Source organism: Tachypleus tridentatus, chromosome 13, assembly GCF_004210375.1.
Source record: "Tachypleus tridentatus isolate NWPU-2018 chromosome 13, ASM421037v1, whole genome shotgun sequence".
Taxonomy (NCBI): Eukaryota; Metazoa; Arthropoda; class Merostomata; order Xiphosura; family Limulidae; genus Tachypleus; species Tachypleus tridentatus.
In genome coordinates this window covers 57,224,201-57,368,379 of record NC_134837.1, presented here as the reverse complement: position 1 = coordinate 57,368,379, position 144,179 = coordinate 57,224,201, and the positions used below count along the sequence as shown (strand labels likewise).

The following is a 144,179-nucleotide window of genomic DNA, read 5'->3' as shown; positions in this document are numbered from 1 at the left end:
TGGACGATTTACATCTCTTCTTTGTTTCCATCTGTCTATTTAAAATATTACTTTGGTCTATAATGGCAGTGATATTCTGTAGCAATCCGTAATTAAAAAGATGTATAATTAGTCATGTGCCACAGTGGATCCACGTTCTGTTTTCCCTTGTTCCATCTGATTGAACGCACTGTCTTTACGTCATTCCATTGAGCCTGGTTGATAAATGAATAGCGAATAAGTACTTAATTGGTTGAAAAGGCTAAACTGCAGAGAATGCAACATGAAAAATAACTGTGAAACCAGTTTTCGCCGAATAGTTTCGCATTAGATTCGGTAACACAAACTCCACCTGATTATTATTACGAATAATCTAAAGAATATTACTTTATTAATCTTGAATTTTAGAGTACTTAAACAGGTACGAAAAAGTTATTTGGTATAATAAATATCAAGGGCTAATTAGCAAAAATAAAACCAGAACTATAACCACAAGAACGTGCAAGGCTCAGTTTTCCAAATAGTTCCGCTTTAGGTAAAAAATAAAACATCGTAATATTCAGCAAAAGTTAATGCTTTCTTACTGATTTTAGTTGGATTTTCAAGTCCTCAATTGCAAATATTAAATAATCCATTCAATAAAATTTGAGCTACTACTTAAACGAAAACATATTGTAAATGTAATTAAAAATCAAGTGTTCAATTTTTTGTTATCAAGTGCATTCGGTAAAACAAATATTGTATCATACTATAAAAGTTGAAAATATAGTAGATAATAATGCAAAGTGAAGTTTCTTGTTGTTAAAGGATAGCTATACAGCTAAACCACATGCCAAGATATTGAGTACAATTTAAACTATGTTACTTCGTTTTAGAGTAGAGCCACAGTAACCTATTTGCTGTGTCCACAACAAAGGAAAGAGTCCCATTTAAGTGTTGTAAATTGATAAACTTACTGTTGATCAACCAGAGGAATTCTTTGTTCTCACTTCATTTTTTTTTAAACATGAAGAAATAAATTTTACCGAATGACGTTCTAACAGTTGTGTTTTAAGGAATGGTTAATTTATTTGTGATGAGGAGGAATGCTTCACACTATTCTCCCCTTATCACTGAGCTATGTATCATACCATTACTGGATGGTTAAGCATTGTAACATAAAGTAGCGATTATTGGTGAAATCACCCTTTTATTTTTACTATTAATAGATGTTACCAGTGAGTTTGTGTTTTTGTTCTTTCTTGAATTTCGCGCAAAGCTATACGAGGGCTATCTACGCTAGCCGTCCTTAATTTAGCAGTGTAAGACTAGAGGGAAGGCAGCAAGTCATCATCACCCCCCGCAACTCTTAGGCTAATCTTTTATCGACGAATAGTGGGATTGACTGTCACATTATAATGCCATCACAGCTGAAAGGGCAAGAATGTTTGGTGCGACGGGGATTCAAACCCGTGACTCTCGGATTACGAGTCTAGCGCCCTAACTACCTGGTCATGCCGGGACTCAGTGAGTTCGAATCTGCGCTATATCAGCATATATTGTAGACTTACTTACATACTACATAGTTAATATTTTGGTAATGGTATAGTTAGTTATGTTTTACGATTTTTAAACGGTTACTGGTGAATTTAGTTGCGTGAGTACCGCTATTTGTATTTTTATGTGTATTTCTTGATCACCAAGAACCATTACACTACTGTTCTAACAGTGGTGTATTCGGTCATGCAGTGCACTAACACTCAGGTTTAATAGATATAATTTTACGGTGTTCAACATTCCGTGATTCTTCTGTCCTCCATCTTCAATAATATTATAACAAGTTTCTGCAAGATCCATTTTAGACAACATATCTTCACAAACATTTATAGACTCTCTTATTGTACAAGAATATCGATTTTCAAAACCACACTTAAAAAGAAAACTGAAATTATAATGACAGACTTAACAAGTACGTACTTGAGCAGAAATTCGACTATCTTCTCAAAAAGCCGTTGATTTCAAGATAGAGCTTGAAATCTGAGTCTTCATCAACTTCAAATAATTGTGTATTATATTATTAAAATACCTGAAAATATGTCCTGTTTTAGTACAATAATATTTGTGATCAGAAGATTCTTTTATGTAATGATAGATTTCACTTTGCGAATGAAGAAGCTGCTTCGGATTGGCATGTAGTGAGATATCTTTGCTGTTATAAACGCTTCGTTGAGTGAGATTCTGTGTTGACTTAGAAAATATTATTCGAAACGTATGATCCTTTTGTCTCTAAAATTGTAAAGGCTGTGACATTCATCCAGCTAGACATTCTCTTGAGGCAACATTGGTTGTGAATCAAATGTATGGTTGCTAAACATGTCGTCCATGATGATTCGCTATTTTACTAGTATACGCAAATCATTCTTACAAAGTACATTTCACATTCTGTGTGTTATTTCTACTGGTCATGTTATTAGCGGATTCAGTAATTATTTGTGTCGTTTTCAGTTTAGTGTTGAAGGATTTGGTCACGTTCATATATTACTTTAAACTTCATTTATTTGTTGTTAAGTACAAAGTTACACAATAGGCTGGCTACCTGTGTAGTTGCAAGCGCGATTTTCGAAACTCGATTTTTGCGTTTTAAACTCCAGACTTATCCTGAACCACTCTGGAGCTATAAGTTTGAACCATTGTAATTAAGAAGTGTAGTAAGTAGTCCTAGTGAATTAGCTGATCTACTTTCAGATTGTTACTGATATAATTTAACAATGTTTTGTATTATTTCTGCTGGTTTTAACTGTTTCTACATCAGTACTGGTGAATTTTACTAGGATTGTGTGTGTTATTTCTCTTCTACGTTGGTACTGAGGATTGTGCTGGTGGATTCAGTCAGGTTTACTGTAGTGATCCTTTTAAACCTTAAGTTACTACACACATTTAAAAAATCACGCAAGACAAACAACTAACCAAAATTTTGGAACTGTTTTCACTTATGACACTATAAAATAGTAGTTCTTTGTTTTAATTTCGCCCGAAGCTACACGAGAACAATCTGCGTGAGCCGTCCCTAATCTTTTAGTGCAAGACTAGAGGGAAGGCAGCTAGTAATTACCACTCATCTTCAACACTTGGGTTACTCTTTTACCCACGAATAGTGGGACTGGCCGTCACATTAAAACGACCGACGGCTGAAAGGGCGAGCATGTTTGATATAATGAGGGATTCGAACCCGCGATCCTCGGATTACGAGCCGATTGCCTTAACCACCTAACCATGAGGAACTGTTAAATAAGGCAGATACATTAACTTTTCAAAAAATTCGTAACTTAAGTTAATAAAAATTACACATCCTATTGGACAAACTTACTAAAAATAACTACCAAAGTTAATATCAAAATATTTATACAACAAACATATTTTACAATAAAAAGGTGTGTAACCAAGCATAAAAATCACAGCAAATAGATGATTTGTGAGTTTACAGGTTAGTGCAGATAAATTAAATATTTTAAAAGTCTCAATCAAGACAAAATCTGTTAATTATAGTAAATTTTACTATAAATATTCCTAGTCTTTAATTATCAATTATCATAATATATTAAGTAATATCTATTTTTTTATATAATCTAGCTTATTCTCCGAGTTATACACATACTATAATCCAGACTTCACATGCTATTAACATATCATTTTCCTCACAATAAAGTTGTTCTTGCAGAAGATTTTAAGAATGGAATTTGTCTTCAATAATTTTGTGTGTTTGGTTCAAGAGCTGAGTTTGTTCATTATCTACAAATATTACCACAATAACTTAAATTATAAACATAGTCAACCACAAGATCGTGAAATGACAAATAATTATGTTTGGAACAGCTGGTAGGAATGAAAATCCATACTAACAACAATTTAAGTGGTGTTCAAATTTGTTCTTTAAAAACTTAAGGAAAATTTAAGGAAATTTAAAAATTTAAGGAAAATATTTTTTTATAAAATGATATGTAATAACGTATAAAGATATATTTTTCAGTAACTTGGATATCGTGCAAATTAGCTAACTGTACGTTCATTCGTATACCTAATGACTCTTACATATTATCCGTAGAAGCCTAGTATAAATGATTATGAGGGAAATAGTTGATTTGAAGATATAGTTTATTCAGATGCAATTAATCACTTTATGGTACTATTAATCTTCTTATTTCACCCCACGTCACATCAAACATGCTCACCCTTTCAGCCGTGGGGGCGTTATAGTGTGACGGCCAGTCCTATTATTCTTTGGTAAAAGAGGAGCCCCAGTTGGCAGTGGGTAATGATGACTAGTTGCCTTCCCTCTAGTCTTACACTACTAAATTAGGGACGGCTAGCGCAGATAGCTATCGTGTAGCTTTGCGCGAAATTCAAAACAAACCATACCGTTCTCACTCTCTCTATATATACATATATATAACTTTTTAAACAAAAGTTTAAACCACCGTATAGTAATGAAGTAACTTAGTAATATTGAATCTGTGTAGGACTATCTTGTTAATTAGCCTAAGATAAGTACCATCAAACTTGGAATTGTAAACTATTGGATTTAAGCTTTCCTTTTAATCCTGATATCACCGGACAGCTCACCTTACAATTACAATTGCCCCCCAGTGGCTCAGCGGTATGTCTGTGGACTTACAACGCTACAAACCGGGTTTCGATACCGTTGGTGGGCAGAGCACAGATAGCCCATTGTGTAGCTTTGTGCTTAATTCAAAACAACCACAACAACAATTACAATTAAAAGTCAATAATAACTGTTTTCGGGTATAGTTGAAACCAAGTTGCTTGGCTCGCGACGTCACAAACCATTGGCCAATCTCCACACTGCACCTTTTTCCTGCATACCTTGTCTCCATACTATTATACTTTTTTGGGGGCAGCACCCTAGAATAAGTTACACTTTTGTCTACAAAATATAAATATGCGTCAAACTTTCTTAAATACAAATTTCTTAGACAGTTTGCACCTGCGTTCGGTGTGGCTGTTTTATTGTGCTAATATCGGAAAGTTACTTTGTTTGACCTTGACTTTAAACGTTATTTCATGTGTTAAGACATAAGACTGTTTCTTCACACGAATTGAAACATAGGGACAATCAGATAATGCACAGGAAGTTCGTCACTTTCCCATACGTTTTTTAAACTCTGAGAAAAAGAAATCTTTGAAACTCACTTTGGTTGTGCGTCAGTGGTAGCTAAATGACAAAGTAGTCATCTTACCAGAATCCCATCAACAGGATGAACACTTAAGGCAAGTGTTCCTCTTCACAGCACTTATTAAACACTTGCTTTTCCTAAAATAATGAAGAGCAACTACTTAAAGCATTATAAGATTAAAATAATGTTAGTAAAAAACTAATAATACTTTGTATATTTAATTCTTGTTTTTCGCCAGCAAGTGATTTTCACTTTCAAACTTTGTATGATTCGTGAACAAATAACGTCAGGTAAAGGAATAGTCACCTATAAAAACATATATAGAGAAAAAAGTCTGGGTATCTTCATCATGCCGTTTTACTAATGAATAATAACAACGTACAGTGACTCATCTCCATTTTGTTCGTGTATACGTACAATGCTACAGTTTTAAATTGAATTGTGTTTGACCCCTGTCAAAATGTGTAAGACTTGAGATGTTACTATCAAGGTCAAAATCTGATATTTAAAACTTAGTTCCCGTTCTGGGAAGTCCATTTTAAATGAAGAAAATATACGCAGTACTAATTATTTGAGACTACTAATATTAATATTTAATTGAATACGCGTATATTAATGAGCGAACACAAATCTTTCTCTAATTAAGTAGAAAGAAAATAACTAAGTACAAATTTTAAAAATGTATGTTTTAATAATTTACTGTATTTCTAACTGCAATACCTATTCTATTCTGATTGTACTAGTAATTAGGAAAAAAGCAAACTTCAAAGATTAAATAATTTTCGTAAAAAACGCGAAATTCAAAACAAACCAAACTCCGAGTCCGAATCTTGCTGAATTACTTCCAAAACTTGAGCTGCAGTGAATGATGAACGCCTGTGCGAAGCCATCTTGAAAACTTTGTTATAAAATTTTTCTCCTTTTTCGCATCCTGGAAGAATATCCAGTCACGTGATCAGGTTCATGAATATGTAAATAAATAGTCCAGGATAAACATTTAAGGCTCCTAAATATTAAGTAGGAGCTTTGCCTTTGCCCGTAAAGTGCTGCTCTCTACTGAATAAAGATCACACTATAAAAATTCGACTGCAGTCAAATTTGGCTGCAATATTGTTTCAGCTTCCTCTGGATGAATAAAGCATACCTCGATGTCATCACAGTATTTTAAAACGCTTCAGACACACTAAAAAAATCATGCAGAAGGATGTTAAATTGATAGAATCATGTATTGTGGTAATATATAGCTGCACTTGTCCAATTAGAAATGTGAACTTGGTCTACTGAGCACTATTTTTCTAAGAAATAAGAGCAATAAATGACTACTCCAAGGCATGTTGCTATTGAGCTGTATATATAAAAGAGCTACTTCCGAAGTAGGTCGTGTATATGTATGAGGGTATTTAATCACTAATGTATGAACACAATGAACTGATCCTAAGTGAATGAGGTTGGGAACAGAAGATCAAGGCTGGAAATTTTCGTGAACCATTCTACTAGAGGCTGGTGCATGGCAAACTTACCCTACATTGCACTGCATTTTTGGACCCAAAATTGTCGTCAAAATTATTCTTTTGAATGTCCATGATGGTTGGGATAGACTTTACTTTGCTTTTGTCGAAATTGGTGTAGGTTTTACATGTATTTGTATCGGTTGATTCTTATAGCATAAGTCACAATAACGCCTGGATTTAATTAGTGCTTTAAGAATGGTTGTTATTTTGTTTGTGTGTTTCAGTAAAGTTTACACTCATAATTGAAGATGTTTTGCGTTTGACAAGTGAGCATCTTAATGGATATAGTAAATAATTGATATATCTCTTTGTTTACAAACTTTTTAATATGGCTACTTAAACATGCTTCAATACAGTTTTTAATGTAGGAAACATACCTACCGAGATTTCATTCTCATATGATGAAATTTGTCTTTTTTAACCCATTAATTAAAGGCTTACATTAATATATTCTGAAAAAGGCTATATAAATTTCTATCTGCACATAGCCATTTTTAATTTTGAACCGACAGACTAGAGGGAATACAGTTAGTTTAAAGTATCTACCGTCAACTCTTGTCTGAATGAATAGTTGGATTTGACCGTCATCCTTACAACCGAAAGTGCATTTTTTTGCTGCAATGGCGCGAACCACAAACCTCTGAGTACGCTTATTCCTAAATCACGTCCAGTCCGAAAATTAAAAAGCAAACAAACAACTCATACTGTTAAAATTATGACAATCATATATACTTGTTTGTTTGTTTTTGAATAGTGAGATTGATCGTAACTTTATAACGCCCTCACGGCTAAAATGGCGAGCATGTTTGATGTGATGAGGATTCGAACCCACGACTCTTACATTGTGAGTCAAGTGTCCTAACCACCTGGCCAGACCGAACCTACCAGATATACAGTCAATGTGAAAACAATTATTTTAGGATTTATACGTTTTTGTCTCAAATTTTTATTTATGCTTTCCCCTCTTGGCACCCCGCTAGTACAGCAGTAAGTCTACGGATTTACAACTCTAAAATCAGGGGTTTGATTCCCCCTCGGTAGGCTTAGCAGATAACCCGATGTGGCTTTGCTAAAAAAGAAAACACAAACACAAAATTTCTCCTCATAACATTGTTTTACTGTACGAACGTGGAACTGTAATTGATATGCAAGTTTATTAAGCACCTTTGTTTAAGTTTATGATGTAATAGATTTCCAAGTGAAACACAATTAAAGTTATAATTTTATAGAATGGTGATACTTAAACGCCCCACAGTGGCTCAACGGTATGTTTGCGGACTTACAACGCTACAAACCCGGTTTTGATACCCATGGTGGGCAGAGAACAGATAGCCCATTGAGTAGCTTTGTGATTAATTCAAAACAACAACGATACTTAAACTTTTATTCTACATTTTCGCTAGATCAAAACAAAAACGCACAGAAAAAAAAAAAAACATTCACGTGACTTGAAAAACCTCTCGCATGGTAAAGATTGGAAATTTCGAAACGTTTTTGAAATATTGATAAATTAGATTAAGTTAAACTTTTTAAACATAACATTACAGTATAATATTTTAAACTTTTTACTTTTTAGTAAATTTCTAATTCTGCACTTGGATACAACAGATAAAATATGATTTACATATTATCTTTCATAAACATCTTTGTATTTCTTCAGTTGATATCACAGTTTACTGTGGCGCTGTTATAGCGAACGACCGGCACGCATTGATAGCAAAGCGATTATGTTCGTATCGCGAAGTTAAAATACACTCACAGGTGTTCTGTCTGAACGAACCTGCTATTCAGTGCTTAAACCGTATAATGGCTGTCGATGAAGCAGTTCTACATTGGGGCGACGTACTTGTCATAGTCTGTTATTTTGTTGGCATACTTTCTGTAGGATTATGGGTAAGTTTCTTTCTGTTGTTGTTGTTGCTTTCATTTTTGGAAGTTTGGAAATAAAATTGTATAATAAATTAATATAAACATAGTCAACTTGTATATACGTACGTTATGAGGAAGGCCAAGAAATTGAAATCTTTAACACGTACAATACGTGTAGTAATATTAATACATATGTTGGAACTTCTACTTCGCGATACAATATTTGACTTCGGCCCCTATGTGTGTCTTATTATGGAAACCCCAAGGTGATAGAAATAAAACATGTTTTTTAGTTTGCATGAAGGGAAAACAGAATCATAACATTATAGCTTGAGAATTATATATTATAAGATGTGTGTGTGTGTGTTTTCATACAGCAAAGCCATATCGGGCTGTCTGCTGAGTCCACCAAGGGAAATCGAACCCCTGATTTAATCGTTGTAAATTCGTAGACTTACTAACAATAAAAAAGCTTATCCGATAATGGAAAAATACTTCTTCGTAGCATCCAATACGCCTGTATCTAAACATCGACATTATTAGGACTAAATATTAGCTAAGAAATTTAAATTGTACTGAACATTATCACTATCTTAGCTCTCTTTGGCGTATAATGTTAATTATAGTGGACAAACCATAAATATCTACTTGAGTAGCTTTATGTTTAAAAAAAAAAAAAAAAACGACCCTAGCGCCATATAATACTAATTTTTATATTATAAATATACTCAATTAGTTGAGAAAAGAAAGCTAAAGGATAGTTCATAGAAGCATGATGTATTCTGCAGAAACTCGTCATGAAGTTGTCCTAGAAAATATGTACTGTTTTAAAACCTTGAGTAAGGTAGGTGAGGCCATGGAGCAGAATTTTACTGCATGTTGTTATCGATTTCCCATGTCCTCTAAGCTCAAAAATTAAATGAATCTCAGATATAATTAAATGACCTTATACATTAATTATTTGATTGATCTAATCTAGCTTAGATAATGTGATGAAATAAAGATTTAATAAGTATTTTATGTATGTAACAAATAGCAAGTGTTCACATAATAAAGTCAAAAGTTACTAAAGTGTTGGTTTTAAGAGTTTATGCAACAGCGAATTTCAGGGGTTCTCAGTATTGGTATTGTTAACCTGACCGACGCCTCAAGGAATACATGGGTTGTATAATAAGGTCAGAGATCTCTGAGGTTCAGGTATAGAAGTACTGAAGTTAGTAACTACTCTTACCCGAATAGCGATTCTAAAAGTTTAAGATCTTTAGACAAAAACAGTTTGTTTGTTTAGAGTTAAATATACAGATATACAATAGTTATCTATACAGTGCTGATCACGAGCGTCGAAAGCCGATTTTTAGCGTTATGAGCATCGGGTGCAAAAACAAAAGGTTTGGCTATCTGTTTCTGCTTACCGTGAGTATAGAAAACCAGTTTTTAGCGTCTGAAGACATACCGCTGTAAGGAAAAAAAAAAAAAAGGAAATTATTATTTGTTAATATTTCCATCTGTAGTATAAAGTAAACACCTTATTGAATGAATGCGTTTGTGTTCATCATTTTATTTGTTGTTTGCTAAAGTTTACTCGTCTCTTGTTTTTTTATATATATTTCTTAATCGATTAAGTTACATTTAGTTATAATGCTTTAGTTAGTTGACATATATTTCTAGTCATCAATTGTTTGTTTGTTTTGAATTTCGCACAAAGCTACTCGAGGGCTATCTGTGCTAGCCGTCCCTAATTTAGCAGTGTGAGACTAGAGGGGGCAGCTAGTCATCAGCATCCACCGCCAACTCTTGGGCTACTCTTTTACCCACGAATAGTGGGATTGCCCTCAACATTATAACGCCCCCAGGGCTGTAAGGGCGAGCATGTTTGGGGCGACGGGGATGCGAACCCGCAACCCTCAGATTACGAGTCGCACGCCTTATCACGCTCGACCATGCCGGGCCAAACTGGTCATTAATGCTGTAGGAGTTTACGTTACAATATTGTTCTGTACAAGCAACGATTTTGACAGTAGAGCGTTGATGTGTATTGTTTTATCGTGCTACTGTTAATGAAATAAATATATATTACGTAATAGCCAATTATCCAGAATTATTAAGCCTTTTAGCCAATATTATTAGAAATTTAACAATCTAAAATTTTAAATAATAAACTTGAAATTAATTTATTTGAAAGCGTATGTGTAACAGAAATGTCATTTTGATAAGTTTTATGTTCCAATTTTAACAGGCTGTGTTTACTTTATTGTAGTCTTCAAAATTAAGTAAAAGAGACAGCATCAGCGGATATTTTCTGGCCAGTAGAAACATGCATTGGATTCTGGTAAGTTTACTCCGTTGATGTTAAATAAACAAATGCACTTCATCAGTAAATATCCACAGATTCACCCAAACCTATTTAATAACTGCTATTGATGACTGTTTTCTTGTAAATATATAATAGTTCATCCATTAACAACACCAATTACAAACGAAAAGTAGTTAAAACCACTAGACTCATTTATTTCTGACTAGTACTAAAAGTTAAGTAGCTTTTTTATTTTTTCACATGCCGAAGAAATATAAATATGGTTTAACAACACTGAGTTTCTAGAGTAACTCATATTTTCAATGTTGTAATTTATTTGTGTACTGAAGGGTCCATGACGTTAAGATTAAGTAAGTTTATTAAAATCGTCCTAAATGCCTTCCGTGTTCTTGAATATTAGTAATTGAAAGCATTTGCGAAGTATCTAGAAACAAGGCTACTTTATAAAGAAAAGAACAAGTCACTGTGTCAGCTTTTCAGTTGGTAGAGTGATAGCCAGTCAATGAAGTATTTGCACCACTATTGTTACTGTATATATATTCCATTACTCGATCGATCAAATGTAAAAAACGATAGTAATCTGTATGCTAAGGAAGAAGTAAAGTACTTCTTTATCGATTCGTAGACTGGACTTAAATTTATTTTCGGCAAATTATATAAAGACACTAGCCCAACAAAACAACAGCATTGTAACAATATCATGGTAAACTTGCTGTTAGTAGAAACCTGTTTCAAATGCATGAAAATACTCCACTTGTAACGCAACAACAATTAAACTGAACCTCAACATCTATTGCAGAAGCAAGAAACAACAAAATCGTTGTTGCAAATTAAAACATAATGAAGAAATTATACGTTCACGAACTTACATCGTGGTTTTCTTTATTTTCGTAGGTAACATTTTTTTCAGTTTTTGTTTTAACTTCACATTTTTATTTTCAAATTCTTACGCGGGCATTTTGATAAACACAATGCAAGTATTTTCTCCCATATTTACTGATTCAGCTGAGTGTGCTTGATAAATAGAACACTATAATCAGCCACAGCTAGAAACAAAGAGAAGTTCTTGTTGTTGTTTATCTAATCGTAGGTTTTTAATTTATCTTCATGTCGAAATGGTAGTGTTTACACCAGTAGAAAAACTACATATTTCCTGGTTGTTATCTATGTAATGTTTGTATAGGTGCTTGTATTTTTCTCAGAAATCAAAGTGCAAAAAAGGCGTATCAGTACTCTTAATCTGTAAAAAAAAGGGTCCTGAAATGGCCTGGTGGTTAGAATATTCTACTCGCAATCTGCAGGGTTATCCGTATGAATCCGTTACTGAATATGTGGTCGTATGTTCAGCAGTGAGCCGTTATAATGTAACTGTCAATCCCATTATTCGTCTGTAAAACCTATCACAAAAGTTGGTGGTGAATGGTGTTGACTAGCTACTCGCCTTCTTTTTAGTCTATTGTTTTAAAATCAAGGAAGACGAGCACAGATAGCCCTTCATGAGCGAAATTCAACAAATAAACAAAAATAACTGTCGTTTAGTGAATATGTAAATAATAGTAGAATAAATATTACACATAAATAGATAAATTAATTAGTGAGTGGATCACATTTCTCACCAGCTGACTGAATTATCAGAGAAAGTGAAGCGTGAATACTGAATATTTAGGATTCCTCAAACACTAGATCTCCATTAATGTACCTCGTACTCAAATTAAAAACCACATTGTGCCTGGGGTATTTTTGAGATTAAGATTATTTATTCAGAAAGTATTAGGTAATGCCTTCATTATAACAATAGTATCAGCTGGATAAGTTACGAAACTAGATTGAATTTAGTAAAAAGCAGCTAAGTCTGACCAACGAAATAGTTTGATTGTTTGTAGTTAAACACAAAACTACACAAAGCTATGCCAACCATACCCACTTTCAAGCGTTGTAGGTCCGCATACATAGTGCTTTGCAAAATGACAAAACAAAAATATAAATATTATTTATTACTTCCGAGACAAAACGCATGACATATACTAGCTTTTGGACGCTGAATGTCCACCTTTCAGTGGATGGTCGCGGGTTCGAACCCCCGTCACACCAAACATGCTCGTACTTTCAGCCAGGGGTCGTTATAATGTTACCATCAACCTATTATTCGTTAGTAAAAGAGTATCCCAAAAGCTGGCGGTGGGTGGTGATAACTAGCTGTCTTCCCTGTTGTTTTACACCGCTAAATTAGGGACGGCTAGCGCAGATAGCCCTCGTCTAGCTTTGTGCGAAATTCAAAACAAACATTTCAGTGGATTCGTGTATTTATTATAATTGGACTGGTTTTCCTTCCTTCAGATATATTCCAATTCAATCTAGAACAAGAATGCTTTATTTGTCTATTCCGTGTCCCCCGCTGATACAGCGGTAAGTCTATGGATTTACAACGCTAAAATTAGAAGTTTGATTCCCCTTGGTGGACTCGGCAGATAGCCTCCTATGGCTTTGCTATAAAAAACAAACAAATCAAACTTATTCCGGAATGCTTAAATCTAACGTATTTTGCTTAAGTGTAAACATCAGATTTATTTATAGTGACAAATGTCAAACATGTGACTAGTTAATTTCCTTCAAAAAAGTGTAAGCCGTATCCTCGATATATCACCTGGCCTACCATTGTAGGAGACTGACTGGCTGTCGAAATTTATGTAGCAATATAGCCACACAAACCTCGAGCAGAACAGATGCTATATCCACAGCACGATTCGTGTATATAAACAAACGAAGAAAGGCGCCTTGAAGAAAGTCAGCTTAGCGACTTTCTTGATCACTTGTTATGCAAAAAATTCATAGTCTTATAATGTACACAAATTAAGAATAAATTAACATTAATACAAAGAGTTAGTAAACGTATGGTGTGCCTGCTTATCACAGATCTAAGAAATTTGCACAAATGAGATATTTTGTCACAGACCTTGTTTTTTGTCACCATTCCTTTATTTCAGTCTATGACAATTTTCAAACCATAGATTGAAAAAAAAACAAAAAACATTCAGTCTTCTCTTTTGAACTAGCATGGCTTAGTGGACGAAGTGTTGGGCTGAAATTTGTTCGAAGTATGATGCCCTTGAATATGCTCCGTATTTTCAGCTGTAGCCGCATTATTAATTAAAAAACTGTCAATTCCTTTATTTAAAAACAAAATAAAATAAAACATGAAGCATACAGAGTCCTTGTTAAGGCAAGTGCTGATAGCCTGCGGCCCTCCTACAAGTCAGGGACTTTAAATTAAGAATGATTAAACTTAAATTCTAGATGGCTCTGATCTGGACATTTAGCTCACATATGCAATACAGTGTTGTTCAGGTTAAAAATTAAAACTATATTCCAATTCAAATTAATCACTAATTTTTCCTACAACTAGGCTGCCTTTCAAAGATCTAGTTAAAACAAAAAAAAGATAACCTAATCTCAGTCTGACTTGCAAATATTAACATGAGGCACTTACGTTTTATCATCAGTAATACAATGACGAAGATGACTGTAAAAAAGAAAGATAAACAATGAAACAGTCTATTGTGATGCTTTATTTAATTTCTTAGGTAAAGTTGAAAATGTTTAGAAAATACATAATTATTATAAACTTTTGTACAAATTATACATTTTGTCTCTTACTATGGCTGAAGCTTAGCTTACGTGCTTAGTTAGTTATTATCTGTTTGTCAAAGAAAAATATTTTATTCTAGTTAATGTTTGTTCAAGTTCATAAATATATATGGAGAAAAAGCAAAGGTTGATTTTTTTCCTTTCTCTTTCAGAAAAATTTGCATATTGGATTAGTGAATTTATTGTGTTTTTTACAGGTTGGAGCATCTTTGTTCTCCAGCAATGTCAGCAGTGGTCATTTTGTAGGCTTAGCTGGTTCAGGAGCAAGTTCTGGTATTGCTATAGCTGGTTTCGAGCTCAATGTAAGTGTACAAAAACAAACAAATAAATAGAGTGCATAAGAAAATGTATCATTATTCAAAATTAAAATATAAAGTTAAGTCATCTGTAACTAATGACAACACGAAATAAAATAATATAAAGAACTTCTGAATAACTATAATATTAGAAGAAAATGTAATTAAAATTATTACTTATGTCTGAGTATTTAGGCGCGATATTTTATTACTATAATTGTAATTTATTTTTATTCGTAGAAGATTGGACTAGGTCCAGTAATTATAGTACCGAAACTGTTAATCTGAGGATTCAAAGCTTGCATTTCGTACCCCAAAAATAAACTCCTTACTTTTGAGTTATGGGTGTGCTATAAGACTGTCAGTAAAATATTATTGTTTGGTTAGAAAATTTTGTAAGTAGCCCAAAAGTTAGCGATTGGTGTTGCTAACAGTTGCCTTCCCTGAAGTCTATGACTTCAAAATTATAGAACAGGTATGCACAGATATTTTTTTGTCTAGCTTTGTGCCAAGATTCTAAGCCACATTATTGTAACAATTTCATTATCCTACCAGGAAACGGTGAATACAATAAAAATATTGTTCATTTTAGAAGGGTAACGAGTTTTTTCAGCTATCTGAGGATATAATTAAGTTATTGTTTTATAAAGTACAGGTTATAATTTGACCCTGGTGTCTCAAACAGTAAAGAAAACAAGATGGTAAATAGAAAAATAGAAATGGATGTAAAGTAAACATTAGTTTAGGTGGAGACATCGTAAGTTGTATGGCACTAAAGTTTCTTTTGTTTGTTTCTGTATTTCGTACAAAACTACTCAACGGCTGTCTGTGCTAGCCGTCCATAATTTAGCAGTGTAAGATAAAGGGAAGGTACCTAGTAATCACCACCTACCGACGACTCTTGGGCTACTCTTTTACGAACAAATACTGGAATTGTTCGTAACATTATAACACCCTCACTGCTGAAAGGGTGAGCATGTTGATGTTTCGTGCGACGCGGATTTGAACCCGCAACCCTCAGATTACGAGTAGAGCGGCCTAACCACCTGGCTATGCCAGGCCGGCACTAATGTAAAACACATACAAGAATGCTGGTTCTAGTAAAACACATGCATATTATAAACAATAATTTACCATTTCCTTTAGTCTTCTACAACTATCTATGTACTTTGTTTCTAAAAGATCATTTGGAAATGCATTCAGACATTTTTCTCATTAATTTAATGCTCTTGGGAGAAAGTACTTTACTACCTTTCAAACGTATAGCCCCCCGCTAGTACAGCGGTATGTCTCCGGACTTACAACGCTAAAATCAGGGGTTTGATTCCCCTCGGTGGGCTGACCAGATAGCCTTTGTGGCTTTGCTAAAAGAAAAACACACACGCAAACACACATTCAAACGTATATCCTAGTTCAGCCTAACTGACCGTTATTAGTGGAGATAGAAGTAATTAATAATAAATAATAAATCCTTGTTAAAGTGGAATCACGGGTAGTTTAATATCGAAGACTTTCCAAATGTAATAAATTTCAAGTACGAATAGAAATAGAATTATAAATAACAAAATGAACTTATGATAGTCTATACCATCAACTACATAATTTATTATTTAATTGTGTTGTACGTGAAACATATCGTGTATTTCTTTTTTCATTAGTTTATCTGGTTATGACATAATTTATAATAAAGTTTTCTTACTACCCATTTCCAGCTGTCTCCAAACCTTTAATTACCTGAAAAATTTCCAGCATTTTTTTATTTGCCAATATGATAGCTAGATGTGAACACATAACAATCCACGCTTTTCTTTTGAAGTGGTATAGGTTAGTGGTAAAAGTCTTGGGTTGAAGATCGTTAGTTGAGGATTTTTTTCGAAGTATGATTCCATTGAACATGTTTCATACTTTCATCTACGGGCGTATTATTAATTAAACATACTGTCAATCCTGTTATTCTGTTTCAAAAAATTAAACGCACAGAGCTCGAAAATTGCAGAGAAATTCATAATTTCAGACTGACTTCATTTTTAGTTTTAAGTATTTTATAATACATTTTCTCAGTATTATCTAAAATTTCTCCCTACAAAAATACTGTCAATACGTAAACCAAGTAGTGTTAGAATCTTAACGTCCTCATGCATACGTGTGATTGAATTAGGTTGTCCATTTTGTGTTTTTGTGCTATTGAACAATTAAAATGTGTATTCCATTGTGAAGTTCGTATTCCCCTTTTCTTCTTTTTTTTCAATTTAGATAGGCCAGAATAATATTAACTCCATTATACCTTTTCTATCGAACCTCTAATTAAAGGGAGTAGCACTTGTTTTACCTTTAAGACAGCAGTGCACCTGAAAAGTGGTACCACAAACGAACACAAAAGGAGTTTTCAAGCTGGAGGCGACAGGAAAGTGCCAGGGAGGCCGTTGGAAATACACAAAATGTACATTATTGTTAAGGTACTCAGTATCTATAAATTGGTTGAAGGGCATCAGTAAGGATACAAAAATGTTTTGTGGACCTTGCACTGAAGTTTGCGAACTCATGGTCCAGTTAGAATTCTCGTATAACTTTAACAAATACAGGTGTTTTAGAGTATTTTCTGAGTATTTTAAATGTTTTTATTTATATATATTTATTTTTATTTGTTACCTATTAGGCAATGTTTGTAATGCTAATACTTGGCTGGATCTTCGTACCGGTCTACACAGCAGCTGGGGTAAGTATGCGATAATTTTATAATGAAATAGTATTAGGTTCGATATTAATCACGCTAGAATATTGTTTTTATTACATTGTTTCTCCATACAATTAGAAACACATATTGCTAAAAGCAGTGATTACTTTTGGTACCATACCAATGTTTGATAGCGCCCTTTATGACATAAATTTGGCGTCTCCAGACCACACTCATTATTTCGCCTTGTTACTCAGTCGGATAAATAGTCCCCCCCCCCCAAGTTGGTACTCTGTGCGAACTCAATGCTCGTACTATCCAGCGTACTCTCCTGCTATTCTTTACAATGTATTAAGTATTTTTGATTCTGTTGAACAGATTAGCTGTAGAAGTTTTGACTTTTTATTGGATTGTTTTTTACTTTGGTCGAAAACAGAGACTTCTCCCATCAGTAAGTCCGCCCCCCTAAAAAAAATGATGATTTAGCCCCTTAAGTTTTCAGTTGCCCTGATGAAGTTTATAATATTCGAAAGAGATTATCGTTGGTCCTTTTTGTTTTCTAATTAAATTTAACTAACTCCGTTTAACTATTGTAAGTCTCTGCATTTAAAATATAAATAGAAATGTTGTAGATTGACTGTATCGTACATTACTTATACGATATTCTGTATGTCTCAAGTCAGCGGCTCCCTGCTAGTACAGCGGTATGTCTACGGATTTACAATGTTAAAATCAGTGGTTTGATTCCTCTCGGTGGGTTCAGGAGATAGCCTCCTGTGGCTTTGCTATAAAAAACAAACACACTTACATCAGTGTCAGTTAAGGTGTTGTTTTCTCCAGTTTCTTTTTTTGCGTAAGATTCTAACGTTTAAAAATATAATAGAATTGTTTTAATACAATTTCCGTATCCTAATTAGTCGCATGATTATTATTTGTAATAATAATGTAGAAAGTCAAAATTGAAGAAAATGAATAACACTTTACTTCATCTAACTTCAATGCCCTTCCCTGCTAGTACAGCGACACGTCTACAATCAAGGGTTCGATTCTCTTCGTTGGGCTCAGCAGTTAGCCTGATGTGGCTTTGCTGTAAGAAAACACAGTATTTTAAATAAATTATTTATCTGATTGTGGCACCTTATTGAATAAACTAGAAAAATCGCAGAAAAACTCACAAATGTTTTATTGCAAGATTTACCCCTATTTCAGACCGAATTGTTTTTCAGTTTTAAAATTTACTTATTACTATAACTTGCATAATAATACTTGTTGTGCTAGCATTTATTAAAAACCTTTTATTTACGTATAACAAATGTAAAGATATGTGTTACCTCGTTTAATAAAATTTTTGTTTTAGTAAACGCACAATTGCAAATTATCAAGAAAACATTCGATTATAATTATTATAAATGTTCAACAAAATTATAATTTCACGGGCACAAAGACGAGACATCGAGAAATGGCATTACTGTAGTTAAACTTTACACAATTGCTTGCTTTTTTACAATTGGTTAACATTTGTACAGCAATATCATTAAGTTATTAGTATTTTAACATAAGGTGAAAGAGTAACCCAAGAGATGGAGGTGCATGGTGATGATCAGCTCTCTTCCCTCTAGTTACACACTAAATTAGGAACGGCTAGCACAGATAGCCATCATGTAGCTTTGCGCGAAATTCAAACCAAGCCATTTTCAAGTAAAACCTGAGAAGCAATTTAGATTATTAGAACTTTCTAAAAATTTGTGATTCGTTTCACTTTTAATTTTTCAGGTATACACTATGCCCGAATATCTTAGGAAGAGATTTGGAGGACAACGTATTCGAATTTATATGTCTGTATTGTCGTTATTGTTGTACATTTTTACTAAGATATCGGTAAGAGTTATTTTGTTGTCGTAAAACTTCATTATGTATCGGTGACTTTTATTGATTTTACATATTATTATTTTATTAATACAACGGTAGGTTCAACGGGTGTATTTAAGCTACATTAAAGCCAGTGTGTGTCACGTACATCACGCCTGATTTCTCGAAATAGGAGCCAGAAAAGCCAAAATGCGTTTATCCAAATAGAATAGTTCGATTACTTTCTGCCCATTACGATTTTAGTGACGGTGGTGCAAGGAAGCCGTTTGTGTGTGGGGAGTTTATGAAACCTTATAAGTGTAGTGAGTGTTGGTATAAAGTGAAGATGTAGCGTGAGATAACCTACCCTAGAGCCAAATGCATAAAATTTATCATGAAAATAAAAATGGTGATTCAATTTTAAACTTAAATCGTTTCTGAATTAAAATGGTTTCTGTTATGTCGGCAATTGGCGCACATCTAATGAGAAGTTCTTAAACACTTCAGGCTTTAGGTGTAGTTGCGTGATAACAATTTTTTCCTAAAGTCAGTAGAGTTTGCTGATCGAAATTTGCAAAGTACAATAAGCTTGATTAGTGTTATAAAAATGACGTGGGAATTATTCCTACAAGATAATGTCACAAATTTGATTTTTTACAAGATAAAAGGACACTATCACATTTATTCATTTATTTGATAGAGATAACTATAAAATTACTTCCCACACTGAACATGTCAAAATAATTAACAGGTAACAAAAAGAACTGACCATTTTAGAAACTAATGAAACTATACGACTTATCATTCACTGAAAGATAACGATGATGTTACAACAACGCACAAAGAAACCACAGCAACGAGAAATACGTTACAGAGACAGGAGCAGACGATACTCGAGAAAGTGGAATCTCCGATGGTGTGAACATATCTTCTAAGCCATCATGTTATGATATACACAGCAATGTTTTGCTCAACGTCCAGTACAACTAATTAAATATTTTATTCGACTAGGATGTGTTGATGATGAAAACATTAGAAAACAGTGGCTTTCTTTTTCAAATTAGCAATAGAAGCTTTTCTTCACTGTTTTCTTCTCCTTTTCAAGTAGTAATGCTAGGTCTTCATTCATGAATGGATGCAGTGGCTGGTGCCATGTTCAGAGGAGCATGAATAATCTGAGAAATGCAAGGTGGAAACATCTTGTCATTTGTACATGACATATTGCCTAATAAACAAAAATTTGAAGTTCAAAAGAATTGTAAAATTATTGTTGTTATCAGGGTTATTGGAAAGATTAGTCATTTAGAGGACACAGAGGTAAAGATGCACAGGAGGTGGAAAAAGATAAAATATATCACTGTGTTTTCTTGGAATTGGTAAAAATTCTGAATCAGTATGAAATGCCACTCTCAAAGCATCTGAACAAAGTAATTACTAACTTCAAAGAACGCAAAACGAGTGAGCTACCGAAAGACGTGCTTTAGTTACTGTCCTCAGTGAAACAAGTCAGCAAATCAACCAGTACGTGCTTGGTAGAAAAATAATTCAAAGGCTGCTTACGGCAACAGTGGTGGTGGACAAAAACTCTATGATTTAATAAAAAAAAGCATATTTAGACGTTATAACGTTGATATCAACAAGTTAAACAGCACAGATTAAACAGGAGCTTATCATGGGAAGTACAATAGCTTTCACGTGCAGCTCTCTTCTACAGCGGATATATACGTTCACGTGTGATGCTAATGTACTCAATTTAACTGAGATAAAGTTGACAAAGTTATGTGTTACAAAAATACAATTATCCAATTCGTTGAAAAACCGCACATTTTTTTCAAAGTTTACACTAGTTAGGGACACAGAAATAAAAGAATATTTAATAAAGAAAATCACACGCAATATTAGCTGTGTTCAGGACATTTACGTATAGCTTTTTAGTTCTCTTTTTTGATAAAGTGTCTGGTTTTTACAGCACTTAGTCACATTACGTTACCATAAAAACAGTGGTTAGAGGAACGTTGGAGAGCTTTCTGATGTATGAAATAGCTTTGACCATTCACATACATTTTCCATCATATCACACCTGTATCTGAATACCTTAAGGTAAGTGGACTTGATTTAATTCAGTCTTGGAGGCAAATAAAAGTGTACAGTTCAACTGAAAACACTGAGGATGACATGCAGCACATTGTAACTTCAAATCTGTCACAGAAATGAACAAAATTTTGTAAAATATTGATTGGCACATATGTTGAAGAATGCGAAGTCCAGATGCGAGTTACGTTGTCTACAACTACATCACTCATGGTTACCTGCAGGACTGATACGTTCAACTTTCAACAGGAAATCTGACAAAACGATGTGCAAAACATGGTCAGCTGTATGCTGATATGTAATGTATTGACTTAAAGAGCTTAGCTTATACAGTAAAACTTGTTTAAGTCGGAAACTACATAAGGCGGAAACCTGTACAAGTCGGAAATATCAAAATTTTGCAGCGTTATCTTAAGATTTTTCTTATAAAAGGCCCTCTATATGGCGGAACTTGCGTAACGCAAATGGAAAACTATCTTTCACCTACCTCATCTATCAACAAGTGGGATTAGAACCTGATTAAGGCGGAAAAAAATGTTTTTATTAAATATTAATTTCTTATTTAATTAATAATTCTTTAAATATTAATAAATTCTTGTTTAATTAATAATTTCTTTAAATATTAATAAATTATCGGACATTTTGTTACAGTAAGTATTGGTTTAATATATGCTGTTCTTTTTCTGGCGTTATTACTGTCTCCCGCTAATACAGCGGTAAGTCTACATGTTTGCAACGCTAAAATCAGAGGTTCAATTCCCCTCGGTGGGCGCAGCAGATAGTCCGCTGTGGTTTTGCTATGAGAAAACACACACGCCCTTATTATTTTAACAGTTAAATTAGATTCATGAGTTGTAGAAATATATTTGTCTTTTTAAGTGCAAAATTTTACTCTTTAAATAATTTTGAAATTTAGGGAAAATTTATCATGGGTAATAGGTAAAAGTGAAAATCCGTGCTGTTTCAAAAATTTAAGGAAGAATCAACTTCCTGTGGGATGGAAAGCGAATAATAAAGCGTGGTTGACAAGTGCTATATTCGAGGAATTTTTGAACAAATTAAACAAAAGAATGGAACAATAAAATAGGAATATTCTACTTTTTCCTAGATAATGCTGCGGCCCGGCATGGCCAAGCGCGTTAAGGCGTTTGACTCGTAATCCGAGGGTTGCGGGTTCGAATCCTGGTTGCACCAAACATGCTCGCCCTTTCAGCCATGGGGGCGTTATAATGTTACGGTCAATCCCACTATTCGTTGGTAAAAGAGTAGCCCAATGTTGAAGGTGAGTGGTGATGACTAGTTGACTTCCCTCTAGTCTTACACTGCTAAATTAGGGATTGCTAGCGCAGATAGCTCTCGAGTAGCTTTGCACGAAATTCGAAACAAACCTAGATAATGCAACTTGTCACCCAAAAGTTCAATTTTGAAATGTTCGTTTACTCTTTCTACATCCATGTACAGCCTCTAGATAATGGAATTATACAGTGTATAAAACCGAAATGCAGAAAATTGATGCTTCAGCATATTATTACAAACATGGACGACTGTAAGAGTGTATCTGAAATGACCATGAAAATTGACGTGTTATATGCAATTGCATTTTTAAGTCATTCAATCAAATGCGTAACAGATGAATGCGAAATAAAGTGCTTTCGAAACTCTGGGTTTATTCTTGATAATGGCGAAGATTCTGGAGAAGTTGTTTGTTATGACGATTCTAGTGAAATCCAAACTCTGATTGAAAAAATTGATGGAGATGATTCATTGAACATGGAAAGTTTTGTGAACGTTGACAAGAATGTTTTAACAGACACTGATGAAAATATTTTGAAATCTATAATAGAATCGCAAGATGGTAACAGTGTGAGAGATTCAGAAGATGAACAAAATGGAAAAGATAGTGAGGAAATAGAAATTCCTACTTGATAGCAAGTGCTACGTTATATTAACACTATCAAATGGTATATAAAAATGAAAAGACGGTAGAACTGGCGTTCTCATTTAATCGCATAAGAAAGCCCATTAAAAAAACAAAACAGTTGAAATTGGACACTTTCTTCAAATAAATTTAATTAATAATTTGTGTACTTATGTATATTTTGAATGTCTATTTTTGTTCTTATTCTGATAAATATAACATAAACAGTAGAATAACTTTATTTACAAACGTCTTACTTCCCTTCAATCAAGCAAGTATAACGGTCTGCTCAAAAATTATATATAATTAAGGAAATGCACGTTCACTATGTCAGTTCCGTGCAATTCCGCCTTGGACAAGTTTTACTTTATAAGGAGAAGAAGCCTATATGTCGGATCACTTAATAAGGTAAGATCAGCTTATGACACATCCTGATCTTGTAAACGTGAAATATGAACTGGAAAATATTTCAAGTGTGTATCTCAATTTAAGTGAATGTTTAGAATACCAGTACATTACGTTGGAAAAGGTATTGATTGAGGAAGGTGACCCCGCTAATGCATCTGTGACTGACCATGAAGTTGAACACGAGGACATTACTTTTTGCAAAAGTTTCCAGACGTGCATGTGGTATTTAACGCGTGTTTTTCAGTTGCAAGAGAACTACTTGCTTCTGCCACTGGAGGTAGTAATGTTAACTAAATTTCCATAGAAATCGTGAAAAGTAAGCGATATATATATATATATATATATATACATATAATAACATCATGCAACATAAATTTTATTCCTGGATGCTATATGTTATTTCTTAATTTCTTATGTTGTAAAATTACATAAAATGGCCATCATTCCCTTCAAACTTTGCTTTCGAGACCTGGATAATGAAATTTAGAAATTAACCTATTTTCTATGTAAAAACGAGCAAATTTGCACATTTTTATTTACATAAGGTCTGAATAAAACGACATATGAATCAAGATTTACATGTATTTATACTAAAGTTATATAAAAATAAACAAATTGTTTAAAAGTGAATAGATTTTTCGAGATTTGCGTATGTAATGTAAATCACTTTCAGGTATCAGTCCCTGAATATAGTCTCGGCATTCGACTTTGTTAGACCAAGATCTCTGATCAAGTCATTGAGATCTCTTTGGTTGGGGTAGTATGGGTTACTCTCACCAGGTGCACCTCTGAAATTGTATTATGGATCTTCAACATCTACCTCCTCTTCTGATTTCCTGCTCTCATCTGAGGATTGCTGCTTTCTCTCTGGCGGAGTGGGTACATGGAGCTCAGGGCAGTGTGGCACTAGGGCGATGAATGACGGGAGGTCCGGATACATGAGAGCAGGTGCATTCCTACCAGGCCGACGTTTGGAATGATCCACCACGCAGAAGTAGCAATTGCTTGAGTGGTCAGTGGATTCACGCCAAATTCTTGGAATAGCGAACTTCATGGCTCTCTTTTCCCCTCTGTACCATCCTGTAAAAGAGCAAAATAACATTATTATGAAGAATAAATTTATTTCATCCACAACTAATATGTAAGAGGTTCATGCAAAATATTTTATATGTGATATTTTTCTATACTATTAGAAATAAAAAAATTAAAGATATTTAAATTTTAAAAGGTCTAAAATTTGTATAATATAAAATCTTACTATTCTAGCAAGCAGAAATTGTCCATTTTACTGTCTAGAGTTTTTATGCAGTGCTTGCAGGTTAAATGAGGTGCCCAGGGTTTGTCTTGATTCCCGACAGACATGCCGAAATATGCCTTGTAGGCTTCACACATTTTAGCAGATTCTGTCACAGAGTACGTTTTCGCTCTTGTCTTGATAAATTGGCCACATACATAGCAGAATGCGTCTGGAGAATGTTAGCATCTTCTTGATGTCATCTCTGATAAAATCAGATAGGTCTATGTGTTCACTTAGGCAGCTAGAACTAAACTAAAGGGGTGAGTGGTGAGCCCCTGTATATATGGAAAGTTCTAGAAAATTCTAAAAGGTTCTTGAAAATTCTCGTAAGTCCAACAACATTCTAGAAAGTTCTTGAAAATACTTGTGAGTTCGAGAAAATTCTCTATCAGCTACTCAGCACTGAATCTACCTGGAATGTTCTGGAAACTGGGTTAATTTGAAAATTTCATTACCCAGATCACAAAAGCAAAGTTTGAAGAGAAAAATAGGTCTTTTCCATCTACTTTAGGCATAAGCAATTGGGAAATAACACTTTCTGCCCAGGAACAAAAAAAAGTAAAAATTTTGTTGCACAACGTAATTTTTGGTTTTTTAGTTAGGCACTACATAACTTTGAAATTATTATTTATACAGAAAGGGAAAACGACCTTATGTCAACTGTGCTTTATCAATAGTTATAATTACAGAAACCAACAGCAAAGAAGTTTTTATTTTTATTTCTCATTTTATAAAATGGATTGCTGGTTGCAAATAAAGTATCGTTTTCTTTCCTCAGGCAGATCTTTATGCAGGTGCTATTTTCATTGAACAGTCCATGGACTGGAATCTCTATTTATCCGTTACTGTTCTTTTAGCTGTGGCAGGTATCTTTACTGTAACAGGTGAGATCACTCTGATATTTTTAAAGACTCATTTCTATTTTTACATTTATCACTTTAAAGTTTTCAGTATGTGTTTTGATATATTCGTGTTTTAGACACACTTAAAAAACGTTGAACTAAAATTAAAAGTAAGAATATTTTATAAAAAAGGAAAAGAAAAACGTGAAAATATGTGCTTTATAACTGGTTTAATTATATAGTTTTCAATGTAAAGAAAGAATATAAAATAAAGAAAACTTGTACTTTTATTAATATATTTTTAAAATATATTATGAAGAAGAACGTTTAAAATGTTTTAGCTCTGGAAGAAATATTACATCTCTCTGAAAACTTCAGGCAGCACTGACAGTCCATTGTATATAAAAAAAAAACTTCTTTGTTTATTGTTAACCACGAAGCTACATAACGAGCTATTTCTGCTTTCTCCACTACAAATATCGAAACCCGGTTTTTAGTGCTGTAGGTATGTTTTCTTATAGGGAAGCCACATCGGGCTATCTGTTGAGTCCACCGAGGGGAATCGAGTCTCTGATTTTAGCGTTGTAAATCCGTAGACTTGCCGCTGTACTAGCGGCGGACTTTTAGTATTATAAGTCCGCATACATATCACTGAGTCACTGGAGGGTTATTTTCGAAAACAAACAAAATAATTACAATTCTTTTACTGATGAAGCTTAAAGCGTGAAACCATCATTATTTATATTAATTAATTAAAATTGTTTTATTTCCTCTGATTTACACGAGATTCATGGTATTATCTGACAGCAGTATAATTCCTTCCTTTTTTAATATTGATTTTATGAAAGATATAAACAAGTCATCATTTTGCTATAATTACTTCAACTAACTTACTCTTTTCTACTATAAACCTCAAGTCTTATGTTTCCATGTTCTGTAGGGGGCCTGACAGCTGTCATGTGGACTGACCTGGTACAGACTGTATTAATGATTGTCGGAGCCTTTGCTTTAATGGTCATGAGTAAGTCATTTGACTTTAGTCATATTTTTAACACATATAGAGTTATAGCTTCCAGAACGATGGACTACGGAAACACAAGTAACACAACATTTTAAAGAGAGCCTATTGTAAGCGTGGCATAAGTTAAGCTTACTTTCTTAATGGCAGCGAGATGTTGATATTTTCCAGTTAACCACAGACAACTCTCATAAAAGTTACACAAGTAAATACTATTGTATAGTTAATATTTATCTTCACTTGCATAAAAATAATTTATGTTATTATCTTAGTTTATAAAATTAGTATTGTATTAGATTTTCACATGTTTTTGTTTATTTGTACTCCTATCAATATTTAGGTTTTATCAAGGTTGGAGGTTACCATGAGCTTCTAGAACAGTTTGGAACTAAAATGCCCAGTGATTCATCAATTGGTTACAATTCTGACAACAAGTCTTGTAGTAGTGTTCCAGATAATTACATGCATTTATTACGATCTGCTGACGACCCTGAACTCCCTTGGACAGGAATGACCTTTGGATTAACCATTTCAGCCGTCTGGTGTTGGTGCACGGACCAAGTAAGGCTGCAAAGAATATAGTATAAAAATAAGATAATAAACATACAGTTACTAAATTATACAGTGCCTAATGATATATATTTATTCTTTAATCACTTTAAAACAAGCACGATATATATATTTTAGGCTTAGTATTGAAAGCAAATTTTATAGGTTTACATTTACAAGTATAGAAGAAAAAACTAAAATTTCTTTCCGAGCTAAAAAGCCATATGTGATCTATCAGTTAACAGGTTGGGCTGCATGTAGTACAGACAATAGATCCAAGGTACGAGGTCTTCGGCTTAGCTATGGGAATGTTATAAATGCAGAAGTCAACCCCGCTAGTTAGATAATTGTATTTATATAGGTAGACGATGCTGATGAGTGATTCATTTCTCTGGTCAACAGTCTTGAATGAAGAATGGTGTTGTGCAAACCTTAAGGTTGTTTAATTAGACTCTGTGTTGCAAAATATGTTGTTTAAGTTAAAACCACTAATATCAATTAACCAAAAACTGCATCTGTGTATAAGATAATGGGCACGGCATGGCCAGGTAGTTAAGTGCTCAACTCGTAATTTTAGGCTCGCGGGTTCGAATCTCCTTCACACCAAACATGCTCGCCCTTTCAGCCGTGGGGGCGTTATGTTACGGTCAACCCTACTATTCATTGGTAAAAGAGTAGGCTAAGAGCCTTACTCTGCTTAATGAGGGACGGCTAGCGCAGGTAGCCCTCGTGTATCTTTGCACGAAATTCTAAAAACAAACAAAACAAGATATATACTCATTTAAAAGATAAAAATTGTGTTTTAATAATTTTCTTTTGTTTCTATGCCTTAATAAAAATGTTTCATCTACTTATTTTTGGAAACAAGTTTTCGATATTTATCAAATTGACTTTTATTATAGATCTGTAGTAATATTTTTAGAATAAATAAAATAGTAATAAACTGAATTCGAGAAAAAATAAAAGAGGGAAAACTGTTAGTACTATCGTTTTATATTGTCTCCATTAAATTAAAAGAAAGTTGGAAAAGTATCTAGAAAGTTTTATATGTATTAAAATAAAAATTAACAGATAAATTCCTGAAATAATGTGCCACACTTTGACCGGCGAACCACGGTTTCTCTGTTTTTTTTTTTGTTTTTCCTGTTTTTTTTTTACTTTGCAATATGGCAGAGCAGAAATTGACTATTTTGTGCATAACTTTGAAAATTAATTAAAATTAAGTATTTTATATAATACATGATATAATTTAAAATCAACCAATAAAACACAGAATATCGGTATTTTTGTATATTCATGACGTGCTAAAAACACGTAGGTCCAAGAAGTATTGATAAAACTGAAACAGAAACAATTATAACCTGGGAGCTTTCCCAGATTGCACCAGAAGAAGAAAGGCCCACCTTTCAAAAGCGCTCGGGGTTTCTATTTCTGTATTTTTGTATATTTCACGTGGATTTCCGTTATTTGAATGCTGATTTTTAAAATAAACGTACAACACTAGTAATGCAGGCTTATTCAGGTTTGTATATCCATGAAAACAAAACTACTTTAAAACCATATTCATAATTAACCAATTACATTTAAACACAAATTAATATATAAATTTTATTTATATGTCTTTCACTCTAGGTTATCGTACAAAGGACTCTTTCTGCTAGAAACTTGTCTCATGCCAAGGCAGGATGTATTCTTGCTGGATATCTCAAGTTTTTTCCGCTGTTCTTAATTGTATTTCCTGGTATGGCTTCCAGAGTTCTTTTTACAGGTATAAATTCTATACTTTCTTAGGTTTTCAGTTTTTTACTTTACTGACAAATGCGTTATTTTATAAGTATACTTAATCCAAAGTCATGTTAGTGGTTTCAGCCAATTAAGAAAAAAAGGTACTATTATAACTAATGTATTTACAGAGGTTGAGTACGTTTTATTAGAACGATTTTGGAGTCTCATCACAGCTTTACAGTCCATGCCGCTCTATCCTGTCCTACTCTATCTGTCGGCTGTGCATCTTGAAAATAGCCCCTATAGTTTCCATTACAAAAGACTCGAGCATAAGGCCGTATCAGAAGCATTCCGCCTCTACCCAGTGACTTCCATAATGCATATGTTGTACAAAGACAGGATTTTTGAAAACCCTTTTTCAACAATCTTATTGCACAGAAATATAAAGGTGCCACAGTTGGCAAAAAAATACCGGTAGTTCTCATATGGAATAGCATGAATACACGTTTTACTCTCCACCTTATTAATGTAGAGTCAATTTAAGAGCTTTACCACGTTGTTACAATCCATGCAGTGGCATAACTATAGCTGGGACAGATGCCACATAGCTCAGGCTGACCACATCCCTCAAAACTTGTATTTGAAATTTTGAATATTTACTTGAGGGAAAATATTCTGATATATGGGAAAAGTTTTAATGGGTAGGTAGCAGAATATTTTACTCCAATGCCCTCTGAGACATAGTTAATACACTGAATTCATAATATGTCGTGGAAGCAACTTGGGTATATGTGATTAGTGTAGCTTTTTCTGACGAAGATCCTTCTTGATTTGTTGTGTATTGTTGCCTGCGACATATGAATGACTTTTAACTTTGACAAGTAATAGGGATAACACGTTTTGAAAATTCTGAGTCTCCATTCTGAGCACACTTTTATGATCTGAGTGTATTAATATTTTGTGTCGAAAGAGTTCGTTCATACCCTTCTCAAATGCGATAACTTTTCAGTAACATTGCACTACTTATGTAACGCCAAACAATTTCAAAATGTAGTTCTGATAAATTCAGCTTCACTGTAACTTCATATCGACTGTGATTGTCACGTGACGTGCTGATTTGTATATTCAAAATAATTGTGATATAATATACTCGGCCTCTTGGCCATATCTGAGGCATTACAACAACCACAATTTTTAAGTATCTGAACAAAGCTAATATCACATATAAAAAAGAGGTAGTTTAATATCTACTATATATTAAGAGAAATCAGTTCAATAATCAGTTTAAAAGCATTTTGTTAGAAATCAAAACGTATAGTAAGTAGCTTGGCGAACGCATAACCCAATGCAGATTGATCTTAACTAAAGAATGCGACCAGGCCCAGCCCTCTAGAATGTCTTAAAGTTATTACTATATGTTACGTTTCTTACAGCTTCAACACTGTGTAAAGTTAAGGCTAGTAACAACACGGTCGAAATGATAGCAGTGACAACAATTTATCAATACATTTAAATTGTCCATGCTTTTTTGATTAAATTAAACATGTGCATTAAAAATCACTGTAATTTAAATACTTGTGAAGCAAAACCAGTCAAATGCTCTTTCACCCTTTAAATTGGAAAAGTATACAATTTGCAAAAGAATTTTTTTTGTAAAAACGATAATAAATTTTAACTACACTCAAGCTTTATATTGTAAAAAAATTAATTAAAAATAGTGATGAAAAATAGAACCAAGCTACAATAAAAACATTAACACTATATTGATATGATACCTACACAGAAAATAGCATATTCTGTAAACATGTAATCTACAAAAATAAAGCTATATAAATATTTTTAAGGATATAATATTAATACAGTTAAATTAAACAAGGCACAGTTAGGGTAAACGTGTTTTGTATTTTTATGAACTTCCATTATTTGAAGACAAATGCTGATTTCAAAAGAAATGTGGTGACACTAGTATGATAACATTTAGATTATTATATCCATAAATACAAAATGAAGCTAGTACTTAACATATATTCTTATGTGGTGTTGGTATATTTAGATTTGTTCAGAAACATAAGAATAGTAGCAAGAGAACATATAGAAAAATTGTATCAGTAGGTCACACTTGGCAAGAGGTTAAGCTATTAGAGGTGAATTTCAACATTTTGTAAAATGACTTGTTAATTTTTCGGGTACCGACATTTAAAAAATTAATAATCGTACTACAAAATGATTTTTATTTAAGATATTACGTATGTATATATATAATATATATATATATATTTAAAGACAGGTTTTGGTTGTGAGGGAGGTATTTCTATGTTTGATCCCTACACTTTTTACAAAGTGAATGTTCTACTTACCAAGCTAAAGGGATAAACATAGTTACGTAATTTTTAAACTAAGAATACCACTTCCCTCACTTTTTATAAAAACTTTGCTTCTCGGGCAGTATCTCAGGATCTTGAGACGACCACTAGCAAGATGCCAATTTTCTTTGATATTCTAAATTTTGCATCTCTCATGGTCGAGATTGAATTTGGGACTTCTAGAACGTTGATCAGTTGTTTTAGCTAAGTTGTTTGATCATTTTTAGACTAATTGGAATACGATCTAAGAAACTACAGCAGGGGCACAACACTCTTTATGAGAAAATGTAACTAAAATAATAAAATGCTTAGGTAGTTAAGAAGCTCAGTGTTAAAATTAGGATTTGAGATAATATTTGAAAAGATTTCGTCAACTGCTTTCTAAAAACATATTGTTTATACATTTTTATGTTACATAATAAAAAAATGAAACAAATTAACAACATTTTCAAGGGGATCACTTTTTCTGTCCATCCCATGTAACTCAGAAAATTAACATCGGACGTTACTATTTTTATGAAGACATTATATAACTTCAGCTATAAAAAAACTCACGTGTGTTCAGCAAAGAGTTAGCTAGCTCTCCGTTAAATGAAATGTACCTATATCATTGCAAAATTAGTTCGCTCATTGTGAACCGTCGATACGATATCTAGTTTCAGGCCAGATAGTAGACTCAGTGTTGTTTGTAAGCTTCAAAAACTTTTGTATATGAACCATTATTATAATTTGTGTTATTGTTTGTATATTAAAATATATTGTATTAGAAAAGAAAACTGTGTATCAATCTTATTAGCAAATGTAATAAATTTGATACATATGGACATCTAATTAACCTCTAAATTGCAATTATCATTTATTTCAGGCTGTTTAAAACGATAATACGTAACATATTAAATTGGAGGCTCGTGCCCGAGATATGAATCAGAGATAAAATTTGATCTAAAGCACAATTCAAATCATAATATTAATTTATAATTATCATTAATAACAAGGTTTGATCATGTCTGATTGTAAAGATTTTCATGAATCACTCTCCCTCGAACAACTATAAAGCTATAACAAAAGCTAATTTCTGGAAATTGCCAAAGTTTTAGATTTGTTTGTTTGTTTCTGCATTTCGCACAAAGCTACTCGAGGGCTATCTGTGCTAGTCGTCCCTAATTTAGCAGTGTAAGACTAGAGGGAAGGCAGCTAGTTATCACCACCCACCGCCAATTCTTGGGCTATTCTTTTACCAACGAATAGTGGGATTGACCGTAACATTATAACGCTCCCACGGCTGAAAGGGCAAGCATGTTTGGCGCGACGGGGATGCGAACCCGCGACCCTCAGATTACGAGTCGCACGCCTTAACGCGCTTGGCCATGCCGGGCCTCCAAAGTTTTAGAACTAGAGGTTAAGAACTAAATGAGAACAATAAACTAAATACTTCTTATTGAAATATTAGTTGTCGATGATGTTTTGCTGTGTAAGTACCATTAGGGGAAAACTCTAGTGCCCCCACTGCCCAATAGAGGTTGATTGGTAAAAATAAGTTAGAAATCCAGGTAAAACTAAAACAAATCGAACTTGAACAAGTCGTGTTGAAGCCGAGAAATAAAAAGCTTGCACTAAAACCAAAAAATAAATTAGGCTGAAAAAAATGGAAATTCGACTCTGATTGGCCAAGGTAAAATGACAACTTTGAACATATAATCGATATGTTAAATTATCATTATTTAATAAAAATGAAGTTAATAAATATTTCTGATACTTTGAAAAGGTTGCACATCGTAAAATTGCCATGATTATTAAAAAGTATTTTACTTGGCAAAGCACAAGTATCTTGTGTCATTCTCTCTCTAGAAAATTGTACAAATTCTTATATGGTTAAGGCAGCAATTCTCAAAGTTAGTGCCAGAGACTTATCACCAAAATAATCAAACTTGAATGAAATTTACCCACAGTTTTGATGTCTGAACTGGAAAGTAAGCCTGAAAGCATAACCAATTGGACTTAAGGGCGTGAGTAGTCAACATCTGTGAAAAATGTGTCCCAATTAATTTGAAGTAAAATATCTTCTTTTTGCAGTTTTGAAAATTAACTGTTCAAAATTCACAAAATTTCTGTCTATTGCACTTATTAAGGTGTCATTTATCAATAGTCAGTGTTACGCTTATTTGTATGAAAAAAGTGAGTTGCTCAAGTTATCATGTAACTTCTTTGGTGTTTCTTTGATGCATGTTTAGCTGTCCTGAATCTTTGTTAAACGGTTAATGATCATTTCACCAACAGATATTTTTAGGTTTGTAAAGATCTACTGACATTTTGTGTGTGAAAAAAAAACAAACGTTTTATTCCTTTTAAACCCAAACACTGTTTTGAGCTCCTCAAGCTGCCATACAACTTTCCTAGCGTCTAGCTTCGTTTTTCAACATTTCCTGAAGTACCTCTAACAACGTCCTATAATTTTGCAAGATTCTTGAGGGAATTGCGCACAAATTTTAAAATGTCATGTATCAAATTTATAGTGTTTTCAACAAGATACACCGATATTGTACATTTTGTAAAACTGTATTATGTGCATGTACTGAACAATGGGCATAAAACGTTTTGAGATGTTCTTACGAATTCTATCCTGCAATTCTGAATAAATCCAAAACCTTGTACTTGCCACATCGTAACAACGTTCATGGCAAAAAATCCTAAAAAAAGCACATCTTTAATTATTATGGCTACTGCAGGAGCATCAGTTTTGACTTTGCCATTCAAACTAATAAGGTTTTTATAAATGTTAAAAAATACTGCTTGCATGGCTATTATGATGCTTACTTGTTCAGTGATTGATAATCAGATGTTTTATCAAAGGATACCAATTCATATCTTTTTTACCTTCTTTACCACATTTCTGAGAAAAGGGTTTGTTATTACTTGTAATCGTTCATGTTCAACACAATTTTTTGCTTTTGTTTCAATCACTTCTCAAGGTCAGCTGAGACTCCTACATATAAGTCAAGTAGCTGATAGAGGCTGTTTCGGCATCAAAACTTCCTCATGTGGATATATCCTGTATTACTATAAACTGCAATGATTCCAGGATTTGCAACTTACTTAATTTGTGCTGACTTAATATTTTGAGATACTCTGGCAGATAAAATACTCACAAAACTTCTACCTGAAGTATAGTTACTAAGTTTCATTACAGTTATTCTTTATAAGCATGTGTTTTTCACGTGCACTGAATCGTTAGGTGGTCTCTCTCCAGTTGCAGAACCCAACAGGTGCTGATGGTTTATGCACTTTCGTGTGATTTTATTTCAATACATGCAGCCGTACTGAACTGCAATCATCTTATATAATGAACGTTGCTAGCAAGATCTTGCATTGCATTAGATAAAAAATATCTTCTTTGGTTAAATATTCCTACCAGTGATCCTTACATTTGGAAAATGTCAGAATGCCTGAATGCTGAACTATTGAACAAACTGAAAAAATCCTTTTCCAGGACTGAGTTCCATGCTATACAAGAAAATCAAGTATACCATGTAGATGTAAATGCTTTCTGGTTTACTAAAAAACTTGTTTTTGAAAAGTGGATACGTAGTGGTTGGTTTGGTGTTTTTTTCTGACATCGCAACTCATCTCATTTATTAAAGCATTTACTGGATTTATTAATGTCTCCTATATCTATTACACTTTTCTAAAATAACTTTCAATGGTTGAAACTAAAAGTGAATGCTATTACAAGTACAAAAACGAAACAAACAGTGACATTACCACTAGGAGTTAAATTTTTTTTTTATAGATTAAAATTAGTTCATTGATATTAGCTTAAAAATTCCAACTTGCAACTATGTTATTTGTGGCTAGTTTTATAATATTTTCCTTTGTAATGAGGCAACTTATAAAAGCTTTAATTGACTTCAAAAATGTACTACATAATATATAGAAAAGGGTTTGCATAATTTTATGTTTTATGTACATTCGCATATTTTTATTTAAACACAAATAACTGTGCTGAACTGGAATGTTACATAATGAACACTGCCAGCAAAAACCCTGCACTGTGCTAGATACAAAAAAATACCTCCTTTGATTCAATACTGATCCACAGCACCTACCTTTTGCTCCAAAATTTGGCTTTCATCATGGTTCAGCAGTAAGTAAGGTTTGAAATATTGTAAATTGGATTCAAATACTCGTGATGGGTCTATCTAGCTCAATGTGTGCTTTGCACTTACTACTGTAAAAATTAAGACGCTTTAAGAATATGAAACGTATTTCAATAATTACGTGCATTAATATTGGTATATTTATTTTACAACTTTCTTTTTAGATCGGAAACTAACCGTAATAGTTATAAGCAAGATAAAAAAATACAAAGTCTAAATTAAAACTAATGATTTAGTGAACTCATTCAAATCAGTGCTAACATACTTATGTCTCATTTAAATTTTAAATAATCTTACCCTTTTTCTTAGTCCTGAACTTTTATACAATGTTTTTTGGCAATAAATATGTATACTAATATTAAAAAATATGTATTTATTTAAGTCATACAGTACCTCTCTCCTGGGTTCTATCATTTTCTTTTGTTCTTCTATCTACATACGTCAAACCATTAATTTAATGGAGGAAAAATTAACAATATTATAGAGATGTTCCGTACCACAAACCGAAAGTTCCAAACGACTATAGTTCATACTAAAAAGAAATTAAGTTTATTTGTTGCCTTTCACTGAGTTGACTCAGAATCATCAGGCAAACAGGAGCCAAATCTGGAATTTTAGTCGTTGCATAATTGAAAATATGTCAACAGCGTAGTGTTCCTTTATTTTTAGTTTTGCTTCAAAGTTTCTTATGCTTACGTTTCTTTTTTCGGGAAAGATATTTTTACCGCTAATAAATATGAAGTGGTGCCCTATAGATTTGTGCTAGGTGCAAGTGCTTACTATTAAATTGTCAACGACCGTGTGAACGTGAGTAGTATTTATTTATTTTTTTAGCATTTTAGATGTTGTTTTTCAAACTAAAGAAATACGTTAAAGCTTATGAATTTATGATGTATAACTCCCTTGTACTCTCTGTGTTAGATAGAGCTTTTATACAAACTTCCTGAGGTTAACTAACCGGTACTCCATTTACCTACACCTTCTTTCTACGAAGAAGCTTCACAATCTCAAACATACGTAGAAATTGCTACCTTTGCAATAATCTGTTGCACAATAACTGAGGCCGAACTCTGAATTTGGGAGTCCATGGTTCGTGCCCTGTTGTCATAAGACGCACTCCACATTTTGGGGCCATGGAGGCGCAATAAGAATAACAGCTTTCAAGTACTGTTTGTTTGTTTTTGAATTAAACTGTTCAGTGCCGTAGACGAAATAACTCATCCAAACCGATTGCTAACACAGTGTCACGGACGAGTTAATTCGTTCTCAATAATACCTAACTTCAACGCTAGATGTCAGCACCATACATGCATTTGACCTACTCACAAATTGTTTCACTTTCGATCCAAAATGGCGTCACGATAGAAGTTACAAAATGAAGAATAATTAGAGTTGTATTGTAGCAGCTGAAATACTTGGTAGTCAACATGTTAAGCACAAAGCTACTGAATAGGCTATCTGTGCTCTGTGCACCACGGGTATCGAAACCCGGTTTTTACGATTATAAGTCCGCGAACATACCGCTGAGCCACTGGAGGTCTCTTAAGTACTGGCAGTTGATGTTATTAACTAGCTACTTGCTCTCTAATCTATCAGTTCAAAATTAGGGATAGTTAGCAAAGTTAGCTTATCAGCAACTCTGTAAAAGTTACCGAAATAAACAAATGGAAATACAACCAATACTTTAAAAAAAAGACTAAGCCTTACCCTATGGTCAACAATAACTTTGTAGACTTACGACGTGTTCAATTCCCCAGAATGCGCTTGGCGCTTATAGCCTATTCGTTAGGAGTCCTGGTGATTAAGGCAATCGACTTGCAACCTGCTAGTCTCTGGATCGAATCCCCGTCACCGAACATGCTTCTATCAACGTTGAGAGCGTCATAATGTCACAATCAACTCCACTACTTGTTGGGAAAAGAGTATCCCAAAAGTTGGTGGTTGATGGTATTGATTAGCTATTTTTCATTTAGTCTATCACTGTTAAATTAGGGATGACTAGCACAGATAGCCTTCGAAAACTCTGCGTGAAATCCAAAACAAAATACACCATTATCACTACTTTTGCGCTAAAGTTATGTGAATTATAGAAGTTCTTTTCCACTTTCAATTTGTGAACCAAAGATTCAAAATAAGAGACGTTAAGCCTTATATTACTTAACAATTATTGTATTTACTCAAACTACAAACTTCTATTTTAGCTCCATGCTGTTACCTAGAGTTACATTTTGTGGAGACAAAATAGGGATTTGTAGCTTGAGTAAATAATGTTTAAACTATCTCAAACCTTGTTTGCTTATTTTATTTTTATGAACATTATATGCAGGTTTTATGATTCCCAATTTTTTAGTGATCTAGTTTTCTGTCTTTTTTATGTTGAACTATGGACAAAGGATTACTTCATGTAACTAACTTTATACATTGTAATGAAAATAAATAAAGCTAGTAGCTAGCTGATACGGTTCATGATGTATAGCCAGTAGCTAGCTGATACGGTTCATGATGTATAGCCAGTAGCTAGCTGATACAGTTCATGATGATTTGTTCCAGTTGTAAAATATTAAATTGCAGCTGCAGGTTTTGTAGATATTTGCTTGAGAATATAGTGAACATACACTTTCCGTGTAACTAAATTATCTCTCTATATAATGCATAGAAATTGGTAACCCTCAATAAGGCGAAATAAAATTACCAGTAGAAAAGGAGCTTTTCCAAATAAAACACTTTTGTCTAGAATATCGTTTTAAATAGAATTTTCGTGTCTTCTTAAGTAATTTCTATGAATGTGTGTAACAAAATTTAATATTTTTTTTTTGTACATTTTCATATGTGTACAGACTTAACATTCAGCAGAACAGTATTGTTGAAACTGAATCTTTATTGTTTAAGGTTATTTTGGCCCGAACGTTCTATCAGAATTTTGTGCAATTCCTTGGAATCTCATAATATTAAACATATTGTTCTAACAATAATGTAATTTCTTTGTATAGATGAAATAGGTTGTTCCAACCCTGAGGTTTGTAAGGCTGTGTGTAGTAACGAGGCCGGATGCACGAATATTGCTTACCCTCTTCTAGTTTTGAAGCTTATGCCACCTGGTAAGTATAATCTTTGTAATTTTGGAAACTGAGAATATATTTATAAATTGTGTTATTAGCAACGCGTAATATAATGTTTTGAAGGACTAAAGATCCTTGAAAACATAAATAAATTGATCCAGAGAGTTGTTTGTTGACTTAAAAAGTAGTGTGCCTTTCTAGAGAAAATGACCTGTCATCCACTCATTTATTTACTAAGAATAATACATTATTTTAACCACAAATATTTATTATTTTAAACAAAAATATCTTGCTACATGTTTTGGTTATGTTTGTTTATACCATCATCATGTAGCAAAATATGTTTGTAATAATAAATTATAATGGTTTAAATGGTGTATTAGTTTTATTTAATACCCATCAGTGACACAGCGAAATGTCTACAGACTTACACCACTAGAAAGTGGGTTTCGATAGCTTTAGTTGGCAGAGCACAGATAACCCATTGTGTGGCTTTGGACCTAACTTCAAAATAAACAAACTTTTTTATTTAAAAACGACAAAATATATGGGTAAACTATTATTTCACTCATTTGTTACTGATCTGCATTCATCGAATAATACAAGTCTATACGTTGTTAATTTTTAGCTATCTAACAATGTTTAAAGTAAGTAATAAATACTTTTTTATTTGATCATACTGATAATAAAAAAGATAACATTTAGGTTTTATCTTTAGGAAAATTTGATTCGATGTACTTTGCCCGATAAAACAGATGTCCTTTCTTCTTTAACACAAGTAACTGGATTTAGAACTACATAATCCTTATAATATGAGCCTAAAATACTCCTTCCTTGGTTTGTAGGTTATAACAAAAAATTTTAATTCCTTATTAAGTACTATTAAGATTAAATACAAGGAAGATTAAACATCAAAATAAAAACTATTTCACGTTATGTACATTTTTCTGATAATTCGCCTTATATGTATATCATGTAATGATGTACGACTTCCTGGTTATATATAATTATTTTTCAATACGGCCTTCGCAGTACCTTTTAAGACTAATTTTATGGTATTTGTTATAAGTATGTAATTTTTATTCATTAATTAATATTTGTATAGCTTTTCGTGTTACAATTTCCTTTCAACCAGACAATAATAATTGTAATTATTACTCTTCTAGAGAATACTAATAATAATTCTTCATTATTCTGCAAAGCACCATTACTGATCTCTAAATTTAAACTGTCTTGAGAACCAAAAATAGTGTTACTAATATAAAATGTGTTCCCCAAAAGCAGAGACAGTTATCCTCAAAATGTAAAGGGTTTTCAGTATAAAAGCATATTTAAATACATCATACGAAGGATGACTTCTTCAGAATTATATCACGTTCTCGGTACAGAAACGGCAAGCTTCAAGGCCAGGTTAAAGGTTTTATTGGCTCTAGGCTTTTAAACTTATAGAGGCCCTTCGAGACAGAACCTCTACGTGCAATATATTTATAGCCATAGCTAGAGGCTCCCTAATTAGTGTGAGGCCCTGGGCTTCAGCCCGGTAAGCCCTTGCCTTAATCCGGGGTTGACTAGCTTTTATATGTTCGAAGTGTAAAAATTTAGAACAATTTATAACCAGTAAAATATTCAAAGTAATTCTGGCGTCGACATCATCTTGTTTTATGTTTGTACTGCATTTGTACAAGTTGTAACACATTATCGTATTCAGGTGCAAGAGGCCTAATGCTGTCCGTGATGTTAGCAGCGTTGATGAGTTCTCTAACTTCGATCTTTAACAGCAGCTCAACAATATTCACCATAGATATCTGGACGAGAATCAGGAAACAAGCAACAGAAATGGAGTTACTGATCGTAGGACGGTACACTGAAGTATTTTACATTTTGCTTTTTATTAGAGTTTAAGAGCTTGATAAATTTCTCTAACTTGGATTGAAGCTCAGTAGGCTCGATAAGAATCATTAAACAAGCGTCAGAAAAACAGTTATTGATCTTTGAATATTGTATGTCTTGAAGTTTTATGTAACTATGATAACATTTAAATTAACAACAGGGCTATACAGCATTTTAGTTTTGTTGTTTACTTTTAAGCATAAAGATGAACAGTTGGCTAGCTGCACTGTGCCCACAACAGGGAAGAAGTCCTGATTTTTAGCATTATAAACTTCCAAACTTACTGCTTAGGAGTTGATGATACAAAGAATGGGTAACGTTGGCAAGGGATACAACTACCTTTAAGTTAACTTTGTAATAGCACGCCTGCATTCAACCGTACGTGTGAAGACTTATAACACTAAAAATTGTGCTTCCATAACCGTGGTGGGTAAAGCACAGATAGTCCATTGTGTACCTTAACAAGAAACAAACATACTTTTTTATAACTTAGAAAATAACACTTTTTCTTCGTAAACTTGCATTAATCTTCGCTACGGACTATGGTTACATATCTCGGTGATCATTTAATAGGGTTTATATTTGGATATGCTTTCTACACCATTGTTCTCCCAGTCAAAGAGCTTATGGAAGTTTGTGCAAGTTAGTACTACCTAACGATTATCCTCCCTTTGAATATGTAAAATAGAAATTATTACTTACGTAAGTAACCTAGGGTTATGATATACCACACTAGGATTTTGTCTGATATAACAGTGTTGCACACACAATTCTATGGCCATTTATTTAGCGAAGAAATATCTGACTTTGATTCCTACTAGTTCTATCAATCAAATCAATAATCAACTATACATATAATTGAAAAGCCAGCACATATAGTAAGATTTCAGTGTCTGTCTTGATTGTGTAAATAAATATAATAATTTTTTTTTCTGAAATAAAAAACAGGTTCGAGAAATGTTTTGCAAGTGAAAAATTCTAGAATGGCCAACAAAGAAAAAGACTCAGGCTCATGTATGAAATAAAGATAATGATAACTTTATTCAGTAGTGAAAACTGTTGTGGTCTTACTTTCTAGTACCAGCAGATTGAAAGTTTTCTGACAAGCTTTATTGATGTCGGAATTTTTTCCTCTATAATGAGCCAAAGAATTGTAGATATACAGCACTGTTAAATCAGACAAAATCCCTAGTGTGGCATGTTGCATTCCTAGATCATCTATGACAGCTATCATTTCCATTATACACTGCTAGCCAAAATCTTGAGGCCAATTAACATAAAGAAAAAAATATGGATTTTGCTTTGTTAGACTTAACCACTTATTTGAGTAGCGCTTCGAAAGATGAAAATAAGAACAGGAAAAAAAAAAACTTGTTTAGCATTTAATAAGGAAAATGTGAACACTATGAAATTAGCCTAAATACTCAAAAGTTTAAGACCATACTGAAACGAAGCGTTAATCGGTAAACACGTAACGAAATTTAGTCATTTGTCTTAAAGCATTAGCGTTGTCAACATCTCCCACTGACGTCTGCGTTACATTGGGTAAAAATATGGCAAAGGCTACAGGGGCGTAAATTTTTTACACCCGATGGGGGGGGAGATGATTTTTGCAACCACTTATGTGGACTGTTCAGTTTGCAAATTTGTAATTTCTGATTACGTGAACCTGTAAGCTGTAAACATGCAGTCACAGAGTAATCTTGTTGCCACGATACTTCAAGGTTTGTATAAGTGAGGTGTTGTGAGCAGTTTTCAAAATGTTAATATAATAAAGAAAAACGTATCACAAATTAACTGCCACATGAATTTATTCCTGCATACTGCACAGTATAAAAGATGACCATTATACTTGACAAGGTTACTAATAACGTTCATTGCATGAATTACGTTTTCAAATATTAATAAAATTAGTAATTACCCTTGAAAAGTTTATATCTAATGAAAAACCTTCATGTTGTTTGATAAAAATAATTAAAATGTCTTTGCGAACTCTTGAAAATTATACATCAGTACAATGTAGCACATAATTATTCATACTTTTCATTGAATTAAGATTCATTTAGTCCTCTAGTCTACATGTTCCCAAACGTAGACCTTCTTTGTGATGATCTGTTTATGAATTCTTTCATAAGCTCTTCTATATTTATTTTGTCGACCTTATCTTTGTGAGTGTGACAAACTGCCACATGGTTGAGGAGGCACTGAGACACAGTTGACCTTAACCACGTCTTCAACCGTCTTAATGCAGAAAAGCTGCGTTCACATTCGCAGCTGGATACTGGACATACAAGCAAAATTTTCATGAGAAGAAACACTTCACTAAACATCCGCTGGCTTGTTTCATGCATTTTACAGTAAGCATCCTTCGCACCTTTCAGAGATACTGCTTTTGTTGTTCCTTTGAACATGGGCAACTGAAACTCGAGCCGTTGTGCAGAGATTTCTGGATAGAAGTTTATAACCGAGTTGTCAATCTTGCCAGATGTGATCATGTTCTCAAGTGCCAGATATTGCCTCAAGTCATTGTTGTCTACATTGAATCTAGTGGTCACTGGTTTTATGACTGTGCCCACAAATTCAAAATATTGGCTTCTGTAGTAATTTCTAGCTGTTGCAGAATGGTGTGGTGAGCCATCACCTGTGATCCTTCTGGGGGGGGGGGGGGGGGGGGTCTGCGAATGCGTGGTAGTTCAATAGGCACCAGATCTAGGGAACTTACCTTTTTCTCAGCTTCATCAAATATCTTGTTGTAATTGTCCTCTGTTCGCAATACCCACAATTGCTCAACTGCCATTGCAGATGCTTCAATCATGCAGATACTGTCGCTGATTTTGCTTGGAATGCACGGTTTAGTTCCTCTGACGCAGCTAATGGATGCTGAGCCATCAACAATCCTAAAACTGTCTTTCCTTTGTCAAATCTGTCCAGCAGACTTCGTGCTTTCCCTGCTACATCTAATTTTTCATTTGCTAATTCAGACAAAGAATCAACAATGTCACTGTAGATATCATTAGCACATATAATTGCAGATAGGCGGTACAACCAGCGTGTTGGACACAGTGGGCAGATGTGTTTAACTGGACCATTGTGGCTGTCTGACGATACAATATTTTTAAAGATTGTCTTGTATTTGCCTGACCTCTGATGCAAGACACCAAGTTCTTGTACCCACTGGACAGAATCTTGAATACATTCACAAGTTTAAACTGCATGTTGCATTATTAAATTAGCCTCGTGTGCTCCGCAGTGAAAAAACAAAACTGACGGTTGATTCTCTTTTATTTTTGCCTGCCATCCACTGTACGCACCACTCAGGTTAGCGGCGACATCATAAGTTTGCGCTCTTAATCCTGACAGTGGTAGACTGAGTCTAGTCAGAATATCAAGTATAGTCGAGGATATTATTTCACCAGTTGTATTGGAAACACTGTACAAACCAAGAAATGTCTCATGGACGTCAAGGTTCTCATCTACGTATCGTAGACATACAGCTTCTTGTTTGGCACCTGTAACATCTTGAGTGGCATCAACCATTAATGCAAAGATTTTACTTTGCTGCACTTCGTGTGCTATGTTCCTCAGTATTTGATGAGTGAACATCTCCATTATTTCATTCTGAGCCTGGGGTGATGTGAATGTGGTTTTCTTTGACAAGTAGGCCGTCAACTCAGGATCTTCCTCTTCCAGGAGCTTCATTAACTGCAGGAAGTTCCCCTCCGTATCAGTATGTCCACGTAATGCTAAACCTTGACGCAATAAGAAACGTAAACTTCTGAATATTTTGGCTAAACTTCTTTTGCATTCTTCCTGCTGCTTCTTTTTTCCATCATGTAGCTGGACAGTCACTGGAGTTACATCAAGTGAACCTTTTGGAGATATAGCGAATCGGTGCTAAGAGGAGGATTGGTGATCGTTGAATTTCTGTTTTGTCTTTTTCCAGTTGCAAAAACCGGTGGATATGAAGGTATACTCCACTGGCCTCTCCAATTTCCCTGTAAAAAGGCCTCTATTTTCCGCCTTGGCACAATGAAAGCATATGACTTTTTTGAGTCTGATTGTCGAAGTGCAGCCGTGGGAGCTCATCAAACCACTTGCTCTGGAAGTTGATATTTTGAGATTTTGCTTTCTGTCGTGGTATTAGTTGTGCGTCTGGATGATATGGCTTTTCACACTGTATCTGTGGAGTGTCAGATTTTTCATTACTGAACAAACTTGTTTCACAACTATTTGATGGTTCATGATGTGCAATAGTTGCACAAGCATTTTCAGACTCATCCTCTGATGAACATGGTATTTCCTCTGTATGGCAAGTTTCTATTCCTTTGCTTAAGGTTGTTAAATTATCTGCATCTGGATTGTCACTTGTAGAACTAGTAACTGGCTTGCAGAACTGTCTAATATTGGAGAGTTTCAGACGCTTGCTTGTCATAATTGGAATCTGTTTCCCAGATGACTCAACAGGCTAAAATACAGTCTTTATTGAAAAACGCTAACGTACAACGAACGTAGTTAGAACAGAATGGAAGTAGGACTGAACTGTGCAATGTATTTAAGTCAAACGCGCGAACCTCACAGTGACTACTGAGCCGACTGACCGTCTGAGCATCGCTGGAACAATAATGTGTGCTCGTTACAACACAGATCTTGATCACAGGAGTTTTCGCTTGGGAGTAATATTTTCGAATTTCATGCTCTGTTTAATCTGTTGTGATGAAAATTTTACTTTAATCTTACACTACGTACAAGACGTAGGTAGATTCTGTGATAGTGCTTGCAAGCCTTGCATGTATACTTAGGCCTACTAACTGATACTTAAATCGAAAAGTTTAGAAGCACGCCTATATTAAAGATGTACATTTCGGCTACTGAAAAACCTACATCTAGGCCTAATTATGTAATTCGATTGGTAAAAACATGAGAATCACAAGAACAAACACACAATTTGTAGGCCTGTGATGCAATAAAACAACTAACCAAACTGAAGGGGGGAATGATTGTATGAACCATACCCCCCACCTAAAATGAAGGGGGATGTATCCCCCCCAGGATTTACGCCCCTGAAAGGCTAAAAAGTTGACAGAGTTTTAACGTGGCAGAATTGTCGAGCTGCAAAAGCAAGGTTCTTTCAACGTGCCATCGCTGGTGAGATTGGGCGTAGTTAAACTGCTGTTGCAAATTTATTAAAAGACCCTGAGGGATACGGAACGAGAATTTCAAGTGGTCGGCCCAAGATAATTTCGTCGGCGTTGAGCAGGAGGATTCGATAGTTTGTTCGGCAAGACACCAGCCAATCATCGAACCAGATTAAGGCCCTTACGGACGCAGAATGCAGCTCAAGAACAATAAGACAGCATCTTAGGATCTACAAGAGAAAGGCTTTAAAAACCGTAAACGTCTTCAAAGGCTACGCCTCCTTCCACACCACGAAACAGCTCAGTTAAACTTTGCTGAGAAGCACCAACCATGGGACGTAGAAAAGTGGAAGAAGATTTTTCTCTCTGATGAGAAAAAAATTAACCTGATGGTCCAGATGGCTTCCAACGTTACTGACACGTTAAGGAGATCCCACCAGAGGCATTTTCCACATGACACAGTGGAGGAGGTGCCATCATGATCTGAGGTGCTTTCTCCTTCCATGGAACAATGGAGCTTTAGGTTATACAGGGGTGTCAAATAGCAGCTGGCTACATTGGCGTGTTGGAGAGAGCATCCTTATTGACTGAAGGCCCTCGTTTGTGTGGAAATGACTGGATCTTTCAGCAGGACAACGCTGCAATCCACAATGCCCGCAGAACAAAGGACTTTTTCATGGCGAATAACGTGATTCTTTTGGACCATCCATCGTGTTCGCCCGAACTGAACCCCATTGAAAATGTTTGGGGGTGGATGGCAAGGGAAGTCTATAGAAATGTACGTCAATTTCAAACAATGCCTGATCTTCGTGAAGCCATCTTCACCACTTGGAATAACATTCTAGCCAGCCCTCTGCAAACATTTATATCGACCATGCAAAAGCGAATGTTTGAAGTTATTTGCAATGACGTCCGTGCAACTCACTACTGAGACCTTTTGTTGGGCATTTCCTACCCTGTTTAGGACTTCTTTTTGGTGTGGTTTTAAATTTTTGACTAGCTAGTACTTAGGATAATTTCATAGTGTTCACATTTACCTTATTACTATTTTATTTTTATTTTCCCTTTTTTATTTTTATCTTTCAAAGCTCTACTCAAATAAGTGGTTGAGTCTAACAAGGCAAATTGCATATTTTTTTATTTATGTTCATTGACCTGAAGATTTTGGCCACCAGTGTGTATATTTAAAAATAGATTAATTTCACGAAGCATACTAATTTGTGCAATCTTACGCCATCACCCGTCCGTTTGGATATGACACACACTCCAGAAGAATGATGACAATGAAGCATAGCCAAGCAAGTAGAAATCCTGTGAAATGGTTACTGTGTTACATAGTCACAGCTTGAGACCTAAATCAATACAATTTCATTGCTATCCACAGCTTTTATACTCACAAAAATATCAGCTAAAGAAAGTACACAACATGGGCACGAAAGTTTCAAAACATTACTTGAATATATTTGAATGGGAAAGAGTAACAGCCGCTGATAAATGAATGGCGTAGGTGTACTCTAAGTATGCCATAATAACAACGAAAAATAACAATGTTAATATTTTAATCTGTTGGTTTTGTGCTGCGTTGTAATAGCTGTCTTCTGAATTATTTTATACAGTGACTACTGAAAGTAACTCGGTTAATATTTACTAATATTTTAACCTTTAAAAGTTGAATGTATGTATATAATTAATGAACATTACCTAATGCTCTGTTTAGCTTTAATGTGTAGAAATGCTGTAATATTTGTTATTTTATTGTAGCTTATCCATCGTATGCATCTTGAAATTTTGTCTAATTATAAGTAATATTAGCTTCAAAGTTCAACTATTGGTCTACAGCTTCAGTCTGTTTCGGACTTATTAAACTATGATTTTGTGGTTATGCTTTGATGTTGAATGAGATGTTATAAAAATGTCTCAACAGCATTGTCTTTAAGTATTTTCAAGATATCACCTTAATATTCCTAAATGACTTAAAATAAATGTTATGTAAAATAATGAACCTTAATTGAGCTAGCTTCCCCCGACACCCCACAATGGCTAAGCGGCAGATCTGAAGCTTATATTGCTAGAAACCTGTTTTTGATACCCGTGGTTGACATAACACCAATAACCCAATGTGTAGCTGTGTGCTCAATTGAAACAAATACTTGAGCTGAAAAAGAGTAATTTGAAATAAATCATTCTGGTTTCCAAAAATGCTCATATCTTTATAGTTATAAATTTTACTATTTTTGTTGTTTAGTAATAATATTTCAATTGTCTCTTAATTAGGTACAAATATCATATAGGTAAAGAGAGTTTGAACACACTATTTAGTTAGTGTCAATATGTGTTCGATTCCCTGTAGTTGACCGAATGCTGTTAGCCCATCGTATATCTTTGCACTAAGGCAGTGACAACTTATTTGCTGTGGTATTACAAGTAGAGGCGCGTAGAATTTATTTTCATGGAATATCAACACATGATGTATATTATCATACCAAGATAAGAAGTATTCCTTAGGAAACCAAGACATGATGTTTTTACTAGAATACCAAGACGAGATGTACTTGTTTGTGTACCAAGAAATGAATGATGTCTTTACTAGGGTAATAAAATAGGAAGTCTTTGTTTGAATACCAAGACATAATGTCTTTACTAGGGTAATAAGATAGGAAGTCTTTGTTTGAATACCAAGACATGATGTCTTTACTAGGGTAATAAAATAGGAAGTCTTTGTTTGAATACCAAGACATGATGTCTTTACTAGGGTAATAAAATAGGTAGTCTTTGTTTGAATACCAAGACATGATGTCTTTACTAGGGTAATAAAATAGGAAGTCTTTGTTTGAATACCAAGACATGATGTCTTTACTAGGGTAATAAAATAGGAAGTCTTTGTTTGAATACCAAGACATGATGTCTTTACTAGGGTAATAAAATAGGAAGTCTTTGTTTGAATACCAAGACATGATGTCTTTACTAGGGTAATAAAATAGGAAGTCTTTGTTTGAATACCAAGACATGATGTCTTTACTAGGGTAATAAAATAGGAAGTCTTTGTTTGAATACCAAGACATGATGTCTTTACTAGGGTAATAAAATAGGAAGTCTTTGTTTGAATACCAAGACATGATGTCTTTACTAGGGTAATAAAATAGGAAGTCTTTGTTTGAATACCAAGACATGATGTCTTTACTAGGGTAATAAAATAGGAAGTCTTTGTTTGAATACCAAGACATGATGTCTTTACTAGGGTAATATAATAGGAAGTCTTTGTTTGAATACCAAGACATGATGTCTTTACTAGGGTAATAAAATAGGAAGTATTTGTTTGAATACCAAGACATGATGTATTTCATATGATAATAAGGCAAGACAAACGATGTATTTTCTAGGATACAAAAATAAGAAATTATTGTTATGATATCAAGACATAAGTTATATGTTTATAAAATAACAAGATAAGGAGCATTTATGAAATATTACGGCATAAATTCTGTTTTTACTATGGTATAAATATATGGAATTTTTGTTAGAATATCAAAACACAAATTGGGTATTTAATATACTCACAAAGTAAAGAATATTCTGTAGGATACCAACAGACAAATTATGTCTTTACTGAGACACCAAGATAGGAAATATTTTTTTAGAATACTAAAATATAAGTTATCTCTTTCCTAAGATAACAAAACAGAGAATATTTGATAGTATACGAAGACACAAACTGTGTCTTTGCTAACTACGAGGGAGTCTTTTCTTAGGATACCAAAACACAAAAAGGTAAACAATTTAGACTGGAAATAGCGTCTACATTATTATCTCAAGCTACAAATCACTATTTTGACTCCATTAAAAGTGATAAGTTCTGTAGACGTGGAGTCAAAATAGTGATTTGTAGCTTGAGAAAATCATTTTTAGCCTAGTTTGTCCACCCTTCCCTTTAGAGTCTCTAGTTGTAGGCTTGAAAATATAATTTTTGCATTTTGATTTAACTTGTCTCTATACTTTTTGACCATTCCCTATTTCACTTTTTAAAATACCAATTTATAATTATCGTGTTTCTTAAGTTTTTATAAACATTTATGGAAAATATATCATTACTTGCGTATCCTTGTCTACATTCAACTGAATGTAACACATTCTTCAACAGGTTACTGCTGCATTAGTTTGTTTTTTTTTCCCACCCAACCATTGTTTACTGAATCAGATAGTTTTGTTTGGTTGGTTGTAGTTAAGTACAGAGCTATACAATGGACTACTTGTGCTGTATCTACCATGGGTATCGAAACCATATTTCTAGCGATGTAAGTCCACAGACATACAGCTATGTCACTGGGGGGTAGGGATGTTGTGCCTGAGGTTTCGTGTAAATACGCATTTAACTAACGCTGGGTATAAATAAAGCTACGCGCAACAGCGTCGTTTATATTATATATTCATAGCCACTTGAATAACTTTCAATGAAAAATAATCAACTTTCATAATAGATTACGAACATTCTCAGCGTTTCATATAGTAACTTTCAAAATAGATCACAAACATTCTCAGCGTTTCGTATAGTAACTTTCATAATAGATCACAAACATTCTCAGCGTTTCACATAGTAACTTTCAAAATAGATCACGAACATTCTCAGCGTTTCGTATAGTAACTTTCATAATAGATCACAAACATTCTCAGCGTTTCATATAGTAACTTTCAAAATAGATCACGAACATTCTCAGCGTTTCGTATAGTAACTTTCAAAATAGATCATGAACATACTCAGCGTTTTGTATAGTAACTTTCAAAATATATCACAAACATTCTCAGCGTTTCGTATAGTAACTTTCAAAATAGATCACGAACATTCTCAGCGTTTCATATAGTATACATACCTACATTTTGGTGCAAAATACTCAACTGATTTTGCTGTAGTCTTGTGAAAGAAAAAGATGAATAATGATAATAAAATACACACTCAAAATTTCAGTGAAAATGAGTAGAATAAATCACCTCTCATAAAAGTAGAGAAATCTACTATTTAATCGTCTACTGTTAGAAAAACTCACTAAAATAGTTGCAGGGAAACAGGATACAGACAAAGTAAAACAGAGACTCGAGAAACAATGAAAAAATGCAAACTTGAGAAATTATTAATTCTCAACGTGGCAGTTTCCAATTAATGTGCTATAAGTTGCACAAATTATTTTCTAATGAATGCGCGTTGATAAAACACCAGATGTTTGTAATGTCGGAAAGTGAAAGACTTAGGGAAATTCTTCACGGTGAAAAAAACGAAGGTGCTTGAATTATTTTTAAAACTACACTGTGGCACACTCAGTACTAATTTTGTTACTACTGTCTAGGTTTCAGTAAAATATTCATAACCATTCTTTCTGTAGCGGCTTGTAAGGCTATAATTAATAATAATAAGGCTGAAGGCAATGTTAAATGTATACACATTGGTTACTCTAATAAAATGATACGTTTCCATTAGGTATACAATGAAACATTACAAACTAGTATATTGGTACTCAAATGACTTTTACATTTCAGCAATGTTAACTCCCTAACTTCGACCCTGAAAGGTGCATTCACAACATCAGCAATTTTCCCATGATAAAAGCAGACTAACAGAGTTGGCACTAAAATACAACAATGTGTCCCAATCAGATACATCCCCCCATACAACCTTTTTCTAGAAATGCAAAACGTAAACAAAAACTCAACATTGACCTGTCTTTATCTTTATTAAACATCGTATTATCTGTTTCATCTCAGGCTCAAAACAGATAAAACATTTGGTCTGTCCTGTGAAAGTGGGTTTTCTCTGAGCAGTCCGGTTTCCGTCCACATCTAAATTCTGGGCATAGGACTTCGGTCCCCACACCCCTGAAAGGGGTCCTTTATCTAACCACGATCTCAGCTGCTTAACGTATTTAAATCTTAATAACTACAGTTTCTATCTATCTTATAAAAATAAATAAATAAAATAAAAATTTAAACTACCTTTGTTCTTCCAGTGAACCGGACTCAATGTTGAATATTAATCCAAGAACTCTCCACTTTGGTCTCTTCCTCTCCCTCTCCAGTCTCTTCCATAAGGTCACACCACCGACAGATTCACTCCATCACTCTTTCACCCCAGTCGTCAAACCTTAACCACGTGAACTCTCGAGCAAAGTTGAAGGGGAACATCAGTTCCCGACTATCCCCGTTAGAAGGAGTACTCTCCTTTCTTAAACCAAACCCTTGCCACGATTTTGTTTGTTTGTTTGCCACTGTTTAAAGGACTGCGTTGTGAATGTCGTTTCTAAGCATTTCAACATATTAGGAAGTGCGTGTTGCAAAGAGATGCAACGCACGAAAGAAAGTTTATGATTCACAATATACTTCCCTAATTAAACGTTAATGAAACAGCTTTATTTTTGTTCTTGAATAACTGAAACGTTTCATTCAACAGGGTGTCTATACTAGTTCTTGTTGTCATAAGCATCGTGTGGATGCCCATCATCCAGGTTGCCCAAGGTAGCCAACTTTTCCATTACATTCAAGCTGTCACTAGCTGCTTAGCTCCTCCTGTCTGTGCTGTTTTTGTCCTAGCTGTGTTGTGGAGCCGGATTAATGAACAGGTGGGAAAAATTACAAAAACAACAACAACAGTTCACAGAAACTAATGTTAATTAATGATTCTAATAACTCTTACCGTTTGGTTATCTTTATAGCTGTTTAACTTGAGTGCAAACAGAAGATAAATGGTACTGCTGGAACAACATTTCTATTACATTTAATAAGACGTTTATAAAATTACTAACATATGTTACAGCATTTCAAGAAACATTTCTTTAATTGTTTTTTTTTCAAACTCCTTTGTATAGAATTTCCAACAAACTAAAAAGATATATATTTGTAAGTCTTTGAAGGATAAAGTAAGTCACAAAGTATTAATACTTTCATGCTTGGTGGGTTAACTTAAAATTTTTGTATTCCTGATATTATTAAATTACTCATATCTCATTTGATAAAAATAGTGGAATAAGTATTTAGTGTTGCAGATAAAATATGTTTTAAGTATTATAGTTTAAAGTGTATTATTCTTTGGTTCTTTTTTACTAAATATGGAAACTAATTAAACTAAGAAAATATGATGTATGTTTACGTGTGCGTGCGTGTTTATATATCAGATCATCCCATACGTAATGTCTGATGCACAGAAAGTGCATCATCATTTCTGTCTTTGTAGAAGGCTTTAATGACTAAACTATGTAGTAGGACGTGTATAAAAATGTTCAGACAAATAAAAGAAACTAACCAAACCCTACTTTTTCAGAACATTAATCAAATAAGACCTTATGAAGACGAATGTGTCTGAAGAGCACATCAGGTATATAATGCTTTATGAGTTTAAAAAAGGCAATAATGCACCAGAAACTACACGAAACATTGAAGGTGTTTATGGTGCGGAGTCTCTCAATGAAAGAAAATGTCGAAAGTGGTTTCAGAAGTTCAGATCAGGTGACTACAGCTTGAGTGATGCGCCACGTTCAGGTCGTCCTGTTGAGTTTAATGATGACTTGCTGCTTGTTGTACTTGATGAAGATTGATTGTGCTGTAACAGTTGAAGAACTAGCACAGAAGCTTAATTCAACCCATTCAGCAGTTCACCGTCATCTGCAACAGCTTGGAAAAGTGTCAAAACTTGGAAAGTGGGTCCGCCATGATTTGACAAAGGGCAACCTTAGAATAAGAATGAACATTTTCACTTCTCTGCACTCTCGTGAACGTAACTCACCTTTTTTGGACGGGTTAGTGACTGGAGATGAAAAATGGATATTTTATAAAAATGTTAAGCGCCGCAGACAATGGCTCAGTGCAGGTAAACTGGCTAAAGCACAATCCAAAATGGACCTACACCCTAGGAATGTCTTGTTAAGCGTTTGGTGGGATATTGTTGGTGTGATCCACTTTGAGTTGCTGCCACTCAATGTAATGATTACATCAGACTTCTATTGTCAACAGTTAGAGCGCTTGAATGCTGCACTGAAAGAAAAGAGGTCTGCTTTGATCAATTGTAAAGGTGTTTTACATCAGGATAATTCAAAGCCTCATACAGCAAGGATCACATCTGCAAAGACTAAAGAGCTAGACTGGGAAAACTTCCACATCCTCCTTATTCTCCAGACCTTGCCCCATCTTATTATCATATATTCTGAAGTTTGCAGAACAATCTTGATGGAAAAGAGCTTGGAAAACATGAAGATATCTATACTACACTCTCTACATTATTTTCCTCCAATAATTTTATAGAAGTGGCGTACAGAAGCTTGTGAATCATTGGCAAGAAGTGATTGATAATAATGTAACGAATATAATTAATTAAATAACATTGAAAGTGTTTGAAACCATTTCTCTTTTTCTGAACTGAAAATCGGACATCACTTGAGATATATACAGTCATGTGAAAAAATTAGGACACCCTATGAAAGTCTGTGTATACATGTAACAATTTTGGATAAATAGATATGTAATCTCAATTGTAACAATACTGAAGATTAAAGTAATATAACTAAACAATTAAAACTGAAGAAAAGACTTTTCAAGATCTTCTGTAAAATGTAATCGACAAAAAATGTATATTCTAACTGAGGAAATAGTTAGGACACCCCCAAATTTATACCCACATAAAATGGCTCAACTCACACACAGGTGTATCACACCAGGTGAACGTGATTAGAAGATCGTTACTCAGCATTGTGAATGAGGGTTGCCCTATTTAAACTCCAGACATTTAGTTTTTTGTGCTCCTGACTGTTGAAGTGAGAGTGAGCACCATGGTGAGAGCAAAAGAGCTGTCTGAGGCTTTCAGAAAGAAAATTGTCGCAGCTTATGAGTCTGGTAAGGGATTTAAAAAGATCTCAAAAGAGTTTGAAATCAGCCATTCCACTGTCCAGAAAATAGTCAACAAGTGGAGGGCTTTCAAAACAACTGCCAACATGCCCAGGTCTGGTTGTCCAAGCAAGTTCACCCCGAGAGCAGACCGCAAGATGCTAAAAGAGGTCTCCATAAACCCTAAAATGTCATCACGGGACCTACAACAGGCTCTGGCTACTGTTGAGGTGAAAGTGCATGCCTCTACAATCAGAAAGAGACTGCACAAGTTTAGCTTGCATGGGAGGTGTGCAAGGAGAAAACATTTGCTCTCTAAGAGAAACATCAAGGCCAGAGTGAAGTTTGCCAGAGAGAATGTAGACAAAGACCAGGACTTCTGAAATAATGTTCTTTGGACACATGAGTCCAAAATTGAATTATTTGGACACCAGAACAGAGGACATGTTTGGCGTAAACCAAATACAGCATTCCAGGAAAAGAACCTATACCAACTGTAAAGCATGGAGGTGGAAGTGTCATGGTTTGAGGCTGCTTTGCTGCAGCAGGACCTGGACAGCTCACAATCATAGAATCCACCATGAATTCTCCTGTGTATCAGAGGGTGCTTGAGGATCATGTGAAACCATCTGTAAGAAAATTAAAGCTGAAGCGGAACTGGTCCCTGCAACACGACAATGACCCAAAACATACCAATAAATCCATCAATGACTGGCTGAAAACTAAGAAATGGAGAGTCCTGGAATGGCTGAGTCAAAGCCCAGATCTTAATCCCATTGAGATGCTGTGGGGTGACTTGAAACGGGCTGTACATGCAAGAAACCCCTCAAACATTTCACAGCTGACAAAATTCTGCAATGAGGAGTGGGTCAAACTTTCTTCAGACTGATGTCAGAGACTGGTAGATGGCTAAAAGAAGCATTTCACTGCAGTTATTTCAGCTAAAGGGGGAACACTAGCTATTAGGGGGTAGGGTGTCCTAAAAAAGCATCTCACTGCAGTTATTTCAGCTAAAGGGGTAACACTAGCTATTAAAGGGTATGATGTCCTAACTTTTCCGCAGTTAGAATATGCATTTTGTAGAATTATATTTACAGAAGATCTTGACAAGTCTTTTCTTCAGTTTTAATTGTTTAGTTATATTCCTATAATCTCTCAGTATTGTTAAAATTGAGATTAAATATCTATATATCCAAAAATGTTACAACAATACACAGGCTTTCATAGGGTGTTCTAATTTTTGTACACGACTGTATACATTCGCGTGTATATGTGTGTATTTATACAAAACAATAAGTAATGTGTGTGTGTATATATATATATATGCTTACCTATTTAAATCTAAATGTGAAAGGATTTTATATATATCTCTACAGGGTGCCTTCTTCGGTCTTGTTGCAGGATTGGTAGTCGGAATTATTCGTTTTGTCTTGGAATTTTACTACACCGTTCCACCTTGTGCTGATGGTCAACCAGATCCTCGACCTGCAGTTTTGGCAAAAGTTCACTACTTGCACTTTGGGTGTATACTTTTTATTATTTCGTGCATTGTGACCACAGTAATCAGTCTTCTAACAAAGCCAATTGATAAGAAACAGGTATGTTTTGATACTAATACTAACCTTCAAGTCAATCATAACAATAACATAAAAACAGTAACTATTATACCAGCTACAATACAACTTAATAGTAACCTTTATTTCAACCATATTGAGATGCTCTCCCCTTCCCTCTATCAGCATCTACATAGCAGATAATTTTGAAAGATAAAAGGATCATACACAATATTTAAGAGTTGTTTGTTTTATTTGTGTGATATTTGAGTCATTATTGTTGAGTTCTGTGTACTTCATGAGTGATATAAACCAAATGCAATAAGAACATGTTTGGAGTATAATTTAAATCTTGAATGGTATATGAAAAATATTACAAAATGCACTAGGAAGTAAACACTACGTTTCAACACTTTTATTAGGGTTAAAGAGTTTACAAGCTTCACAACTTTGGGATTTCACGTCTGAAATAAGAAAGTCAGGTTAGTCAGTCTCCTCCAAAAATACATCACTTTTAACCCCCCCTTTCTCTTTTCTTGGTTTTAGGTCAAAAAACTAAGAAAAGAAAAAAGTGTTATGTCTTATTGCAAAAAATTATTTACTTTCTCTTTTGCTATAAATATGTATATATATATTTTGGTCTGAAAACGATTAAGTAACAGCATGTACATGGATAAGGCCCAAAATTGACATTTTTAAATGTCTAGATAACTTCTGCTTTCACGCTTTAAAAAACATTATATTTTATTGGTTCAAGTCTACAAAAAAAATTATACAATTCCTCTCATTCTAACACTTTTCATCTACCCTTATGGCCCCTCTAGCTAAAATGAACTGGGACAAGGCCTGATAATATACTGTATATGTTGTAGCAAGTACAACAAAATATTAGTCAACATTCTGCTTTATGTTAGCAAATACTCGTTAGTATTTAAAAGAAAGCAAGAAAAATGTAAATCCTTTAATATGAACATCATAGTCCTACAGATAAACGAGTATATCCTTCAAAGACTTACATACTGTTTCTGTTGACAAATACTACATGAATTCATGGGCTTATAAGGTGTCCCATAAGCTTTTATCCCGGTTATAGAGATTCTGTACTTTTTAGTTAACAGTAAATAATTTAACTGTTTTCCATTTTTTTCAGCCTAAAAACTAAAGGCATATGGATAAATGAGGTCAGCATGGCAAAGTCACTGAAGTTTATAATTTCTAATATGAAATATTTAATTTTCCAATGGAAATGGTTTTCAGAATGATGGGGCTCTTACAAGTGAAACTTGTAGATGAAATATATTACTTTTTCAGTTGTATCGGCTGACCTTTTGGACAAGATTAAGTTCCAATGTACGTGAAGAATTGGTTAGCCACCGCAAAGAAGCCAGTAGGAAAAATGTCTCTAATGACGTCACTATAGCAAAGGAAGGAAGGACTAACCTTGCTCTCAGTTCAGAAACTCTCAACGACAGTACACAGGCTAATGTGAAAAAGCACAAAGAAGAGAACATCGGAGATCCACAAAAAAGTCCTGAACATTTAAAAGGTGAGGCTACACTTGGTATCTCTCGTTTATTTAGAGATATGTATTATATTCCAAACAAATTTACAAACATTTTGTTTCTTCTTTCATGTAAGGATGATTTACAAATCGGTCTTTAAGTAATCTTCAAACCAAACCTTGAAAGATTCTGCATTTCCTTTCATACAAGGTTAGGTCATTCCTCATATTATCTTCTAATCCAACTTACACATATCCTAAATTCTATTAATAACTATACTATCTATAAGATACTCAAATATGGTATATTATTTCCAACATATTAAATTCTGATGCTTTTTCAAGCTCTGGAATGGTGCTTAATAGCATTTGCAAATTTGTTTCTAATTATATCATCCTATAAACTTCCTTGTTTTTATATTTTATATTGAAATTACGAAACTTTTACCATCAACTTGAATATCTAGTGGTATTTCATCCAGCATAGATGTTTTGAAATACAATTTAATATTAACGAAAATTTTTTTTCAATAATTTCCAATACATTTTTGCACGTTCCACACTAAGGAGCCATTTTTTTTATTCCTACACCAGCAGAGCTTCCTACGTGGAAACGAGTACTATTCTTTATTTTTGGAATTAATAAGAATCCTAGTAGTCAAATGGATCAGAAAACTTCAAGTGTCTCTCCTCACGAGGAAATTCAACAAGTCTTACGGTTTGTCAATGAAGAAAGAAAGTGGAAGAAGTGGTGCAACATTAATGCTATTCTTCTGGCTATTTTTGGAGGATTTGTTTGGGGATATTACGCCTAATTTAATTACGGGATGTTTAAAACTTGTAGTACATTATAAATACAAATATATTGTCTTATTGATATTTTGGTGAATATCCTGTCTTTCTGTGACAAGTAAGGGAAAACATTAAAACTGGATTTGGTTAGGATTATAAACATTCCTGAAACGAACATACGTATTGAAATAAGGAATGATATATGTAAAGTTAAAGTTTTTATAAGTATTCAGAATAAATTATCTTTGAAATTGAAAAGTTGCCTTTAGTTGACAGTTATTTTTTAAATAGTTTCCTATCAAACTGATTGCGAAGTTAGAAAACCATGGGCGCTAGCCTACTTAAGTAAAAATCAATGGTTAAAAAATAGGAAAAATTGACTTTCTACTGTGTGTCCTATTTTAAACTATCCTCCTAAATAAATCTTTCCCTGGTGTGAGAACTTACAAAACTAGAAACCGAGTTCCGATACTCATGGTAGGTAAAGCCCAGATAGCTCATTATGTAGCTTTGTGCTTATATACAAATGAACCAAGCCCTAAATAAACAAATACAAACAAGTCGTACGTAGCACCATCTAGCCACTAAATAGTTTTAAACTGATACTGCCTCTCAAAATAGTTTTCCATTCAACACAATGTTTAAAACATTCTAATTAAACTTTTACTCAGTTCTAAATCATTGATATTATTGTGAATTTTAAATCGTATTAAAATGTTCACTAGGCTTGTAACTATATCTTTAATAATTATGGTATGTATTTTTAGTAGAGTTATTGGCAAGACATTATCTGAATCCACAAGGCCAACAGTTTGTACAAAAAGCGTATAATATTCAAGTTTAATAGTTTTTCAATAAAACTTATAACAAAGATAGTTTCGTAACATGATAAAGATAGTATACCGCTGTTCGTCCGCCGTACTTTCTCTCCCTTTATTAAAACCTCTTAGCTGTTTCAGTTAGTTCCAATGGATTTCTATTAAATTTGCCCAACAAAATCCCTTTTATGATACGGACCATGATTATGGAACAATAAAGCAAAAGTCTTCTTATTCACTCTAGTCATGTTATCTGTTGTAGAATATTCTTGTTCAGTGAACTGATTACCAGACTTACATAATTCATGTTTCAGTTTTTTATTAATTTATTTTTTTTTATCTTTTTCAAAATTGCTACATATAGTTACTGGTTACACAAAGAGCACAGTCAGAAATTACTTACTACTGGGCATTGTTTTTCATTCTGTAATACTCACTATCAACTTATGACTGTCTTTGTTTAAAGTATAATGATAGAATGTTATTATTTCTAGTATCATTTATGTAGTAATATGACAAGTATACAGTTTTAGAGATCCCATCAATTGTATAGCTAGTAAATACTCGAAGTTAGTACAAACCTTTCAGATAACCATCTTAATTCCTACGGTAATATAACTTCATTTATGCGTTAAAATTAACGAAATAAAAATATCGCACACATCTGAAATGTGGACTGAGTCTTGACACATCAAAAATATTTAAAACACACGGATGTAATATTAAAACGCTTAATAAACTATATTTTACAGTTATACTGAGTGTTTAAAACAAACACATTTTTAAAAAGCTTGTCTAATATACATAAAAGTTCGTGCAATTGTGTAACGTTGAGTTCCAACTATGACTTTCACGTTACTTAGAAACAACAGTAGGTCCTGATATTTTTGTTAGTTTTTGTACAGAAAATGGACTTTAGTGAAACATTTAATGATCAAAGTTTTCTCTGAAATGCATATTAACCAAAGTCAACCCTGAAACATTAACTGGCCAATTTTCACTCTGAAACGTTTAGTATCCAAAGTTCACCCTGAAACGTTAAATGTTCAAATTCCAATCTGAAATGTTTAGCGACCAATCTCTGTTATGAAATGTTTAATATCTAAAGTTTGGCCTGAAATGTTTAGTGACTAATATTCACTCTGAAATGTTTAATGATCAAAGTCCTACCCTTACTCATTGAAACAAATATTTTGAAACCACGAGCATAAACTGGAAAAACGGATACAGAGAAGAATGTATTTGAGTATGTATTACGCATTGTTCGGTTTATATATATATAAACATATTTATATTCCAGACAAGTCTCCGATTTATTATGTTGTGTATTATAATTTATTCCGAACAAGTCTCTGATTTATTATGTTACGTATGTTACATGTTACTATTTCAAATAATCGGAAATTTGAATTTAGAAGTTAAGTAAATGTTAGTATGTATCAAATTTGTGATATTTACCAACAAGATTGATACACACAATTTGCTTTTTTAACAAAAATATGTTTTAATATATAAAAAACAACAAACAAATGATACGGCTTATAATAACGGTTATTACTAATAGTTATTACAAATTGATGGTTTATATACAAGAGTTTACAAACTTACAGACAGTTCTGATTCTTATATCCGGTCTAGAACTGAATATTTATCAATGATCCAGGTCCATGACCAGCAAATTAATTCTTAGTTGATATTATCACACCTTGCTTAAGCTAGCACCAACTTTTCTTACCGAGCCTCACACCCTTACAAGCCCACTTCTTACCGAGAAAAGATATTTAATGTTCTCGTATAAATAACAATGTCCGAAGTAATTCACTGAAGTTGAACGATTTGTAATGTTCGAAATCTGTAAACGTTCCTGGTCAAATTCTGTAGTTTTCCAATTAGTAGGCGTTAATCACAATTATTACTTCGTAGGCCTATACCACACTGATTTTAGCTGCCCAGTAATAATAATATTATTATTATTCTCTCTTGGTGCATTCTTTTTATACGAATCACTCGAGACTCTAGAACGTTCACCAAATTTCGCTTGGCTACAATACCGTCAATCACTAGTATTGCATACAAAATTAGTAACATTGTAACGGATTTTGCATGTGACCTATATGCTTGACTGTGTGTTGTACAACTCTGCCCAGTTTTCAAAAATTGTACAACACACAGTAAAGAATATACGTCACATGCAAAATTCGTTACATGTATAAATTTATTTTTCACGCCGTTACTATATACATGCATGAGTTTCTTGTTCCATATCAAATAAATTGATTTTAATTGAAGAGAATATCATTTTCTAATAACTTTCAAAAAGCGCCCACTGTCTTTTCTTGCCCTCAGTAAAATAACAAGGAAAAGTGACATCCAGTGGAAAGATTCCCCGCAGCTACTTAGTGAGGATGAGCGTTCTATTGTGCTGGATGTGCTGGTTGCATGGAAACCCAAATATTGTTTTCAATAATACCTCCTATTCAGTCTGCTTTGCTTAAGACAAATGCACTAAAATTTTGTTGATGAAATAACACATATGATGATAAAAGATAGTTGTAAACAGCTCACTAGCCAATCACATTATAGATACGCTATAATTCAGGGTGTTGAACTGACTGCACATTTTTCTACTTAGTCTTGTTTGTTTTTGAATTTCGCGCAAAGCTACTTAAGGGCTGCCGCCCCTAATTTAGCAGTGTGAGACTAGAGAGAAGGCAGCTAGTCATCATCACCCACCGCCAACTCTTAGGCTACTCTTTTATCAATGAATAGTGGGATTGACGGTCACATTATAACGCCCCCACGGCTGAAAGGGCGAGCATGTTTGGTGTGATGGGGATTCGAACCCGCGATCCTCGGATAACGAGTCGAGTGCCTTAACCACCTGTCCATTCCGGGCCTCGGACTCGGGGAGCAACATGAAAGCTCCGAAGAAAGCTAGGAAGACAGTGGTGAATAAAGTAGACCAAGCACACAAAGCAAATTGGAAGCAATCAAGGGAATAAACAGTTAAAACCACAAAAGGGCGTGGTTACAATACCAGGGGAAGGTCAGCGATATTACGAGGAAGAGCGATCGCGGTTGGAGGAAGGGCCCAAAGAAGCAGTTCAGGAATTCCACCCCAGGTACAGTCACGATCTCTACCTGAACCTGAACCATCAACCAGTTTAGAACAGAATACCCAGTGGCAGTGGGAATCTCTGGAAGAAATGGAGATATCTGAACAGGACTGGCTACCTGACTATATTCGCTCCAAGCGAACTCTGAAAATTTCATGTTTATATGTTCATTTGCAGTGAAGTTATAAACTTTTTATGTAATGCACCCCATTCGATACTAACAGGCAAGAGGAATGTAACAATCAGCATTAGTTAAAAATAATAATTTCGCAGCGAAAGAGTGTGAAAAAAGGTTACATCCTAACATTTCTTTAGAATGAAATTATTGACAACGCTGTGTACAGGGAAGTATCGTAGTTTCTTAATAACATGAAGGATTTGCGGCGTTTTGGGGATTTCACCGTAATTCAAATGCTTTAGGCATTGAGAAAATATGCATATGACGAAAAGTTAAATGTGTGTCTTACATATATCCAATAAGAATAATTGTAATGCACATTTAGTGAATGCAGAAGAAAAGTTTTGTTACAAAGATTGACCGAAAATACGTTGATGAAGCAAATGTTTTAAATGTTTATAATATATTTAAATGATGCTACTACAACAAGATTGCTTTTGAAACTTCATTAGAGAGACTGAGAACAACATCGTAGCAGAGTGAAACTACGAGAAATATTTACGTTAATTTAGACACAGATACTAAGAAGAAAAGGTTCATTGAAACTTTGATGTATGATCCATATGAAAAATGAGACAAGAGATACAAGCAAGTAAGGTCACAGTGCAACCTCCAAGTGGGTGTGGCCATCCAAGATGGGTATTTTTTTGGGACAGCAAGATCCATATTAGATTTTACTTTACACTCATTATCATATAAAAATCTCTACATAAGCCGCGTTTTAGATATTTATATCATAATTTTGTATACAACTGAGGTGTATAGGTGTGTAGGTTTTGATGGTGACCCTATAGAGTCCAATATGATGGCTGTTTAGGATAAGATGTGTAATACATCTTATCTTTACATATTGTCAATGACAACTATATTGTAATACAAGGGAATGGATCAAAACCTTTTATGAGTTTTGCTTTTATATGAATATCCACATAAAATCTACATGGGTGTCAATTTCATACTTTCCTCACAATTTCCAGAATTTTGGATGCTTATCTGCTGGATTATAAATGTTACATTGTTATATGAAAACCTGTCTCTCAAGTGTTCATAAATTTGAATGTCACATTTTATCTTTAAGTTAAACTGTGTATATTACTGTTACAGTATTGTTTGTTTATCTAGTAGCATTTATGTATACTGTTGATTTGCAATAAAAAAATTATCAAACCTTTACGGTATATTATAGATTTGAAAAATGTTAAATAGAGAAGGAAATGAACATGGACAGAAAAGAAAAACAAACGAATGCAGTAAACATCTAAACACAATTTTATTGATAAGTAAATGAAACCTGGGATATTTACTCTTCCAGTAAGTTTCAATATTGTATATGTTTCTGTAGCACCTGTAGTACGGTATGGTAAAGATAGGTCATGGTGGCAATATTTAATCTGAATGTCTCAAGACTCATTGAGGCGATCTCTGTGAGACTCCTATGTATCCAGTAACTAGCCCTAACATTGCAAAGAAACAGTAATCAATGATCAAGGAAAATTATGAGCTGCGTCCACTTATAACTGTAAAGTAATTCCGTGTTTTGTGCTGTTTACTAACAATAGATACCACTTTTCCCACAACCAGATGACAAAATTATAAAAGCATGTTGTATTATAAAGATACTGTAATGGTTTCAAATGTTTCTCTATTGGCTTATAGATTATACCTTACTCTCTTTCTAAGTGTAAGATAGCTTCTTCAAACATTGCCATCCAGTTTACTTTAAAACCTAAATAGGGTTCTGTGTTTCCAATTTAAAGCTAATTTTATTGTATTTTCACAAATCATTTCATGATGTTTTTGTTGCATGTACAGTAGTGCGGCACTGGATTTTTTTTTTTTTATTTCAAAAGGTATATTGTATAACAGCAACGTTTCAGATAGTACTGAGGCTCAAGCGTTTCGGAACTCTTTGCAAAAATACAACCAACTTGGATGTGTAAATTTACGTTTGTATCATGAAAGTATTTTATTACATTTACTTTAATATTTTTTGAAAAGCAAATTTATTTTATAAGGAGCCATTGCACAGATCTGAACAGAGCATGTGTAGGGCTGATTTATTTATTAGTCTTAACAGTAGAAATAAAAGCTAGTGAAATATGTATATTCAATTCTCATTTGCTTTATATTCAGCAGTCCCCATTTCTTAACAATAACAATGATGTCTTGGTGAGAATTTGTCATATGAAGATATTCAAGATAATCATTTTTATTTATAATTTCTGGGAGTAGGAGAAATATCTCATTATTCTTGAAAAATGTACAAGCAACTTAAAAGCACTATAACTGCCTTTGTTATTTAGTGTTGTTTTTGTTAAATGTTACCGTTAAAAATATTATTAATTATTACAGCCATCAAGTGAAAACTTTTATAAGTAATAATATCATGAAATACAATAATTTTGATAAAATGAAATAACTTTAAGCACTTTCAAGCTAAGGGTGCTTGACTTGTAATCTGCGGATGGCAGGTTCGAATACTCATCCCAACAAACATGCTCGCCCCTTCAACTGTGAAGGTGTTATTATACACTGCTGGCCAAAATCTTAAAGCCAATGAACATAAAGAAAAAAAAAATGCATTTTGCGTTGTTAGACTCAACCACTTATTTGAGTAGAGCATTGAAAGATGAAAATAAGAAAAGTAAAAATAAAATTTAGCATTTACTAAGGAAAATGTGAACACTATGAAATTAGCCTAAATACTAGCTGGTCAAAAGTTTAAGACCATACTGAAACGAAGCGTTAATCGGTAAACACGTTACGAAATTTAGTCATTTGTGTTCAAGCATTAGCGTTGTCAACATCTCCTGTGTTATATTGGGTAAAATCATGGTAAAAGCTAAAACGTTGACAGAGTTTGAACGTGGCAGAATTGTCGAGTTGCAAAAGCAAGGTCTCTCTCAACGTGCCATCGCTGGTGAGAATGGGCGTAGTAAAACTGCTGTTTCAAATTTATTAAAAGACCCTGAGGGATACGAAACGAGAATTTCAAATGGTCGGCCCAAGAAAATTTCGCCGGCGTTGAGGAGGAGGATTCGACGGATTCTCCGGCAAGTCACCAGCCGATCGTTGAACCAGATTAAGGTTCTTACGGAAGCTTCTGCTCAACAGCTCAAGAACAATAAGATGGCATCTACAAGAGAAAGGCTTTAAAAAACTGTAAACGTCTTTAAAGGCCACGCCTCCTTCCACACCACGAAACAGCTCGGTTAAACTTTGCTGAGAAGCACCAAACATGGAACGTAGAAAAGTGGAATAAGGTTTTGTTCTCTGACGAGAAAATATTAACCTGGATGGTCCAGATGGCTTCCAATATTACTGGCACGATAAGGATATCCCACCAGAGACATTTTCTACACGACACAATGAAGGAGGTTCCATCATAATCTGGGGTGCTTTCTCCTTCCATGGAACAAAGGGTCTTCAGGTTATACAAGGGCGTCAAACAGCAGCTGGTTACATTGGCATGTTGGAGAGAGCATCCTTATTGACTGAAGGCCCTCGCTTGTGTGGAAATGATTGGATCTTTCAACAGGACAATGCTGCATACCACAATTCCCGCAGGACAAAGGACTTTTCATGGCGAATAACGTGATTCTTTTAGACCATCCAGCGTGTTCGCCCGAACTGAACCCTATTGAAAATGTTTGTAGGTGGATGGCAAGAGAAGTCTATAGAAATGGACGTCAATTCCAAACAGTGCATGTTCGTCATGAAGCCATCTTCATTACTTGGAATAATATTCTAGCCGGCTTTCTGCAAACGTTTATATCGACCATGCCAAAGCAAATGTTTGAAGTTATTCGCAATGACGGCCGTGCAACTCACTACTTAGACCTCTTGTTGGGCATTTTCTACTCTGTTTAGGACGTTTTTTGGTATGGTCTTAAACTTTTGACCAGCTAATATTTAGGCTAATTTCATAGTGTTCACAGTTTCCCTATTAAATGCTAAAAAAGTTTTTTTTTTTTTTTTTCCTTTCCTTATTTTCATCTTTCGAAACTCTACTCAAATAAATGGTTGAGACTAACAAGGCAAAATACATATTTTTTTCTTTATATTTATTAGCTTTAAGATTTTGGCCAGCAGTGTATCACCGTCAATCCCACTATTCGTTGGTTAGAGAGTAACCCAAAAGTTGGTGGTGAGTGGTGATGACTAGCTACCTTCCCTCTAGTCCTTCATTGGTAAATTAGGAATAGCTAGTACAGAGAGCTCTCGTGTAGCTTTGTGCAAAGTTCAAACTAAACTATCAACTAAATGATATTTTTCTCCATGCCTATCGCTCTTTCCTTCTCATGCCACTCCACTACCATTCGTGTTTATTTGGGCACTGGTCAGGTAGAATATTCAGCTGCTGACAAATGAAAGAGGTTACTATCAGGGTTATCCCGTTTCCCAAACAGCAAACTCTCTAGGAATATGATATATAGATTCCCGCCGCCTTGTAGAAGTACAAGTCTGATAATAGCTACTGGGTAGAGGCAAAGCAATAGAAGGTTCTACTTGTGAACAAAGCTCACGTCATTTTGTTTCTTGTCCCTCATTCTTATCATGAGCAAGGCGAAGGGAAATCCGTTTTTAAGTTTCCGTGGTTGTTTCGCAAGGTTTCACCTTAGGCGTCTCAAATCTAAACAATTACCACTATAAAACAAAACAAACCTGATATTAACATACTTTGTGTCGAAACTTTAGTAATTTATAATCAAGTTTTTTTTTTCATCACCCATTCAAGCCGTCACCAGACTTGTATCGTATAACAAGATTTTTTCAGTGGTGGTGGGCAGTGGAAAGACGTTAGAGGAGACTATTGATTACCTCAGGCATTATGTAAAAAGCCGTGAAAAGCAAGCACGTTCTCTTTTATTCCTATTCAACTGATCTTATATATACTTTTAAAATCTAAAACTAAACACTCAATTATTACGTATTAGCATTTAATAAAACACCACAATTATTTTTCTACTGTAAAGACCTATAGATCACTGTGTGTCGTTCATTTCCAAATTGAAATTTCTTTTTTTTTCTAATAACATAGCACTAAATTTTAATACTTATAATGCTAAAAACTGAGTTTCCCATACTCGTGATGAGTTTTGCCTTTAAAATCCTAATAATTCAGAGCAAGAAAAATATAAAATGAAACGTAACTTTTAATTAATTGTTGACGAGTTTTGATAAATGAGAAAAAAACAGGTACATTGGTAGAAAAAGAGGAAAGACAGAGGCTTAAGATTCAAACCCACGACCCTCAGATTACAAGTCGACTTCCTCAACAATCTAGCTATGCCAGGCCAAGAAAGCAACCTCCTGCGAAGTTTATATAGAAAAGGTAAGTTATGGTTTTTGATAACAATGCAACTTTTCACTCGTGATATCATTTAATAAATAATAATAACCTTTCGGTTATATATTTTGCAACAAATGCTAGATTATTTAAAGTAAGGCATGAATACAATTTATGTAAATAATAAAATAAGACCATTACTATCCATTTATATTAGTTTTAATACAATAAGAAAACGTTATTTTGTCTTTTATTTTATCAAAGTGGCCTAATTTATGGTCGAAATTGAGTTAAATTATAATTTATATTTGGAACTTAAATAAATTTCAATATATATCCAAATTATAAGGCCCGGCACGGTCAGGGGGTTAAGGCACTCGACTCATACTCCGAAGGTCGCGGGTTCGAATCCGTATCACACCAAACATGCTCGCCTTTTCAGCCGTGGGGATGTTATAAGGTGACGGTCACTCTCACTATTCGTTGGTAAAAGAGCAGCCCAAGATTTGGCGGTGGGTGGAGATGACTAGCTGCCTTTCCTTTAGTCTTACACTGCTAAATTAGGGACGGCTATCACAGATAGCTCTCGTGTAGCTTTTTGCGAAATTCAAAAACAAGCAAACAAACATATTGAAATGTCTAACTTTGAAATGAAATCATCATCGTTTCTACAAAAGCGACGTAAGTACAAAAACTATAAGGAAGGAGTTAAACGTAAAGTGATGGGGGATAAGGATTATCTAAATGTAATTAATGATAAGAGTCCATATGCTTATAATGAACATTATTAGCCAATTTGTTATTTCAATGATGATATCTGTGTTATGAGATGACAAGCGGCTGGTAGAAATAGGCCGGGTGAGTTTAAAGAAGAGTTAAACGCTGAAAGAAAATTGAAAAGTTGTCAAGTTCAGTTATATTGTCAGTATATATAATGCCGAAAATTTTATACATATTGTGAATTTTTCCTGGAAAATGAGGAAAAAAATGGTTTTCTATACAGTTAACAAACAAATTTGCATATAACAGTTCCAACACTATTCCCATAGCGACACAACATGATTGTTTATAAACGGTTCGAAAAGCTGTAAAATCCGAGATGTAACTAATATATTCATTTACTGTTCACAATTTAAAACAGTTTAATACATATTATACTTGTTGTTTCATCGAATCCGACATTCCAGTGTTCCATGATTTTCTAAAAACAAATATACATTTGTTTATCTAGTCCAGGATTGAAAATATACAACATTCATTTGTACGGTTAACTCAATACCAAATAAATTGGTCTAAACGTTATAATTTGCTTTTTCCTTCTTTCTCGTCTTCCAATAGTCGTTTTATATTATTTACTTTAAAATAGCATTCAAATTTTTATACACTAACTTGTATATTATTTATATGTAACGAGTTAATTTGTCAACAGCACAGTTGTACACAGAACATTCATTAATCGTTATGTGAAACCGCTATTTAGTTTATGCAGTATGTGATAAACATTAATAACGTTCATCGTAATTATGTAATTTTCACCATCACTTTATGCCAAGTGATTCACCTTCTTTTATTCTTTTGCATTTACAATTACAAAGATATGCGATGAATGCCATCAGCAACATTTTTCGGATATTGAAACTTTCAACAACAGTAATAAAAATATTCGCTCTTGTCAAATTTGTAAAAAAGTAATTTATTTTATTAACAAACAAAATTACACAACTTCTAAAGCTTTATAACTGAGATGCAGCTTGTAACATCTCTAAAACTTAACTATTAGAAACATTTTCAAAAAATACGGAAAACTAGCTATCATCGATTTAGCCAAAATAATTGTTTCTCGGTGGAGCGACGTATATCTGTTTGTCATACTTACCCAATTACCGGATATTTACCCGATTTGCAACTTATACGCAGGTGTGCCGGGTCAGAAACTGTTTCAGTTATATATATATATACATCTAAACTATTGATTACCAATCAACCAGTAGCACTCGCTGTCAGAAGGTTATATTCGGATCTTATAACCTCATAACAGGATTACTTGTTTTAGTAATTTCACGCAGAGCTACATTGGGATGATCTATGCATAGCCGCACTAATTTATAACTGATAAACAAGATGGAAGGCTTATTTAACAGCAAACATCGCAATCTCTCGGATTACTCTAAGCGTACAGAACAGTTTAATTCGGCTCTTAACCCTTATAGAACATTTACACTCCCACAGTAGGAAGTGTATTTTTGTAGCATCCACGAAACCCTAGGATTCACAGTTCAAATATATTGTCGAATAGAACACGCGCCGCCCCATATAACAGTATTGATTGTTAGTGATATAACGCAATTCTAGATGTAAGTGCAAACTTTAGACTGTTCGACCTGCAACCAGACACTAACCAATAGGCTATGCCGTCTCACTATAGAAAGAGAGGGACGAATCTGTTAAGCCTCACATTTCTATTAAATGTTTATTGGTTAAAATGTATCCAATAATGACTTTTTTCAGTTAAATATCCAATACTTGAGTTATCAGTGTTAGTATTTTGTGTCAATGTCACGCACCTCAGATAGTGGCTTCTGTCTTAACAAACACAATTTGAAATCCCCATCAGCTCACTTCTAGGGATGAAAAAATATTCAAAACAGGGCCGGCTTTGAAATCTTGCACCGCAATAATAAATTGAATAACGTTACGTCACACTTGTCATCCATAAAACCGAATATAAATACCGCGTTACACTCAATAAAAAAACTTATCTGGAAATCCAAGGCATTGCATTTCGTTTATGCTCAAATTTATTCCATTTTTCTTTAAATAAATTTATAACGTTTAACTCCTAATTCTTTTATATTTGTTTCGATGTCCCTTCCTTCATTGTTACAAGTTATTAGATGTTTAAGTCTGTGTGTTTTTTTTTCTTATAGCAGAGCCACATCGGGCTATCTGGTGAGTCCACCGAGCGTTGTAAATCTGAAGACTTACCACTGTACTAGCGAGAGACTAGACGTTTAAATAACAATTTTAACCGACTTGCCGGAAACTTACTACCATCATGATTTTGATTCCATGTTCACATTTCCAAGTTTGTTTGGTTTTAATAACTTGTAGTACAATCTGTATAGTTTCTCGTTTGAAGATTCCAGTCTGAAAATACCAGTGTAAAATAAAACGAAATCTAAAAATTAAAACAATACATGAGGAGGACTGATAACATGAAACTTACGCAGCATATTCAAATCTTAGGTACAATGTAATGAAAGGCAAGTTCAATTCCAAGCGAGAAAAAAAAAAAGCCACAATACAAACATCCACCAATTGTATATAATGTAATTTTGTTTAATCACTAAATTTCAAATTTATACAAATATTTTCTATATTTATTATTTGAGTTTTTCTCCTCGATTCATTAGATATTAATTTATGTACTAATATATTAATAATTGTACGTTACTACAAATTCTACAATACCTAAAAAACTGAACTGTATGGTATTTGTTGGTACATTACAGTAACGTTTGGGGAAGAATGAAGTTGTTTTGAATTAAGCACAGAGCTACACAAAGGGCTATCTGTGCCTTGCCCACTACGGGTATCGAAGCCCGGATTTTAGCGTTGTAAGTCCGCAGACATACCGCTGAGCTACTGGAGGGCTTGAGGGATGAAGTTCAAAAGAAGAAATCATTTATTTTATTACAGATATAAATATTACAATAATTATCTCAGTGTTTAAACCTAATTAATGTACTTCGGTACTTGATTCAGAAGTATTCTTAATCTGTAAAACGGCAGGATAACTTACCTATATAATTATTTATTCCTAGATTATTAGAACTAAATCAAATCAACAGTGCACTTTTGTTAGGAAATAATTCTGGATTTGAAACATTACTAATTTATTTTCGAACACTGAAGATATACACTGACAACACAACTCGAATAATTATCACTCATCATTATACATATTACGTACTTATAAATATAATTATCAAAGTAGATATAATTATTATATACACAAAAAATGAAAATGATTTCAATCTTATTAGCAGTAAAGTTTTTCTATTGATAAATATATAAATTCGTCTATCAATAATATCTAGGGGAAATAGTTGAAATTACCTATTGAACAGTTCGTAATTTCTATAGATAGATTAATGTCGTTTAGCTGGTTGGCGTTTTATGGCCCAAAACAACGAGACTATCTGCGCCAAATAACCGTTAAAAGTCTCATAAGGGAAAAAAAAATTATAAAATGTAAAAATAAAGTTAAAACTAAACAAAACTCAGAAATTAAATACAAATCTTAACTAGAACTTAAAAGGCTTACAGCTCACAAAAAAGTTAAACACTCAATCAAGTTAAAACAGTGTCACAATCTCCTATGACAGTCTAACGCCAGGGGTAAATCCGTAGAAAGTACATGTAGAAAATGGTGCCGCCGATCACGGTCATAACGACAATAAAAAGTGGGCTATTTTGACTTCACTGTCACAATATACACTGGGCGAGTACTAGATAAAAGAAAATGAGTTTAAAAATTATGACCAATGTGTACCGAGCTAAAACAGCTTTCTCCTACCGATCCTCACAGAGACAAGACGGCCAGAGAGAAACTGTATGTTTAATCTTGTTGGTTGATCGGTTTGGAGTTTATTGGCTGGCGTAAAGCAGCTAGGCCATCTGCGCCACACAACTGGTGAAAAATGTAAAATCAAAATTATTATACAATGTAAAAATAAATCGAATTAAAACGAAAATGTTCAAAACTCTGATAAAAGATTTAAAAGGCCAATGGCTCGAAAAAGGTTGGAAACACAAGATCGACAGTGCATCGCCAATGACATTGTCCAACGTCAGGAGTAAACCCGTAGAAAAGCTATGACTAAAATGGTGCCCGCAGCTCACGATCGAAACGACGTCACAGGAGTAAAATGTGGGCTATTGCGACTTAAATGTCACAAAGGCAACACACTGGTATAAAAGAAGTTAAAATCTGTGACCAATGCATAGGCTAGTTAGGACAACTAACTTCCTTCCTCCGATCCTTACGGGAACAAGAAGACCAAAAAACAACAAACTCTGATCTGCAAAAGCTTGTTACGAAGCTGCTCCACGTCGACCACCAACTAGCACAATGCCGAGCCTTTAATACAGGTTCATAGTCGGTATATGGGATAGGCACGGCTGTGACGGCACCACAGCAGATGATATAGCTGAGTATTAGCGCGCTCATTCCCGTGAACACCGACGTGGCCAGGTATCCAGAAAAAATGTTTACGAATTGAAGATAGAGAAAAAATGGATCACTTGCTGTTGAATATCCACAAGAACAGGGTGAAAACTAACACTAAACAATTCCAGTGCCAGAAGAGAGCTAAGAGAGTCAGTGTAAGCATTACAATCAGAGTACTGAACAGCTTTTACTTGATTTTGAACTATCTGTAGAAATGGAAATTAAAAGATGTTCAGCAAAGAGAAGACTGTGCTTCCAATCGGGAGTATCCATCTTCCTCAGATGAATCAAAGAAATGTCACAAGTGGGGATGGTAATAAGCAATGGCAGGATGGGCTGACAGCATTGTCATCCAAGGACAGACCCAATTCAGTCAGCTACATCTGCAAAGACCAAAAAAAAGAATGATAGACCGTCTATTCCATAAGTGTGTTGCCATCTGAGAAAGAAAGACAAAACCCAGGTAGAATGCTGTGGTTAGGATTGAAATTTAGAAGCATACTGCAAAGAAAGTTGCAAACATTGGTCAAGAGGTTTGTAGCATTCAGTATACAAACTCTGTACCAGAGAAGTGTAGAAAGCCCCCCCCCCCCCATGCAGTGTTGAAGCTTCAAATGGTGAATGGTGTCCGGCATTTTCAAACCCGAGATCCTAATAGAACTAGACCCGTAGTCCAATTTGCACCAAATGAAGGCACGACAGATGTTGATCATAGAACATCGATCCACTCCCTATGAGGTGGAGCAGAAGGCACAGAAAATGTTTAGTACCATCGTACACCTGACACGTAGCTGCTTGAAGTGAGGAATGAAAGTAAACTTTGACTCGAGGACCACAAGAACATCACCTGAACAAAGCTCGGGATCAAGGTGTATTCCCCATTTGGTGGCAAAAGTACATACAAACAGTTTGGAGAAAGAAATGATACAACTGTTTGTTGTGGTCCACTTAAACAAGTGGTTTAGGGCAGTTTGAAACTGCTAGTAAATAAACCTCATGTTCGAAGACCAACAGGAGATGCTAAGTCAAACATGGAATCTGTTTGCAACAGGAGGAGGAAGTTATATAGCGATAGCATCTTTCTTGATACTGAAAAGTGTGTCACTCAAGACACAATCCAACACGGTACTCGACTGACCTTCGAAGCCACTCATCTACAGGAACTCAAGGACAAAGTGGCATGTTGGGGTTGGACCCTTCAACCATTAGGATCCTATCCTCCCCTTAACGGGTTATCACACATAGTAAATACATGGGTGGAAGTTCAGATCCTAGAGGATGTAAACTGGAAGTACAAAACCTCCTCTGGGAGGTCCCCTCACCACGTACAGTAATCCACCTCGTGAGGCTTAATCTTGTGAAACTTATGACATTGTAGACCCCAACTGACTAGACTGTCAACAAGCATGAAGTCGTACCTTGAATAGTGGTCTGGTTCATACACACAAGACAGGATTGACCATGATGGCACTATAACAATAGACGTAGCTGTAGTGTAAGAAGCTTGTTCCCAGGAATAGCAAAGTGGCTGGGTATCCTGAGTCAGTCATCTTCGAATATCGATGAGAACAGGATAACAACTAACTAACTTAAAGCAATTCATGGACAGAAGACCTAAGAAAGTCAGTGTGAATCGTAAAACCAGTGTACTGCTTAGCTTTTATGTCATCCAAAGCAAAAGGAGCACACAGCTCAGCAGTGAACACAGAAACTGCGTACATGATCCTGCGAGCAATCACCAAGCCACAACAAACCATAACAGAGCGCAAAGTCACCTGATTTCAAACCATCCACACAAACAGAAATAGAATTACTCAAAATATGTTTGGCACAGAGAAGATAATTTAAATAAGGTGCATTTGCCTTCCTCAGATGACTCAACAAAAGGTCACAGGCAGAAATGGTAAGTTGTATGGGTTTTAATAACCAATTTTCTATAATTCAGTTATGCAGATTCGATTTTTTTTATATCCCATGAGGTTACAAATCTAAAAGAAAAATCTTAGAACAAATTAATGTTTCGTTTACCACAATGATCATTTATTTTATTGTTTTTTTTATGTATAGATTCTAAAACAATCAATAAGACTTACGTTATAATTGGTCTAGAGAAATTTATGGCCAATGGTAGTCAACATTTTAAACATAACGGAATGGAACTCAAATTCAATGAAAATGATTCACTGACGTAAAAGTACATAAAGCAATGGAGAAAAAATATTTTTGGATTTAGCACACAGGAATTACTATAGAATATGTAAATATTTCAAGACAATAAAACCACTGCAGGCTTGTGTAATTAACCATGGTGGGATGGGCTGATCATTGGAGACAGCAATGTCATCCAATGATAGACCCAATTCTACCTGTTACACCTGAAAGCAAAGGCAAAGAGCAGGAATAGCAGACCATCTATTATGAAAGGGCATAGTCCACTGAGAAAGGAAGACACAACCCCAAGTGGAATGCTTTGATGAAGATCAAAGTTCAGTAGCATATTACCAAGAAAGATGCAAATGATGAAAGTTGAGAAGAGGTTTGTGGAACTCTGTATATAAACTCTAGACTGTAGGAGTGCAGAGATAAGGCCTACGACAGTGAATTGGGTCAAACATCTTCAATGCAGGAGCCCTGGTAGAACTCTAGACCATAGATCTGCAAGTCCAGTTTGAAATGATTGAGGGCACAACAGAGCTTGAGCATAAAACATCAATCCACTCCAAAAGAGGCGAAATAGATAGCATGGAGGATGTTCAGTGCCCTTGTACACTTGACACGGCTGCTTGATGCGAGAAACGAAAGAAATCTTATAGTCAAAAATACGCCTCAGGAACTTTGCTTTAGGGGCAATGAGAAGAACAGCATTGCTGAGACAGAACTCAGGATTACGGGGTAAATCCTACTGGTAACAATAAACATACTGGAAAAGCTAAAACTGTTTGCTGTGATCCATTTCAACAAGCAATTTAGGGCAGTTTGAAGCTGCTACACAATAAACCTCATGTTCATTGATTGAAATGAAATGTAGAGATCTCCACATAGAAGCCTTTTGCAACTGCAAGAGAAAGTTGTGTAGTGATGATAGCACTGATCTTAAGATTGAAAAGTGTAACATTCAAGACACAGCCTTGAGGAGCTCCACATTCCTGTATGAAAAAATGGGAAATTGTTGAACCCATATGGACAATGAATCACCTGTTTAGTAAAAAGTTATAAATAAATGCCAGGGCTTTGTGACCACCACATCCACACATCAGCATTAGACAATGTTTACAATACCAATTGAGAACATCCAACACTGTTACTCAGTTGACCCTCAGCCAAAAGGACCAACCACTTGTTGTCTACAGGAATTCTACTATGTTGAAGAATCAAGTAGAAGCATGGAAAGGTGGAAGCAATATATATAATACTGGTTAGGCTTTTTATAGTACATTAAAATCTTGATATTTCTGTCTAAACATCATATTGGAGGTCGGAATGTTAACCTTGAAAACAGTTTTGCCATTTCCCAAATTGTATTATTTTACTTACTGCTTTTTTTTTTTTTTTTTATGAGCATTCACATTTCTACATCTGGCTGCAGATAGTACAATGTGGAATATTGTGGGCTAAATTTCACACACACACACACATTTTTTTTTCTCAATCACGTGAAACCAGCAAACTTAAAGTGAGACTGGATAGATGGCATACTCCCAAACGCAATTTGGGTCTTACTTCTGCCAATACCTATAAAAACCAAGGCATATTACATAATGATCCACCTTACGATTTGTGCCCCAGTGTTAGATGTTTGTATGGAGGTTGATTTTTTTTCTCTCCCCTGTTCATAAATTTACATTAAACATGATGTATAGACATTTCTAACTTGTTCTAATAACTAGCCTTACACCCCATTCATTACATTTACTAAACTGATGCCTGCAAAATTTGCAAAGAAAATTGTTTATTACGTAGTTATAAAGGAAAGTTTAGATTTTATATGTAACTTTGCATTTCGAAAAACTACATTAATCTTTATTTTAAAAATATGTAACTTTGTATTTTGAAAAAAATACATTAATCTTTAGAAAAAAAAAATTACCTGCTTCCACAGGAAAACAAACAACAAAAACTTGTTTTTCCAGCTAGATGTGTAAAACACCATCCTATATACTAGTAACGTGCTAGAAATGTTATGGTATTATTAGTATACATGCCAAAATTATCTCCCCACCCTCAAATTCCCATTCTAAAAGAATAATGGCAGATATACAAAATAATCAGCAATAAAAATTATACATCCATCTGAATTTTGATCTTTAAATATTTTACCAAAATCTTCATACTGGCACAACGGCTTAAAAAAAACAACATACAATTCTTTATAGTAATGATGGATAAAAAATGTACATTATTCTATAAGAAAAAAAAAAGAAAGAACTTGCATGTGGTATGTTTATGGAATGATGGGAAAGTTTTATGTACTACATTAATGAGCAGTGAGGGCAGAACATTTTATGTTACTAAATAGGCTTTTCTGTACATACATTTTATTGAAATAATGAACCCAGAAACTGATAATAGCAAAACATTTTAAATGCATTTTAGTTAAGCACGAAAAAACTAATTTCAAGCATCTCCTCTAACTTTTGATTAGGCCAACATCTCAAACTTGGCTAATACTTGGTATATCTCAAATATAAAAAAATAAACATTAATTAAGTCTTACTTAATACATCAAATTCATGTGAATAAGGCTTTACTACCACATATATGGTATTTTAAACAGCACTGTGCTTGACAAACATGATAAATGTCCTGTCAGAGACCACACATATCAAGAACAGCTATCCCTATTTTGGAACTGTAGACCAGACAAAGGGTAATCAGTCACCCACTACCTACATGACTGTTCTTAACCAAAAAACAAGACTGACTATCACACATTTATAATGCATCCACAAGTGTAAGTGTAAATGTCCAACTGCATATTGTAGGCTTAAACCTTAGAATTTATGATTGCAGCCTGGTAAGCTAACTACCTTAATATTACAACTTTTGACTCATACCACTTAACATGCAAATCAATAAGTAAAACTCCAGATAAACTTCAGATAATAATTAGGCAAGGAATAAATCTCATGGCAGTTCCTATGGTAATAAAAACAGTTGGGATATTTTACTTAAAGAGTCACTTTTGGAATTCAATTTCTATATTTCTTTCCAAAAATAAAATGCTAACCTTTAAGTTAATTTCCATATCAAAAACAGTATTAAAACTCCTTTCAATTCAGAATGTTACAATATAGTGAAACGTTTCCTTGTCACTAAAGAAACATGAAAAGCAATATTAATTTTGAGAAATTCTACTCCTCACTAACAACCCTAGACAAAAGCAAATTAAAAACCAGTATTAAGGCTTCTTTTACTAGTGGTCTGCAAGTTGGGTTCATGGTGTTTAAAATGTATTTCACCCTTTACAGTGAACTCATACATATTCTTGTTTTGAATTTTTCTTGTACAGTGTTACTGATAAAAGGCAGAATTCTTCAAAACCTGACGACAAGCAATGCAATCAACCAACAGATTGAATGAACTCTTGCACTTCTTTTATGCTGAACTTCATACACTTTGGTGTTACAAAAAGAAATCTTACAGTTTTTTCCACTGAATAATCAATAAGAATAAATTAGAATAAAAAATGCTATGTATCTTTTAAGTATCTGTAGAAATATAGATTCATTGTGCTGAGTGAAAAACAATTGCATACACTGATACAAAACATGATAATAAGAGAACCAAAATGCCAAAGATATCACAGTGAAGAATACACAAATTACTTCTGTTACATCTCAGTTTTATTGTGAGAACTACAAATGAATATGTCAAAATGGCAATATGGACACTATTAGCAAGTGGTTAGCAATTTTGTTATCTTAAGAAAATGTTAAGAAAATTATGATAACTACTACTAAATTTAAAAAAAAAATTGAACATTCAAGTTTTCAGAATCCCTGCACTTTGGAACAATTTACTTTCCCTTTGTTGATGACAAACCAGCTCGCATTATTTCATCTACCAGGAGAAGGTTGCTAGCTATTACAGTACTGTAAAAAAAAAAAACAATAGTTTAATTCACAACTCGACTATAACTTAACCAGTGAAAAAATTCTACATCATTTATTTATCTTGAAAGTATTCTGCATTTTATATTTAACAATAAAATAATCTTTATCAAAAACACCTATTATCAGCTACACTATTATTCAAGTTCAACATTCAATAAATAATCCACCTATTTTATCATAAAGCTATTTATCAGATACATAATGCAACACTCTTTGTGCATGCTAAGAAAGAACCTACAGAAATCTATTAATGTGCTTTATTTCTAAATATTTTTAACAGTTTTTAGTTTTAAGTACTTTTCTGAAGCCAGTAATGTTAGTTAGATATTTTTTGTACAAATATCTAGTGCATTTTACAACTAGATTTCAAGTTTAATTCTTGCTATTTCTTAACAACAAAGAATTTATAGTATAAAAACACTGGAATATTATCTCTAAAATATCACTCAGATTTCTATCAAGCTTAATGGTTTAGAATCTTACTGACGAAATACATTCTGCAAAAGTTATGGCACAAAATCCAGGAGCTTATGTTTTCTTACTTGCATAGTTAAAATTTCTCAAATAAATTGGAAATTTATTATTATTATTATTATTATAAAAGAGTATACACCCCTCACAGAATGGCCTACATCTAAAACAAAGGTGTGTATTCGTTCATTTTCTGTTGTTAGTTAGTGCCAAAATATTCCATCAGCTTCATTTTAAGTTTTAAAAAAAGCAATACTCAAGACTTAAAATTAATAAAAAAAATATACCATAAAAATTAAATCTTACAAAATCATAATTTGTTAAAGCAGACATCTGTTTATTGGGGTTTCACTTAGCTGAGAAATTTAATATTTTATTTACTTTTGAGAATTCTGTTAACGAGTGCAAAAATGTGGATTACTAATTAAAAAAACCTCTGAAAGAATAGGATGAGTATGCACAGTATCAACACTGTAAGTGATGTTTTTTGGTTTTACAATAGCTTTTAGAAAGAGTATATTTCAATGGCAAAAAGACTTGATTCTGTGTAGTTAGAAAAAGATACAAACTCTGTAAAACGATTATATTTATTTTTTTGAAATATTTCAGTAACATGCACTAAAACCTAAACTTACCAGGAATTTATTAGTTGCCGTTTCACTCTATAATTGTCAAAGATTCCTGCATCAGCAGACACTAAAGCTTCTCCTAAAGAAAACAAAAACAGTTAAGTGAAACATGAGCCTGAAAATCACTTACTATATTAGGTCCAAAAATTTTTTTTTTCACAATAATATAAACTTCCCCAAACTTTAAAATTCTATGAAACAATTTCACTATTTAAAACAAAGAAATCAGAAAAAATTGGAAGTTCATACTTCAAATACATAAAAGGCTTCTTATTAAAGCTTCCTGAATCAGTTAAACACTACAGCCTCTTGGCAGTAATAAAAGCCAAACCTACTTTCATCTGACACGTGCAACAATAATAAAACAAGCCTCACAACATCACACATAATAGGCTTGTTTTCATTATGCCAGATATAAGAAAGAAAAGAACCATATCTATATTTTTATTTACAAGAAAAAATAAAAAAACTTTAATACCTGAGTTGATATCCAGGCCAACAAGTTGACCAACATTGTTGTGCTCTTGTATCAATTTCACCATAGTTTCTTGAGAATCATACCCAGCATTCGAGGCCAAAACTTTAGGTATTACAAGCAGAGCATCAGCATAAGCTTGGACACCTAGCTGAGCTCGTCCCTTTACTTCCATCTTGTACTTGGACAGTGCTGCATGTGCTGCAATTTCATATGCTCCTGCCCCAGGAACTATACAACCTAGTGAACATGTAATACTTTGTTTTAAATACTTTTAGTCATGTCACACACACACACTGAAATATAACATTCTGTATATTTCTACAAGTTGTTAAAACTTATTTTTCACTTTAAACTTTATTTAAAAACACAGCTTTACAAAGTTCCTTATATAAAAGAATGTTCAAAACTCACTCTACAACTTCTTAAAACACTCATATTACTATGATTAAATTAAAATACAGTAGGCTTATGTAGAATATTAAACAAGATTAATTACTATATATTCAATGCCTAGTCTTTTTGAATGACATCTATGAAATATTTCCAGAAATTTATAATGTATGTTAACAAAAGTAGACTTTTGCAATTTTTTATGTAGAATCAATAAATTTGTGGAAATTTTATGACATGTTGCTCCAAACTTTAGAATGTTTATTATTTAGTATTTTAAATTTAAGTTTAAACAGTAATTAAGTCTTATTTAATTCTCTGCATTGGGCTTGGTCAGGTTAAATGACCTTTAAAACATCTGTACCTGTGAAACCACACAAATTATAATTCTGAAGTCAAGGGCATCTCTGAAATTTGACAAGCTTTTATTTAGTACACGTTGCAAATTTATTACACACATTTTAATGAAGTATATTTTATAAAAATTCATCTGTGAATTCACAAATGTATCACTGAATCAGCCCAAATGGAAAGAAATGTGTTAAAAGGTAAAAATTTTCACGTTATAGCTTTTGTATTTCACACTTCCATCAACAACCAGGTTTTCTAAATTAGGATCACTTTTTCTTTTAGTACAATTTTGTTTTATTTTTTCTATCCTAACACCAACTGCAGTGATTCAATGTGCAATGAAAATTAAAACAAACAAACAAAATAAACATTATTATTAGAAAGCATTTATTACTAGATCTTAAATTGTCTTCATAATTTAAACTTTTCACATGCAATTTACTTTAATTTCTATTGCTTCACTGTTAGGCTTTGTTTTTGAGAAACCGTTTATTACCATGTGAACAGCAGTTGCTCACAGTGGAGGCGTGCATTATCTTTTACCTTACATGTGAGGTAAACCAGCTAATCAAGTTACATAGTTATGCAAGGAGCATCACTTCCATTTGAATTAATGTTTCAATAACCCTACTTTTTGTTTGCTGTTCTGAATATCAAAATAATTCTTGTAGTTTCCAAGTATCAACCAGTTGAACAGGATGTTCCAAGGCTACTCTAACAGGCTTTATAACTAAGTTATAATTAGGTTAAAAAATTCTATTAGCTGCTCGGAGCTGAACAATAAGAGTCACAAACACAGATATAAACAGGTCTTTCAACTACGTGTGCATAGTTCACACAAGTGTCTTGAAACCTGTAATAAGATGGGATAAGCCTCTTTGGTAGGCTTAACAAATGAAAAGGGTTGAAAATTAAATTTTCTGACCTGTCATCTATAGTTCATGTTTCTAATTGGTTAAAATCTACAAAATCCTTTCAAGCAAAGATATAACAGAATTTAGAACACAAAAATGTCATGTGATGCACAGAAGACTGGGAACTTACTTATGCATTTCCTTTTACAATTAAGAAATTCAAAGTTGGATATTACTAATATTTGAATTAAAAATTATTTCCTGTTAAAAAGATAACAGATTTATGTAAATAAAAAGTTAATTACTTTGTGAATATAACTATGTAAAAAGGATGTGAACACAAGTCCTTTGACCTATTAGTCACCAGTATGCATAGATATGAGAATTTATAAGGAAACACCTGTGCATATACTCCAGTATATTTTTATAATACACAACTTAAAAACTAGCAAACAAAGTTAATATTCATTACAATTATCATCATCCAATAAACAATTAATGAAGTGTAATGAGTATGTAATTTATAGTAATATCTCAGCTTAGTTCTCAATAGCACTATTGTATGGCCATACATGTTCTTATTTGTTGTAGCTTTAGAAGTATTTTTCACCTACATGTCTGATGTGAGTATCAGACCATAACAGTTAGAAAATACTTAGAGTAGGACATACATTTGACATATATCAGTAAGGTAGATAGGTGTGTGTGTGCGTGCGCGTGTGCATACGCACATAAAGGTGTATATCACTTATAGGCAATGAATTCAAAAATCAGCAAACAGTACTCACTCTCCTTGTTTGCAAAGCAATGGATATATTCACAACAAGTTAAATGTACACACAACTTTATGCTATGAGAGAGAGATCACAGGTATATCAAACACTATAGAGTTATTTTTTTCTTGTTAAAAGTCCACTTAGGCTTATTCATTTGCTTTAGAATTTCAGTTGACGAGCCAAACTATCTTTCTCTATTTTGTACTGAACTAGTATTGTGTGTATAATTCACTTACAATTGTGGCACGAGTTACCTAAGTTGTATACTACTTCTCCAGTAATTATCTGGTCCTCTTACTTTAGATATCATCTGTTCCTTTTGTCAAGTGCACTTTAGCTGGTTCAATTACTTTAGAACTTGCTTTGACAAAAACTGTACTTGTCTCTTTTAAAACTGTCAGTTTTCCTCTAACATATTAAGCTTAGGCAATTCTGTCGCAGTTAACTCCACACCAAACTTTATTCTCTTCTGCTATAGTCTTTGTCCTATCTTGCCAATCCCACACTATTTATGTTTATTATTTAACCACATTTACCATATTCTCTGGATCAATAAGTTACAAATGCAATTCCTATAATTACCTGCCTTTAACTTTATTTTTTGAGAATAAAATATTCATTTACAAAATAAACTTTTCAATAATATCTACACTATAGTGTTTTATACTATGTCACAGTGAATACTGATCACAACAAAAAGTTTATAACTATAAATTGACATCAAATCAAAATCTGAATAAAAAAAACCTCTTTATATGTTTTTAGTATTTTAATAACTGTGTGTAGAAAAGTTATATAAACCAATGAAGAATGAGTAAATAAAATAATATTTAAGTCATTCAATAACTTCCCAAAAATGTTCAAACAGAATGTAGGTCTTTCAGTTTAAAAATACACTGAAAATAAAACAAAGATATTTTAACATGTGAAACATAACCATATTTAAGATAAACCAACCATCTTCAATTGCATTCTTGACAGCCCGAAGTCCATCATGGACAGCATCCTTCATCTGAGTGAGGCTATGTTTATTTGGCCCTTTTAATAATATTGTCACAGAGTGTGGATTTTGCAATTCTTCTACAAATGTGTACTTGTCCTCACCCAAAACGTGTTCATATACTAACCCTGCTGTTCCCAAGCATTCATGGGTCAAATCATCAACAGAATTAACAGCTGTTCCACCACAAGCCAATGCCAGCCTGTAGAGATAATTACCAGATTTAACAAATGCCAAGAACAAGATAAAACAAATCTGTTCTTGTAAGTTTAATTTTCAATAATAGGTGACAGACTTGACAACAATAATTTAAATGTTTAACAAGTTTAAATACTACAAAAAATATCTATTTCAATAATATTATAGTTAACAACTCATATGATATGTCATTTTCAACACACAATTCTCTTATTTGTATTGAATAGTTTTTTAGCTTCAAATCTATAAAATTAAGTGAATGTTTTTCACATAACACTAATTTTTTTTAACTTTCATTTTAACTTTAAGACTCATATGCTCCAAAATAGAATTTTACAAGTTAGAGCAATATAAAAATACAGTCAAGAAAGAAAATCAATTATGAAGTTAATGTTTAATACAAAAACTGTTGGAGACACTTTTATAAATTATATACATCTTTTTCTTAAAATTAAATATTTTCAAAATTTTTAAACAAGTATAATAAAAAGTTGAGACTGACATATGTAGTCTACCTTTAGAAAGTTTTGATGCTGCAAAAAACTACTGACACAAGAAAGCCAAAAATACAAAAACAAGTTACTTAATACAATTTAAAAAGGTTATCCATACTTTGGAAAATCACTTAGTTTAAGTCAAAGAAAGAATAAACATAGATATAGATATACACATATGCACACACACTAGTATCCTTTTAGGTAAAAGAAATTAGTCTTTAGAACTCCAGACGGAAAAGCACTGCAAAAAAATTAGAGCAATAAGGTTTGTCTTTTTGTCTGTACACTTGTCTGGAAAAGCCCCTTATTTACTTTACTTAATCAAAATTTCACTATTTCAAAAGAATCTTCATCTCATTCCACAAAATATACATAGTGTCAGTCTGCTTTTCAAGTACAATAAGCTTTGGTTCAGCCATTCTTGTGAAGTAGCCATCATTCACACCTTTTAACGGTGGTTTTAAATAGGCAATTTTTATGGCCACCATTCTGTTTTATCACAATCCATACTATTAAGTTCTACTATATTTAATGATTGAAAAAAAACTATTCATAGCTACATCCATTTCTTACCGTTCCATATTCCTTCTCTTAGCACGACGAAGAGCAACAATTCCTTCTTTAGCAAACATATCTAAAGATAAGGGATCAACACCCTGAAATTCAAAAACAGAAATAAGATGCCTTTTTTTTTCTTTCTTAATTCATGATTTCTCACTCCTTTAATCTGGCCAAAACAGTTAATAATATCCACTGAACACTACTCATTCTGGAATCTTTAACTAACTATATCAAAACTATAGATATTAAAAATTTATATACACCACCTCATTAATGTGGTAAATTTCTGTTAAAAAGCACTTTTCTGTATATAGAAATGCTGCAATGATTATAGGCCCAAAATCTGGAGTTATATTATTATCTTTCAAACATATACAGTTTAAATTACACTGCTCAAACATTTAAAATTGATTAATATTTATACTACCTTTTGATTAATGACAACAAATCCTTTTTCTGTCCCTGCACAAATTTTTTTTTTGAAGTCAATAACTTTTTTCACCCGATTTTCTATGAACTGTCTTTCAGCTTGCACAAGTTTCTCCCTCTCTTCAGCAGACTTGTAGAAAAATCCAGCATTCACCTCACTATTTGAATTATTATTTACTATTAGTAAAGTTCTATCTCAACAAATCAAATGATTTAGCAGAAAATGAGAATGAAAAACAATTTTATAAAATACTTCCTTGCACTTTTCTAAAAGTACTGTTCTATTTTACACCCATGAAGAAAATATTGTGTATACTTTTCAATTCAGGTGTAACACTCAGTGATATATAATTGTGACCTCCTGAGAATTAAAATCTAGAACATATTTGCAATGAAACATTTCTTAAAAATACTAAATTTCATATATTTGATTAGCAAAACCAGATATTATTTTAAAATGAAAATAAATATTTCTTTAAGTTATTTTAACAGTTGATTAACAAGAAAAAAATATTTTTTACATGTTTTAATCAGTTTGTTTAATTTATTTGTTGCACTATTTGAGTTTATGACATATATAAAGAATACATTACACAAATGTTTGATGTCTATTTTGGTTATAGTTATATAGCTCTACAAACACAGATCTTCTGCAATGGTGGTCATCACATTAGGAGAGTTATTAACACTCCTACGAAAAGACGTTTCTAATCCTTATTTCTCCAAGCCTGTTCCCCTGGCTGTGGTTTCGCTAGATAGTAGATTGGGACAGTGGGAATCTCGTTAATCCATTCATTAATGGATTTAAATGGCAATTTCATTTAAATACAAAATTATTAGCCTAATATTAATAACCTTTAAAGTTGCTCTGGGGCCTATTAGGCCCCACTTTTCGTAGGAGTGTTAATTATTAGAAGACTACACACAAATAAGTAAATGTTGATTAACAGTACAGTTTAATGAAACAAAGCATATGTTAAGCTCAAATCATGCATATTTATTATTATATTGCAAATAAAAGATTAACAATCATGCTTTTAGTAAACAATGCATCGGGAGGGTTATTGGGTTATTAAGCTACTAGTCTCATAATGGACACACTGTACTGATTAAATATGTATTAGACCCTTACAACAGTGTTATCAACTATCTTATGTATACTATGATTCAATTTCGCGTTTGATCACATATGTCATTTTTTATGAGCAACAGTGCTCTCTGGCAGTACCTCAACATCTAACCAAGTGTTGACAGTGTTTTTACTAAAACAAGTTTCATTTGGCAGTGTGATGCTGTCAATGCAAACTTCAAAGTCTGTTAACACATTATTTGACTCAGTTACATTACATGCTATGTAACTGGGATAAACTTTTCTAATTCTGCACTGTTCATACAATTTGCCTTTCTTTGCAGTCTTCTCCTGAAAGCTGATCAAAGATGCTTGCCACTGCTTATGTTTAATAAAAAGATATGTCATACAGCTGTCTTAGTCTCAAAAATTGATGAAAGTTTCTATTAATGTGGATGAGTGCCTCTAATTATATGAGAATCTACTCAGCTGCAAGTCTGTAGGACTGACCAAAACCTCACCATAACCAAAGAATGTTTGAAATGTCAGTTATGCTAGCTAAATCAATATCCTTACTTGATGTGACATCTAAGAAGATGGGAGCATTCATCTATATGTTAATGGCCCTAGAATTTTACTGCTGCTTGTATTTGTTTATACCTTATTTTTATTTCCTTAAACTACCAATATAGTTTTTTGACCAAAATATGGATACAGAGACAAAAAAAGATCAATGACAAAATTTTGTGTTCTACTAGCAATGTTAACAGTGCATATCTTGACACAAAACACCTGATTTTCAACCTACAACTTGATTTACACTCATAGTGCATATAACATCTTAACTCTTGATTAGGAAAAAAAAAAAATCAAGTGCAACTGATCACATTTAAAGGTTGAACAACATGGGTACATTTCCTTGTGAACTGGCTGTTAATTATTAAAACAAAGTTCAACTGTATTATCCATACAGTTCCTATCAATACTTTGTATCAGAAGATTCTATTCTTATTGAAATGAGATTGTTTTATTGATATCTGGAATGAAATATGAGTAGATATTCAAAAACATTAAACAATTTTCTTTACTAGTTTGTCAAACTTACCTCTTTTCATATTCAAAAGACACATTACAAGTAAGAATGTAAGCATCTTTAACATATTTTTTCATGTCTGGGTGACGAGCGCCATGATCCAAAACTAGTCCTTTAATCAATGTACTATCATGTTCTGTCTTGTGCATCATTTCCATAATTTCAATCATGTGTAGATCTAAGGACAAGCCTTCCTGTTTAATGGACATCACAGCATCTACACACACCTAATGTTCATGAGTTAAATAAAACACAATAAATATGTCAACATTCAAGTGTTAATAACATTTCATACATAAACAAAACATTCAAAGATGCACATTTTTCACCATATATTTAGTTTAAAATACTAATGCTTTTGTAGAAATAAAACACTATTTTAAGTGAGTGAGGGAGTGTGTGTTATAGCCAAAACAAAAATAAAATAAATAAAAATGCTGCACTAATTCAAAGGATCCCAGGGTACAAGTTATAATGTTCAACATAAAATGTACCCTAGGTTTTGGAGATGACTGCAGAAATAGGACCCACATAGGGTGGGGATACACCATCTATCAGTCTTAAACCTCCATTTGCCAGTCTCACAAAGAAAAATGAAGTAAAACTAACAGCAATAAATATTGTAATATTTTACCAGTAATACTGAAATAATGAAACAAATATTAACAGTTAATGAATTTAATAAAGAAACTTTAAATAAAATTATTAAATAAAGAAATAAAAATTAATGAAGTTTTATTAAAAATTTCTAGTAAGTATTTTTAATTATGAGTAAGGACATTTAAGAACTTTATGTGGATATGCACCTTACTGCATATAAAAGCTTGTTTCGAGCATGGTAATCACAGTAAACTTAATACATGGGTGGTGGTTAGGAGTTATACTTGTTTATTTAGATAACTAGATGGGACCCTTCACACGAGTATAATTTGTTTACTGGACTACTAATTAGTGCCTTTCTACCATAATGAAAACTGGAATGCTAATTTCAGGAGAAGTTTTTTTAACAATTAATTTTTTCTTCTTTATTTTGAGAAGAGTCACCTTCCCACAACTGTCTGCAGGCAGTGAAGAGTGATAAATGTGGGACATTGTGGGCTTGAGCACCAACATCTCATTCTCTTAATTTCTATTTTTATATCTATTATTTCTATTGCTATTCCTTTAGTTCAATTTTCTTTATGTGGGACTCGTAAATGGAGGTTGAAACTGATAGACGATGTATTCCTGCTGCAACATGGGTCCTACTTCTTCAATCACCTCCCAAATTTAGGGTACATTTTATATCCCATATTAAAACTTTTACCCTGGGATCCTTTCAATTAGTGCAGTATTTCTTTTATTTTTATTTATTTTTGTTTTGGCTTGTTTTTGGTCATAAACTAATAAATAATCAGAGGTTTGGATTTGCTGTTTTTAATGCTGTTCTTCCTTTTGATTTTGTCTGTCTCTATTAGTATTTATTTTCTCTAAAACATATATAAATTTTTTAAACTTTGAGAAACAGACAAGAGTGAATCCACATTTGAAAGTAAACTAATCACAGAGTTAAAGCATCACAAATATAAACTGATAACTGAAATGAAAGTTTTAAAAATAATAGTTTATTAAGATAAAAAACTGTCATATTCTATGCTGAAAGCACAATGCATTTTAAGTTTTTACTATCTTCTTGAATTCCAAAGACTTACCTCAGTAAGACAATCAGCCAAATCATGATGAACTTTTGTTCTGAGAGAGGTTCGAGCAACATTAAGGAGTGTATCCCTGTCCATTTCCTTGGTCATTTTAATATTTTCCAACACCTCAAGAGCTTTATTTTTAGCCAATTCAAACCCCTCAGTTACAAGTCTTGGATGTAAGCCCTAAAAATGAAAAAGTTAAAAAAAAGTTTAAATATGTCACAACTGTAGGTAACTTTGTGAAATCTTACAAAGTTGAAGTGTTGACAAATATGTCATACTTTTCAGAAATTTCACACACACGCATTTTTTTTTTTAAGTGCTATCAATGACTAAAACTGAATGCTAAGTGTTCTTTTTGCACAATATGATATGAAAAACTTAATATTGAACACAAAATGCAAGTTAAAGTCTTTTTACTTTACTTAAATATCAATATTCAAGTAAACTGTCTTAATTTACAATGCAAAACATAGAAGATTTTAAACATAGGTAAAAAAGAGACATGTACATGATTATTTCCTTAACAAAGTATGCATATTTTGTATTAGAACATGTAAAATGTCAAAAGCACTTAATATTTTATATATAAACTTCTAAAATATAAAACAAAAAACTATAAGAACAAAAATTAAGGATTGTTTGGTGAATTAAAAATTATCTTTACTTACAAATGGTTCCAACAAAGATTTAACTGGATTGTTCTCTCATTAGCAGTCATTTTTCTATCCTGTGTAAATGTCATTTACTCAGAATTTTGCAAGGCTAGATTGATCTACAATATTAATTTGACTGCAACTTGGTTTTAGTTAAACAAGGTACTATGTGCTGATTTTGACTGTACAAACATTTTACACAGTGTACAAGTTTTCTTGTTACCCTTATGTGCACAGGAGTGGGTCAAAGTATGCATATTATGATCTTTTGCAGTTACATGAAAAATTTAATTGAAAATAATTAGCAATGTATATAAATAACCCTGGCATCAGAAAGTAGTTGGTAATTTGATTGCTAATATTAAACAAATTTAACTTCTTAATTTCAAGAGGAAATATTTAAACAAATTCCTAATCTTTACTTCTCTATAAATTGCAACACCTCACTTCAAATTACCTATTTTAGTTTTTCTTTTCATTCTTGACAAATACAAGTGAAATGGCCATGCCAAGTCCTTTCAGTCACATTCTGTCTTTCAAAATTGTCACTAATTCTGGCATTTGCTACTGAATTATTTATAACCAATAGAAATATAATTTTTTTAAAATTTTTTCTACGAGTCTAAGTTACTCACCCAATAAAATTTAGCATCAGTTTGTTTGCTATTGTCCAAATTTATTTCAACCAATTAGTAGAATTTAATCCATGTGTAGCTGAGTTTTTAGGACATACTTTTTGTGCTTGACAATACTTTGCATTCTTAATGCACATTTGATTTTTTTTTTTAATTATTTGCAAAATAACACCAGCATCTCAAAAAAGAAGGTTTAGCAGGTCTCAGGAACTTCACTGTTATGAACAGAAAACTTGAAGACTAAATTTCCAGATCTAAGTATCAAACCTTGTTGTTAATTTTTTTTTATGAATCCTTTACTGCACCATATACATCTTTCTTAACCTATATGTACTTGCTTAACCCTTAAACAGCAGACATGTTGTAGGTAGCATCATCACTTTAGGTGACTAAAGTGTAAATATTACACTTACTGTTAGGTAGGAAAAGCAATTTTCACAAAGAATGCACACAAACTGCTCATCCGTGATGTAATTCAATACTTTATTTACTGTTGCTTACATTAAAGCTCTGGCAAGGTTATTTATTGCTTTGTTGCTCTAGTTTAGTTACATGTTTTTAAGACCTGTCAAACAAAATTAAATAATAGTAATTTTGAAAAGGTTAGGCATGTGGAATTATTAGGATAAATAATTGTCATAATTTGCTGTTATTCTAGAATAAAAATTGAGTTTCTGATTTTCTCATTTTCAACTTTTGCACAGATCATTTCATTACAGTTAGTGTTAGGGTTGAGAAAGTGATAAATAATGTAAAGTTCCACTAAAAATTTCATATTTAATGTGGAGATTCTACAAGTTATGAAAATAAAATATAAAAACTGTAAAATGAAGAAGTATACTTTTAACTAAGACTAATAAAGTAAGTCAGTGATAACCTGGAAAATTCAGAAAAACTGTTAGTAAAAATACTTTATTAAAAATCATACTTTTGTGAATAACATACTTGTATTGCTTACCAAATTTTATATACATACATTCAGTAAATTTGGAATTATAGTAAACATTAAATCTCTAGTGCAAGTCAAACTAAATGTAATAACTCCATTTACATGTAGTTAATCTTTTTACAGTAACGTACAATACAGATTTTCAATCACAATAACAACTCAAGGCCAATAATTAGTTGAGTAACAATTCACAAGGTTAGTGTTAAATTTTGTAATATGCATTATACAACAGGGAAATGTTTTATTTTTATAATTTATGTGAATAGTTTGTACTCTTGTTTTTATTAACTATTCCATATGGCATTGTTGGATTGGACCAACAGCAACTTCATAAAGCCAAAGCAGTTTCTATAACTTTTAATATGGAATATGAATATTCACAAATTTTGTAAGCTATTATTAAACATTACAAGTGTCTTACTTGTACACATGCAAAAAAAAATTTTAACAAAGCATTTTTTACTTCAGATTTGTCTGAAATATATGAAATCAATGTTAACTGTTGATGAATGTAAAATGACTTTCATGTTAAGACAGAAAACATTTTCTTCATCTAAACATTTTTAAATTTCATTTAATCTCTAAAACCTCCTAAAGTTTTTTTCCATAAAACCTTATATTTTACCCATTATTTTTTACTACCTCAACAATATGTACTTGCTTAACCCTTAAAAAGCAGAAATATTGTAGGTAGCACATCACTTGATGATGGTTCGCATTTAAGGGTTAATTTGACCTTCCTTCTAACCATTATGAAAAAAATACAAAATCTAAACTGCTCATTTATCTTTCTTCAAATTGTAATATGAAGCCATATTCGTTTACATTTAATTTTATTAACCTTTGCACCACATCTAACTAACATCCCTGTCATACAAGTTGTAAATCACTTGGTCAATGAGTTGCTCAACTTACATTAACATCAGTTACTCACAAGCATATTTAATGGAATATCCCCCCCACCATTACTTTATATAATAAAACAAATTTCTAATTTTTTATGTTTTAGTTGCTTTTATTACAATAAATAAAAACATACTACAGTACTTACCCATAACCTTGTTTTTTGCTGTCAGTTTTCAGTGATTTTTTTTTAAATATCAACTGTACTAGTACACTAAATAATTTCTATTTACTGAAGTAATACACCTAAGAACAGAGAATAACAATATGCAAAAAGCAAATAATGTCCTATAATTATAACTTAAATGGTTTTCTCATAATGGATTAAGATTTGCCAATCTGAATACCATGAGAAATTTTCAAACTAAAGACAAAATACAATACTATATACTAAAAACAACATAGTAAAATACAATACTATATACTAAAAACAACATAGTATTTATTAGATTAAAACTGTTCTTCTACTGGGTATTAATGTTTTGAAATTTCAGAGAGAATAATTGGCAGTTTATAAAAGAAAGGATGTAACAAATGGACATGGCAAGTAGTTGGTCTTTTTCTAGCTTACATCTCTGAAACAAAATAAGATTGAAGGTTATAAAAATGTGCCTTTGTCTTAGAATATCTATAAAAAGTAACTTACATTAAATTCCATACTTCAGAGAGAGGTGTAGTGAATAAATTAGATAAAGGGAAGGCCCAAAAAAAACAAATGTAAATTATAACAACTAGAGGAAATTGAAAATTTTTTAAAATATATAATTATAAAATTAAAAACTTTATTTATATATAGTGAAATTAAATAATTACATTTAAATGAAGTAGGTAAACAAAATCAAGAGGAAGGACTGTTAAGAACAACAAATCCCAACCTCTGATTAATTAAATTATAACCATAAATTTTTTAAGCCAAAACAAAACACTTTAAACAAAACTTGCTGCATTTTTAAGAAAAACATTCTAGGGTACAAGCTACAGCGTGGGATTATAAAATGTATCCTACATTTTGGAGGCGACTGCAGAAGTTGGATCCACACTACAGTGGGAATACACTATATATCAGTCCTAACCTCCAATTTGCTAGTCTCGCATAACAAGATTAGAAATTAGGAGAGCAAGATGTGAGTATTATACCATCTGTTATAAGCATTATAACTTTGCAGTTAATCAGATATTGTAAAATTTGTAATAAATTACAATATTTTATTAATAATGTTAAAATACTGATAAAATCAATTGTTAATGGATTTAACAAAAGAAATTTAGATAAAATTTAAATTATTCTGTAATAAATACAAAAATGTATTAAATAAATAGAAAGAAAGTAAAAACAGTGAAATTTTATTAAAAATTACTGAATTATTTTTAGTTAAAAATCAGGTAACTTAAGAACTTGACACTACTTTATGAGGATGTACACCTTGAGCCATATATAAAAGCACAACAATCATAGTAAACTTAGTATACTGATATGGTTCAAATGTTGTGTTAATTAGTGCCTCTACCATACTGGAGCAGGAATGCTAACTTAAAGAGAAAAGTTTTATCTTACTTACCCCCAAATGGTAGTACCTTGTTTTCCTTATTTTTTTTTTTTATCTTTATGTTTATATTTTTCTTATTCTTATTTTAACTTGGGAAAGCAGTCACCTTCCAACAACTATCTGCAGGAAGTGAAGGGTGACACAGATGTGGAACATTGTGAGCTTAAGAACCCACATCTTGCTCTCCTAATTTCTAATCTTATGTGAGACTACCAAATTGGAGGTTAAGACTGATAGATGGTGTATCCCCACCATAATGTGGAGCCTACTTTTTCAGTTGCCTCCAAAATTTAGAATGCATTTATTATTCTTTGCTGTTGAGCTTGTACCCTAGAAATTTAAAACAAATTGCAGCATATTTTGTCTAATTTTAATGTGTTTTGGCTTAAAACATTTATGGTTATATATTACACACACAAACACATGTGCACGTGTGTGTGCGTGCATGTGCATTTATGTATTAAGTATGCTTTGATGAAAGATACATTTATAATTAAGTAATTTCATTAAAGTGTAACTAAAAAATACCTTGAGATTCATACTTTAAGCTACACATAACAAATGGATTAAATGTTTTCAGAAAAAAAAAATTCTTTTATGCCAGCTTGAAATAACTTCTTACCTCGGATACATAAAGATCTGCTTGTTTTAGAAGTTCTCCAATAACCAATACAGTGGAAGTTGTACCATCACCAGAAATATCATTCTGTGCAGTAGAAGCCCGAGCAATGAGAGAAGCAGTGGGGTGTTGAATTTGCTAAAAGATTACACAATGCTATGAGGAATTAGTTATAATAATTATTCACAAAATTAAAAATGAAAACCAAATTAAAATACATAACCTAAACTTTTAATGCAATGCAACAATAAATATTTATCCTTTGAATGAGTGAAAACATCTGGAAATCAACTTAGTGTTGAAAAGATTAAATATTCTCTAACTGCTGAATAATTATTTTTCTTACACATTACATGCTAAATATATGGAACCATTTTGTTTTATGGTCCAGAAATACAAACATTTGAGAACTAAACAACTATTCAGATAATGTAGTGCTCCAAATAAAATACATAAATACAAATTTTCTATATATGAAATGCAAACTATTTGTCAGAATGAGTGTGCGTGCGCGTGTGTATGTGTCTGTACACGTGCAGATCATTCCCACTGTAAACTGATGGATAAGTAAATAGCAATTTGTAGGATTTGGAGGTTTACTGTATCTCTGGTTTGATCTTCCAAGCCATATTTAACAGCTACAATTCTAAGAAATTACAAGCTCATGCATATTAAGTAGAAAATTTAATAATATACTAGGCCTCTATTAATAACCAATTTCTTTTTCATCACTGAAATTATTTCTTCAATTTTGTGGTTTGGTACACCTTCCATAGTACTTAAGCCTTGATACTTTTTTACACTGACAAAATTAAAGTAAATATCAGCTTTTACTGAAAACTGGGTTAAAGATGATTAATAATTCCTTCAAAAGGAACCAATATCACAGGCCTATGGAAAAAATGCCCCAAAATTTTATTCGATTAATTGAAAAAATTAAAGTAATATCAGAAAATATAATTATAGCAAAAGCTCTAATTTAAATAAATTTAAAAACTGTATATTCCTCAAAATCAAAAAGATGGAAGTAAGAGAGAATACTTTAAATGTAAAGTTCAAAAACTGCATAACTCTTAATAGGAGAAAAGCACACACACCCAGCTTAACACTGCAATGCTGAGCCAAATAATGAGTTTTGGTATACAAGAAGGTCAAGGGGAGTACTATGCAAGGAAATTGTTTTACCTTCCCACATATGAGAGGTAAAGTCTATGCAGTTATACAGTGATTATCAGCTGGCATTACCTGTTCTTCAGGGTTACTGTTGAACTGAAAATATGCTTGTCTAATTCTATCAACTGACATCAATGAAATGCTTAACAATATTGAACTTTAATTGTCTCAGGTGGTCCTTAATAAAACAATAATACAAAAATAAGAAAAGCACTCACATACTAAAGTCAGAAAACAATAACAAAATGACAATGAAAACTGAAAAAGATAAAAGTTTTCAGCACACAACTTATTTCAAAAAATAAAATACTAATTATGTCAAAAGCTTCCCTACATCACTGGATAATGCATTACTTACATATTTTACAAACAGTTTAAGAAAAAAAAAAAACTTGTATGATTAACCAACCATTTCATGCAGAAGGACATTCCCATCTTTGGTTATTTTTATATCTCCTGCTCCAGAAACCAACCTGCAAACATAGACACACAAAAATACATATTAAAATAAACTTCATAAAATACATTTACACTAGCATTATTATAAAAGGACTTTGAAGGATGGTAAACTTGAAAACTGAAAAATTACAAGATTTAAACACTACACTATTTTTAAAATAGTGCATTTACAACTGACAATTGTATCAATTACTATAAATATAGAAGGGGAATTAGAGGTATTTTATGATTTTATATTTTAAAAAAGTGCAGGCAATCCTGATAGCACCTACACTGTTCAACACAAAGAAGCAGAGTTATTTTAAGCAAGAACTTTAATGGCAGAATCGTGGTTTTATTAAAAAATTGGGTACCAAAAGTATGTCATCAAGAAGCCACTCAGAAGAATTAAAATGGTCAATGCATTTAAAGGACACTTAAAGAAATCTATGAAACAGTGAACTGCTCTACTACAATATATAAAAACAATTTACACACTTATTCCAATGTAATTCATTTTAAAAAACAAAGTGTAGAGTTGTTTCACAAATACAAAAATCAAATACTGACATCATGCACAATCAATATAACAGCCAAATAGATATGAGGAGTTGCATTTAACTTGATTTTGGTTATTCTGATGGGTAATAGGCACCCATGATTGGTCAACAATTGAAAATTAAAATTTTCCTCAGCTAAGAATGCATTCTCATTAGATACTTACCTCTTCACACAGTTTAGGCATCTTTCTCAACCCTTCCACATGTTTTACTAAACAGTTCCAATGCCACTAGCATTGTGAAAACTCACACCTAACTTCACGTGTTTGTACCACCGCATGATAATGTCATGCAACAAAGGCCTTCCACAGATAGAAAGGTGGCATCTCCATGCATGCTACCTCTCCCCTATGCATTTGCATTCAAGAATCTTCATTATTCAACTAGGTAAATTACAGATGTGCACTACGAAAGACAAGTATTTTTCAAAACTACATTTCCAGGTAAGGAAAATGTTAACTTTTAAAACATACCCATTTCTCCACATAGTTTAGCTGCAATACTACTTTCAGATGGTAAAGGGACCAAGGCAGAGATCATCTAGATCAGGGGTGTGCAACAGGCGGCCCGCGGGCCACAACCCGGCCCGCCAAGCCATTTAGTGTGGCCCTAGTTGTTGTAATCTAACCATGTGGCCTGATCTGTAATCCAACGCAAATGGAATATTTTTAAAAGCATCGATCCTACGGGATTCCCAGGCTTCGACTCGACAAACTTCTAAAATTATCTTTGCTAGAGAGGAGCAGGCCGAATTCGATTGGTCGGCCTCCTTAGGGCATGAATAGGTGACGTGCACTAGCACTATTGTCTACGACTCAACGTCATGTCCTGAACCTCGCCTTCGCCCGCTGGCGACAATTTTCCCTAACCTCTGCTGTCCGTCATTCATTATTGGTGAAAATTTTATTACCTTTTACAGTTACTACAAGAGATTGAAGGTAAATTGATTATTATTTAGCATATTGTTGTGACTTTACTGAATTTATTAAAATTTTTGCTTTCAGATGCATCTGATTCTATGTACAGTGTGACCTCGTTATTCGCGGGGGTTACGTTCTTTACCCTCCCGCGAATAGCGAAAAACCGCGAATATTGGACGCAGTTTTAAAACGTATATGTATGCGATTATATACTATATGAAATGCTTCCCAAACACTAATGATACTTATACTCATTGATGCAGTAATAATGTAGCAATATTGCATACTGTTATGTATTTCACTAAATTGTACCCGCGTTACGGGCTGTGCTTTGCCGTTTGCGTTGTTGGGGAAGCTGAGGCAGTCAGCCAATAGCAGTCCAATCTTGTTTGGTGAAGACGACAATTGATAAAAACGGCTTGATTGAGTAAATACAACAGAAATCTCCTCGAAAAGCCCTTTCAGTCTCTGTGACCTACAAAAGCGCAGTTCAAGCATAACCAGCGAATGGCGAACCGCTGAATAGGCGAGGTCACACTGTATTTTGCTATTCTTAATTTAAGTACCGGAAGGCTATGATCGGGATGCCAATTTAGAAACATGTGTTTCTGTCCATAAGAGGTTCCATGTGTAAATAAATTCTATGTTTTTTTCTACTTTGCTATTTTCGTGAGAATAATTTTTGTTTTGATTTCAGGGCTAGTAAAATGTCAGCAGTTAAGAAACGAAAAATTGATGATGAGGGAAGGTTATTCAACAGTGAATGATGCACAAAATATCTTGTTGTCCCACATAATCAAGGTGTTGTCTGCCTCGTCTGTCAAACTACAATTGCAGTCATGAAAGAGTACAATATTAAGCGACATTACGCAACTAAGCACTCTTCCCAGTTTGATGAAATTGTTGGTCAGGCACGAAAGGACAAAACTGAACATTTAAAACATCCATTGAAAAGCAACAAGGTGTTTTACCACTTTCAAGAAAAATTCAGAACTGGTGACAAAACTGAGTTTTAAGCTTTGTGAATGTATGGCAGAAAAGGGAAAGCCTTTCAGTGATGGAGAATTTATTAAAATTGTTTAACAATATTCACAGAATATGCATGTCCAGAGAAAAAATATTTGGTGGAGCAAACTAGCCTTTCCCGCTTTACTGTCTCATGAGAACAAAAGATCTTTCAGAGGACATCAAAGAAACTTTGAAAGAGAGATTGAATTCGTGTGAAGCTTTCAGTCTGGCTTTGGATGAAAGCACTGATATCAATGACACATCCCAACTTGTCATTTTCATCAGAGCTGTTACTGCAGGCTTTGATGTTTTCAAAGAGTTTTTAGATATGGCAAGCCTTTCCTCCACAACCACAGGACAAGATATTTGTGAACAAGTCCTTAAGGTTGTAGAAAAGTTTGAACTGAATCCTTATAAATTATGTGGTGTTACAACAGATGGTGCTCCTTCCATGACAGGTAGGACAAATGGATTCACCAAGAAATTTCTAACTGCAATTGGAGCACAAGACGAAGTTGTAAGCCATTGCATTATTCACCAAGAGAGCTTGTGCACCAAAGTTCTGGATTTTGCAGAAGTCATGAAAATGTCGTCCAATGCGTAAATTATATTCAACACGAGGATTAAATCATCGACAATTTAAAACTTTTTAGATGAGCTGGACAGTGAGTATTCAGATGTTTTGTACTTCTCTGCTGTACGTTGGCTTAGTAGAGCTGCTTCTTTGAAGAGATTCTGGAATCTGCGAGAGGAGATTAAGTTCTTCATGGAGAGCAAATGTCAGAATGTGGACTTCTTGAGCAATGAGAACTGGCTGAATGACTTAGCATTCCTCACAGACATTACACAGCATCTGTCTGATTTAAACTTAAAACTACAAGGGAAAAGTCAACTTGTGAATAAGTTGTTTGAGCATATTTGTGCTTTTGAGAAGAAATTGGAACTTTTCCAGGTTCAGTTGAGAAGAGCCATATTGACCCATTTTACATGTCTTGCAACCAGGAAACTGGAATTTCCTAATCTGGATTGCACCAAATATGGAACCAGTGTACAAAAGCTGCGTGATGAGTTTGCAAACAGATTTCCAGATTTCAGACAAACTGAAATTAGATTTAAATTGTTCGCTCAACCTTTTGATTTGGCAGTGGAAGACAGTCCTGATGATTGCCAAATGGAACTCATTGAACTGCAGGCTGACATGGACACTAAAAGGAAATTCTCTGAAAACAGTTTGCTAGACTTTTACAAACTCTGTGTATGTGAAAAGTTTCCCAATTTGTCCCGTCATGCACAAAGAATTGCCTCCCTTTTTGGTAGCACCTACTGCTGTGAGCAATTTTTCTCCAAAATGAAGCTCATCAAAACCAAATGTAGAAGTCAGCTGACTGATGAACATTTGACCAGTCAGTTAAGAGTGGCAACCACTTCTGTCAAAGTTGATATTGACAAGCTCTGCAAGGACTCTAAATTTCAAGTGTCGCACTAAAATGATCACTCATGCAAAAATATAAAATATTATTGCTTGCATTTTGATAATTTTTTTAAATTTATTGTGCATGTACACGAATAAGCTTGTTTTTTAAGTGGCCCCGCTTGATTGATGAAGTTGGTTATATGGCCCACCGACGAAAAATGTTGCACACCCTGATCTAGATGAATCCCCTTATAACTGCATGGGCGTGATATAAAACGGCAGTAACTCTCTAACGGCACACCCATGGGAGTCTGCATCTCAACTTATGCAGGATAAACTCTTCACCTGTATAGGTTGGTTGGTTGATTTGGTGTTTTATTGTTTTATGGCACAAAGGAGCTAAGCTAACTGCACCAAATGCCCAATAAAAAGTTAAAATTAAATTCAGTAAAATTCATAAAAGGAAATTAAGGTAAAACCAAACAGTTAAAAAAACAAACAAATAGAATAAAACCAATGTTTACATCTAGTTTACAATATCAAGAGAAAAACTACAGTAATACAAGTTATAAAGACCTTTCTGTAGCATAATTGTAATTATCATAACCTGCCAGGAAGACTAACAGGCAAGTACAAAAACCACTAACCTGAGGTTAGCCTTACCAGTCCTGGTTCCGAGTTATTTGACATCATGGCCATTCTCTCACAGTAAAGTAATAAAAGTTTTAAAAGACTTGTAGCAAAATTTTAATAACTTATCAGAATGACTTGATGGGTAATTCAAACAGCAGCATTAGTCACCTGAAGTTAGCCTTTCCAGTCCTAGTTGAGTTATTTAACGTTACAGTCATTTTCTAATTTCAAATCTAACTAGATGGACTTTGATTCTTAAAGGGGAATCACATTTAAAAAGGTCTAATATATAAATTAAAAAATTAAATAGCATTAAAAGATTAATGGTCTTTAGAAAAACTAAAAACATTACTAAGGTGGACAGTATCACCATTAACACTGTCTAACGTTATGGACATACCTTGGTACAGAATATGTTTAAAATGGTGCCATTGTTGAGAGTTGTAACGACGGCAAGAGAGTACAAATGTGGGTTATTGTGACCTGAATGTTACAGACAACACATTGGTGCATCAGTTCCAAATAAAAGAAAACTATGAGTTAATAAACTGATCAATGTGTAGTCTAGTTAGAACTACTTCCTCTTTCTGATCCTTAGGGAAGCAATATGGCCAAAGTCCAATTTAGGGTTTTATTTGGAAAAGCTTGTCTTCACATTGCTCACTCCAAGTTGACTGTCAGTTGGCATGGAGCCGAACCTTGAATACAGGACCATAATCCACGTACAAAACAGGCATAGCAGAGATAGTGCCAGAGCAGATAGATTTAGCTGTGGTGTCAGCAAGCTCATTCCCGTGAATACCAACATGGCCCAGTAACCAGAATAACTGGATAAAAGTGGACTTCAAGAGAAATGGACTAGTTGGTTTTGAATTCAAAACATCTGTATAAATAGGAATGGAAGGATGGTTCAAAAGATGTTCAGCAAATAGCAGAGTATTTCCAATCGGGAGTGTCTGCTTTTCTCAGATGACTTATTTGGGGACTGTAAAAAGCCATAGTAGGATGGGCTGACCAGTGGACACAGCATTGTTATCCAAGGACAGACCCAATTCATCCAACTGCACCTGGATATGAAGGCCAAAAGGAGCAATGACAGATCATATGTTCTGAAAAAGTATGGCCCACTGAGGAAGGAAAATACAACCCCAGATGGGATGCTTTGGTAAGAACGAAGTTTTAAAGCATATTTAGAGAGAGTTGCAAATGGCAGAGATGCAAAGAATGTTCATGAGACTATATATATGTAAAAATGGCTCATTTGGGTTCAGAAAATTTTTTACTTAGAGTAAACATCGTTTCGACTTTCTTCAGTCATCAACAGGTTCACAAAGAAAGAGAGAGGTAACTGACCGGAAGCTGACCACATGTTTGAAAGGGGTTGTGTAACTGAGTGTCGGAATGTAGAGGTCGAGATTAGATGTTTGAATATATAATTTTATATTATTTATTTCATTATAACTTATTATAATATTTTTAATATAGATATAAAAGTGTTCCTTTGTATTGGTTTATTTTGGGCTTAAATTGTTGTATAAGTAAGGCTTTTTTAATTTTGCGTTTGTTTGCTTAGTATTTGGGTGTTTTCTATGGTTATGTTGTGTTTATTTGACTTGCAGTATTTGAAAACGTGTGAAGGTGACGTATGTTCTTTAAATCTGGTTTCCACTTTTCTACTTGTTTACTGGGAGGGTTGCTAACTGGTTGCTGAGAATGTCTATAGATGGGTTAGGGTCTCGGATATAGAGTTCTAAAGCTATCTTGCAGGCTTCGGCAGTTGGAACTTCTGAAAAGAGGGATATAACATCGAAACTCGCCATTAAGGCTTTATGATTAAGTTGATTACAATCAGACTTGAAATTAAAAGAGTCTTTGATGAATAAGCTGGCTGATTTTACACATTTGGAGAATGCCCATGCTATTTATTTACCAAGATTGTAATTAAACAATTCATATGTGGACATAATTGGTCCAATTGTCAAATTGGACAATCTGGTTTAATGAGGTTTGGGGATGCCATATACTTGTGGTGTGTGAGTCGGTTTTGTGTAGGTAGGAACAGTGTTTGTGAAATTGTGTTGTCTTTTTTCATTTTTAGACATCTATAGAAATTCCCAGCAACCAATTACCAACTCTCATAGAGTTCACCACGATGAAGACAAACTTCATGTTCAACAACCACAACAATATACAAACAAATAGCATAAGCATGGGCAACCCAGTATCACCAGTTCTAGCCAATATTTTTATGACACAAGTTCAAACACAAGCACTTAACACAGCATTACATCTACCACTATACTGGTACAGATATGCAGACGACACGATTGCAGAATTCACATCTATAGAACACACACTTAATTTTTTCAATCACATTAACTCTATACATCCCAACATTAACTTCACATGTGAACAAGAAGAAAGCAATCAAATATCATTTCTTAACCTCAAAATTACAAGAACCCATACACAATTTAAAACAGAAATCCACCAAAAAAATCACCCATACTGGACTATACATTCCTTGGGACTCAGCACATGAAACAAAACAAAAACTCAACATACTAAGAAACCAAATAAACACAGCCATAAAAAACTATGCTCACCAGATAAAATTAATGATGAATTAGACAAAATAAAACAATACTTCATCAACATCAATAAGTTTCTTCCACAAACCCTAGAAAACATTATACACACACACCTAGATGTAAAGCAAAATCAACCAACAAAAGTAAATATATCTCATGAATCAAAAAATCACGAAACCATATACTGCTGTATACCATATATTCCCGACATCAGCAGAAAAATAACCAACATTTGGCAAAAACTAGCAACAAAATATGACATTCCAGTTGATGCCAAATATATTCAAAAACCAGGCATAAAACTGAGGTCTATACTATGCAAAAACTACACTGACAAACACCACACCAACATTATTTATAAAATACAATGTGATAATTGCCACGACTACTATATTGGAGAAACAAATAGAAAAATGAAAACCAGATTTAAAGAGCACAAAAAAGTCACCTTTACACTATTTCGAACACTGCAATTCAAATAAACACAACATAACCATAGAAAACACTCAAATACTAAATAAAAAAAAGCATAAACAAATGCAAAATTAAAGAAGCCTTACTTATATAACATAAGCCCAAAATAAACCAATACAAAGGAACGCCTTTATATCTATATTTAAAAAATAATATAATAAATAATAATAATAAAATAAATAATATAAAATTATATATTCAAACATCTAAGCCCGCCCTCTACATTCCGACACTCAGTTACACAACCCCTATCAAACATGTGGTCAGCTTCCGGTCAGTTACATCTCTCTTTCTTTGTGAACCTGATGATGACCGAAGAAGGTCGAAATGTTGTTCACTCCTCTAAGTAAAAAATTTTCTCAACCCAAGTGAGCCGTTTTTACATATACATTTCTCTACAAGTGGGTTTTCTCGACATCACTGATTCATGAGACTATGTATGAGCTCTGAGCTGGGGAAGTATGGAAAGCCCCAGTGCAAAGCCAAAGTCTTTGATGATGAATGGGGTCCAGCATCTTTAAGGCAGAGCCATAGACCAGTGATCCATAGTCGAGTTTCGATCGAATAAAAGCAGGATATATCTTTAGTATAGAACGTTGATTCGCTCCCCAAGTGGTGGAAGAGAGGACATAGAGGATGTTCAGTGCTCTTGTACATTTGACCCGTAGCTGCTTGATGTGTGGTACAAAGGTCAGATTTTGCTTACAGTCAAATATAAACCCCAAGAACTTTGTCTCAGGGGCTATAAGCAGCACATCTTTGCCGATAGAGTCCAGGATTTGGGTGATACCCCGTTGACAGCAAAAGTGCATGCAAATGGTTTTAGAGAGAGAGAAGTTAAAGCCGTTTTCTGTGGTCCACTTTAGCAAACGATTGAGGGCAGTCTGTAGCTGCCACTCAATAAAGTTTGTGTTCGACGACTAAAATAAAATGTGGAAGTCATTGACATAGAGCCCATTTGTAACACTAAGAGGAAGTTGTTCAGAGATGGCATTAATCTTTATACCGAAAAGTTTGACACTCAAAACACAGCCCTCAGGGACTCATGGTTCCTATAGAAAAAGAATTGGAAAGTGTCGAACCCACATGAAATTATAATCTCCTGTCCATTAGAAATTTAATAAAAATGGGCAAATGGCCACCTAATCCACATATATGGAGGTCTCGCAATATGCCATACCTCCATGTTGTATCATAAGCCTATTCAATGTCAAGGAATATAGATACAAGGTGTTTGAAAAAGGCTTCTCTGGGTGACGTTTCAAGTCAATTCAGTTGATCCATGGTGGAGCGCTGTCATTGGAACCCACAATGGGTGGGTGATAGGAGGTTGTTTGTTTGGTTCCTCAAATCAAACACAAATGTTAACCATCCTCTTTAAGGTCTTACAGAGAGAGCTCATCAAAGCAATTGGGCAATAGTTTGAAGGAATCATGGCATCCTTCCCAGGCTTAGAGAAAGGTAGGACAATAGCCTGGCACAAGTCATCAGGAAGAACATTCTCCTGCCAGATCCGGTTAAAAACATATCAGAAGAATAGCGAGAGAAGCAGGAGATAGATGGTACAGCATTTCATAGTGTAAATCATCAGGTCTAACTGATGTACTACCAGACCAACAAAGGGCCAGTTTGAGTTCTACCAGCATAAAGAGACAATCAGCTCTAAAGGAAAGACATCATTGCTCTGCCCGAGTCTTGATGCCTAAGAAGGTGAAGGAAAGTAGCAGAAGTGCTAGATACCCAGCAGAAGCTTTCACCTAGAGTATCTATAATGCTCTGGGTATCAGCTACATCCTGACCATCAGAGAGCAAGATTGAGATGGAGAGAGAATTATATTACCCACTGACCTTTCAAATCTTGTCCCATATGACTTTGAAACAGGTAAAAGAAGATATGACAGTTGTGAATTTAATCCAAAATTCCTTCTGGCTTCAACATCTTATCCACAAAGAGCATGCACAGGCCTGTTGTAAAGCAATGCAGTGTGAGATAGTGGGATACCTACAAAAAGTATTGAGCAGCTGCCTATTGATGGCTTTCAGATAATGGCAGAACCAAGTACGGTGAGAGCAGTAAAAGTGCCAGTTTGCTTGATCCAGCTTCCACCAATATCAGCACTTTCCCAGTGAAGATAATGTCCTTAAAGTCCCCAGGATAAAAAAAGGAGATGGCAACTGTTCAATAAGAGCATCAAGATCTGATTGATTACAGGATTCTCCAAGTGACAGGTAGAGAGAAACAGTGACAGTATGACCCAAGGAAACATGGATGGCCGTGGCCTCCAAGGGTGTGTCAAGTGAAAAGACAAGATGGGCACATGCTGATTGACCAGCAGTGCCATCCTTTCATGCAGTCATCCATGACACAACCTATCATTTCTATACAAAGAAACTGCCGAAATGTGAATGTATCGGCAGGTTTCAGAAATGTTTCCTGTAAGGAAAGACAAACAGGATGGTAGGAAGTGATCAGTGCTTTGATGTCATCCAGATTAGAACCGTAAACCTCAACAGTTTCATTGTATCAAGGTGGCCATTTTTTATTAATGTGTAAGTAAATTGAGTGGAAAGTCCTGTTTTTGACCACATCTTTTTTCTTTAGTTTCTTTATTTAAGGGAGGTTTATAGACCTCCATGGATGCTGCCCTGGGTTGATTGGACAAGTCTTTGCTGTTGGAAGAGGATTCCAGTGACTAAGGACATGAACGAATGACCGTTTTGCATCTTGGGGTGGGAGAAGATGTACCTGAGGAAATGCCCGTACCCAGAACCAAAGGAAGTGGATCTTGGGGTTTGCTGGAACATATGTTAGGAACAGAGATGTGTGTTGAAGTTGATTCATCAACTTTCTTAATAATAGAAGTCAAAAGACTTCTCATTTGGTTTGAGAACAACTTTTTTGGAGGCACAGAGAGATCTCTCTGCACTCCCACTGTAGTAGTGGAACAAAGTGCAGCAGGATATATCTGAGATATAGTGGTGGACAGCAACTTTTGAGCCCCAGGGTAAGTAATGTTTTGAATTGTTTTCAAACACTGCACATCTTTTTCTTCCAACTATTTAGGGCAAGTAACAAAACTAGGATAGGTGAGAGCCATTGAAATTGACACAATGAGGGTACATTTCATACTCATAGGCATCATGGTCCTTGCCACATTCCAAAACAAAAGAGAACTTTACAGACAGAGTGAGAAGCAATGACAAACATTACTGTCTGCTCAATATTTTGGAAACAAAGTGGAAGTGGCTGGGCTTGATCAAAAAAGAAAGTGAAGAGAACCCCCAAATTAATAAAATTGTGTGAAGGGGTAGTAAAAAACTTTCTCAACCAGAAAATAAATTCATCTGAGAAGCTTTTCAAAAATGGAAGCAGGTGTGATTGACAGACTAGGTTCTGGAAGAGGTGAGCAGAAGAATTTCATCCATGAAATGCTAAAGAATATGGGTCATTCCATGTCAAATCATCCAGATTTTAGAAAATTTTCCAGGTGACCAGCTCAGAATGCCTTGAAAAAATTCATATGTGCTCATCTACCCATATAATGAAAAATTGCCAAAGATTAGATCAATATCTCTAATAGTGTCTGATTTACAGCCCTGTAAAATTTATATTTTTTTGGCAAATTTGGCTGCTTAAAACTGCAAGAGTAATGGTGGTAGAAGGCTGAAATTTGCTACACTGACTGAATTAATCTCACAGAATTCAAAAATGGTCTCAAACCAAGTTTATCTCTCAGGATTTTCATAGTGAGGCTGTAAAAATCACCTGAAAACCCAAAATCATAAAAAACATTGGTTTATTTAATAAGTCATAGCTTAATATGATACAAAGCTGATTTTTTTCTAATTTCTTTTAGCATATCAGTTGATAAATCAGCAATTGTTGTAATTAAAAATCTGTTAGATCTCCTGTAAAAAATTTAGCTGCATGCAACTTACGATTTAGCTAAATATAGCCCTACTTCAGGCCTCAGTTTGACCATGTCACCAGTTATTCAAGCCTTTTCATATTTTTACCATATATTCTTACATTTCTGAATATGATCTGCAAAACAAATCAGGATGGTGTTCAACCTACCTTTTGAGTCATAATTTTTTAAAGTATCCTTTGACCGTATGTTGTTTACTTGAAAAAACAACTTCAATTCAGGTGTGTTACAGTGTGCAAATATATCCATACAATTTTGAAATAATTTATAAATCCCATTGAAATATTCTAATCAGCCTTTACCATATATTCTTACATCTCTGAACATGATCTTAAAAAAAAATCAAGGTTGTTAAAAATAATAAATTATCAAATTTTAAGTGTCTCTAATATGTACCATTGGGCAAAGGACCACATTCAGGGCATTCAGTTCTTTCTTGTCAATCAGGAATCAGTCCTGCAGAATTGTGTAAAGTTTTATCTACTTGAGCACTATAAAAATACAAAACTGTGGCAGGTATTAGGTCACATCATAGCTTTATTCTACCAACAAATTGTATATGAGAAGGCTATCAGATGATGATGTGTACACAGTTGTAACTGTTGGTAGTAACAGTGAAAGTGGTGCTGCAGCAGCTCAAATAGGGTCTAATGATAGCAATGACAATTATCAGCCAGCGAAATATGTAGCATGCATATACAATCATGAATGGTATGTGGGAAACATAAAAGAGAGATCAGATGAACATTCCAATGTGTTGGTGTCATTTATGAAGAAATCAAGAAACGAACTGTTCTCATGGCCTGTAATGCCATAAAGATGAAAGCTGGATGATTCCTTTCTAACATATTCTTTGTCTGATAAGTGCACCTAACATGCAAGACAGTAGAGCTCACCACTGTTCTAAGTCAGAGTGATCTCAACATAATCAAACTCGAATTTCAGACATTTATTCAAGCTGTCTGAACAAAGCAATGTTTATTTGATGTTGTTAAGGCTACTTTATCACAAAAGCAGTTTTTGAACACTTCATTGTCATGATTATTGCAGTTTGGTGTGTGTGACTATAATCTTTCTCAGTTATCCCCTGTTGCAGCACTGTGCTTTTTGCATCTGATTTACCTTTGTATTTATTATATTATGAATTTTAAACTCAGCCATATCTGCATAACTGTAATGCACACACAATATATTTGCATTGCCATGTCATCTAACTTGTTCAGAAATGAATTAATTCTTTCTTGTTTCTTACAACTTCATTATTTAACACTGTGAAATGCTGGTTAGAATATTTCAGTGGCATTCATAAAATTCTGACAGGTATTTTTCAAAATTGTATGGATATAGTTGCACACAGTAACACACCTGAAATGAATTTTTTTTTAAATAAAAAATGTATGGTCAGAAGATACTTTAAAAAAATTATAACTCAAAAGGTAGGTTGAATACCATCCTGATTGTTTTTGTAGATCATATTCAGAGGTGTAAGAATATATGGTACAAATCTGAAAAGGCTGAATAACTGGTGACATGGTCAAACTGTGTCCTGAAGTAGGGCTATTTTTAGTTAAATCATAAAAAGTTGCATGCAGCTAAATTTTTTTTACAGGAGATCTAACAGACTTTTAATTACAATAATTGCTGATTTATCAACTGATATGCTACAGGAAATTAGAAGTTGCCTGAAAATGAATTTGCCAAAAATAACAAAAAATTAAATTTTACAGGGCTGTAAATCAGAAACTATTAGAGATATTGACATAATCTTTGGCAATTTTTCATTATATGGGTAGATAAAAACATGTGAATTTTTTCAAGGCATTCTATGGGGGTCACCTGCAGAACACTGGATGACTTGACATGGAATGACCCCCAGGTAAGTGAAGACGACATATAAAAGCATAACATTCCACAAAACACGTACACAGTGAAAGAAGACAGTCTGTGAGCATACAGAACTGAAAAGCAAGACTCACCTAGAGAAGCTGAAAAAAGTGACATGGGCATAAATCCCACATAAGTGAGAGGTAGAACACCATGGTAAAATGAAGCAACTGCAGATAAGTATGCCACCATGAAAGATCAAGAAAAGAACTTTTAAATTCTCATGTATTGAGGAACAAAGAAAGATGAGAGTAAACTCCTGGTTGAGTAGGTTCCACACATTAGTTCCATTTTGTAGGACATACACAGACTAAGCAAGATGACTGGACAAGGTATGATACTTATGAGAGGGGGAGGAGATCTGGAAAGTGAGTAGAGGAAGAGCAAAATGGAAATAAAAAAACTCATACAGAAGACAATAAACAAAAACTTGTTAAATATAGTCAAAAAGGCAAAAATTTAAAAGAAACTGAAGAATGTACACAGAACTAATGAACTAACAAGGACTTAAAAATGTGTAGTCTAAAAAGAGCTTAAAAGTAACACCTGCAAAATTAAGAAAACTGACCTATAACAATAAGTAAGACCTAAAGTATAAAACCACTAAATAGAATGATAAAAGATCTTTAAACGTAGAATGCAAAAATACTCACAAAAACTACAAGACAAAAGTACATGTACAGAAAGCAAGTAGAAAAAAATCATTGTTTTATATAATTTTTTTTTTATTTATTGTTCTACATTTTAAGAAAAATATTTTACTTATGAATGCCTTTGTAACATTTACTGATAGTCTGCAAAATGTCGTAAACATGTGTTAACATTTACACAAGTTACAGTATAACTGCTTTGAGGTTACCTTGGGGGATGTGAGCTAGGTGGAATATACCCAGCTATAGTACAAAAATTAAAGAGGGTGGGCAAAGTGTCCAACCAAGCATAAACACCACAGAATATCTGGAGAATTCAGAGGCTACTCTTTTGAGAGAATAAGGATTGGTGTAAATAGCTGACCAACAAGATGGAATTTCCCAATAAAGAATGTAAATGGACACAGAAGTGTAACGGTTACCACCCAAAATATAAGACCTTGAAAAGGAATAGACACAAAAAAAGGCCATGAAAAATGACTAAGTAAAGCATGACCAAACAAGTCACCAGTAAGAGAAGTAATTGAAACACACTGACAAACAAAGAAGATCAAAAGCATTGATTAGGAGTGGGCACTAGTCCAAATTACAAACATCAGAAGACTTGCCCCTGCAAAAATATACCTCAATCTGAGAAGAGCATTGAAGAAGGGGGAGATGTGGTTTGAGGAATAGTAAAGGAATGTAGAAAGTAGGTTGGACATGGTTCAGTTATAACAGAACAAAGTACTCTAACAAAGGAAATCAGAGTCTGCAAGGTACTTGAGAAATACAGGCATGCCCCAAATAAAAGGTTCTAGAAAATCCAGAGTTCACAAAAAAAAACAAAAAACATTACACAAATGGTGAGAATAACTGTAAACTTTAGAGACTAGCTAAACCAAATTTTATGAGCAGCAAAAATATATGTTGAGTTGTGTTTAGACGAAAGGAAATATCCAAAAGTATCCAACACTGAGTAGGTGTAAGAGAGGACCCAGATCAAAACAATCACTCCCCAACTGAGCAGCTACCATAAAAAGAGGGAAGAAAGAAATGGATATCAGCCATGGGTAGTAAATATGACAAGTGAAGGCTAACACAATAACAGCAAATACAGGAAGGACCAATGTAAAGGTGAAAGAAAAATACATAAAGGATGAATTTGACTGGCAGAACAAAAACAGGATGAGCCAAGAAATGTGTAAGAAGATGTCAAATCACATTAACTATAGCCAACCACAGAATAGTTAAAAAGAACAAAAAACAACAACACATAAGATATCAGAGGAAGGGAAAGAAAATTAAGAAGAAATGAGGAGCAAGAAAGGAGACCAAGGTGGGAAAATGGGAGACAGCTCTTGGCAGAAAGCAAGACAAAACAGCAGGAGAAGGATGCATGCAGAATTTTACACAACAGTTATTGGTGAAAAGAAAAACAAACAAGAAAAAGAAAATGGACTAGAATGGAAAGGTGAAAAGGAGACTGATCTAGATAAGAAATGAATAAAAGGAAAATCACAAAATGAAGAAAAAAAATGAGGACAGAAGTTTAATATTATCAGACCGAGTACCTGGGGAAGAAGAAAACCAAACAAAAACAAGATATCTGGCCAAAGAAAAGAAGCCAGATGAATAAAATGTACAAAAACAAACAAAGGTGTACAGTAAAAAGAGACATAACCCAACCCAACAAGTCTTGAGAGCAGGGAAACATGGTATGAAGGAATAAAGCAGAAATGGAATAAGTCAAACAAAGGGAATGAACTTCTACAGAAGCTGTCAGAAGTATAAAGAAGTGCTACAGATACAAAGTAGAGGTAGCAGAGAAAATACAGAAAAGTAGTAAGAAAAATACAAACACATGAAACAAGAAAAGGAAATAAATACAACAATCCTGATTCCCAAATTGTTCCAAAAGAAACCAAGAACAAGGAAGTGTGAAAGTAAGGAAAGGATGTCAACAAATCTTGACTAAGTTGGCCACGAACACAAGGGTGAGAAGGAGAGGATATCTGTCCTGAGAAAGGAGCTATTAGAAAAGGTATGAATAACAAGCAAAGAGAAGAAAGATAAATCCAAAAATTGTAGTTCATAAATAATACAAGCCAAGAAGGAAAAAGAACATTTGAGAATGAATTTCAGTAATAAAAAAGTTAAAGTAATTTAATGAATAGTAAGATGCTATCAAAGCAAAGTAGTTGAAGGACAGTCTAATAAATATTTTCAATTGAGGAAAAAGAAACAATTTAGCCAATGAAATGGGAGGAGGAGACTCATGAAGCATGTCATAATACACAACATACTAAACAATGTCTACTACAATCCTGAAAGCTATAGCAGAAATAAGACCTAAGCATAACATCCTATATTCAGGACTAAATATAAAACATTGTGATCCAAGAATTTGCTATAAAACATTAAAGCTTTTGAAACAAAAGCTAGAGAAAATGAAAGTTTTGTTAATGAAGCAAACTGGATGAGAAATTCAAACAGATGTAATAAATACAGTGGCAAGGAGAATGAAAATTCAAAAATACAAATGCACAGAGGGAGTTAGTGTACACGGAAATGTGTCAACGTCATACTGGTGGAGGGCTTTTGCAATACGACACTGTGTAACAGTGCAAATTAACGTAAAATTAGGTGGAAGTTTTCACAAGGCTAATGGCATGTGAATCATTTGGCAGAATGCTTGGAAGAACTGCCAAGGAAAACAACTAAATGATGTAAAGAAATGAATATTTTGTTTCAGAAAAACTTTTTTTTTTTTTTACAAACTTGATATATGTTAGTATTCAGATATTTGCTTAACGCTACTGAAGGGATATTAGTTTGCCCCTGAAGAAGGAAGATTCACCTTTTGAAAACATTTGGAGTATAGGGTTTATATTCATTTGTACAACAATTAAAAGTCAATAATGGTCAGATTTATATTACAAGATGTTCAAATGAAAAAAAAAGTTTATTTTTTCACAGAACTGAATTCTACTATTTTTAAGACATGTTTCATCTTACTACCTCAAGTCTACTTAAAGAACTGGGAAACTTGTGGAATGATAGAAATTTTGTAGTTTAATGTGGTTTCAGGCTATAAAAGTTTTATTGTATACTAATGCATAGACATGAACATTATATTTAAAAAAATATTTATTCTGAATAGTTTTATTTTTAAGAGTTGTTTCATGGGTATTAATCATCACAAAGTAGAATGAATAATCAGTTTAAGAATTTTATTAATTATAAATAAGGATAAAATAAGAAGACGAAGAATACATACTAAATAACATTAGTAATCTACTTCACAATACCATATTTAAACTGTCCCCAGAATATTAGTAATAAACTCCAAAATGTCAGTCAGAATAGCCCAGCTTAAATCAGTCAAAGCACATATAGCAGGTGACCTAATCAAATATGAGGTGACAGGCTGTCTTCAACGTCAAATATTTGACTACTTTATGCATGGTAGTAAATTTTAAAGCACTCATTCTGTTACAGATAATTTTAACATTTAAATTTGTATAAAGTGAGAGTTTATGCATTTGCTTATTTTAAAAGTGGGTGAGTAAAGAACAAGTGGTCCTCAGTTTTTTCAAAGGATCATCAAGAGTTCTCCATACCATGGTAGTTTTTGTTTATTCAATTATTCAGATTTAACTCATCAGAAACCAAATTTCTTTTTAGTAATCATAAGTCACTTTCTATTCAGTCTTCTCCACCCAGTTTACTATTTTACTTTAACAATATTTTATAAAAAATATGGTCATCTTTATCTAGGCTAGGCTTTAATGGTTGGGATTCCATGACAGAAAATCAGAAGTATGAGAGTTTCATGGTTTTGTAAAGTTTGGGGGTCAACTTTTGATATAATAAACATTAAAATCATAAATGCTAAACATACTAAGTTACTAGTTCAAACATTCATAATGATGATATCTTTCCTACTGGACCATTTCTTTTACTGTAAACACTGTATGGACATCAGAGATAGTTTGGTACATTAACCCAAGAAAACACATCTTGTACAGATGTAGTTTTAAGAAGTTCATACAATTTTGACATTTTTTTCTCTAATGATCTTGTTTAAAGTTTAGAATAAAAACACCCACTATCTTTTATACTAGTTATCTACACCAAAAATCGGTAAAAGTTCAGAAATTAGGAGTGCAAACAAGAATCCACACTTGTGTTCACAAAGAAATAATAGGCATTCTCTCTTTATTCTTAAGCTATCATACTTTGTGTCAGTGTAGGCGTCTCATACAAAGCACAAGACCCAGTGCATAAATTTCACGTTACTTTAAGCTTTTCTATATCTAAAACTATTTAACATTAACTACATTAAACAACTCATGCATACTTATTTTAAGTTATAATACGACTAAATACTCATATTGAAAGATAAAAATAAGTATTAGCCTATAGGCTACAGTTCATGTTACTAATAGTAAAACTGGTACCAATCAATGCACAAGTACTAGTAGTATAGTACTATTGTTATTCTAACAAAGTTAATATTACTATTAGTTATTGTAAAAATAACATAAAACATGCTACACGTTTCAAATCAATTAAATTCTCACACAGAAAATTTCGTATTGATAAGACACCATACTATGTACATTCAGTATTTATGCGTATAGATAGCTCGAATACAGAAGTTTCTAGAACTCAGAGGCGGCATCGCCTTGTGACTCATACACACCATTGGATAGTAACGTTAGGCCTACTTCTCACATGCTTAGCTTTAGAAGTTAGACAACTAACACCTGGTTGATAACTATTCAACGTTCATCACTACAAATAGAGAGCTTACATTTTCATTGTTCCCTTAGGTCCCAAGTTGGTTTTCAGAACATCTTGAAGTCCTCTAGCTGCGCTAATATTCACAGAAAGAGCTTGAGCATGACGTGCAATTTCAGCTTTAGGATTTACATACGATACCGCAGCCATTTTCAGCGTAGAACACAACACGAGTGATAAAGGGAAACAGACCGGTATTAAGCTTCTGGAAATTTTATATAGAGGTGCGTTTACGTTCTTCTTCCTACAGTATTTAGAAAGGACTCCTGCTTGTATTATTTTGGTGAAAATTCTCATGTGAATAAGCAATATTAAAAGGATGGATGAATTAATTACAGACGAATAACAAATAACAACTATCGATAATAAGATATGAAAATACAAAAAAAAAAACACCGCAATTTTACGAATTAATAATACGTTTTGGGCAATATTTCAACCAGATGATTTCCATCACTTTCATTTGCTGCTCCCCATTAGTACAGCGGTATGTCTCCGGATTTACAACGCTAAAATCAGGAGTTCAATTCCCCTAAGTGGGCTCAGCACCTTTGAAAATTTGCTAGTTGACATATGGGACACTTATACCCGTTTTCCTTAAAGGAATTTATTCAAATAATGTGAACAATGATTATGCATTACTCTTATAATGGTTCTTTCTGTTGAGGTCGCTCGGCGGTACAACCGTAAGTCTACGGATTTACAATGCTAAAATCAGGGATTCGATTCGTATTCCCTTCAGTAGACCCACTAGATAACCCGATGTGGCTTTCCTACAAGAAAACACACACACACCCTTCTGTTGGGTAGTTGATTTTATTTTCATAATTATTCAATACAAAGAAAAATACGAAGTATAGTTCTTTCAATGGTAGCACAAGTTTTATTGCTTTGATTACAAGTTGTATTAGTTCACTGGTTTTACGTAGCTAACGATACGCACAAGTTTGTAAATAAACATCTAATCAAGCATAATACTAAATTGTTGATTTCGTATCTCTTGTACTTCGTCGCAAATATATAAACTCAAAATTTACAGTACTGAATTAACTAATTGCTTGACAGCGTCATACAAACTAACTAAATCATTCTTGTTTTCTTTATAGTTACGAACAAAACAACACAATGAGTTATGTATGTTCTGTTCATGATGGCTATCAAACTCAGATTTTTACCGTTTAAGCCCACAGACTTTCCACTGCCAATGGGGAGCCTAAATTATACTTCATTTGTCAAATGATTAACAAATCCACTATATTTAAGGTTCAAATCTGGGTTGTCAGTCACCTGCAAATGTACGAAAATCAGCAGAAAAAGAAAAACAGTTATATTTAATACTGTGTGTAATTCTATAAAATGAAAAAAGTTCATGATTTTGAATGAAAAAAGAGAAGTTAGATGTACCCTTTTGTTGCTCTGCAACTTTTTCATTTAGCTTGAATAATCTATAATTACTTTCAACATTCCTCAACTGAATTTCCTGTTTTATATTATTATATGACTCTAAAGATGCATTTCAAAAATCAGCCATAAGAAAAACTATTGCGTAAGCTCTGTATTTTTTCGTCACAGAACATGCGTTACGAGTATTGAGTTTACGGTCGTCCATGTACGACCACAAGATATAAATAAAACCTAAAGAAATGCAAGTAGATAAACTTCGTCCATCTTTACAATGAGGCCCAAATGCAGAATGTTTGAGAATGAGTTTTCCTTTTTTGTTTTGGAATTTCGCGCAAAGCTATAAAGGGGCTATCTGCGCTAGCCGTCTCTAATTTAGCAGTGTAAGACTAGAGGGAAAACAGCTAGTCATCACTACCCACCACCAACTCTTGGGCTTCTCTTTTACCAATGAATAGTGGGATTGATCGACACATTATAACGCCCCCACGGCTGAATGGGGCGATCATTTTGGTGTGACGGGGATTCGAATCCGCGACCCTCGGATTACGAGTCGAACTCCTTATTCCACCTGGCCATACCGGGCCTGAAAAGGAGTTTTTAATTTGTTAGATCAAAAGGTAATGCATTTTATGCGAAGCATAAACAGCACGCTAATGCTGCGGGAGTCTAGGAGAATGCAACTATTTTAAGTCAAAAAATGCTTCATTATCTCATTATCATGACTTCATTCTTTATTTTATAGTAGATAGCTTCACCTCTTCCCACAAGGATATTTCAATATAACATGTAGAATTCATGTTAAACAGGTTAGCACTGAGATATCGTTTTCTGGCAAATTCTGACGTTGACTGAAGCTGGCTGCTGACCTATACTGGAAGGGAACAAAGAACACTGAAAAAAGGCAAGGCAATATTTTAGATCCAATACATTTTATTTGTTGAATTTTATTGCGCTTAATTCATGAAATTAAGTTTGAGAGACTGGAAGCTGGCAAGCTATTCACTGATTTAGTAGAGCCAATTATCTATTCGTTTATGTAGGTATAAACAGTTTTTATATTGTGTCTAAATAAAAATTACCTTCAGTATCATATTTAAATATCCCCCGCTGGTACAGCGGTAAATCTTCGGATTTGCAACCCTAAACTCGCCGATTCGATTCCTCTCGATAGACTCAGCTGATAGCGCGATGCGGCTTCTTTATAAGAAAAACACACATATTTAAATGTATCCAATTTGTTTATTTCTCGCGAAACGTAAAATACTGTCAAATTATTAATTGCAGAACACTTCCACTATTTTGTGTTCAACCTTCTTATTGTTTGTGTTTGTTTGTCTTATGTTTACGAACTAACACCGCTAGAAACCGGGTTTCGATACTCATGGTGGGCAGAGCACAGGTAGTCCATTGTGTAGCTTTGTGCTTAATTCTAAACAATTAAACCCCTTTGTTTATAAGATATTCTCCTCGGATCCAGCAACTAGAGCATCTAGTTAATAATATTCGAAGTTAGCCACTTAGATTATGATGCTGTCTTTGTTTTAGTGTGTGAGAAATTTCAAGCTGTTTTTATATATATATTCCAGTATTGTTGTTGTTGTTTTGCTATCTGTGTCCTTTTTATTCCTCAATCAAACATTTAATCAAAAGTTTAGTTTACTATGCATCAGTTGTTAAGATGCTTTATGATTAAAATATATTAATAATGATAGTGATAATTTTGGGCTATGGTTTTCCAGCATTAGTTCTGTTATATTATGACGGTAAAATTTTGCTTTTGTTGTTAACCACAAAACTGTATATTGAGCTATATACCCTACGTCCAATGCGAAGATCAAACCCCAGCTTTAACATTATAACTTCTTAGGCTCACCAATGAGTGGGGCTGAGAATTTCTCAACATAAGTATGGTAACTGTCGTGTGTATATTGCGAACCGTGGTGTTTGCCAGAGCGTTCATCTGATCCCGCAACGGCACAGTGGTATCTCTGCTTACTTATATTGCAAGAAATCGGGTTTCGATACTCTTGGGGGAGGGAGCACAGATAGCCCTTTCCTGTCCATATTCTGTAGTTTTCCAATTAATAGGCGTTAATTACAATTAAGCTTCTGACGCCCATAGCACACTCATTGTAGCTGTCCAATACTCATCTAGTGTCTCACGGCTCATTGGTTTTATATACGAATCACAGAAAACTCCATAAGATTCACCAAAGTTATCTTGCAACAATACTGTTAATCATTAGTATTACTTACACACCTAGAGTATTGTTGATTCTTAGGCTCAAGAAAGTTCTAAAAATGTCGAGTACAGGCGGAACTTGCGCAATACACAGTCAAGAATATACGTCACGTACAAAAAAGAAAACTACATATACGGAAACAAACGTAAGCACTAAAATAAATGTATAACAGTAAATCTGTCACATATACCATGACAGATCAGTATCTGATGGTGCTTGTGCTGGTCCATTATTCCATCAATTTTTCAAATATCTCCTGTTACATCAGCAAAAAAACACCGCCCTAATTCTAACACCATGCTTCATGGTAGGTGCTATGCATTGATGTAAGTATTCTTCTTCAAACTAGGTTGTAAGTGACTATTCGCTTTGAACCAAGTATTAGAAACTTGGACCCATCCGTCCCTTTTCAAATCATCAACAGTCCAGTTTTTGGCTTTTTAGCAAATTTCAATTTCTTGACAATATTTGGAGATTGAAGTAAAGGTGTTTTTTCTTCTAGCTGCTATAATATATTTCATTCACGTTGAGTTCTCTTAGTACTATCTATATGAATACTTTTCTGCCATTTGGGACACGGATTTTTATCTCATTCGAGAGATCAATGACAGTTTCGTTCTGTCCCAAGGCTGCATGAATGAAGATACTTAACATAAGTATCATTGAGTTTAAGTATTCTGCCTCTTCCTTTCCTATTTTGAAATTTGTTCAAAGTAAAACCTTTAGTGTTTGTGTTTTTCTTATAGCAAAGCTACATTGAGCTGTCTGTTAAGTCCACCGAGAAGAATCGAACCCCTGATTGTAGCTTCGTAAATCCGTAGATTTACCGCTGTACCAGCGGGGGGCGATATGTCTTGGTTCAAGTTTATGGGAATTCTGAAGAATGATAAGTATTTGCTCCATGTCTCATTCAGTTATCAACAATGATCAGTAAAGCATTACCATATTGTTGAAATTTACATTCTGTAAAGGCATGGAAGAATTATTCTCACAAAAATGGAAATAACAACAAAATATTCTCTTTTCCCAACACTTTTGCACAGTACTATAGATGCAAAGTGTTATTATTTTTAACATCACGCGCAATTGGCTAAATGTTTAAGCATTGTAATGGAAGTATATTAAACTAAAGTTTAAGAAAAAGTGTGTACTGGACTGAAAATACTATCATCATAGTTTTGTTGGATACAGAGTGTATAAATATGTTCAGGAAAACTTCACAAAATACTGATATTAAAGTAGAGCAAAGTTAAATGTAAATGATAGTGGCAGAACATGTTATCACACAAAGATCCATGATTATTTGAAATAATGGAAAATGACTAAATTATATATGAAGCAATCATGTCATATCGAAAAACGAGAGCATTAATGTCAAAACAGATACAATCTTGATACAACATTTTTCTCTCGTTTCTGTCATCTTATTCTATTGTTTGTATTAATTAAATGTAAAATAATTCGATGTTGTTTCGTCTCAGCACATTTGTCCACAGTTTTACCTAAACTAAGTCGGTCATTTATGTCAGTTTCAGAAAATAGTAGCACCAGTGAGTCGTAGCATTTATCCTTAGATCAGGACCCGAGGTAAGATTTTGTTAGTTTTAGTCTATTAAAGGAATACTCATTTTTTTTGCCACAAATATTGGAGCTGTAAGTACCATGCTGTAGGCACAGTTACTCAGCGGAAATACTTGCTGTTTATGAGTTAAATCGGCCGCATTTTTAATATTCTTATCCATCTGCTTCTTTCGCTAACAATCCACTGATAAAGGCTTTTAATTCTGCCTAAAGAACATTTTCATTGAGTCAACGATATTTTGGTTAGTCCCTAGAACTAATAAACTACTTCAACGTGTTTCACTTCCAGTGGTGGACACAAAATTATCAGTGGATTTATTTTGCTCGATGCAAGATTTATAGTTGTTAGTATACTAATTGGTTAGAATATTTATAACTTAGATTCCTGTAGAGCTGTTCAAAGTCAATGATGATCTCTGTATGTGATTGATCATCTTCACGTCTGCTAACATATCAACACTGTGAAACTGGGTATGTGCATGTTTGCCATCAATTTGGTAATTATCAGGTACATGTACTGCAGATCCAATCAGACAATTAAATTCAGAATCATTCTGAAAGAGCATTTATAACGAGTTGATTGTTCTTCTCACAACATTCACTGCTGCTAGTATACTCATATTTTCCTCCTGCATTTCTTGAACTTAAGTTGTCTTGAACAATGTTTTTCACGAACATTGGAGCACACAAAAAGTCAAACCTTAAGCATTTCTCCAAAAGCTCATCTGCCTGTGTCTTTGCCTCATTAGCTGTATGAGAAAAATTCATTTCCCAAAGCAATTCAACGATTTAACTATAAGACGTCCATGAAGCTTGAATTTGTTCTCCTTTGCTGTCCATCTGGTACTCGTTAAACATTGCAGCTACAGTGTATTTTCAATGCTTTCCATTGTCTTTGAAAGTATTCCGTGCTACTACACGTTACCAGATAAAAAGATAATGCATCACAACTGTGTTCAACAGTATTTGGACGTTGTTTTTGGCAAGGGATGTATGGCACATCTCTACATAACCTTACCAGCAGTTTTTTTTTGCACACTCCTTTACGCTTTCCAAACAAAGTGCTCACAAAATTATGAGTAAAATACAAGTGACTATCCAAACAATTTTTTTCGATTGAAGACAACAGTAAAGCCGTATGGCCATCATCTGTCTTATCCAAAGTTCATTTTTTTCTAGCAGACATTTGCATGGGGAACTATTTAGAGAAACAAAATTAAGTTCATAGGCTAGACTATTTGCCATGATAGAACTCTTTTTTTTTTAATTGCAAGATGATCACTTTCTCACCTAGTTTCCAAGCAAATTGATAAACTCATTTTGAGCATCTGGGCTGCAATACATAACACAGTATGGATGCCTGTCTGTCAGCAAACCAAATTTCCAGTTAGTGACTAATGGGATGCCAACTTGGCAGTTTGATAAAAATTACTATCTTCATTGTCCCCAAGAAATACAAGACCAAGTTGGCTAAGAGTTCTTTTGATATTCAATAGAATTATTACTTTCTGATTTCTTGTTATTCTATGGCATTTTTGAATTTCTTTGTTTTGTTTGTCTAGCATTTCTTCTATGTCTGTCTTTTGTGAAAGAACAGCATTGGCTTAAGCTAGTATGATGATTTGCTGAGGTAAAGTGTCATTTGTCGTTCAAATTTTCTACCATTATTTTTGTCAACACTTTTCATGCTATGTCATTGATAGATACCACCCTTACTCTATACCTAATCAGACTTTTCTTCTCCAAGATCACTTGTAAAAAGAGAGAAAACAATACACAGAATAGCTGATGATACTATTCTCCTGATTAGGATATGATGAGTACCATAATGGATTGAGTTGACACCATCTTTTCACAAGACATTCACTGTTTTCAGATATTTAGTTTGCTTTGGTGGATGTAGTCCAGTTTCAATCAAAAAGTGGTGCTGATTATTTGTCAATGATCTGGGTCACTTTGGTGGATCATATACCACTATAGCAGTTAAGATATTTTTCACATTATTTTTTTAAAAGAAATTTCACACAAAATGTAAGAGTTACTCTGTCACAGTAGTGTCAAAGAGAAGAGACTCAAATATTATGGAAAAAAGATGTTTAGTTATTCTAAAAATTGTGATTTCTCATGTTGAATAATATTAAAACAGTTTTCAACACTTAATGAAGCCCTACAAAAATTCGATAATAATGCAAACCAGGAAGGTGTATACAACCCTTCAACCACAATGTGTGCAAGGCTATCTGTTGTAATGAAGCCCTGGCATGTATTTTTTCTGGTATCAACCATTCAAATTTCACAGCCTGTCTACAGACATATCATTGATTCACTATAGGGTAAAAGTTGACTTTCACATTTTTGCCCTTTTTTATATTTCTCTACTAGTGTTTAAAATCAACACCTATCAGTATATTTTCACACAATTTTTCTTGTTGAAAAAGAAACATACACATACACTTGCTTAGTTATTCCATATTAAAGCACGTTTTCAATACTATGTTTTTTGTTACAATATATATAAAATCTTAAAATTTCTTTTCATACCATATACAATTTCATATAAGTGCTTATTATTGTCCAGTGAAGTTTTCACATTGTATCTCCTTTGTAATGAACTAAAATTTTACAGTAAGAAAATACTAATGATTATCACTATTGACAACACCTGTGAATTACTTTATTTACACAATAAAAAAAGCTATTTTAAAAAATATGTTTACTATTCATGTATAACAAATCCTTACTGAAAGAATGATATATACCCTTACATACACACACACACACGATAATTAATTTCCAAGTGGTTAATATATACGAAACTTTAATAAGGGAATAGTTATTTGTCCACACACACAGGATTATGCACAATAAATACAAGATTATGTGAAAATCATTCACCTTATTACAAAGTGATACCATTACACCAGTTATGCTAAATATCCATTGCCCAGTGTTTACTATCATCTTTTTCATCAGGAAGGCCTAAAAGTTTTGGGTTTTGATAACAACCAAAATAATGCTTGATTATATCACCCCACAACACATGTTCTCCACACAATGGACAATCTCCCTCTACAGGAATAATCTGGTCAGTCTCACCTGCAGAAGCTAAAAAGTGATTAGCTAGACAGGTCATGTGAGAACATGCAGAACATGCTGGATAGAGGCAATTCACAATTTTCTCTCCTGTTAGAAGCTCTTTGTGACACACACAGCACCAGGAAGATGGCTGACTGCCAGTAGATGAAACAGTCTTCAGTTCTTCAGCACAGTATGAAGATGGTTGATCATTAATAAATAATGTTTTTACTGTATTATCAGCAGTAAATAAGGTTCCTGGCTGATCATCAAGAACTAATCCTTCTTCTGGTTTATTACCATTATATGAGTTACTTAGTTCATCATCAGATAATGATATATCATCTGGTTCACTGTTACCATCCGAATCACTTGATTCATCATCAAGTGGTTGTATTTCTTCCAGTTCTTTAGGATCTGAAACTTTCTCTCTGGATGATAATGTTTTGATACATTTGACTGGCCCTACTGTGATTGGCATGTGAACTGGGGGCAGAGTATCAGCCTAAAGAGAAATTTATAATTAAAATGTAGCTATTGAAATATTAACTTCAAAGATTGTAATTATTTGCAAATATAATGCAACTAAAAAAATCAGCAAAAAGTACATGTACTAGACAAATTTAGTTTTATATATTATATCTATATTAATACAGGACCTAAACTGACATGAAGTAAACCTACATAAATTCAAAGACCTTACGAGATGATCCATTACAAACAATATTAGACTGACATCATAGAATTTACTTTAAAAATCATAAGTTTATAAAAAATATCCTAATCATCCATAACAGCTGATTTATCAAAAAATCATACATTAATTTCTTGTTTAAGTTTCTTAATAAAATTATTTTAATTTCATGGCCTACAGTTTAAATGTAAATACTTTCATAACTGATGCAAAAAAAGATTACAAGACTTACCCGAAAATCAATTTGGCTATCTTCCTTCAACCACCGCACAGTGAGAGGTAATCTATTCCATGGTCCTACTCTCAACATTTCTGAAAGAACTCGAAAACGATAGCCAAAACTAGTTTCTTTCCTAGCCTTGCTAGTAACATGACGTAGCCTTCTAGACTTTAGTGGATGCTGCCAGGCCCATTCAAACTAGAAACATGTAAAAGTGTATGTTTTGTAATCTCAAAAAATAAAATTAAAGCAATTTCTATTTTATGCCTTTTTTTATGTTTTATAGAAGTATTAACATGACATATGCAATATATTACCTTGGGCCTTAAGAATAATTTAGTATTTGTCTAATTCCTGTTATAAGTGATGTATTAAGCATGTACAAATGTAAGCTAGTAACAAGCTTCACAGAATCTTTTTTTTGTATAGCATAAACAAGTCTCAGTTAAAATACTCTTAAAAATATAGACATATTTAGATAATTACACACATTTTAAAATGTCATATCAAATTGTGTAGTACTAAATATTTAATGAATAAAATATTACTTAGTTGTACTTACTATATTCACTTTCAGATCAACAGTAAAAAATGAAACAAAAACCAAGTATGTAGAGGGACATTCTAATAATCACTGTATAATTACTAAGCAATATATTTACCCTCAAAGCAGAAATTTCATTAGGAAATCCATGGACAATCAAAACCATTTCCCTGAAAATAAAAATACATACGTATTACTACAACATTAGTGTTATTATGTAATACATTTTAAAATAAACTAGTGAATTTTAAATTAAAAAAGGTTAAAAATGAGAATATATTTAAACTACTGGCATATAAAGTAAAATATATAATTACATTAGATTTACAATTTTCAGAAAAAAAGAAGTAGCATATTAAGTCAGAGTCTGCTGATTTGAAACAATGATAATGTTACAAACTTTACACCTTGTTTACATGTTTAAATCATAGCTCATATGCAAAATTTTAAATCAAATTCATATTTCTTTTATATCACTAAAGACAGTAAATATAATCATGACAATCATATGCAAAACTAAATAATTCCTTCACTACCACTTACTGAGTTATATAAATTGTCTTCCTCTTATTGTGACAATATATAAATCTCGTGTATATATATAACTGCCAAACAAAATGTTCTTATTAACCAATGACAAAACAGCTGCATTTGATGGTGTATTAATCGCTTAATATTTCAAAAATGTACAAAGTTTTCCTAATTCTACACACTTTAGTTAACTATTCTTTAAGGAAATTTAAAGAGTAACAATGCACCATTCTTCAAAAGAGCAAATAATCTAGTTTTTTACTGTTAGAATATTAGCATTTACATTTGAAACCATTATGAAAATAAAGAGTAGTTGGAAGCTTGAATTATGTTTCAGTACAGCCTTAATCTACAGGTTCATTGTAGTTAATACTACTAAATCAAATGTTTCCTCAACATCTTAATAAATTACATAAAAACATTTGTAACATAAATTAGATAATTTATTAAAAAAAGTTATAAATGTAATTCATAAAGTTAAATTTTAAACGAGAACAGTAGACATTTTATAAATAAAACAATACCTATGATAAAGCACATATGAAATAAAAGTAATAGGAGTACAAATGATCATAAAATACATATGTTAGGAATTTACACAGAAATCTCCAAAAGTGTGTTTAATGTTGAAAACATCAGAAATGCATAACTTATTTCTGATAATTAGATAGAAAAAGGATTCAAAGAAAGAAGGGATGAAATATTACATGGAACTGAAATTCCAAATGGTTTATTTGTTAACATCTTCAAGATATATATTGAAAACAGAATATATTCTTTTACAATTCTGATTTCTCCATTTGATTATTTTATGACTTTTTCTTTGCCAAATGAAAGTTCATGTGTATTTAAAAAAAAAGTACCAATATGTACAAGTAACAAAAATCTAATTAATCACGATTTTTGATACTTACTACTATGCCTTTATTTCGAATTAACAATTATGGCATAATTTTATGGATGAAAACTCAAACATACTCAAGAACATCTGTCCTGACTCAAAGTATGGGGAAACATTTGAATTGACCTAAATCATGATATATGGAAATATTAATAATTTGGTGTAAGTAGGATAGATTAAAATATTATATACAGAGCACCAAAATTTTAAAAGTGATCCAAAAATTGGAAAGTTATTAATGTTACTCTTATTTTTAAATGATGTGTTAAATCTTGCCTTGGAAATTATAAAATAATATTACTTTCTGTAGTGGGAAAAATTTTAGACTGATAAAAGAAGCTTTACAAAACCTTTTAGAGAAATATGATACAAATGAAAGTCACTACAAATGCATTTTGGTTTACTAATCTATTTTTTAGGATGTTACTTGTTATTTAGGTAGCAGAAAATGTGGGGAGTTAGATTTTAAAAATACTTCTGATAATATGTCACACAAGATTAGGAAATAGTATTACATCAGTTAGGGTTGTATAATGACTAATAAACTGGACTGTAGTGTATATGGGAGAAAACAAGAAATTGTTACTAATGAAGTATAGTCTAACTGGACTTGTGTTACAAGTGAAGTACCTCAGGGGTCAATGCATAGGTCTTTGATTTCTCTTATTTACATCAATGATATTGAGAGAAGAATAATTAGTTACGTCTGCTAATGACATTAAACTCTTGGGTATTTCAAGCTGTAATGAGAATGCTGATGCTTTATACAGTGACTTGGATCAATAGGTAAGCGAACAAATATTTTTCAAACAAGCTTTAATTATCATGACTGCCAGGTAATACATTTGGGATGTTCTAGGTTGGATCACTCATCTAATACATATAGAAACCCACCTAAAAGAGTGACTGAAGAAGAAAATCCTAGCATAATGATATATAAATCACTCAAGCTGTTGAAGCAGTGCTCTCTTCTAGTAACTAAGCTACTATAATTTGAAGGTATACTGAGAAATATACTGATTATAAGTATAAAAAAAAGCAATTATCTTTATATCACTAACCAGGCTTCACTTGAAATACTATATACAATTTTGGTCTCCTTACCTAAGAAGGGATACTAACTGAATGACAAAAGTTCAAAGGAATACTAGGATAATTACAGCATGGGTTATTTTGCAACAATAAATTACAATATTTTAATTTATTTTACTTTTCTTAAAAGTGCATGTTCAAGAATGGCTTTGAAGGACTAAATGTTACATTACTTACAGGGTGAGTTAACAGGTATCAGATCAAATATTTTCCATTACCTAAAAATTACATGGTTATGACAGGTGTCCAAAGCCTGATGACTCAAAGTGATACAGAAATATATAACATTTTTTCCAATGGATCACTGAGGATCCTCTTAAGCCTAGAACATACAGTCATAAGTAATGAAAGCTGTCCATATAATACTTTGTTTTGCTTCACTCTAAGTTACTAACATGTTAACCTACCTTAACCCTGATATTTCTGAACTTATGATATGCCTAAAATTAATTTTAGGGGCTTAAGTAAATGCATGAGAAAACAATTTTGTATTTTCATAGTCTAAAATACTACATACAAACAACATAACCTCATCTATATTTCTCACACATATCACACTAAAAGCTTTAAGGCTCACAATGAACTTGGACAATTGGATGACAGCTGGAACAGAATTCAATTTTATAATCTACTTCTTTAACATAAAATACTTACAAAAAGTAACACTTCAAACATCCACTTATAACTTTCATTAAACTTCAACCCTAAAAAGTCCAGGAAAGCCAAAGGCCACATGTAAATTGCTAAAATATCACTTAGACACAAAACTAGGCAATTATACCACTAACATATTATTCAGAGTAATTATAATTTAATCATGTACAAGTAGCAAATATTCAACTGAAATATCTTTTGTGACATTATGAATTTCTAGTTTTTCTTTTATTTTAAAGACTTAAACAGCTTCCAGATTTGAAATCTAATATTTAAATATACATGTTAATCCATCATGTGTAAGGAATTAAGATAGCATAATTTCTTCCTTATCACATTACACCCACATAACTTTAGTTAATAATAACTTACAAGTTTTTATTTACATTATGCTTATTCATGATGTAACTCAACAGTCACATAATATTGGATGTCTGTTGTCTGATTTGTGACAAAGTTATATTAATTATTTTAAGCATGTGACACCACTGTATGCTAGGTGTCAGTTAGGTAACAAGTTTCCATTAGTGATTTTATTATTAGTATTTCTTATACAGAGAATATAGGCAGATGGATTTGCCACTTGTTCAATGTTTATGAATTGTGTAGCTTATTTCTGTGTATTAATAACTTCCCAGAATTACACAATGTATCTTTATTGAGCTAGTTGATGCTATTGTAAACAATTTAGTGTTTCCTTATTGCACAACAGAAAAAGATTGTCATACTGGTGCCCAATGTGCCTGAAAAGAAAGTATCACATAACTGTTAAGTTATGCCATATAGTGCAATTTAAGCCAGCACAATTTGGTTGTATACACAGACAAGATGAAAACTTGTAAGTTATTATGAACATACGTGTGTGATATAGTATGTAATACAATGTTTATGATCAGTGATGTCGAGAAAACCCACTTGTTTTTGCATATATATTTCTCTACAATGTTTATGTGCAAAGAAACACCAGAATCTGAAAGAAAAAATAATGTTAACTTAATTTTTCTCACATCAGGTTCAAACCTTATGAATGTAGGAATTAGGGTCACAGTCATAAACAACAATAACAAAAAGGAAAAAAATATATTTTAAGCACCATCTCAGAAATGACTTATCAAAAATATGTCATTGGCATATTAAACATTTACATAGGATATATATATATTTACCCTGTCTCATTTCATTATTTAATTTAATGCAATAAAATCTTTACCACTTTGTTATTGAGAAGTCACTGTGAGAGGCATATAATTTGTAAGAATGTATGTTTTGGTTAGAGTTCAAGTTTACAAGCTGAATCACAACATGACATTATGCATTGCAACATACCATGGTCCTTTGTTGTTAGTTCTCCAAGCACCACCTGCTTTCATACCCTTATTATGTTGCTGAATGCGACGATTAGGGTCAACAGTAAAGCCAATATAAGTTCGACCTTTGAATTTTGGATTAGTAGAAACCAGTATATAACACCCATAGAAATTTTCTACCTCACTCATTATGTCCACCTATAAAAAAATTCCACTGGAAAAATAAAACAAAATAAAACACTAGCATACATGTAATAGTTTTGGTATAAAGATACTAGTGGCTTATGTTTTCATAAATTTTCAAATGTACATTGATTAGTTAGAAATTCATATATCTAAAACTTAACTATTTCAAAATCAAAATAATTTCATACGGACTAACATATTCATATTTGTACAATTTACATCCATGTTCCCCAATATCCACCTTCTCAACTATACCTCTATTTGAGGTTAATAATAAATCTAAAATAACTATGTTTTACTAAATATGAAGATAAAGAATAATAACAATTCATAGTTTTTATCAGGTCATCCCATAAGTAAAGTCCAAAAATTTAATACAGAAAGTGCATCATCATTACTGTCTTTGTAGAAGGTTTTAATGACTAAAATATGTTGTAAGACATGTATAAAAATGTTTAGACAAATAAAACAATCTAACCCAACTCCATTTTTTCAATTCATTAATCAAGTAAACCCTTAAAAAGATGGATGTGTCACAGGAGCACATTAAGCATATAATGCTTTATGAGTTTAAAAAAGGACAATAGTGCAGCAGAAACTACATAAAACACTCAACCTTTTTTTGTGCAGAGCCTCTCAATGAAAGAAAATGTCAAAGGTGGTTTTAGAAGGTCAGATCAGGTGACTACAGCTTAAGTAATGCACCACATTCAGGTTATCCTGTTGCATTTAATGATGACATGCTGCTGGTTGTACTTGATGAAGATTGTGCTGTAACAATTGAAGAACTAGCACAGAAGCTTAATTCAACCCATTCAACAATCATCTGAAACAGCTTGGAAAGGTGTTAAAATTTGGATAATGGGTCCACCATGATTTGACAGAAGCCAACCTTAGAGCAAGAGTGGGCATTTGCACTTCTCTGCACTATAAATGTAACTCATCTTTTTTTGGACGGGTTAGTGACTGGAGATGAAAAATGGATATTTTATAAAAATGTTAAACACTGCAGACAATGGCTCAGTGCAGTTAAACTGGCTAAAGCGCAACACAAAATGGACCTCCACCCTAGGGAAGTATTGTTAAGCATTTGGTGGGATATTGTTGGTGTGATCCACTTTGTGTTGCTGCCACTCAATATAATCATTACATCAGACTTCTATTGTTAACAGTTAGAGTGCTTGTATGTTGCCTTAAAAGGAAAGAGGCCTGCTTGGATCAGTCATAAAGGTGTTGTGTTATACCTGAATATTTCACAGCCCCATACAGCAAGGATCACATCTGCAAAAGATGAAGAGCTAGACTGGGAAAAACTTCCTCATCCTCCTTATTCTCCAGACCTTGCTATATCTGATTATCACCTATTCCGAAGTTTGAAGAATTATCTTGATGGAGAAGAGCTTGGAACACACGAAGATGTTAAAATTACCCTCTCTACATTCTTTTCCTCCAAACTTCAAGAATTTTATAGAAGTAGCTTGTGAATTATTGGCAGGAAGTAATTAATAATAATGGAACATACACTACTGATTAAATAACATTAAATACATTTGAAATCCTTTCTCTTTTTCTGAACCTAAAATCAGACACTACTTTAGGGATGGCCCAATACAAATACTTATATTTAAAAATTAACTATCTCATAAAAATAATTTCACATGAATTCTCTTATTTATACCTGTACAATTTACACAAATCACTCATGTGAAATAAAACTTCACTTCTGTGTGTATAAAGTAAACAACATAAATGACTAAAATAACAAATAAAGAGCAGACAAAATATTTCATGACTGCAAGCAAAAAAAACAAATGTTAGCTTGAAATGGATATAAATTATAAAAAAATTAAATAAAAGCATTATAAATTTAAGATATGATAGGAGATTTTGAGAATTATAGAAGATCAAGAGAGTTGGTTAAATAGGAAATTGAAAACTATACTGAACAGGATGGCTGAAAACAAAAATTAATAGTACAGATTTCTGTAATACATTAAGAGGTAACCGATGTGAAAGAATGATATACATATTCATATTTAATGATCACGAGATATTAAATACTATTTTTTTTCTACATTTAAAAATGAAGATTAAAGCATTGTTACTTATTCTGAATAGCTGATAGAAGGAAACAAGATCAAACAACACAACATTAATTATGAACTTATTATGAATCAATTTAGAAGTTTAAAGAACATTAATGCTCCTCAGCCATATAATACTTCCTTGTGAGTTTTAAAGAACACAAAGAATTTGATATATGATCCACTTGCAACTACCTTTTTTAGATTCTTGAATGGTGGGGCATGTACCAAAGGATTGTTGTTGTTTGGCAATTTATGTCGCAAAGAAACTAGCCTATCCGAGCCAAACAATGTGTAAAAAAATAAATATGAAAGTATTATAAAGCATAAAAGCAAATTAAGTTAAAAGAAAAAGTGTCACAACATAGATAAAAAGTTAAGAATTAAAAAGGTCAATGGTCCTTCAAAAAATTTAAAATATTTGTAAGGTGGACAGTGTCTCTATTGCCAATGACACTGCCCAAAGTCAGGAGTAAACCTACAGTAAAAACATGTACAAAATGGTGCTGTTGCTCACAGTTGTAAAAACAGCTCAACAGCAAATAGTGGGCTATTGTGACTTGAGTGTCACACAGACTACACATTGGTGCATTAGTCCCAGATAAAAGAAAATGTGACCAATGTGTAGCCTAACCAGGACAACTTCCTCCTTCCAATTCTTACAGAAACAAGATGGCCAGAGTCCAACAGAAGGTTTATCTGAAAAAGCTTATTACGTTGCTCATTCCAAGTCAACTACCAAATGGCGTGGAGCCAAGCCTTGAATACAGGGCCATAATACATATAAGGAATAGACATGGCAGTGATAACACCAGAGCAGACAGAGATAACTGTGGTGTCAGTGAGCTCATTCCCAAGTATACCAACATGACCTGGTATCCAGAAAAACTGAAAAGAAGTAGATGATAAAGAGAAATGGGCCATTCAGTTTTGAATATCAAGGAGAACAAGATGAAAACTAATGTGAAGAGATTCAAGGGTTAGAAGAGAGTTAAGTGAGTTGGTATGAATAGTACAGTTCATGTACTGAATAGCTTCTACATGATTTAGGACAAGAGAAATGGCATACAATTCAGTGAACATAGAAACTGTAAAGGGGATCCTGTGTGCAACCACCAAATAACAAAAAACCATGACAGAGGCTACAGAGTTATCCGATTTCAAACCATCTGTATAAATGGGAATGGAAAGATGGTTTGAAAAATGTTTTGCAAACAGAGGACAGTACTTCCAGTTAGCAGTATCTGCATTCTTCAGATGGCTCAAAGAAAGGTCACACTTGGGGATGGTAATATGCCGTAGTAGGATAGGCTGACCTGTAGAAACAGCAATGTCATCCAAGGACAGACCTAATTCAGCCAACTGCACCTGGATACGAAGACCAAAAGAAACAATGGCAGACCATGCATTCTAAAAGACATGGCCCATTGAGGAAGAAAAGCACAACCCCAGATGGGATACTGTGGTAATGATCAAAGTTTTGAAGCATACAATAAAGACAATTGCAAATGGCAGAGGTGTAGAGGAGGTTCCTGAGACTCAGTGTGCAAATTCTGGACTGGAGAAGTGCAGATAGCTCCGTGCAGAGCCAAAGCTCCAGATGGTAAACAGGGTCCAACATCTTTAAGACTGAGGTTCTGGTAGAGCCATAGACCAGAGTCCAATGGTCCAGTTTCAATTGAATGAGGACAAATTAGATTTTGAGAACAGAACACCAATCAGCTCCCCAAGGGATGGAAGAGAGGACACAGACAATGTTCATAGCCCTTGTACACTATTTGATATATGGAATGAAAGCTTACAGTCAAATATAAGCCCCAAGAACTTTGCTTGGGGACCACATAAGCACAACTTCACCAAGATGAAGATTGGGATAAATACCCCATTGGTGGCAAAAGTGCATGTAGATGGTTCTAAAGAGAGAAAAGGTAAAACTATTTGCTGTTGTCCACTTCCAGAAACAATTGAGGGCAGCCTGTAGCTGCTGCTCAATATTTCTTGTGCTTGACAACTGACATGGGATGTGGAAGTTGTCAACATAGTCTGTTTTCAACTTTACGGGAGAAATGTCCAGTAATGGCATCAATCTTTATAATGAAAAGTGTGACACTCAAGATACAGCTTTGAGGGACTCCAAGTTCCCATGGGAAAATGTCAAACTGATATAAATTTGAAATTTTAATAAAAATGGGCAAATAGCAACACAATCCACATGAGTAGAGGTCTCCCAAAATGCCATACCTCCATTTAATATCATAAGCTTTCTCATGGTAAAAAAGCAAAACAGAAACACATTGTTGTTACTTGAGAAAGGCTTTCCTGATTGGCATTTCAAATAAAATCAGGTGGTCCACAGAGGAGCCTTGTTGTCGAAACCCAAACTGGGTGGGCAAGAGGAGGTTGATTTGAGGAATGAAACAAAATGAGCATTAACCATCTTCTTTAAGATCTTACTAAGACAGCTCATTAAAGCAATTGGACAGTAGTTTGAAGGGTCTTGGGATCCTTCCCAGGTTTGGAGAAAGGGAGGAAAATAGCCTGGTACTAAGCATCTGGAAAAGCATTCTGCTGCCAGATCCAGTTAAAAACAACTAGAAGATTAGCAAGAGAGTTAGGAGAAAATGGCATCTAGTAGTGAATATCACCAGGTCTAACTGATGTACTGCCAAATCAATGAAGAGCAAGCTTAATTTCCACCAGTGTAAAGGGTGATCATTATCATAGAATCGATTAGTCCAAAAGGAATGAGATAATTGCTCTGTTCATGTCTTGATAACTAAGAAGGTGGGGGATGAAGCAGAAGTGCTAAATGTATGAAAAAAACTTCTGCAGAGAGTATCAACAATGTTCTGTGCATCAGCAGCTTCCTGGCTATCAGAGAGCAAGATTTAAAGGGGGACAAAAGTATAATGCCCACTGACCTTCTAAATCTTTCACCATATGACTTTGAAACTAATGGTAAAAGAGATGCTAGTTGTGTACTTAATCTAAAACTTCTGGCTTTTACATCTAACCTCCCAAGTATGTGAAAGTGTCTGCTGAAAAGCAATATGGTTTAAATGTGTGGAATATGTAAGAAAAGTATCCCAGGCCCATTTTTGAGCTTTCCATTGAAAACATGTCAAGGTTTTAGGAATATAACGAGCAGCTGCCTGGACAATAAAGTCAGTTACTGTTGATATGCAGTTCTCTATTGATGGCTTACAGATGATGGCAGGATCAAGTTCTGAGAGAGAAGTGAAAGAGGGCTAGTAGTCCTGGTCCAACTTCCATTAAGGCATGCAGATTGGATGGCATTGATGATGGCTAGCCTCTCTCAAAATGACAGGAGAATGATCATTGCCTTATGGGTTAGTGTCAACCCTCCATGAAAAGTAAGATAAAAGTGAATAGGAGCAGATAAAGAAATGAATAGCAGTAAAAGACTGACTAGGTATAAGTATAAAAACCAGTACTGAAAGATAAAGGTTGTGATCTGAGAGCATACACTCTATGAAATGACCCCTCCCATGAATAAAAGCACTACCCCAGAGGAAATTATGTTTATTAAAACCCCCCAGGATTAAAAAGGGGGATGGTAACTGTTCAATGAGAGCATCAAGGTATGATTGATCATAGGTCTCCCCAAGAAACAGGTAGGGAGAAGAAATAGTGATGGTATGACTCAAGTAAACATGGATGGCTATGACCTCAAGGGTGTATTGAGTGGCAATGGCAGAGCAGGCACATGGTGATCAACCAGCATTGTCTCTCCTATGTGCACTCACTCATCACACAACCTGCAATTTTTGTACAAAGAAAACTGACAAAAGATGAATGCATTGGCAGGTTTTAGAATTTTTTCCTGTGAGGAGAGACACACAGGATGAGAAGAATCAATCAAATTCTGAATGTCATCTATATTCGAACAAAAACTCGGACAGTTCCACTGTATCAAAGTGGCCATTTTTATTTATGTGAAGGAGAATGGTGCATAGAGCCCTTTATTTTTAATCACTTTTTTCCTTTATTGGACAAAGGTCTATTGACTTACATGGATCCTGTCCTGGGTCAAGTAGGCAGGTTTTGTCTGTGGATTAAGATTCCAGCAATTAAGAGCATGAATGAATAATCGTTTTGAATCTTGGAGATGGAGAAAAAGGTGGACCTCAATAAATGACTAAACCTGAAACCAAAGGAAGTGGACCCAGGCAGCCACCAAAAGGAGTGGCGGGGAAAGAAATGGAAATAGATGTAGACTCGTCAATGCTTTTAACCATGGAAGGCAAAAGACTCTTCAAATGTTTTGCAAATGACTCTGCACTCCCACTGTGGCAGTGAAATGAAGTACATCAGCATATGTCCTAGATGGAGTGAGGGACAATACCTTCCAAGCCTCTGGGCAGGAGAAATTGTTCAGTCTTCAAGCATTGCACCTCTTTCTCCTCCACCTACTTTGGGCAATAACTAGAGCAAGAGGGGAGTGAACCACTACAGTTAACACAGTGTGGTTTCAGTTCACACTCTTAGACATCATGGTCTTTGCCATCACAACAAGCACATGTAAAAGAACAATAACACAATGTCTTTAAGTGACTAAACTGCTAACACTGGTAACATCTGAGAGGGTTGGGATAGTATGGCTGCACCTTACAATTCAGATAACCTGCCTTGACTGTGGCAGGTGGACATGGTGTTTTAAATGTCAAAATCAGAACATTAGTAGGCATCATATTTCATTTTTGCAAATGAAGATTCAACACACCACCAAAACACCTTGGCTAGAAAAACCAGCAAGAATCTCCAACTTGGGAATGTTCTTTGAGTCCCTTTCAATGACAATTTCTCTTCAGGAATTAAGGCTAGCATGAGGAGAAACCTCGATGGGTATATTCCCAATGCTCTTCAAACTTAGGAGAAGTTTGGTGTGTTATGGTGAAGATGTTTTCACCAAGATGTCTCCTAAGCACAGCTTCCTTACCGAGTTTTTTATTCAAAAGGGTGTCATCTACTCTAAAGTTTTTCAGACAATGAATGCAGAATGAGAAATTGAGATGTTGAGTCTGACTTTGATGGTGACTATAAAAGTCATCCATACATGGTCATTTTCAGATTTTTTTTTCTGTTTTCCCATTTTTATTTATTTGTTCATGAATGGGGGTATCCTTAATAAAATAAGAACATATCAGTGCTCACTGTTCCCACCAATCACAGAGCCCTAAAGGGGACACACTGTAATGCCTAGCAAGAACACTTCAGCAACACCAGTGTTTTGTGAGCACTATACCTAAACACCAGCACCAGATACAATGTCCACACCCATTGAGAATGTCCAGCACTGGTACTTGTTGATCCTAGTCCAAGTTAACCAGCCAACTGACCACCCCAAGGCCATCCAACTACAAGAATTCAATGCCAAAGTGGTCTGTTAGGGATGGACCCCTCAACCAACAGGATCCTCTCCTCCCTTTCACTAATTTTCAAGCATGGCAAACATGTGAGTGGATGTTCAGATCCCAGAGAAGGTAAACTGAAATTACATAACCTTCTCTAAAAGGTATCCTCACCATGTAGAGGAATTCACCTCAAGGGGCCCAGAAGATTGAAAGTTGGCTAATGATACTGCTCTCTTCAAGGGATATGTAAAACATTATTCTAGTAATTATAGAGCTTATTAGTCTTACATCAATGGTAGTAAGAGTTTCTGTAAGGTTGATAAACGATCTTTACAAAGTAATTTAACAAAATGTAAAATCTTGTTGGATAGCATGGAGAAAGCTACTGCTTATTCATCTCCTGACATTCTTTGGAGAGGTTGCTGTTTATGTACACAAGGGTACACGTGCAAATTTAGTGTTTAGATATTCAGAAGGCATTTGTCAATTGTCCCATAAATAACTTTAAAAAAATTATATCTATAAGCATTAAGTATAAATTGGATGGAAAACTAGCTAGATGGGAGAGAATAGAGAATTTTGTTGTAGAGTTCAAACTGGAATGATGCCACAAATGGGGTACCTCAGAGCTCTGTGTTTTAACTTTGTTTTTTATGAATAAATCACAGACAATAAATTATTTAAATTTGCTGATGATAAAGTTTTGGGTGTTGCTGGCTGTGAGGAGAATGCTGCTGCTTTACAAAAGAATTTGGGTTATTTGGTGAGTTGGGTAAATAAATGGCAGAGGGATTTTAAGATAATTTTGATAAATTGATCTTAAACTTGTTATGGAAGAAAAGCATGTCATTTGATAAGTCTCTTAAGCCATCACAGCAATGTTCTGTTGTTAGTGACAAGGCAAATATGACTCAAGTTTTTATCTTCAGAAACAAGGTATACAAGTTTAAACCAGTGATAATTTCAATGTATAGGCCACTGTTTATAACACACTTGGAGTATTATGTTCAGTCTTGGAAGCTTAAAGGACACTGACTTATTAGAGATGATTCAGAGGAGGACTACCATGATAATACTCGAGATGGAAAAGTTATCTCATATAGATGGGTTAAAATATCTGAAACTGATTTTTCTTGAAGAAAGACGACTAGATCTTACCAAGGTCTTTAAAATTGTTTACAGAATTGTCAGTGTTAATCCACAATCTTTTTTCATACTAACCAGTGACAATGGTAGAACACAGGAACATAAATCTAAATTTTGACAGGGTGGTAGTTACTTTCAGTTAAAGCAGCTTTATTTTGCTAGCAGGATGATCGGCCTTTGGAATGAGTTGCCTACAGATGTGATGGATGCAGTTCATTTGAGAAACTATTGTTTTTATTTTAAAGTTTGGTGATGGTATAACCTAAATGATTAAACAGATCCCTGGTTATCCTTTACTTACATGTATACGTACTATTATAACTTCATTTACACAGCTGAAGGATCTTGTTAATTTCATCAATTGCATCTTTAAGTATGTAGCAAATTTCAACTATAAACTTACTCCCTTGTATCCAGTGACAGTAACAGAAAATCCAACAGATTTGACATCCTTGCTATCATCACTGACATCCTCAACTTCAACAATATATAATTTACATTTTACATATAAAGCCACTTTTCCCTCTTTTTAATTATCACTATTAAACAGCCATAACCATGTCTTTCAAAGAAATGTCTCATCTATCAAAGTTTGTTATTCTCTTACATCACAATATTCTGTTCCAACTAATATTCTAGAGTAATGTATGTTATTATGCTCTAAGAATTACAATAGTGGCAATTTAGCCTACCTTTGAAACTGTTTCTGTATTTTTGTTTCCGACATTTTTCTAACTTTTTTTCTGCTTTTAGATTATCTTAGTTCTCAAAACTGTTTAGTCCTACTTTAAAATTACTCTTTCCCCTTGCAAACAAGCCAGCCTCTACCTTATTTAAAAGTAAACCATCTAACCAAAAAATTTTCCTTTTTTCATGAAACTGATCCTATAAAACTAACCAGTCAATCTGCTTGTCAATACATACTAACCTAGATCTTGCATTATACTATGATGGCCTACTTATAATCCTATCTCAACTATTACAACAGTATCCTTGACAAATTTAAGTTATGGCTCTTTTCTTTAAATGTCTATAACAATCACCTGTACTTATCAATTAGTTCCTCTCATTTATCCTTCCCTATATCAATAGTCTTTACTGGCACAAGGACTGCAGACAGTACTATTAACTATCTAGCTTTCATTGTGAGTTACATCCTTCATCCTTGGATAACACAATCTTATTATTTTATTATTGTTTTCCCTACAGACTATCCTATCCACATGCCATATCAAATAATTACTTATTACTATAACAAGAATAAATATAATGAAATAAAATTAGATTCACTCAAGGGAAAGCTATAAAATTGCATTTCCTCATGAAAGGTTTTTTTTGTTTGTTTTTACATAATCCACACATGTTGACTTTCATGGAAGGATCATGCATTCCTGATCAGGAAAACCAGCTAAAGAGAATAAATTCCACAAGCAAAGTTAAATTAATCAGGAGTAAGAGAAGGTAACATTTTGATCCTTGATGTATCTGTATGTAGTTTTTTAATTCCTATTTCTATATGTTCCTCTTGTTTTCTTTCTCTTCCACAGTTCATCTGCATGAGCTAAAGACTGAAATTTGTTACTTAGGAAAATGTGATCACTACGGTTAATCTACTATTTCAAGTTATATTACTATTTCTATTTTCCTGAAAATCATATTCACAAACTATACCCTACGTCTATGAAAGTAAGTTCCTCTTTAGTTATTAGATCCTGTTGCCGTTTCCTACAGTTTACATTTCTCCACTCTATTTAGGATAGCATCCAATTTCTACTTCAACCTACAATATCCACAAACAGATTGCTAGCTTCCTTAGCAGTGCATGCTTGTTCCGCGTACTCAAGTAAAACTCCCCCATTTCATCTTAAACCCTATACACCATGAATCATTTACACCACTTTTAACTAATGTAGTCTGGAAAGAAATAATAAACATTGTAAATACTACAAATACCACTATCCTATTGGAAACACTGTCAAGTCTAATGTTTGAGATTAAATATACTACTCTATTTTACTGCTACTTTATCTTCATAGCATACAGTTCATCTTTAACTTATAACATACAAGTTACAAATATCAAGACTTGAGTTAATATTTCTGTAAAAAATGAAATTTACTGTGTTCTTTAACTTATGATATGAGCAATGGGGGTGTCCCACTAGTACAGCAGTAAGACTACAGATTTACAATGCTAAAATCAGGGGTTCGATTCCTCTTGGTAGACTTAGCAGACAGCCCGATGTGGCTTTGCTATAAGGAAATCACACATACATACTAGCAATGGGAATCTTATTTATCCATTTATGTAAGTTACTAATTAGATGATAAAACATTTGGATGCCTTCAGAGAAAATATAAGTTAAGTAAATCATATTTGTAGAGGTTATAAGCAAGTTAACTGGATTGTAAGATATTTGTTTGATAGAAATAACAACAAGGTTACCAATAGTTAAATCAAAATAGATCCTTGTTACTAGTTTAGTACCTCAGAAGTCAGAGCTTACACTGATGCTTTTTCTTATTATATTAACAATAATGATTGGTCATAATTAGTAAAGTTTAATTACATCATAACCTCTTGGGCATTTCTAACTGAATTAAAGATGTTGAAGTAATCCAAATAACTTAGGTCAATAATTGACTTAATTACAGTAAGTGTAAAATAATATACTTAGTCTATCATAATTAGGTTTACAAATTTAACATGGATGGGAATCTATTTAACACCACGACGAAATGAAAGGAGGGTCTTGGCACAATGGTGAATAACAAGTCACTTACTATAAATGGTTCAGATGAGGGCTACTAAGTTGATTCCAATGATGTGTAAGGTCTTTCTTTTGGGGAAATATTACAATATAAATTTATTTCTCTTGAGACAAGAAATGTACGTGGCGATTTTACAGAAACTCATAAGGTGTTATGCAGAGTAACAACTGGATAAAAGCCTCTCTCTCTCTCTCTTTTTTTTATGCTGTATTACAAATAGAAGAGTATGAAAGAACATAAGTTTAAGGTTTTAATGAGACAGGCTGGGCTCCTTAATTTAAAATAGTTAATTCTCTAAATATTATATTAGTGTCATTGGTATCAGACCCATGGTAGCATAAAATTTCAGTGCCGTTATAAAACTACACTGGTCCACAGGCTTGCAAACTGCATTGAGCAATTTGCGCAACCGTACTCCTACATATAACTATTGATTATTAAAGATTCACATAATAATTTAAATTGGAACAGAAAAGAAAAACGAAATTGATAATACTTCAAAATGGCAAATATAAATACATTAACGTATTTCACATAACAGACACTCTACCTCAACACAATCACTTACATTAAACTAGCTGGCGTTTCCACACAATATTTTCAAATTCTATTGCTGTTCGCTTAACATCTCGCGAGAAATCACAAAATAACTACCAGAATTACAATATATTTAAAACAATTTTTAAAAATAAATGTCTAATATTCTTTTAAACTTTACTATTAATAAACCCAATTGGGTTAATTTTTATCATCAAATCTAAACAGAAAAAAAGAATGATGAAAATTACGAAGAAACATATACACTTAAACAATCATGGATCTTCTGCCTTAGTTATAGCTCTGATCTAAGTGTGAAAAGCAGGTTTTCTTTGCATTACATAAAACAAAGCTTAAATAAAAAAATATTAACTTCTAAGAATAAAACAAACAGAATATTATATCTGGCATTACAAAGTAGCATACATATATATTAAATTGTGAATATTGCCGTAATACAACTACGATATGCGTCAAACCTCAGTTATTTTTCTTTCTAATAAAATTAACAGATTCTCTCGAGACATGTTTCTTCCTAAAGAGAAATCAAAATATTATCTTATACGCGTAATTGCAAATTAATCAATAAAAAATATAAAAACTATCTTATTTGTGTTATTAAAACAAGAAAATGTCGATGCATCCGATGATCTTGAACTTTTCCATCACATGAGCGTCCAGCTCACCAGTATTTTTAATTTTTTCAATCCATAACGACATTGAATGGTTGATTTTGATGTTGACGATGCTTAAATTATCTGTTTCGTTCATCAGTTTTAACTTCTTTCATAATGCTAAACGAGCGTTTAGCCATAGTTTTCGAGAATGGCTCAGAAAACGATATTTTTATTAGCTTCTGTAAACTGACAATCACAAAGTACCAGTACTAGTATGCAATAGAAGTGTACATAGCTGTACCATCTGTTATTTACCCCTAGTAATATGTAAACTTTACGAAAGTGCTGTATTTTCTTGCCACCAGTGGCACGTCTGCGGACTTACAACGCTAGAAACTGGGTTTTGATACTCGTGGTGAGCAGAGCACAGATTGCTCATTGTTATCTTTGTGCTTAATTACAAACGACAACAACATCTGTATTTTCTCTCTGGTCAGTTTGGACACAGTGAGAGTCAACCAAGTCAACAATTAAACTTCGTTACTTTGGTTCACACCGTTAATTTATTATTAAGTGTGTTCTCTTTAAAAAATGGTAGCTGTTGCTTAATCTGTGATGTCTTGAGATAGATGGCTGTCTTTTCTGTTGGGAATTGGGTAATGAGCTGAGGTTGCTATGCCCTTGCACTAGAATTGTAACATTTCATTCGCAATCTGGTTATTTTTGTATTATTTTAGTTAGTACTTAAAGCAATATTCTTCATTGTTAAGCAAATTTACATTTAAATTTGTGCAGAGACTTTAGACTATATTTACATCTACATATAACTGAGTTAGTGAAGTTTAACTTAACCTTTCTTTTGCTTCTTGATTTTATTTTAACTCTCAGGGGTTATTTTACTTTAGGAATGAAATTCTCAAAAAAACATAAAGGTATTCACCTGGATGAGGCGGACGTGTTTGTGAAAACATCTACGTGTAAACATAAAAAATCGACAAAGCAGTTCAAATAAGCCCCGGTAACAGTTCCGCCATAAAAATGAGTTCCGGTTCTGGCTACCGGTATAATTTCTCACTTTAATTGTTTTACTTTAATTAAACAGATTGAAGCTTATTATTTTGCAAATATTTTTATAACTTACATATTGGTGATTTTGCAAGCGTTGTTGTACTTGCATTTTAGAGCCTGATGCTAATATTTAGCCTTCTTTAAAATGTTAAGTGTCTGCAAGGATTCGTTTGATTTGTATTTCGTCGTCTCCTTTAATTTAAACATCAATTTGCACTGTTTTCACAATTTAGAAGTGTGCTAGCGTAATTCACTTAAAAACGTGTTTTGTAAATTGAACATTCATTTAATAATTTTAATCATATTCTTTGTCTTTATTTCACTTAAGTAGCATATTCGTTTCTTAATTATTTAAAATCTTAAGTTATCTATTCAAAACATTATGCCCCCCGCTTGTACAGCGGTAAGTCTACAGATTTACAACGCTAAAATCAGGGGTTTGATTCCCCTCGGTGGGCTCAACAGATAGCCCGATGTGGCTTTGCTACAAGAAAAAACACGAACTCAAAACATTATAGATGTATAAAACAGCCAGTTAGCTTACAACGGCTAGTCGTTTAAAGATGTGATCTCAAAAAAATATTTAATTATATAAAATGGCAAACTTTGTAAAGGGTCATATAAAAGTAAGTAAGTAAGATAAAAAAAATCGGGGAATACGTCTTTCACATTTTTATTTCATCTATAACAAGCAGCA

General features: G+C 33.5%; 3 protein-coding genes across 13 annotated transcripts; 1 reads left to right on the top strand and 2 right to left on the bottom strand.

Moving 5' to 3' along the window:
* Positions 1 to 8,331: 8,331 nt before the first annotated feature.
* LOC143237156 (sodium/glucose cotransporter 4-like) lies at positions 8,332 to 58,716 on the top strand. Of its 6 annotated transcripts, none has more exons than XM_076476096.1 (15): positions 8,333 to 8,554; positions 10,788 to 10,859; positions 14,687 to 14,791; positions 17,442 to 17,501; positions 19,233 to 19,337; positions 25,800 to 25,905; positions 26,804 to 26,884; positions 27,222 to 27,442; positions 29,063 to 29,198; positions 38,663 to 38,770; positions 40,440 to 40,590; positions 52,190 to 52,358; positions 55,989 to 56,210; positions 57,477 to 57,711; positions 58,264 to 58,716. In XM_076476096.1, exons 1-15 carry the CDS (start codon positions 8,468 to 8,470, stop codon positions 58,479 to 58,481), a joined length of 2,076 nt encoding a protein of 691 aa, XP_076332211.1. In that variant the 5' UTR covers positions 8,333 to 8,467; the 3' UTR covers positions 58,482 to 58,716. The 6 variants fall into 6 exon arrangements, with proteins under 6 accessions (XP_076332215.1, XP_076332211.1, XP_076332210.1 ...); XM_076476095.1 differs by having other exon boundaries at positions 58,261 to 58,716; XM_076476099.1 differs by having other exon boundaries at positions 8,378 to 8,554; positions 10,767 to 10,859; positions 58,261 to 58,716.
* A 20,202-nt stretch (positions 58,717 to 78,918) lies between these two features.
* CCT6 (chaperonin containing TCP1 subunit 6) lies at positions 78,919 to 115,698 on the bottom strand. Its single transcript, XM_076484120.1, has 11 exons — positions 115,466 to 115,698; positions 96,576 to 96,639; positions 94,997 to 95,131; positions 89,694 to 89,867; positions 88,015 to 88,229; positions 85,839 to 85,998; positions 85,424 to 85,506; positions 84,113 to 84,357; positions 80,785 to 81,021; positions 80,313 to 80,385; positions 78,919 to 79,185 (listed from the first exon to the last, which is right to left on the bottom strand). Exons 1-11 carry the CDS (start codon positions 115,600 to 115,602, stop codon positions 79,110 to 79,112), a joined length of 1,599 nt encoding a protein of 532 aa, XP_076340235.1. The 5' UTR covers positions 115,603 to 115,698; the 3' UTR covers positions 78,919 to 79,109.
* A 7,634-nt stretch (positions 115,699 to 123,332) lies between these two features.
* Positions 123,333 to 142,077, bottom strand: slx1 (structure-specific endonuclease subunit SLX1). 6 transcript variants are annotated; one of them, XM_076478272.1, is made up of 5 exons: positions 141,829 to 142,077; positions 129,718 to 129,896; positions 125,332 to 125,383; positions 124,682 to 124,867; positions 123,333 to 124,260 (listed from the first exon to the last, which is right to left on the bottom strand). In XM_076478272.1, the coding sequence occupies exons 2-5, from the start codon at positions 129,885 to 129,887 to the stop codon at positions 123,610 to 123,612; spliced, it is 1,059 nt and encodes a 352-aa protein (XP_076334387.1). In that variant the 5' UTR covers positions 129,888 to 129,896; positions 141,829 to 142,077; the 3' UTR covers positions 123,333 to 123,609. The 6 variants fall into 6 exon arrangements, with proteins under 6 accessions (XP_076334387.1, XP_076334383.1, XP_076334385.1 ...); XM_076478268.1 differs by having other exon boundaries at positions 129,718 to 129,912; positions 141,829 to 142,076; XM_076478270.1 differs by lacking the exon at positions 141,829 to 142,077 and adding an exon at positions 141,273 to 141,795 and having other exon boundaries at positions 129,718 to 129,912.
* Between the last annotated feature and the right edge of the window lie 2,102 nt (positions 142,078 to 144,179).

Excerpts from the sequence above, each read along its gene's own strand:
- LOC143237156 (XM_076476095.1), top strand. The coding sequence starts at position 8,468 with ATGGCTGTCGATGAAGCAGTTCTACATTGGGGCGACGTACTTGTCATA. Across the intron at positions 27,443-29,062 it reads GGTGTTGGTGCACGGACCAA|GTTATCGTACAAAGGACTCT; the intron begins GTAAGGCTGCAA and ends CTTTCACTCTAG. Across the intron at positions 52,359-55,988 it reads GGAGCCGGATTAATGAACAG|GGTGCCTTCTTCGGTCTTGT; the intron begins GTGGGAAAAATT and ends ATATCTCTACAG.
- CCT6 (XM_076484120.1), bottom strand. The coding sequence starts at position 115,602 with ATGGCTGCGGTATCGTATGTAAATCCTAAAGCTGAAATTGCACGTCAT. Across the intron at positions 81,022-84,112 it reads CAAGAATGCAATTGAAGATG|GTTGTATAGTTCCTGGGGCA; the intron begins GTTGGTTTATCT and ends CATGTTCACTAG. Across the intron at positions 79,186-80,312 it reads CGGCAACTAATAAATTCCTG|TACTGTAATAGCTAGCAACC; the intron begins GTAAGTTTAGGT and ends TTTTTTTTACAG.
- slx1 (XM_076478272.1), bottom strand. The coding sequence starts at position 129,887 with ATGAGTGAGGTAGAAAATTTCTATGGGTGTTATATACTGGTTTCTACT. Across the intron at positions 125,384-129,717 it reads ACTAACAACAAAGGACCATG|GGAAATGGTTTTGATTGTCC; the intron begins GTATGTTGCAAT and ends TTTTATTTTCAG. Across the intron at positions 124,868-125,331 it reads ATGAAATTTCTGCTTTGAGG|TTTGAATGGGCCTGGCAGCA; the intron begins GTAAATATATTG and ends ACATGTTTCTAG.